The 120,849-nt window shown below is 41.3% G+C and overlaps 2 protein-coding genes across 7 annotated transcripts; both read left to right on the top strand.

The window, feature by feature from the left end:
• The first annotated feature begins 4,529 nt into the window (after positions 1 to 4,529).
• On the top strand, positions 4,530 to 101,836 carry KIF25 (kinesin family member 25). 6 transcript variants are annotated; one of them, XR_005214081.1, is made up of 16 exons: positions 4,530 to 4,656; positions 19,471 to 19,536; positions 22,402 to 22,524; positions 24,410 to 24,548; positions 28,877 to 28,980; positions 38,554 to 38,639; positions 41,836 to 41,872; positions 65,763 to 65,830; positions 80,171 to 80,245; positions 83,455 to 83,604; positions 88,219 to 88,395; positions 97,182 to 97,333; positions 98,817 to 99,005; positions 99,412 to 99,567; positions 100,238 to 100,460; positions 101,559 to 101,659. XR_005214081.1 is itself a non-coding variant. In XM_037817460.1 (15 exons), the coding sequence occupies exons 1-15, from the start codon at positions 4,585 to 4,587 to the stop codon at positions 101,711 to 101,713; spliced, it is 1,749 nt and encodes a 582-aa protein (XP_037673388.1). In that variant the 5' UTR covers positions 4,530 to 4,584; the 3' UTR covers positions 101,714 to 101,836. The 6 variants fall into 6 exon arrangements, 5 of the variants coding, with proteins under 5 accessions (XP_037673388.1, XP_037673393.1, XP_037673390.1 ...); XM_037817460.1 differs by lacking the exon at positions 100,238 to 100,460 and having other exon boundaries at positions 101,559 to 101,836; XM_037817463.1 differs by lacking the exon at positions 100,238 to 100,460 and having other exon boundaries at positions 4,653 to 4,699; positions 101,559 to 101,836.
• LOC119519710 (40S ribosomal protein S2-like) lies at positions 92,732 to 93,639 on the top strand. Its single transcript, XM_037817466.1, is given in 2 exon segments — positions 92,732 to 92,804; positions 92,807 to 93,639. Coding segments are annotated over 2 exon segments (855 nt in total). The 5' UTR covers positions 92,732 to 92,746; the 3' UTR covers positions 93,604 to 93,639.
• Positions 101,837 to 120,849: the final 19,013 nt, after the last annotated feature.

Genomic DNA, 120,849 nt, shown 5'->3' with positions numbered 1-120,849 from the left:
GACAGTTTTGCCAGATATAGAATTCTTGGTTGGCAGTTTCTCTCTTTCAGTATCTTAAATATATCATACCGTTGCCTTCTTGCCTCCATGGTTTCTACGGAGAAATCTGTACATGGTCTTATTGAGCGTCCCTTGTATGTGATGGGTCGCTTTTCTTTTGCTGCTTTCAGAATTCTCTTTGTCTTTGACATTTGATAATCTGATTATTAGGTGTCTTGGAGTAGGTCTATTTGAACCTATATCTAATCTACGCCATGCTTCTTGGATCTATAATTTTATGTCTTTCATGAGAGATAGGAAATTTTCAGTGATTCTTTCCTCCGTTATTGTTTCTGCTCCTTTTCCTTTTTCTCCTTCTGGGACACCCATGAACATATATGCATGCACTTCATGTTGTCATTCAATTCCCTGAGACACTGCTCATATTTTTCCATTCTTTTCCCTCTGTTCTTTTGTGTGTAGGATTCCAGATGTACTGTCCTCCATGTCCTTCATGAATACTTGCTTCTTCCTCTTCATATCTGCTGTTGTATGTCTCCAATGTGTATTCCATCTCTTCTATTGTGCCTTCATTCCCATAAGTTCTTTCATTTGTTTTTTCAGCTTTATGAATTCTTGTTTACGGTCACCCATGTCTTCTTTATATCCTTCATCTCTTTTGCCACATTTTCCTTCAGCTCATTGATTTGATTTAGGAGGTTTGTTTAGACACCTTTAATTAGTTGCTTCAACTCTTTTTATCTCATTTAAAGTGTAAGTTTGTTCCTTTGGGCCATATCTTCATTTTTCCTAGTGTGACATTTAATTTTTTGTTGTCTAAGTCTCTGGACCTTGATTACCCCGATCAGATTTTCCCAGACCAGGTGGGCCCAGGTCTCAGGAGGAGGGTGTAGTCAGTATCAAATTTCCCTGAGGGTGAGACCCAGCAGGTTGTCAGACTTTCCCATGATGACTCTAGACTCTGTGCTTTTCCTATCCTGCCCAGCAGGTGGTGCTTGTCAGTCCATAGCTTCCCACCAGCATAAAGAGGTGTGGCCCTTTAAGTCTCAGTGGACCCTGTCCTTGCCAGGGACTGAGGATATCAGAGGCCAAGCTTAAGCTCTTTTTTTGTTTGTTTTCTTCTCCCCCAGGCCCTGGGATCTGAATTCTCTGAGGGAGGGCAGCCACTTGAACTGGGCCCCCAACCCCCTTTTCTCAGAGAAGATATGCTCTTTAGGAATCTATCTCCTACATTCTTCTTCCTTTGTCTCTCTGATTGTCTTAACCTCACCCTTCCCTGGGTCAGTGCTGACAGTTGAAAATGCCTGGGGCTTTCTCTAATGAACTGCTTAGAATGAGAGAAAAAAGAAAGAAATCCCCTTTTCAGAGCCAGTCCTCAGCCCCCCAGTTTTGCCAGTTGACTGGAGTTGATACCCAGTTCTCTGTGCCCCTTTTCTTGAGACACAGCCATTTTCCAGTATTCTGAGCTCAGCCGTCTCCAAAAGCCTCTGTTTTTATTTTATTTATTTTTTCCATCAGCCCCACCTCCTCTCTGCCAGGAGAGACCTCAAGGTTCCTTTCCTGCTTGCTCTGGGTTTATCTGTGCTCATAGCTTGTATTCAGTAGTCCAAATTTGTTAATTAAAACCACAATTGGACCTTAGTTGAATTACTTTCCCTTGCTCCTAGTAGTCTGCTTCTTTTTTCCATAGGGAAGTTTTCCAACTCAGCCTGCCATGCCAGTTGGGGAGGGAGGTCAGCTCTGCAGTTTGGGGAGCTTTACTTACAGTTCTATGCTGTGATCTCAGCCATTCCACCCATTCCAGACTGGTGAACGATGTGTGTCCGGTGATGGATGTCCCCCAACTGTTGTTCCAGACGATTTACTAGTTGTTCTTAGCTTTTTACTAGTTTCTCTAGAGAACTAACTAAATTACACACCTCCTTGTGCCACCATGTTGCCCTGCCTCACCTACTTATGTATTTTTGATTTCCAAATTTAGGCAGTCTTTACTGATTAATATACTATGAAAGATGAGGCTTTAGTTTATTTACAATTTACAGATGAAGGTGGCTTGGTAGTTATGGAAATCATCAGAAGGGGTTAGATGCTGTTACTATTTGAACCTAGTGGACTTTGTTGATAGATTAGATTTGGGATGGGAGAGAAAGAGAAGAATCAAGGATTCCATGATTTGGGGCTGAGGAATGATGTTGCTGTTTACTGATGTACAAACAATTCTGGGGATAGCAGGCTTGAGGAGATCAGGGATTCATTTCTGAACAAGTTTGAGATCTTAAACTTCCACTCAGACATGATGGATTAGCATTTAGGTATATAGGTCTGGAATTCAAGGGAGACACAAATTTGGAAGCTGTCAGGTTATAGATGGTGTTTAAAGCCATGAGACTTGAGACTGGATTTGATCACCTAGGGAGGGAATATAAATACAGAGAAGAAGGGGTCTGAGGACTGAGTCATGTGCACTATGATGGGGAGGGGCACAGGAAGGTGGTGGTGGTGGTAGGAGAGAGAAGTCAGCAGAGACTGAAAATGAATTGCCAATGAGATAGGAGGAAAACCAAGAAAGACTTGTGCCCTAAAAGTCATCTAAAAAGTGCTGCATAAGGAGGGAGAAATCAACTGTAAATGCCAAGTCAAGTAAAATGAATTGATTATTGGATGTAGCAATAGGGAGGTAATCTGTGTCCTTAACAACCACAGTTTTAGTTGGAGGAGTTGAGGGGGGAATCTGACTGGAGATGAGTCATGAGAGATGGAATAGGGGAATTGTAGATAGCAAGTAGTGACAGCTCTTTGAGGGAATATGCTGTAAAGAGGAGCAGAAAAATGATGCAATAGCTGGAGAAGGATATGGGAACGAGGGAGGGTTTTTATAATGAATGGGTGCATTGTTGCCTGTTTATGTGTCAATGGGAATGAGTCAGTTGCCATATGAGGGAGACGAGATTGGTTTTTATTCCTTTGTTTATGTCATTAAGTTACAATTTAAGTCTTTATTTCATGTTTCATCAACTTTTATGGGATCAGTTGACTCTGTTACATAAGATGAGATGTTATTACTCCCATCTTTCTCCACACCTCTGCTTCTAGGGTCTGAGGGTGGGGAGCTGGCCGGAGGCCTCAGGAGGTTAGGTGACTGAGCAGTACTGCCATTGTCATCTGGTCTTTGCCAGCAGGGTGGGTTCTGCTGGGGCGATGGGCTCCTGCTCTGACTGCCACCCTCTCATGCCCTAGGGGCTGGGTCTCTTTTATAAGGAAACTCCCTAGTTCTTACTTCCCATCTTCCAGGTGGTCATCTTCTATGTGCCAGATATTGTGCTAGGCCATGTGGGCACAGAGTTGAATAAAGACAATCATTGCCCTACAAAGTTCACAACCATTCGCCATCCTAACCCATGGTACCTGTGAATGTGACTTTATTTGGAAATAGGGTCATTGCAGATGGGAATTCAATTAAATGTGGTCACACTGGAGTTAGGTGGGTCCTTCATCTAATATGATTGGTGTCCTTATAAGAGCAGAAGGGACAGAGTTGGACCTAGCGGAGTCAGCCAGTGAAAACAGAGACCGCGATTGCACTGCAGTCAAAGAATGCTAAGGATTAATGGCAAACCACCAGAAGCTGGGAGAGACAAGGAAGGAGACCCCCTGCAGGTTTCAGAGGGAGCCTGGCACTGTGGACACCTTGAGTTTGGACTTCTCACCTCCAGAACTGTGAGAGAACAAATTACTGTTGTTCTAACCCATCCGGTTTGTGGTTCTTTGCTATGGTAGCCGTAGGAAATGAAGACAGCTGTTTTGAGTAAATCTGATGATGCATTCAATCAACACATGTATACATGCAAATGTTCCTTACAGATGCTGTGCTGGGTCCAGCCAGAGCCTACAGCCCTGAGCCAGATGGCACCTGCCCTCCTGAGCCCACAGTCTTACCTAGCGTGGGTGCCTGGTCACCAAAAGGCAGGGGCTTGGTTAGCGCCACAGGCTGGAGCAGACTGCCTCGGTTTGAATCCCATTTCTACCACTTTCTTATCTCTCTGAGCCAGGGCAGATCACTTCATCTCTCTCCTTCCTCAAGTCGATTATGCTCTCGAGCATCAAGAACCTCACCTCACCTAAAATATGGGGTGATGACACCAACCTCTCAGAGTTGTGGGGTTTGGAGATATGACTAGTTTTTTAGATGTTCAGCAGACAGTACCTATTGTTATATTCCCACATCTTTTCTCACTTAATTTCACTAAATCCCTGTATGATAGGATATAACTACCTTTTACAGAACGTGGGGGAAGCATAAAGAGATGAAGTGGAAGACTTAAGGAAACAGCTAAAAAATATCAAAAACGGTAGTCAAGAAACTGATAAAAGAAGAGCTTCTGGTGTAGCTTAGGATCTCACAGCTTTATTGAGCGATTCATGAATGGAGCAGCATGCCATTCTGCCAGCCCCGCCCATCCATCGCCAGGCCCCGCCCCCAGGTCGCGCGCACGCGCAGTACGCCGGCCCTGCCCCCAGGCCGCGCGCACGCGCAGTACGCCGGCGCCGCTTGCAGGCTGCTGAGGGAGCGTCACCCGGGCGACCATGCCGGCGCGGGGGGCGAAGTGGGGCCGCGTCGCGGACCAGCGGGTCCAGCAGCTGCAGCACCAAGTGCGAGTGAGTCCCAGGGGCCCCCACCGCCACCCTCAGGCGGCGCCAGGTGACAGCGAGACCTTGCCTCCCTTCCTCCAGGCCCTCGCCGGGCAGGGGCCGGGGGCCGGAGTGCGTCTGCGGGCCTGGTTGGTGTTCACACTTGGTGCACGGCCGTGCGGGGGCCAGAGGCCTACGCGATCGCGCGGGCCTCCCGTTTCAGCTCGCTCTTGCCGTTCGGGGGCCGCCGGGCTTCCTCCCGCGCTCCTGCGCCATGGTGGGCACGAGGAGGGGGCGCGCCCACCCGGCCCCTCCTGCCCCACCCGGGTCCCCCTGAGCCCCGCTCGCCTTCCGGGCTGCGCAGGCGTCTTACCCAGAGCACTTTTGACCTGACGTGTCTCTGCTTTGGGTTGTTTTCTTTGCCCTGGTGCAGGTGGGGACTTGGCTTTGTTCACTGGTCCATGCCCAGTGCCCAGAACAGCGCCGGGCATTTTCTAGGCCCTCGGCAGATAGCTGTGGAGGGACAGAGGGGTGGGGGTGGGGGGACTAGGATTGCTGGTTGTTTCCTGCTGCCTTGTAGCTGCCCGGCAGCCATAGCGCCCCTCTCTTGGGCCTGCCTCTGCTTGCCTGTTTGCACTCCCCCCCAGCTCTGCCAAGTGCGCTGCCCCCGACGTCTGTTTTCAATTCTGCCTTCAAAATAGGATTTTTGTATTACATTGGTATACATAATCATCCTTGATCAATACAATGTACCCTATTTATTACTTCAGAAATCCTCTTATGTAAATGGAAAGTTTTTACAGAAACACCCTGTATTAGTTAGGGTTCTCTAGGGAAACAGCCAACAGGAGATATCTGTAAATGTGATATTTTATACACGAGTCTCACACAACTGTGGGGATGCACAAGTCCAAATTGCATAGGGCAGGCAGCAAACTGGCAGCTCCAATGAAGCTGTTTGATGAACTCCTCAGGAAATGCTTCGCTGGCTAGCTGAAGAAGTAGTGAAGGTCCTCTCTCTCTTCCTTGAAAGTCTTCAACTGATTGGATTAAATCCAGCTGATTGAATTCTCTCATTGCAGAAGACACGCCCTTCGTTGATGTCATCAGTCACAGCTGCAGCCAATTGACTGATGATTTGATAAACCAGCCTTCTGGTTTATTAAACAGACACAAATATCCTTGCAGTAATGGTTAGGCCAGTGCTTGCTTGAGCAGACACCTGGACACCATCACCTGGACAAGTTGACTCATGCACCTGACCATCACATACCCTATTACTAAGATTTAGGTTACAACAAGTTAGTTAATATCTTTTAAAAATATGACTCCATGTCATAAAATCTTGCTATAGTGTGGTTAACCCAGAACATGGATATTATTCCTGTATCTCAGCAAAGTGTTTTTGATGAAGTTGGCATACAGGAAGTTTTGTTTTTGTTGTTGTTGTTTTTGTTTTTTACAAAATATGTGTTTTAGTAGGTAAATTATCATCAGTTGTGCTGATTTTCACTTTGGTCCAAAAACACAGACCCACTAATCTTCAGGTGTTAATTACAAACCACAGATATACACCAAATATGGCAGAAATAACAGGGATTTATTATCTCCTGGTTCTGGAGGCTGGAAGTCAAAATCATGATGTTGGCAGGGCCACGGTCCTCCTTTGTTTGGGATTGAGTCACATCCCCCTTAAAGGCATGTTCCTGTCTTCATCAGTGTTCCCGTGGGTGTGAACCCATGTGCAAACAGGACCTTTGAAGCTGAGGTGAGGGCTCACTTGTGAATAGGGTCTTCCAGGGTCCTGTTTAGATGAGGCCAAGTTGAATCAGAATAGGTCAAATTGGACACCCAGCTCAGAAGAGGGCAGTGCGAGAAACGTTGCCGTGGGATGGAGGTTTGCCGTCACCAGAAGGCTACAGACTTTGGAGAGAGTGTAGCCTTGCCGACACGTTGATTTCAGACTTCTAGCCTCCAAGACAGTGAGACAATAAATTCCTGTTGCATAAGCCAAACCCATTGTGTGGTGCTTGTCCTGGCAGCCCTGGCAGATCAAGACACCGAAAGCAAGAATCCATTTGTGTCTCTCCCCTGGCTTCCAGTGGGCGGTTAGCAGTCCATGGTGGGCCTTGGATTGTGCCCTAACTCAGTCACTGCCTGTTATGGCCATGTCTGTCTCTCTCTCTCTCTCTCTCTCTCTCTCTCTCTCTCTCTCTCTCTCTCTCTCCCCCTCTCTCTCTTTCTCTCTTTCTCTCCCCCCTGTCCCCCACCCACTGTCTCTCTTCTGTGTCTAAATTTCCTCTGCCTATAAGGACACCAGTCATTGGATTAAAGGCCCAGTGTAATCTAGTTTGGCTTCATCTTAATAACATTTTCAAGATATACTATTTACAGATACGTTCACTTTCCCAGGACTGGGGGTTTCAAACGTGTTTTTGTGGGGGTACGGTTCAATCCATAAGTGAAGCAGATCTGGCGTGATCAAGGTAAAGCTGACAAAAGGAGGAAGCTCTGTTTTGCTTTCCTTCTTGGGTGGTGGTGGGGAGTGGGGGTTGGGTCCTCTACTTCATGTGTTTAGAGGCCTCCGAATCTCATTTTTCTCTTCTTTATAACAAAGCAGATCCCAATAAGTGATTTTTATCTTGAGTGTTCTATCATCTAATATGTTTTGATATGAAAGGAAACATTTTTGTCCCTTCTTGAAGGAATATCAGGCATCTTCAAGGAGGCAGGGAGTGAAGGGAAAGCTTTTGAAACATATTCCATCTGTTTACAAGGCTGGATCCAGATTAAAATTGATTTAGTTTTTTTTTTTTTTTTCCTTTCTTTCTTTCTTTCTTCTTTTCTTTCCTTTCTTTGTGCAGCCTGGAGGAGAGAGTCTGAAGTCACACCCGTGCCCCACTTCCCTCCCCTCTCCCCACACTTCCATTAAATGTAGGGGTAGAGAGGAGCAGGAAAGTACTTGGGATAAATGAGAAACACTTATCATCACCGGCCTCTCTGGGGACTTAGAATGTATGCCAAGCACAGGGTTACCTCACTTGATACCCCAAAGATACCTCAAAGAAAGGACTCATCCAAATTCCATAGAGCCTAAAGTTTTACTGTTTTTACAGCCCTCTTACAAAAGAGGAATACAAGTAGGAAAAGAAAATTTGGTATGAGAATGGATATTTAGAATGAGAAAAGAAATTCCAACACACAACTAACTTTTAAAGAGCTGCTAACTACTTGTCTCTCTTTCCCTCATCTCAGTTCTTCTGTCTCATGCCCCACATTACCCCTGGGGAGACAGAAATACAATCACATTGCTCCCCTGCTCAGAACTCTTCATTGTACAGATGAAACCAAGATTGCAAACCCAAACATCTACAGAGACAGGCAGGTAGCCCACACGGGTGACCTTGCCTGTGGGTGGGACATGGTGCACCCAGCTCTTCACATTGTCACCTGCCTAGGTATGCTGCTTTTTAAAACTCAATGCAGCCAGTCTGAAAAGGCGTCACTGTGAACCTAAGTATATGACATTCTGGAAAAGGCAAAACCATGCATAATAAGACAGTAAAAATGGAAGGGGTGGGGATGAACGGGTGGAGCATGGAGCACTTTCAGAGCAGTGGAGCGATTGTGTAGGATGCCATAATGGTGGATTCATGGCATTTTGTACTTGTCAAAACCCATGGAGCTGTGCAACACAAAAAGTGAAGCCTATTGTAAATTACAGACTGTAGTTAATAACAGCGTATCACTACTTGTTCATCAATTGTAAAAAAATGTGCCACACTAATGCAAGATCTTAATAAGAGGGGTATGCTGATTTGGATTTATTATGTCCCCCAAAATGCCATTATCTTTGATGCAGTCTTGTGTGGGCAGGAAACTTATTGGTGTTGATTGGGTTGGAGACTTTTGATTGGATGTTTCCGTGGAGATATGATTACTTAACTGTGGGCAGGATCTTTGACTGGATGGTTTCCGTGGAGGTGTGGCTCTGCCCATTCAGCATGGGCCTTGATTAGTTTACTGGAGCACTGTATAAGCTCAGACAGGAGGAGTAAGCTTGCTACAGCCAAGAGGGACACTTTGAAGAATGCACAGAAGCTGAGAGAAGAGCTGCAGATGAGAGACAGTTTGAAGACGGCCATTGAAAGTAGACTCTTGCTCTGGAGAAGCTAAGAGAGGACAAGCACCCCAAGAGCAACTAAGAGTGACGTTTTTGAGGAACTGCAGCCTAGAGAGGAACGTCCTGGGGGAAAGCCATTTTGAAACCAGAACTTTGGAGTAGATGCCAGCCACATGCCGTTCCAGCTAACAGAGGTTTTCCGGACACCACTGGCCATCCTCCAGTGAAGGTATACAATTGCTGATATGTTACCTTGGATACTTTATGGCCTTAAGACTGTAAGTGTGTAACCAAATAAACCTGCTTTTATAAAAGCCAATCCATCTCTGGTGTTTTGCTTTCCGGCAGCATTAGCAAACCAGAACAAAGGGAAACTGGGTTGATGGGGAAGAGGGAGGGAGTAAGGAAAAGGGAATATGAGAACTCTTTACTTTTACTTTCTGTGCAATTTTTTCTGTAAACTTAAAACTGCTCTAAAAAGTAAAGTTGATATTAAAACAAAAAGAAAAGCTAATAACTAGCTCCAACATGCTATTTTTATTAATTGATTGACCAACACATGTAATAGTACTTTTTCCTCCAGTTTTTGGCTGCATACCCTTTGGTCATTTCTTGCTGTTAGAAGACTATTTTGTAATATCTTCCATAGTGAAATTGTAGCTGTTGTTAATAAAAAACATTTTAATTATGGATTGTTTAAAAAAGTCTCAGCTTCATGTCTTATTACTGATAATGTTATCTAACTTTTAGGATTGTTATCAAATTTGAGAAAACCTCAATCAAGATTCATTCTACATGAGTTGTGACATTTAAAAGAATTTTTCTCAGACTACCCTCTGGTTTTGTATATTTCAAACTTTATTTCTCCTCCATGTCCCATATTTCTGGCTCTGGACCCATTAGAATACATTCATATTGTGATAGGGACTTTGTTCCTGTACCTTTTTGTCACTCCCCCAGGTGACTTGGCACAGTAGTGGAAGAAATACACCTGGAAGCCATTCCCATACCAGGACTATGAGTAATGACTTAAACATACACAGAAGTAACTGAATATCTCACTAAACCAAGCTAAATATATCCAGTTCAGCTTCCTCTTAGCTCTTAGCCAGATTTCACAAAAGACCTAAAGGATCTGACCCAAAAGGAAGTTCAGTGGAGGGGGAAACTAAATGGGAAAGAGATGGTGGCCTTAAGAAATTACAGGTAAAATATGGCTTGAAATTTTACAAAAACATGATGATGTAAACATATAGATAAGATCCCTTCCAGGGTCTTGGTATGTTCCTGTAGAAGGGAGGGCCCCTGATGCTTAAGCTTCTTTAGCGTCTTCATAGATATACCTCTTTTTGGGGTTCAGAGAGATTGAATGACTTACTTGAGGTGTGCGAGAGACGGGGTCAGGATTTCACCAAGTTATTTCTGATTCCAAAGTCTTTTTCCCCCTGCTTCATTGAATGTCTTACTGTGTACTGGCATAAGTGCTGGGCACGGGATGGTGAATATGATAGATATAACCTTTCTAATCCCTGCCTTCTTGGAGTATACAGTTGAATAAGGGAAATAGATTTAAAAAGTAATCACAAAATAAATGTAAAATATGAAAATGCAACTGTGTTAAATACTGCAAAATAGAGGCACATAGCCTTGTAACTGTTTATAGTACAGCCATCTGGCATAGTCTGAGAAGCAAGAAGTATTTTCCTGTGTAATGAGTTCAGATGAGATTAGAAGTTATAATCTGGCAGTAGAGGTTGCGTGGTTGAGGAAAACACTCCATGAAGAAAGAACAACCTGAATGATGACTGTGTGGTGGGCAGGGATTTATGATTAGAGATTATTAGTAGAGCAGAGTAAGTGCTCCCAGTTGAGGCTGAGAGGGAAAACAGGCCACAACATCAGAGCCAAGCAGGAAGTGTTAAGGATTTTGTCTTTATCTTGAGGGCAATGCGAAGCTATTGAAGAGATTAAGAGAGGGAAGACATGATTAGACCCATATTTTGACAGTGTCACTTTTTAAAGAGTAGTGGAATGAGGACAAGAATGGATATGGAGGACACATTTAGAAGGATTATTACAGGGCAAGACTCCCAGGATGGAAGTGTGACAAGCTCCCTGGGCCCACTCCCAAGAAAATAAACAAAATTGATGAAAAGTTAAAAGAAAAAAAAAAAGTAAATAGCCATTTAAAGTCTCTGGAAGCTGTGCTAAGGGTATAAATCAAGTGAAGAAACATGTATTCAAGAAAATCTGTTAAAACTCAGTAGGAACAGTGGAAGTCTGTGCTCTCTCTCTCCCACCACCCAAGCTCAGCTTGACCCAAGCTCCACTCAGGAAGGATGTGGCTAAGAAGAGGGGCTCCGTCTTCCCTCAGATCCTAACCAAAGGGTACCAGATCTCACCAGGAGGGACAGGTTGTCAGTGTTTGTCGTTCCCTCCAGCACTGAGTTGAAGAGGCTGAATTGCTGGTTTGTGTACTCTAGAGCTCAAGGTTTCTTTCCTCCACTCAGCCCCCACTCAGGATGAAAGTGGTGGCTGGCTGAAAATACTGGTTACTGATGGTCCTCACCCCAGTTTGAGCTTAGGACAGAGGTTCTACAACAGGAAGGACAAATGGAAAAGACCATTGGCTCCCACCCCATCCAGCCTCTGGAGTAGTGGCTCAGATTTTGCCCAGGAAGAGAAGCAGTCCATAAGAAAAGAAAGCTCTGAAGTTCTCTGGAAAGGAGCTGGGTTTATTTGAAGTACATTGTGGGGAAGTTCAAGCCTAAGGTCACTCTCTGAAACAATAGCTCCTTTTAATTAAAAGCAATATGCTAAACCATAGGCCAGCTGATTTACTAGAGAAATAGCTAAGAAGAGGGGTTGGAACAAACCTCAAAGACTGACCTCAAAAACTACACTTGACTCAATTTAGTGAGATTAGACTGTGGGGATATTTATGCCCCAGGACATTGTTAAGCCTAACAGAGCAATCAGATGGTAATTAGTGGAGCCTAACAGGTGGATGTGATACAAAATGAAGAAGGCAGCATAACAGAAAGGTCAGAAAGTGACAGTGCAAGAGAGCCTAGCTAAAAACCGTTGTGAACCCAGGGTGACTGTGCATTTGCCCAAGGCTGTGTCTTCCGAGGAGTCACACCAAAGTTTCACACTGTGGGAAGGTGTTCTGGTTTGCTAATCTGCTGTTATGCAAAATACTTGAAATGGATTGGCTTTTATAAAGGGGATTTGTTAAGTTACAAATTTACAATTCTACAGCCATGAAAGTGTCCAAACCAAGGTATAAATGTGAGTGTACCTTCACTGGAGAAATGCCACTGGCGTTGAAAACCTCTGTTAGCTCGGAAGGCACATGACTGGCGTCTGCTTGCTCCCAAGTTGTGTTTCAAAATGGCGCTCTCCAAAATGTCTCTAGGCTTAACTTCTTAGAGCAAACTCTGGGCTAGTATCTCCAAAGTGTCAGCAAAAGTCTGCTTTCAACAGCCATCTCCAAAATGTCTCTTTAAGCTGCAGCTGCTCTGAGTTCTTTCTGTTTGTGAGCTTTTATAGGGCTCCAGTAAACTAATCAAGACCCACGCTGAATGGGCGGGACCACACCTCCATGGAAATTATCTAATCAAAGGTATTACCCACAGTTAGGTGGGTCACATCTCCATGGAAACAGCCTAATCCAAAGATTCCAGTCTAATTGACACTAATACATCTGCCCCCACAGGATTGCATTCAAAAACATGGCATTTTGGGGGATATAGTACATCCAAACCAGCAGAGAAGGAAAATAGACGTTAATAAAACAGTCAAGTCACTAAATAATTAAACCAAAAACAACAAAAACAAGCCACAGAGAAGGAGAACAGAATCAGTATTTGGAGTTGCTATAATATGTTCCTTAAAATGTCCAGTTTTTAACAAAAATTTATGAGACCCATATGCAGGGCATAAAAACAAAACAAAACAAAACAGAATCTGCCTATGAAGGGGCCCAGATGTTGAATTTAATAGACAAAGACTTCAAATCAGCCATCACAAATATGTTCAAATAGAAAACCATACTTACAGAAGTAAAGGAAACTGAGAATGCCTCGTCAAATAGAAAATACCAATAAATAGATAAAAATTATAATAGAAGAACCAAATGGGAATTCTGGAGATAAAAAGTGCAGTAACTGAAATGAAAAAAATCCACTAGTGGGGCTCAAGAGGAGATATGTACTGATGGAAAAAGGAATCAATGAACAGGAAGATAGGTCAATAGAGATTATGGAATCCTAAGAAGAAGTGATAATAGAATGAAGAAAAATGAACAGAGAGAAATACGGGACACCTTTAAGTACAGTAACATGCCTAATGGAGGTAACAGAAGGAGAGGAGAGAAAGGAAAACAGAAAAAATTCCAAAGCACAAATTGTTGAAAACTTCCCATATTTGCTGAAAAACATGACTCCAAGAAGCTCAGTAAACTCTATATAGGATAAACAAGAAGATATCCACACCCATACACATCATAGTGAAAATACTAATAGCCAAAAACAGAAAATCCTGAAAGCAGGATGAGAAAAATAACTCACTGCATATAGGAGAACAGTAAGATTTTTTGCTGACTTCTCATCAGTAACAATGGACATCAGAAGGCAATGGATTGACACATTCAAAGTACTGAAAGAGAAACTTGTCAAACAGGAACCTTATATCTTGCAAAACTACCTTTTAAAATCAAAGCAAAATAAAACATTCCCAAATTTAAAAGACTGAGAGAATTCATTGCTTGCAGACCTGCCTTACAAGAAATACTCAAAGAAGTTCTTCAGGTTGAACACAACTGACCCCACATGGAAACTCAAATATACAAAGAGTACCAATAAAGGTAATTATGTAATAATAAAGGAGAGTATAAATACATATTTCTTCTTCTTTTAACTGATATAATAAGCACTTGTATAAAACAATAGGTATGCAATTGTATTTTTGTGCCTATAACATATAGAAACTAATATATTTGACCAAAAAAAGCACAAAGGACATGGAAGGGAGAAAAGTTGTATTGGAGTAAAGAAATGACAGAAAATTCTAACTTGAATCCAGAGAAAAAATGAAGGGGACCATAAATGGCAATAAGAAGGTAAATATAACAAACTACAAATATATGCTTGCTCTTCTTTGTTTCCTCAGCATCTTTAATAGGCATGAAATTCTGTAAAGTAATAATTATAGCAATGTATCACTGCATTTGTAACATATAGATGTAATATATAACAATAATGCAAAAGTGGGAAAAAGGAATAAAGCTATATATTCTGTGTCTCACTGGAATTAAGTTACTGTAAATCTGAAGTAGAATATGGTAAGTTAAAATGTATATTGTAAGCCCTAGAGCACCACTAAGAAAAATAATAATATATATATATATTAAGAAATCACCAAGGGAATTAAAATGTTACACTAGAAACTATTTGGTTAATGTAAAAGAAAGCAGTAAAGGAAGAAGAGAGGAGCAAAAAACACACAAGCCTTATAGAAAACAAAATGTAAAATGAAAAATCCTTCTATTTCAATAATGACATTAAATGTGAATAGATGAATCCAATCAAAAGGCAGATATTGTCAGACTGGATTAAAAGAAAACCGCCAAGATCCAATTCTATGCTGTCTACAAGGGACACACTTCAGATTAAAAAATGCAAATAAGTTGAAAGCATAAGAATGGAAAAACATTATGCACACAGCAACCAAAAGAAAGCTGTAGTGACTCTACTAATATGATAGAAAAATAGACTTTAAAATAAAAAATGTTATTACAGATTGTGGTAGGTTGAATTATGCACCCCAGAAAACATGTTATCAAGCTTAATCCATTCCTGTGGGTGTGAACCCAGGGTAAATAGGACCTTTTGAAGATGTGATTTTTAGTTAAGGTGTGGCCTAACTGAATAAAATTACGCCTTAATCCTGTTACTGGAGGCTTTATGAAGAGAAAGCCAGGTAGGGTAGAGGAGCTTAAAATGAAGTCATTGGAGCCTGGAAGAGAAAGAAGAGGATGTCACCATGTGCATTTCCATGTGACAGAAAAGCCAGGGACCAAGGACGGCCAGCAGCCAGTCCTGGAGCACCACAGACATCGGGGAGAAAGCATCGCTTTGCTGACACATCAATTTTAGACTTCTCCTAGCCCCAAAACTGTGAGCTAGTGAGTTGTCATTGTTTAAGCCAACCTATTGTGTGGTAATTGTTTTTTTTAGCAGCTGGGAAATTAAGAGATAAAGGGGAACATTATACGATGATAAAAGGGTTCAATCTCTGAGGAAAACATAACAATGATAACATATTACACCTAACAGTGGAGCCCCAAAATGTGAAAAACAAAATCTGACAATTCAACAATAATAGTTGGAGACTTCAGGTCTCCATTATAAATATTAGATAGAACCATTAGGCAGAAGATCAACAAGGAAAAACAGGGAACTTGAACACACTATGTACAAACTAGACCTAACATATAGCTCTAGAATACTTCAACCAACAGCAGCAAAAAATACACTTTCCCAAAATGCACATTGAATATTCTCTAGGCTAAACCACATGCTGGGCCATAAAACAAGCCTCAATAAATTTAAAGTTTTTAAATCATATGAAGTATGTTTTCTGATCACGATGGAGTGAAATTAGAAATTGATTAAAGGAAGATATTTGGGAAATTCACAAATATGTGGGAATTAAACAAGACACTCCCAGATAACCAATGAGTCAAAGAAGAAATCACAACTGAAAGTAGGAAATGAATGAAAATGAAGATACCACCTACCAAAACTTACAGGATGCACTTAAGTGGCGCATAGAGAGAAGTTTATAGATGTAATGTCTACATTTAAAAAGAAGATATCTCAAATCAACAACCTAACCTTCCACTGTAAGACACTGGAAAAAGCAGAGCAAACCAAACCCTCTCTTATGAGAAATAAAATGTAATTATATTTGAGTAAAGAGGTATTTAATTATGGCAGAAAACATGTGACAGAAGTTATCATTCATCAGTGATATGGGCTCAGAGACACTGTGATCATCACTTTAAACAGACTTTTAAAACTGAACAGGCAGTATTCTGCTCATACAGATTAAGTGTACACTTGGGAGAACCAAAAGCAAAGTGATAACTGCTGGGATCTTTTCCCCTTATTTGATTTTATGAAATATACTTTCAGAAGTTTTTCCCAGGTTGAAAGAAGCTAAGAGAAGAGTTCTTCCTTCCCTGTTATTTATTTATTTTTTTTATTAATTTTATTTGCACACACTCCATATCCACTCAGCATACTGTATGTATAGGCTGTGAAGCAGGGTGGGGAACAGTTAAACGGGGCAGCAGGCAGGGGCTGGCTGTGAGCCAGGGCTTGGAGTTGGTGAGGGTAGGCTGCCGGGTCTGCTTGACAGGACAGAGCAGTCTCTTCAACAAATGGTGCTGGGAGAACTGGACATCCATATGCAAAAGAATGAGAGAGGACCTCTATCTCATACCTTTTACAAATATCAACTCAAAATGCATCAAAGACCTAAATTTAAGAGCCAGGGCTATAAAACTCCTAGAAGAAAATGTAGGGAAGCATGTTCAGAATCTTGTTGTAGGCAGTGGTCTCTTAGACTTTACACCCAAAGCATATTCAATGAAAGAAAAAAAATAGATAAATGGGGCCTTCTCAAAATTGAAGACTTTTGTGCTTCAAAAGACTTTGTCAAAAAGGTGAAAAGGCAGCCTATCCAATGGAAGAAAATAGTTGGAAACCACATATCCGATAAGGGTTTAATATCCAGAATATTTTGAAAAAATCCTACAACTCAACAATAAAATGGCAATGCAATTAAAAAATTGGCAAAAGACTTTGATAGACATTTCTCCAAAGATGAAATACAAATGACTAAAATTTGCACATGAGAAGATGCTCAGCTTCACTAGCTGTTAGGGAAATGCAAATCAAAACCACAATGAAGTACCATTTCACACCTACTAGAATGACCAGTATTAAGAAAACAGAAAACTGCAAGTTTTGGAGAAGATGTGGAGAAATAGAAACACTCATTCTCTGCTGGTGGGAGTGTAAAATGGTGTGGCTGCTGTGGAAGACAGTTCGGTAGATCCTCAGGAAGTTAATTTTAGAACTGCCGTATGATCCAGCAACCCCACTAGTAGGTACATACTCAGAAGAGCTGAAAGCAGGGATACAAAGACATTTGCACACCGATGTTCGTAGTGGCATTATTCATAATTGCCAAAAAATGGTAGCAATGGAAATGTCCATCAGAATGAATGGGTAAACAAAATGTATGTACATATGATGGAATATTATGTAAATTGGCAGTTAGAAGGAATGAAGTTCTGATGCATGCGACAACATGGATGGACCTATTGAGTGAAATAAGCCAGAACCAAAAAGACAAATATTGTATGATCTCACTCATATGAACTAATTATAATGAGCAAACTCATAGAGTTAATATCTAGGATATAGGTTACCAGAAGATAGAATGAGGATAGAGAATGGGGAGCAGATGCTTAATTTGTGCAGAATTTTTAATAAGGTTTCTTATAAATGTCTGGAAATGGATAGAAGTGATGGTAGCACATTATTGTGAGTGTCATTAACAGCGCTGAACCGTGTGTGCTACTGTGGTTGAAAGAGGAAGTTTAGGGTCGTGTATGTCACTAGAAGGAAAGCTAGAGGATGAAACATGGGACTGCGTAACACAGTGAACCTTGTTGTGGACGATGACTGTGGTCATGATGTGGACGATGATTGTATAACAATGTTCTTCCATGAATTAGAAAAAATGTATGCAACTATTGCAAGATGCTGATAATAGGGTGGTGTATGGGAAAAAAATACACCTAGTGTAAGCTATGGACTATAGTTAACAGAAATATTGTAATATCCTTCCATCATTTGTAACAAAGGAACCACACCAATGCTAAGTGTCAAATAATGGGGTGTGTAAGGGGTATGGGACTTTGATTTTTTTGAGCAATGAGAATGTTCTAAAATTGATTGTGGTGATGAATATATTAAGGAATTATTGTTAATATGTGATAATTTGTATTGTGATTATGTTTTTATAAAAGAACTAAAATAGTCGCTGATGAAAGGATATATCTTGGATTCATGGCATAATAATACGGGGATGGGACGAGTGGGGTATTGATGTTAAAAGATTGGCCATAGATGTCAACTCATTGCCCTCCCCCTATGTGGAACCTGACTCCCAGGGGTGTAAATCTCCCTCGTAACATGGGACATGATTCCCAGGGATGAGCCTGGACCCAGCATCGTGGGATTGAGAAAACCTTGACCAAAAGGAGGAAGAGAAATAAAACAAAATAAAGCTTCAGTGGCTGAGAGACTTCACATGGGGTCGAGAGGTCTTTCTGGAGATTTTTCTTACGTTATATAGATATCCCTTTTTAGTTTTTAGTGCATTGGAATAGCTAGAAGGAAGTAGCTGGAACTGTCAGACTGCAACCCAGTAGCCTTGATTCTTGAAGATGATTATATAACTGTGGAGCTTACATGGTGTGACTGTGTGATTGTGAAAACCTTGTGGCTCACACGCCCATTATCCAGTGTATGGACAGATGAGTAGAAAAATGGGAACAAAAATTAAATGAAAAATAGGGTGGGATGGGGGGATAGAATGTTTTAGGTGTTCTTTTTTACTTTTATTTTTATTTTATTTTTTTTGAGTAAGGAAAATGTTCAAAAATTGTGGTGATGAATGCACAACTATATGATGGTACTGTGAACAATTGTTTGTACACTGTGGATGATTGTATGGTATGTGATTATATTTCAATGAAACTGAATTTTTAAAAATATATTGGATAAGCAATACAAAAAAAAAGATTGGCCATAAATTGATAATTGTTAACTTGGATACTAAATACATGGAGGTTCATTATACTATTTCTCTCTTCTTTTGTCTGTGTTTGAAATTATTCCATGGCTCCTACAATTGTCATCTCTCCCAGAGATTCACATCACTCTGTTTTAATTCTGGTATAGCGCTTGCTAGCACAAGTTATTTTTTCATGTATGAACTTGTTTACTCCATCCATTCATTCATCTGTGTCTTCCTACTTGGATGTAAACACATCTGCTTTGGTCACTGCTGTAGCTACAGTACATAGACTATTGCCCAGTGTATAATTGTTTTTTTCTTCACAAGTATTTGTTGCATAAATGAATTATTAAAGGAAAGAAATGGTGATTTGGGTGAGTAGGGATGCCTTAGAACAGTGCTTTCCAACTCATCAGGAGCATATGAATCACCTGGAGATCTGATAAAATGCAGATTTTGATTCAAGGTGGAGGCATCCAACATTTTTCATTCCTAACGAACCCCCAAATGATGCAGTGCCCCTGATCGGTGGACCACACTTTGAATGGCAAAGGGTTGTAGGATCCAGGGCAAGGAGTGGGAGTAAGGGAAGCCAGGCCTGTTGGGATCAGAGATTACCATGTCTTCCCATCCTTAATAGTCTATAGTATATTTATCCAAACCCAGGAATTGAAATTTTCCTGTAGTTCTTCACCTGAAGGCATGTGTTTGAAACTCTTCATGTATTCTTTGTTTTAAGGATGGAAATGAATACTGATTAATATAATTTTCCATTATTTCAGTGAAACCAAAGTAAGTGCTCCATTGATAATGTTTCCTTTTTTGGTCTTTGTTTATAGGTCAAAGAAGAACGAATTGTTGAACTGGAAACTGAAAATTCTATTCTTCATCTGAAGTTGGCAGAGGTAATGTGTGTGTGTGTGCACGTGTGTGTGTGTGTGTATATTTTATTAGAGCAGTTGTAGGATTACAGAAAAATCACACTAAAAAGGCAGAGTTCCCATATATCACACCTACACCCACCCCCACACACAGTTTTCCCTATTATTAACATTTTACACTAGTGTGGTAACTTTGTTATAACTGATGAAACAATATTATTATATTAACTGTAGTCCATAGTTTACATTAAGGTTCACTTTTTGTGTTGTATAGCTCTATCTTTAAAATTTTGTTCTGATAATGTATATGCAATCTAAAATTTCCTATTTTAAACCACTTTCAAGTGTATAATTCAGTGATGTTAATTATGTTCACTATGTTGTGCTACCATCACCACCGTCCATTACCAAAACGTTTCCATCACCCCAGACACTGTACCACTTGAGCGTAACTCCCCATGCCCCACACCTGTTCCTGCCCTTGGTAATCTGTACTGTAATTTCTGACCCTATGAATTTACATATTCTAATAATTTAATATAAGTGAGATCATACATGTGTCCTTTTGTGTCTAGCTTTTTTCATCCAACATGGTGTCTTCAGGGTTCATCATTGTCATAGCTGAATAATATTTCATAGTGTGTCTATATCCTATTTTGTTTATCCATTCTTCAGTTGACGGACACTTAGGTTGCTTTTACCTCTTGTCAATTGTGAATATTGCTGTTGTGAATATCAGTGTGCAAGTATCTGTTTGAATCCCTTCTTCCAGTTGTTTTGGGTATATGCCTAGTAGTGGGATTACCAAGTCATGTGGTTGTTCTATGTTTAAGTTTCTGCAGAACCAGCAACCTGTTTTCCACAATGGCTGCACCATTTTACATTCCCACCAACAGTGCACTAGCGTATTAGTTTCTCTGCATCCTCTCCAACACTTGTTACTTTCCTTTTTTTTTTTTTTTTTTTTAAGTAATAGCCATTCTAGTGGGTGTGGTGTGCTATCTCATTGTGGTTTTGATTTGTATTTCCCTGGTGGCTAATGATGTTGTGCAACTTTCATGTTCTTGAAATGTCTGTTCAAGTCCTTTGTCCATTTTTAATTGGGTTGTTTTGTCTTATTGTTAATTTGTAGGAGTTCTTTATATTGGTGGATATTACACCCTTATCTGATATATGGTTTGCAACTATTTTCTCCCATTATTTTTTTCACTTTCTTGATAAGTTCCTTTGTTGCACAAAAGATTTTAATTTTACTGAAATGCAGTTTATCTAATTTTTATTTTGTTATTCATGGTTTGGGTATAAAGTTTGAGAATCCATTGCCTAATACAAGGTCCTGAAGATATTACCATATGTTTTCCTCTAGGAGTTTTACAGTTATAGTTCTTACATTTAGGTCTTTGATTCATTTTGCATTAATCTTTGTATATAGTGTGAAGTAGAAATCCACTTTCATCTTCTGCATATGGCTATCCAGTTTTCCCATACCATTCGTTGAAGAGACTATTCTTTCCCCATTGAGTGGACTTGGTACTCTTGGCAAAAATCAACTGGCCATGCATGAGAGGTTTTATTTCTGACCTCTCAGTTCTGTTCCCTTGGTTTATATTTCTGTCTGTCCTTGCGCTAGTACCATATTGTTTTGATTTCTGTAGCTTTGTAATAAGTTTTAAAATCAGGAAGTGTGAGTCCTGTAACCTTGTACTTCTTTTGCAAGATGTTTTTGAATATTTGAGGCCCCTTTCCCTTCCATATAAATTTGATGATTGGCTTTTCCATTTCTACAAAGAAAGCTATTGGAATTTTGACTGGGTTTATGTTGAATCTGTAAATCACAAGTTTATTTTATTATGTAATTGATAAAATTATGAGGTATATTATTGTTAGTATAACCATGTATTTTTTACTGTTTGGAAATGCGTATTATAGTTCTGAAGGAGAAATAATTGGCCACTATTTACTAAGCTTGTAGAAATATAGTGTGAGGGCATAAACACCTAAATAAATACTCTGGGAAACAAAACAAATGAAACCAAATCTGAATTCATTATCTCTACCCTAATAACTGATCCTGCCTATTTCTGATTAGTGTACTGACATCACCACCAACCCAGCTACTCAAGTCAGAAACCTGGAAATTATAATGGACTCTTTGTCTCTATCACCACCTACCAAGTCCTGTCCCCCTACCAAATCACCAAGGCCTGTCACAGTGTCTCCTGAATAAGTCTCGAATCTGTCTACTTTCCTCTGTTTCCACGATAATAGTTGATCCAAATCACCATTGTCTTTTGCTTAGACTATTGCAATAGCTTCCTGACTGGTTTCTTCCCTTCACTCCCATCCATTTGCCACAAAACAGTCAGAGTGATCTTTTTGAAGACACGTCTGTTTTTAAAATGCTGCTGCTAAAAATCCTCCACCGGGTTGGTCTCATCCTTAAGAAAACATCTGTTTTTTTCACCGTTCTTTGCAAGCCTGCCCAGGCTGGCCACTCCTGGCCGCCCAGCCTCTCTCGGTGCCTTTCCCCTTGCACTGTTCCAGTCAGACGGTTCTTTCAGTTGCTGGGATTTGCCACACACTGTCTTGGCCTTGGCTTTTTATAAATGCTGTTCCATGTGCAGTCCCTTCTTCCTTTTGGTTCATTCCCAAGGGGAAGTGTGCTCTGGATATCTCCCATCCATTGTCCTACACTTCCCCTTTTGTAGCACCCATCACACTTGTGATTCCTCGTGTGACTCTTTTCCTGCTGCAGTGTGAGCTGTGAGCTCCGTGAGGGCTGGGCAGTGGACCACCATAAGCATTGTTCCCTCAGAGAAGACGCTGCTGCTTCATTGTTAAGATTTGACTTTAAACTGTCTTTATATATGTATTTTTTCTATGCAACAGTACCAAGAAATGATTGGAAAAAGTAACAGAGAGGCCACACGGTTTTACTTTCTGTACAACGAAAAGCAGTATTTGCAGAGAAATATACATTCCACGTTAATCAAGCTTTACCAAGTAATTCAGGTAAAACTAATTCAGCAGGAAGCCAGAATTTCTCTTTATATAATAGTAGGTGTTTGTGTTCAAGAATTCATAGTGATTACTTTCTGATGAAATTGTATAAATTGAGCCTGTCAAAATAGATCTACTCTTAGAGAATTAAAAGAAGCCTGAACTTAAGGTATCAAATCAAGTGTCATAAATACAGGTTTTCCGTTAGAGTTTACTGATGTAGTCAGTCTTCTTTAAAAGATTCTAAAATTATTACTATTTTCATAATCAATTGTAGATGGTATTCACATTGGATATTCTACTTTCTTATACTTACTAAATAGAAGATGAGACCTCAAAAAAAAAGCACATCGTTGGAATCATGAGCACAAATAGGAAGGAAAAATACACTTTGGCCATGAGATGAATTGTTTCAAATAGGAAGGCTAGTGCTACATTTATGCTGGTAGTTTAATTTTATAAGTGAAAGTTGTTCTCATTTTTATTTTAATGTTAAACAGTAGAAAACCAATTTTCTGCATATCAGATTAAATATAGTATGTCATGAAATGAGAGAGGCCCCTTTAAAACTACTGATAGTTTTCTAGAAAGAAAAGTTGGGAAAGTTGTTATTCCATATAGTTTACTTGGCCATTCTCCAAGGTGAAATTGTGGTAGGATATTTTTATACCTTTGAGTAAGAACATTGTTTTACATTTTGTTATAAACAATGTGACCAGAATAAAAATTAGGAAAAAGAAAAAGAAAGATCATATTGCAACAATAAAAACACCATCTGTAAACAAGATTACTTTCCTTTCTTTGTTAGTCAAACTTAAGAGTGTTGTTTGTTTTTGTGGGTTTCTTTTATTCTTTCCATGAAATGCTTTAGTGTATGTAAAACGCATTTATAGAATTAATTTTTTATTCTCTTCCAACTGAGTCATATGTATCCATCTTTGAATAAAGTATGTAACTTTATCTAGATTCCATATAATAAAAATACTTTAATTTGGTTTATTTTTATATTTTATCAAAATGTTTTTCTAACATTTATAAGTAATCTGTCTTATATGGAAAAAACACAACTAAAGAAACAGAGCTTCTATTTAAGTTTAGTTGGGATTTTATAATTGAAGAGTTTGATATAAAATATTAAGCAGTAGTACAACATTTTTTTTCATTCTGTGGACATATCATATCTTCATACAGAAAAACATTGGAATAATTTCAGGAAGAAAAAAGTACATTATATACAAGATATTATTTATGAGTTTGTTTCCAAAATACCTTAAAACTTGTAACATTTACTTTACCTGGAATTTTATTATGTATGTTTATATGGTAAATGTTTTTTGCTGACCTAAAATTTTTTTGACCATGTTCCAGTGATAGTTAAGCTTTCAGAAGGCAGGTCTGGATAAGAGATTAGAGCTTTGTTCCCCATTTATAGAGGAGGTGACGTAGAGATTATGAGACTGTGCCAAAATCATAAGGAAATAAACAACAGAGACAGAGAAATTTCCTAAGTCTACATTTTTTCCACTATGCAATGTGTTGTACCATCTATGGAAATTGGTGGAATATTTGATTTTCTATTACTTAAATACTGTAAATTTATAAAAGCACTTATGCATCTTTTACGATTACAAATCTCTGGAAACTCCATCGCATATCTATTGAATCAGAACTTCTGGAGGTGGGCCTGGGCAGTTTTTGTTATTAAAAAATTCCACAGATCATATTAACACATCTGTGATTAAGAACTGCTACTTTAAATAGATTTGGTAAATAGTAAATTAATGTAGGATTATGTTAACTGTGTGACTATGTCCTTATTTTATAGAAATGTGATTATTAATTATAATAATAATATAATTTATTATATTAATTGTGTGACTATGTTCTTACTTTATAGAAACTTAAACAAGATATAAAGGAGTTTCATTCTTCTTGTCTGGAACTTATAAGAAATTATCAAGATCAGTATCGGGTCTGTCTGTCTGAGATAGTGACTGCAGTCCACAGAACACAGCTCTACAATGAGGCCCTACAGTGTAAGATGGGTAACTCTTAAATCTAAGCCAGACCACAGTATTAGTCAGGGTTCTTCAGGAAAACAGAACGGACAGGAGATATATAATGAGATTTGTTACAGGCATTGGCTCCTGTGAACATGAGAATTGGCAAGTCCACGTTCCATAGGGCAGGCTGCACGTTGGGAACTCCAGTGAAGATTTTGATGAATTCCCCAGGAGACACTGGCTGGGGGAAGTAGAGATAGAAATCCTTCTTCCGCACTGCTGAAATCCCAAGTTCCTCCTTTAAGGCCTTCAACTGATTGGATGAGATTCTCTCATTGCCTAAGGCAATCTCCAGAGAGGCCATCAACTATCTAATGACTTAAGCCCACAAAATGTACTTACGGTAGCAGCTGACCAGTGCTTGCTTGACTGCATGAACAACTGGAGACCATGACCTGACTAAATTGATACATGAGACTAGCCAGCACAACTACTGTTAAGAAAAATCTCTACAGTTTTAAGAAAATTACTGTCTAGAGTTGTTTCCGTTTCTTTTCACTTTTATTTTGAGCCTAATTCAGAGAACTAAGTAGATGATGCAGATTGCATACAGGTATACCTCAGAAATACTGCAGGTTCAGTTCCAGTCCACTGCAATAAAGCAAATACTGCAAAAAGAGAAACACGAGATTTTTGGTTTCCTAGTGCATGTAAAAGTAGTTTACATTATCCTATATTCTATTAAGTATGGAATAGCATTATGTCTAAAAATAACATGTACCTACCTTAATTTAAAAATACTTTATTGCTAAAAAATGCTAACCATTATCTGAGCCTTCAGCAAATCGTAATCTTTTTGCTGATGGAGAGAGTCGTGCCCCGATGTTGGTGGTTGCTGACCAATTGGTTTATCGACTAAGTTTATATATTGTGCCAACAAGTTTAATATTCTAAATCCTTTCTTGTCATTTCAGTACTGTTCATAGCATCTTACCAGGAATAGATTCCAACTCAAGAAATCACTTTCTTTGCTCATCCATAAGAAGCAACTCCGCATCATTAAAATTTTATTATAAGATTGGAGCAATTCAGTCACGTCTTCAGGCTCCACTTCTAATTCCATTTCTCTTGCTATTTCCACCACATATGAAGTTACTTCCTCCACTGAAGTTTTCTTTTTTTTCCCACTGAAGTTTTGAACCCCTCAAAGTCATCTATGAGAGTTGAAGTCAACTTCTTCCAAACTTCTGTTAATGTTCATATTTTGACCTCCTCCCATGAATCACAAATGTTCTCAATGGCATCTAGAATGATGAATCCTTTCCAGAATGTTTCCAATTTACTTTGCCCATATCCATCCAAGGAATCACTATGGCAGCATTACCCTACAAAATGTATTTCTTAATGAGACTTGAAAGTCAAAATTACCCCTTGATCCATGGGCTGCAGAATGGATGTTGTGTTAGCGGGCACGAAAGCATCATTCATCTTGTTGTACATCTCCAGCAGAGCTCTTGGGTGACCAGGTACATCATCAGTGAAACCTGAAAGGAATGTTTTTTTTCTGAGCAGTAGGTCTTAGCAGTAGGCTTAAAATATTCAGTCAGCCATGTTGTAAACAGATGTGCTGTTACCCAGGCTTTGTTGTTCCATTTATAGAGCACAGGCAGAGTGGATTTAGCATAATTCTTAAGGACCCTGGGATTTTCAGAATGGTAAATGAGCATTGGCTTCAACTTAAAGTCACCAGCTGCATTAGCCCCTACCAAGAGAGTCAGCCTGGCTTTTGAAGCTTTAAGCCAAACACTGACTTCTCCTCTTTGGCTATGAAAGTCCGTGATGGTGTCTTCTTCCAATAGAAGGCCTTTTCATTTACTTTAAAAATCTGCTGTTTAGTATCACTGCCTTCATAAATGATCTTGGCTAGACCTTCTGGATAACTTGCTGCAGCTTCTACATCTGCACTTCTGCTGCTTCACCCTGCACATTGTGATGACAGCTTATTTCCTTAAACCTCATGAACAACCTCTGCTAGATTCAAGCTTTTCTTCTGCAGCTTCCTCACCTCTCTCAGCCTTCATAGAAGTGAAGAGAGTTAGGGTCTTGCTCTGGACTAGTATTTGGCTTAAGGTAATGTTGTGGCTAGTCTGATCTTCTTTCCAGACCACTCAAACTTTGTCCTTATCAGCAATAAGGCTGTTTCACTTTCTTAATGTTCATGTGTTCACTGGAGAAGCACTTTTAATTTCCTTCAAGAACTTTTCCTTGGCATTCACAGCTTAGCTAACTGTTTGGTACAAGAGTCCTAGCTTTCAGTCTGTCTTGGCTTTTGACATGCCTTCCTCACTGAGCTTAATCATATCTAGCTTTTGATTTAAAGTGAGACATGCGACTCTTCCTTCCTCTTGAGCACTTAGAGGCCATGGTGGGGTTATTAAGTGGTCTAATTTCAATATTGGTGGGTCTCGGGGAATAGGGAGGCCTGAAGAGAGAGACGGGCAACACCGGTTGGTGGAACAGTCAGTACACAACTTTTATCGATTGAAGTCACCATCTTACATGAGCATGGTTCCTGAGGCCCGGATACAATTAAAACAGTAATGTCAAAGATCCCTCATCACAGATCACCATGACAGATATAAAAATAATGAAAAAGTTTGAAATATTGTGAGAATTTCCAAAATGTGACACAGAGATGCTAAATGAGCACATGCTTTTGGAAAAATAGTGCCAGTAGACTAGCTTGACTCAGGGTTGCCACAGACCTTCAATTTGCAAAAAATGCGGTATCTGCAAATCATGGTAAAGCGAAGTGCAGTAAAACAGGGTATGCCTGTACATATCTAATTAGTAAATATCTTGCAATTCACTAGCATTTATTAAGTGCCTAGTGTTTGCCAGCCATTGACTGTCTTCTCCCACCTCCAGTACCGCAAGAGAGATTTCTTACCCAAAGAATTCTTTCTTGATCTTGATGTTTGTTGCTGGACTTAAAACTGTTTCCATTTTGAGCTTTCTGTGTCAGATTTTCCTAAATACAGGGTGATGTTTTTTTATTCCATCAGTTCAGTTCTTTCTTCATTTCTAAGAATGCCGCAGCAGTTTTTTCACTGTATCTTAAACTACTCTACTGGAAACCCATGGAAGAAGTTGCTTTAGCTCTATAGTTTTGTAGTATTTTTTTAAACTCTTCACATGAATAGCACTGTGTAAATTCATTTCATTCTTACTGCTTTTTTCTAATGCCCATTATAGCAACACTATAAAACACATTATGAAGACAGGAACATAGTAAATTGTTCATTTTGTTGTTATATCAAAATATACCTGTGAAAACTTTAATTTATACAGTTTTTCAGTTAAGCCAAGAGATTATTTATTTTACATAACTTGAGGAACCTAGGCTTTCATTATGGTCTCCTCAGTACAGCAGCTTAAATGGCTGCCTCAGAGAACCCTAGAGGGTCTGACTGCTGTGGTTTGTTTGTACGCACACTCGTGTGTGTGTGTGTGTGTATATGTGCATACGTCTGTGTGGTCACAGAATTTGCCTGTTCCAGGAAAAGGGACAGTAGTGTTCTTTTATGAAAAATAGTGTACCTGGGTTTTGAAAAAGCAAGGTGATTTATAGAATACCCAAGAGGAAAAGTGGGGAGAATGACTTTTTCCCCTAAGGAAATATTGATGTATGTGAAGATTTAGTTACTATCTGAATCACCAACTGCAGGTGTTGCCACGCAGATGTGCTCTACGGGATCCAACCAAGAAGCAGGAATTCCTCACATTATCTATGAATGACTGGGCATCTCACACGAGTGGTCACATGGCAACCGTAGTGGTGACTGATCTGCGTATTCTCTTGCACTTCATGTATATAATCTCGGTTAATCATTGCAAAATAGGTGTTATTATTCTTACTTTACAGGTAAGGAAACAGAGGCCTGAGGTTGCAACTAATAATTGATAGAATCAGAAGTCAAACTCAGGTTTTCTTTCTCAGGACTCCTTCCAGACTGCTCTCTCTCTCAGTCAGCAGCTCCAGTCTTGACATGGTAGACTTACTTGGCTGCCGTGCAAATTATTTGACAATATCTACTGAATGGATTATGTTTCATAAGACAGTTGTGGAACCAAGATTCCTAAATGAACTCTATTAGTTGTAAGTTACTGTGGAAATGGCATACCCAGCCAACTAAAATAGCCAATAACGTACAATACGGTACCACAAAACAAATCTGGTTAACTTCATTGTTTTTCTTTCATTTCTCCCATGCTAAGAATAAGTAATGTGATATGATTGCTTACACGGTTCTCTCCTGGTAAAAATCTCATTTTGACTTTGAATAAAATTGTTCTTTCAGCACATCAGTCAAGAGCAGTTCATCTTGAGAAGTGCTTACAAGAAATAAATGAGCAATATCAAATTGAAAAACAGAAGAGAAAATTGCTTCACAATAGTTTGGTGGTAAGCGTCATTAATTATTAGCTCATCCATACTCTAATTTGATGGCTCAGAAGAAAGGTGGTCAGGAAAGACCTCTCGAAAGAGGTGACATTGAATAGAGAACCAAAGTGAAGTTTTACAGCAAGTGCAAAAAGCAGGAATACACCTAGGGGGTTGAAGGAACAGCCAGAGGACTAGTGTGGCTAGAAGGCAGAGAGGCGGACTACATAGGAGCCAAGATTAAAGATGTGAACAGGGAGCCAGATCACACAGAGAGACCTTGGAGGCTGAGATCACACGTTTGATTTTATTCAGGTGATGGAGAGCCATTGGAGGGCTTTGAGAAGGAATGGCATGAGCTGAGAGATGGTTTTTAAAGGTTGCTCTATCTGCCATGTGGATCATTGACAGTCAGGAGACAAGAATGGGTAGGAAGGGCTATGGCAACAGTCCTGGCAGGAGGTGACTGTGGCCTGGACTGAGCTGGTAGCCTGGCAGTGGTGCATAGTGATGAGAGCCAGTGGACAACTCCGAGGAAGGCCTGGTGGGACTTGCTGAGGTGAGGAAAAGAAAGAGGCATTGAACATGAATGGTGAGGGGTGGTGTGATTCACAGAGATGGAGAAGGCTGGAAGCCAGTCACACAAAAGTTCTGTCTCGTGCTGGTTACGTCTGAGATGCCTGTTAGGCTTCGAGAAGTGGGGGCAGAAGGCTGTGCTCATTCCTTCCGGGCCAGCACTGTCAGCTGCTTTTCTTCAGGTCCACTAGAAAGAGTCTAAGGATATCTGTTGTTTATTTTCTTCAAAACTACGCTGAGATCCCTGAGGTTTAAAGTTAAGACTCATGTTTCTGTTTACCAACGTTAATATGCCAAATTTGATGACTTAGTTAATGAACCTTCCTTCTGTCAGATTTGAGTTTTACGTATTGTACTTCAGCCAATCTCTCTGAATTGGACTTACCTGAAGCCAAAGAAACATACTTTCCAGATATGATTGTTTCCTCCCCTATGCTGTAAAGTTCTGTTAGTTTTTAGACTAGTCTAAGAATATTCTAAGGTTGTTATATAGACATTCAATTTGTATGTTCAGTACTCTAAACATTGGTACAAGAGTAACATTTCTTGAGTGCTTACTATGTACCAGGTAGTGTTCTAAGCATTTTTGCATGCTTTTTCTTATTTAATCCTCACCTTTCTGGATTGCCATAAAGACAAAATGAGATGTTGGTGAAGTGCTTACACTTCAACAAGTGCTCAATAAATTGTAACTTTCATTATCTGCCATCTGAAAGGCAGAATGAAACTTCCATTTGGTTATTGTGAATAATGCTGCTGTGAACATTGTATATAAGTATCTGTTTGAGACTCTGTTTTCATTTTCTTTGGGTATATACCTAGAAGTGGATGGCCAGCTCATATGGTAATTCTATATTTAACTTTTTGAGGAATTGCCATGTTGCTTTTCACGGTGTCTGCACCGTTTTATATCCCCACCAACAATGCATTAGAGTATCAGTTTCTCCTCATTCTCTCCAGCACTCATTGTTTTTCGTTTGTTTTGTTTTTATTTTTGTTTTTGTTTTTAATATTAGCTGCCCTTGTGAGTGTAAAGTGATATTTCATTGTGGTTTTGATTTGTATGGCTAATGATGTTGAGCATCTTTTAATATGCTTATTGAGAATTTGTGTATTTTGTTTGGAAAAATTTCTGTTCAAGTCCTTTGCCCATTTTTAAAGTGGGTTATTTGTCTTTTTGTTGTTGAGTTGTAAAAGTTCTTTATTCTGAATCTTAAGACCTTATCAGATGCATGGTTTGCAACTATTTTCTCCCATTTTGAAGATTGTCTTTTCACATTCTTGATAATGCCCTTTGATGTACAAAAGTTTTTAATTTTGGTGAAGTATAATCTCTCTGTTGTTTCTTTTGTTACTCATGCTTTTGATTTCATATCTTAGAATTCTTTGCTGAATCCCAGGTCATGAAGATTTGCCCCTATGTTATGTTCTAAGAGTTTTGTAGTTTTAGCACTTATGTTTAGGTCCTTGATTCATTTGCAGTTAGTTTTTGTGTATGGTTTGAGGCAGGAGTCTAATTTCATTCTTTTGCATGTGAATATCCAGTTTTCCCAATATCATTTGTAGAAGACACTGTTCTTTCTCCCTGTATGTACCTGGCACCTGTATCAAAAACCAGTTGGTCATAGATGTGTGGGTTTATTTCTGAAGTTTCAATTCTATTCCGTTGGTCTGTCTGTCTATCCTTCATGCCAGTACCACAGTGTTTTGATCTTTGTAGCTTTCTACTACATTTTGAAGTGAGGAAGTGTGAGTCCTCCACCTTTTCTCTTTTTCAAAACTGTTTTGGCTATTTAGGGCCTCTTGCCCCTCCGTATGAATTTGAGAATTGGGTTGTCCATTTCTGCAAAGCAGGCTGCTGAATTTTAATCAGAATTCCATTGACTCTGTAGATCATGCTGGGTAACATTGACATCTTAACAATATTAAGGCTTTCAATTCATGAGCATGGGATGTCTTATGATTTATTTAGGTCTTTAATTCCTTTCAGAAGTGTTTTGTAGGTTTCAGTGTATGATACTTTAAAATCCTTAGTTGAATTTATTCCTAAATATTTTATTCTTTTAGACACTAATGTAAATGGTATCATTTTCTTAATTTCCTTTTTGTGCTATTCACTGATAATGTAAAGAAACACAATTGATTTTTTTTTTCATTTTGTTAGAGAAGGTGTGGGTTTACAGAAAAATCAGGGTTCTTATATAACACCCTATTATTAACACCTTTCATTGGTGTGGTACAATTGTTATAATTGATTAAAGCACATTTTTATAATTGTACTGTTAACTATAGGCCATGGTTTGACTTACGGCTCACTGATTGTGTAGTACATTTCCTTGGATGTTTATTTAAAATGTATGTTCTACAAATATACATATACAACCTAAAATTTCCCCTTTTAACCATATTCAAATACGTAATTCAGTGCCTTAATTGTGTTAATAATGTTGTGCTACCATCACCAACATCCATTAACAAAACTTTTCTAACATCCCAAATGGAAACTGAACATTTTATGCCATATCTCTTTATTCCCTACCCACACCCTATCATCTGGAAACCTATATTTTAGATTCTAACTCTGTGAGTTTGCTTATTCTCATTATTTCATATCAGTGAGTTCATACAATATTTGTCCTTTTGGGTCTGGCTTATTTCATTCAACATAATGTCTTCAAGTTTCATCTATGTTGTCATATGTATCAAAACTTCATTACTTTCTACAACTGAATAATATTCCTTTGTATGTATATACTACATTTTGTATATCCACTCATCTATTGATGGACACTTGGGTTGTTTCCATCTTTTGGCAATTGTGAATAATGCCACCATGAACATTGGTGTGCAAGTGTCTGTTTATGTCACTGCTTTCATACCTTCTGGGTGTATACCTAATAATGGGATTGCTGGATCATATGGTAATTCTATACTTAGCTTCCTGAAGAACCGCCAAACTGTCTTGCACAGCAGCTGCACCATTTGACATTCCTACCAGAAATGAATGAGTGTTCTTTTTCCTCCACATCCACTCCAACACTTGTAATGTTCTGTTTTTTCCAGTAGTAGTCATTCTAGTGGGCATGAAGTAGAATCTCATTGTGGTTTTAATTTGCGTTTCCCAGATAGCTAAAAATGTTGAACATCTTTTTGTGTGCTTTTAGGCCATTCGTGTATGTTTGGAGAAAAATCTATTTTTTTGCCCATTTTTTAATTGGGTTGTTTGTCTTTTTGTTGTTGAGTTGAAGGATTTCTTTTTATATTCTGGATATTAAACCCTTATCAAATATTTGGTTTCCAAATATTTTCTTTCATTATGTAGGTTGTCATTTTACTTTCATGGAAAAGTCCTTGAAGCACAAATGTTTTTAATTTTGTTGAGGTCCCATTTATCTCTTTTTTGTTTTTGGATGTAATGTGTAAGAAACTATTGCCTGACACAAGATGCTTCCCTACATTTTTTTTCTAGGAATTTTATAGTTTTGGCTCTTATATTTAGATCTTTGATCCATTTTGAGTTCATTCTTGTATATGGTGTGAGGTAGGGGGTCCACCTTCATTCTTTTGCATATGGAGATCCAGTTCTTCCAGCACCATGTGTAATTCTTTTAATCCACTGTTGAATTCAATTTGCTAGTATTTTGTTGAGGATTTTTGCATCCATATTTATAACAAAGACTGTTCTTTCCCAATTGTATGGTCTCTGCCCCCTATCAAAACTCAACTGGCCATAAATTTGAAGGTTGATTTCTGAACCCCCAAGTCAATTACATTGGTCTGTACATCTGTTCTTGTGTCAGTACCATACTGTTTTGATTACTGTGATTTTTGTAATAACTTTTAAGATCAGAATATGTGAGTCCTCCAACTTTGTTCCTCTTTTTCAAGATGGTTTTGACTATTTGAGGCCCTTTACACTTCCATATAAACTTGTTGATTAACTTTTTCGTTTCTTCAGGGAAAGATGTTGGAATTTTGATTGGGATTGCATTGAATCTGTTGCTGTGGGTGGAATGTTTTGTCTTCTAATCCATGAAAATGGTCTTCTTTGATTTCTTTTAGCAATGTTTTATAATTTTCTCCCTGTAACTCCTTTATATTCTTGGTTAGATTTACTCCTAGATATTTGATGTGTTTAGTTGCTATTGTAAATGAAATTTTTTCTTGATTTATTCTTCTGATTGTTCATTACTAGTACATAGGAACATTGCTAATTTTTGAGTGTTGATTTTGTAACCTGCCACTTTGCTGAATTCATTTATTATGTCTGGAAGCTTTGTTGTGGATTTTTCATGATTTTCTGTATCTAGGATCATGTCTCTGCAAACAGGGGAAGTTTTATCTCTTCCTTCCCAATTTGGATGCCTTTCATTTCTTTTTCTTGCCTAATTGCTCTGGCTAGGACTTCCAGTACAATGTTGAATGACAGTGGTGACAGTGGGCATCCTGTTCTTGTACCTCATCTTACAGGGAAAGCTTTCAGTCTTTAAGTAGGATGTTAAGTCTTAAGTATGGTGCTAGCTGTGGATTTTTCATATATGCCCTTTGTAATGTTGAGAAAGTTTCCTTCTGTTCCTAGTGTTCTAAGTGTTTTTATCAAGAAGGGGTGCTGGATTTTTCACATGCCTTTTCTGCATCATTTAAGATGATCATGTGTTGGGTTTTTTTCCTTCTTTCTGTTATTGTAGTGCTAATTGATTTTCCTATGTTGAACCACACCCTTGCATACCTGGAATAAATTCCACTTGATCATAATGTGTAATTCTTTTAATCCACTGTTGATTTTGAGTTACCAGTATTTTGTTGAGGGTTTTTGCATCCATATTCATAAGAGATATTGGTCTGTAATTTTCTTTTCTTGTGCTATTTTTATCTGGCTTTGGTATGAGGGTGATGTTGACCTCACAGAATGAATTAAGGAATGTTCCTTCTCAATTTTTTGGAATAGTTTTAGCAAGATTTGTATTAATTCTTCTTGTAATGTTTAGTAAAATTCCCCTGTGAAGCAATCTTGTTCTGGTAAGATTTTCTGTTCTTTGTTTGGAGATTTTGATTACTCATTCAATCTCTTTTCTAGTTCTTGGTTTGTTGTGATCTTCTGTTTCTTCTTGTGTCTCGGTAGGTAGTGTGTGTGTTTCTAGGAATTTGTCCTTTTCATCTAGGCTATCTAAATCCTTGGCATACAGTTGTTCATAGTATCCTCTGATAGTCCTTTTTATTTATGTGAGTTTGGTAGTGATAGCCCCCTTTTCATTTCTAATTTTAGCTATTTGTATCCTTTCATTTTTATTTGTCAGTCTAGCTGAAAGTTGGTCAATTTATTGATCTTTTCCAAGGACCAACTTTTGGTTTTGTTGATTCTCTCTTTTGTTTTGTTTTTTTAAATGCATTCTTTATTTCATTTATCTCCACTATAATCTTGTTACTTCCTTCCATCTGTTCGCTTTGGGTTTAGTTTTCTCTTCTTTTTCTAGTTCTTGTTTTGAGATTAGGTCTTTGATTGGAAATCTTTCTTTTTAATGTAAGCTTTTAGTGCTATAAATTTCCTTCTCACCATTGTCTTTGCTGCATCCCATAGTTTTGGTATGTTATATTTTCATTTTCATTCATTTCAAACTATTTCCTAATTTCCCTTGTGATTTTCTCTTTAACCCATTGGTTGTTTAAGAGTACAGTGTCTGATTTCCACTTATTTGTCTATTTTCCATTTCTCCTTTTGTTATGGTCCATTACATTGTGTTCTGAAAAGATACATTGTATGCTTTCAATATTTAGTACATTTTGCATATCGCCTTTGCCTGTTCACACCATAGACTGTCAGTGCCCTCTTGATGATTGGAAATAGAGTCATTAGTACCTCTTAATCTAATCTGATTAGAGAACCAATTCCAAAACCCCAGAACAAACTCATAAATCTCATGCTTAATATTCTATTTCTCAAGAACCAGTGCTAGATCCCATTACTAGGTATATACTTGGAAGAACTAAAAGCAGGGACAACAATAGACATTTGCACACCAATCTTTATAGTACTGTTATTCACGTCTGCCAATAGATGGAAACAGCCGAAATGTCCATCAACTGAGGAGTGAATAAACAAACTGTGGTATATACATACGATGGAATATTAGGCAGCTGTAAGACGGAATGAAGTCATGACACCTGCAACAACGTGGATGAACCTTGAGAACATTATGTTGAGCGAAATAAGTCAGAAACAAAAGGACAAATACTGTATGGTCCCACTAATATGAACTCACTATAATGAGCAAACTCTGAGAGTTAAATTTTGAGAGTATAGGTTATCAGGAGTTAGAAAGCAATAGAGATTGGGCAGTTGATGCTTAAGAAGTTTAGAATGTTTAATAAGGTTGGTTGTAAAGGTTCAGTAATGGATAGCACAATACTGTACGATGGTAGTATAATGGACAAAGCTGAGTGTGAGAATGGTTGAAAAGGGTAGGGACATGTATGTTACCAGAAGGAAAACTAGAGGATAAAAACTGGGACTGTATACCTCAGCAAAACCTAGAGTAGAAGATGACAGTGTCTAATTGTACAAATATAAGAAAGTTTTTACATGAACTAGAACAAGTGTATTTCAGTATTAAAAGGTGTTTAAAATGAAGTGGTATATGGGAAAAATACAATTAATGCAAACTAAGGTCTATAGTTAACAGTAACATATTCTTTCATTGATTGTAACAAAGGCACATACCAAAGCTAAATGTCAATAATAGGGCGATGTAAGGAAAGGATATGGGATTTCTTTTTTCTTCTTTCTTTTCAGAAGAAATGGGAATTTCCTCATATAGATTGTGGTGGTGAATGTGATTATACCAGGAGCCATTGGTTGTACACTTAGGATGGATTGTATGGTGTGTAAATAAAACTATTAAAAAAAAATAAACCATGCTGGTACCAAAATGTGTATTAGTCAGTGTTCTTCAAAGAAATAGAACTGGCAGGAGATTTTACACACATACACACACACACACACACACACACATAAACATAAATATATAAAGAGATCTATTATATGAATTGGCTTACATGACCATGGGTAAGGGCAGATCTGAATTCTGTAGTGCAGGACACATGTTGGAAACTTGCTGAATGTGACATTGAGTTTCCCAGGAGAAATCAGCCTGGCTGCTGGAGTAAAGATAGGAATTCTTTCTGACTGCTAATATCATTGGTTCTCTCTTTAAGACCTTCAGCTGATGGGATGAGGAGACTTTTCTCATTGCTGGAGGCAATCTCCTTTTTTGATTTTAGATGTAATCAGCCACTGATATAATCAATTGACTAATAATTAAATCCATGCACCCTCACAGTAACAATTAGTGACAACCCTCACCATAACCTGGCCAAGTTGAAACAAGAAATTAACCATCACACAGAGTAATGCAGAACTCATAGGATGAATTGGGAAGTGTTCCCTCCACTTAAATTCCTTGGAAGCTTTTGGAAAGGATTGGTGTTAACTCGTCTTTATATGTTTGGTATAATTCACCAGTGAAGCCATCTGGTTTTGAACTTTTCTTTGGTGGATGGTTTTTGCAATCTTCCCTAGTCAGTGCCAACCCTTTTTTCCAAAATTTTTGAATTCTGGTTTGGTATATATTGTGGGCATCTGTCAGTTTTGCATATATGCTCAAGCTTCTCATGCATTACCAAGTGTGTTTCCATAATCTGAGGGGCTGGGGAGAAACTGATGTTTCCTTTAAAATTGGGTCCAGAATTCCTTGAGTACAAGATTGCTGATGACATACAATTTTAGTTGAAAGTCTCAAGATCAGGATAAATCTGTAGTTCAAAGTGGCTGCCAAGTATGTCAGGCTGCATTAGCAGAAGTAGAACATCTGGACTGAGAGAAGCAGGCTCATTCTGTCCTATGCCATTACTCACACTTGGAGATTTGCTTCTAATTCTGCATAAAACACCTAAAGAGAGGCAAAAACAAACTAGATTGATTTTAGCCACATCAGGATAATGACAGCATTCAATCGTGAACAGTGAGGACCAGTGGAAGGGAGTGGAAAGGGTAATATTTGGAGGACAAACTAGCCACATCCAAGTTTCTGAAAAGCATCATATGGAAGAGGATTTAGATTATAAAAGGACCAATGAGTGAAAGATTTCAGCACAGTACTGGAAGGAATTTTATAGTACTGAGTGAAAGTTACACAGGAGACAGTAAATTCTTCATCATTAGCGGTATTTGAGCATAGCCTGACAGAAAGAAATTCAAGCATCAGCCACAGGACTGAACAAGACAGTATTTTGACATTCACTCATAAAGTAGCATAAAACTCAAATTTATGATTTCATATTCCTCTACCCAGGAAGATTGTGGATTTATTATTACACTATATAATAGTATAATTGTTTCACATTATGCCATTATTAAGCTGAACTCTTTATAGGTGTGAAGATAAATGTGTAAAGGTACTGAATTTTCAGACACTCCCCCTAAAATGCCTTAAAATAATTAGCCCAGTCTGCTAGTAAAAAGTATTTTAGTTGATTCTTACTGCCAAGTGATAGTCATTTGCCAAGTGAACAAATTTGCTAAGGATGAATTTAAAAAGCTTAAAATATTACTGAACCCTCAATACTCTGTAATGATTTTTCCACTGCTCTTTTTTTTTTATATAAGTTTTATTCATACACCATACAGTCCATCCTAAGTATACAGTAAGTGACTCATGGTATAATCACATAGTTATGCAATCACCACTACAGTTATATGGGAACATTCTTATTTCTTCCAAAGGAAAAAAAATCCCATACTCCTTCTATCCCCCATTACTGACATTTAGCTTTGGTATAGTGCCTTTGTTACAATTAATGAAAGAATATGTAATGTTTTTTTTTTGAAACATCAAAATATATGTGATAAATCTATTGATCACATCTTGGAGAAAATGTTACTTAGTATATATTCTTTAAGGAAATAGTACAGCTGTTTGATCTTGCTCCTGTGTTAAGGGTTAAAACTCTTTATTGTTGTAGGAGCTGAAAGGAAATATCAGAGTTCACTGTCGAATTCGTCCTTTGTTGCCTTTTGATAATGAATTTGATGATCCAGTACAGAACAGGTAATTTGTGCTGTTTTCTTTTTTATATAGGTTAATGAAAATATCAAGGCCTAAATGGTAATACCTATGTACTTACGAGTGTACAAATAAATGAGACCTGTTTTAAAACTAGGATTCTGATAATTTGTTTGCTGTTAAATGTTTATCCTTGCACAATATTTGAGGTTTTACTCTAATTATTTCATTATAATAGTTTATTCTAAGACCTGGGGAGTTATATACTCTAGAGTTGAAATGACTGAGGCACTGAGTGAAAACATTTCAGGATCCTCATAAACGATGTTGAGTAGCCTAGTTCTTACGCCCGCTCCCTTTTAACTTGGGGTGAGTATATGCAACACTAAGAAACAATAGACAGTTCTCTGGGCGTTTCATGCCCCTCTCCCTTGGTGTTCCAATGGCTTTGGCATCACCTCTGCTCCCCTGGGAGCGTATCCTTGACAGCCCTGTGCTGGGAGCAGCTGATTCCCGGGGCACCTCCAGCCTGGAGCAGGCTGCAGCAGCCACATGGAAACTTCTTCACCCTTCTTCAGCTGCCCCTGCTCCAGGCTCAGCCACCCGTGACAGATGGGCACCATCAGGACACACGGACGCAGCCACCAGGCCATGCTTCTTGCTTCGTTAGTTCCAGCATCCTGTGCACGAACAGGGAGATCCAGTGGTTTTATACATTTTACTTTTTTGTTTGTTTAGCTTTTGTTTCACAGAGCACTCCCTTTTTGACATATAACTACAGAATTGCTGTAGGGTACCTCTAAAAACAAAGAGGTGTTTGCTTAAGATAACGCAGAGGCTCCTTTTATTTCAGAAGCCTGTTTAAAAGCCGGAAACGATGGCACTCAAGCAACATTCAGCAATTTCTTGCCACTTTTAATTTTTTTATATTATGTCTATTTTGATTCCTTTGTATGGTTCTGTATCTTATCTGCACTTTCGGCTATACTTCCATTCTATAGACAAGAGGCTAAAATGACTACACTTAACCACTTAATGCTGTTTGTGATATGAAGTAGAATTGATGGGCCTCAGCTCCAGCTTTATTTGCATCTGTAAAATATCTATAGTCAGAAACTTCAAGACCAGGTATAGAAAGCCCATGGGAAGTTAAGGGATGTGATGAGAGCAGGCATCCCCTTTATGAATCATTCCCTCCCTCCTTACTGTCCCTTCCAAGTGATGTGGCCCATGGCCTTCTACCTGCCTTGGGATGGTCCTGCAGCCAGCGGAGTAGAGCCTAAGGCCGCTGTCCCCAGCCGACATCGAGCCGGCCTCCTCTCCCACTGTAGGCCAGGGCTGGGGAATGAGGAAGGGCAGGCCTCTTCCAGCAGCACTGTTTTTGCAACTCCTGGCTTTAGATGCCACAACTGCTTGAGAGTTGTTTTATACCAGCTGTGTTTTTTTTTTCTGTCTTCACCAACTCCTCATTAACTTCCTGAAGACTGACTTCCCTCTGTTGACACTGTCCTGTCCAAGGTCCTAGTTGCCAAATCCATTGATCTTTTCTCTCTCAATCCCTTCCTTTTTGTTTCTTTTGTCCTTGTTGGTCATCTCACCGCCTGAAACTATCCGTCTCAGCTCCTGTGACACTGTAGTATTCAGCTTCTCCTCCCATCTTCAGAGATGAAGGAAGTGAATTATTGGAGTCAACTAACTTTCTGGTATAGAGAAAGCTTTGATGTATTGATGAATAACACAAAAATTATCTGAAATTCATTTACTCAAATGTTCACCTGAAAACAAAAATGTACTCATGGTGACTTTTACTTATACCACATGGAAACCGCACCCACCCACCCACTCTCCCAGTGCCTTCTCCATCAATTCCAAATTCCAGGCCGTTCAACCTAGAGAACTAGTCTACACTTCTCTGCTATTTCCTCTGCTGTATGTTGATTTCATCGGTCGGTTTGCAGTGAGCATGACATGCCCATTTCTACCTCTGTCACTTGGCTTGGGTGGTGGTTTTGCCCTGCTGCCCTCTCTCTATCCTGTCCAAATTTTACACTTCTGTAAAGGCTTAGCTCACGTCTCCCTGTGTTTCCATTATACACTTTATCATTTGGTTTCACAAAGTCTTTAGAAAGCCCTTAGTTAGTTCTGTAATGTGAAAAAAAAAAACTTTTTTTTTCCTTTTCAAAAGTTTAAGACTTTTATTTTGCTACCTGTAGTACTCAGTTTACCTTCTTTACAGGTAGCCGTTTCCTGTTTGTCACAGGGCCTGAAATCATGGCATATTAAGTGCAACTGTGTAAAATGGTAGTTAGTCATCTTAAAATATAAGTTTTTGTGAATATGCTTTTTGAATGGTATTTACAGATTGCTTTTGTCACATAATTTATCTAAGCCTGCACTGTCCAATATGGTAGCTGTGAGCCACATATGTGTCTATGTAAATTTAAATTAATTAGAATTAAATAAAATTTTAAAATTTCATTTCTCTATTGTGCTAGCCACATTTCAAGTGCTCACGTAGCTAGCGGCTACCATATTGGACATGCAGATACAGAAAACTCCCGTCACCACCGAAAATCCTATTGATGGGAATAGGCTAGGTTATTCAGTTTCTTAAAAGTTTGTAAGAGGTTTATAAGCTTTTGTTTATGCTCTTATATTGTTTATGCTCATTTAAATTTAGTTTTAAAACATGTTGCCTTTGTTTGGATTCATGATTGCTTCCATACACTAAAGTTCTTAAAGGTATAAACCTTTGTGTAATTTTTCTTTTGTATCGCCACAGTTCTAAACCAATTCTTTATATATAGGAGATATTTAAATATATGTTGCGAGACACAGCTGAGTTACTGCCATATAAAACATTAGGGAATATGAAAATATGAGATAAAGAGCAGAGGTATAAGAGAAAGACATTCAAGAGAAAATAAAAGGGGAGTGGAGATGAAAATAAAAATATAAAAAGTAAAGGAAAGAACAGGATAAGACCAAAATGGATATTGAGTGGATTTTGGAAAAGGGTGTTAAAAATAGAGATGTTGCTACAAGAAGACGAGGCTAGAGAATAGATGAGAAGGAGTAAGAAAAATCAAAGACTAGGGGAAATACAAGAATGGTGGAGAGGACCAAAAAATAAAAAAAGAAATGATGTAGGAAAAAAATAAGGGCCCTTAAGAGTTTGAATATTATGAATACAGAAAGGAATTATGTCCTGATTTATACTTTAAATGTTATATTTCCTCAGCTCCCTCTGTGAAAAAGCAATACATGCAGTTGATGATGTGAGTAAACATTTCTTAATGAATTATATTTAGAAAGCAGTTTTCTACTTGACAGTTCAATTATGCCCCAGATATTTCCACCACTGATACTAACTCAGAGATTGAATGAATACAAAATTATTTCCTTATTTATTTCATATTTTCTTAGTTAACCAAGATTGTTTTTGTTCCTTGAATTCTATTGGAATATGAAATTATTAAAGCACTATTTTCACTTTCCTTATGTGAAACTAACTTCTGATCTATAGATCTGTGCAATAAAAGTTACTTCATCAATTTTTCAGCACAAAAGCTGTTCAGTGCATAAAAAGAAAATATGCATCCCCATAATGTCCTCCTACCCACTTTTAGTTTTTTCCCTTTTCAACTATGCCTATGTAAACATTTGTATAATATTTGAAGAAATAAGGTTCACATTGAGCTTACTGCAACCTGCTTTTTCACTTAACTCTCTATAATAAATAGTTTAAATGTCATTAAATCTTCTAAAATATAATTTTTGTTGGCTGTCATTATACTAAATCATTAAAATATGTTAACCCTTTGTTCAATATTTAGTTTTAATTTTTTTATTAATTTGAATAGTATAGCAATTAATCTCCCCACAGACAAATCTGAATTTACATCTCTAATTAGTTCTATGTAAACTAGTAGAACTTGAATTGCTAGGTAAAAGTATTTGTTCATTTTTAAGACGTATGATAATGTTATCCTCCAAAAAGTTGTACTAAGAGTTAGAAATACACATTTAAATTTAAATAGTGCCCGACCTGCAAAGCCTCGTGGTGCCAGAGAGAAGCTCTCTCCCAGCAAGTGAATACAGCTCAGCTGAGCTCCAACTGGGGTTTTAAGTAGCGAGTGGGAACTGCTCACTACAGGTACGCAGCCCCAAAAAACAGACAGAGGCTTTGGGTGACGACTGACCTGGGAGAGCCGGAGGGTCACCTTGGACTGGGTCTGAAGGGGACTGTCTGTTTCTTTTTTGGCTCAGTGGAGAAAGCCCCAGTCATTTTCAGTTTCCAGGGCTGTGACTCTGGGAAGGGTGAGACAGCACAAGCAGAGAGCGAGACCATTGAAATGCTAATGACCTCCCCCTGGGGGCTCTGTCTTCTCTAGGAGGAAAGGGGTGGGGCCCTTTCCATTCAGAACCAGACCCCAGAGCCTGGGGGAACACAGCCATACCTCCTCACACCAGTCAAGAATTATAGACTAACAGGCATCACCTGCTGGGCAGAAAAGCACAGTGACCCGAGGCATCAAAGGGTGGAGCAATTTTCTAAGACACACCCGCAGGGAAACCAGATACTGAATATTTCTTCCCTCTGGGACCTGAGCCTGTTTTGGTCTGGGAAAACCTGATTTGGATAACCAAGGAAACCACGCCCAGACAACAGAAAATTACAACCTACACTAAGAAAAACAAAGTTATAGCCCAGTCAAAGGAACAAACGTACACTTCAACTGAGATACAGGAATTTAAACAACTAATGCTAAATCAGTTCAAAAAGTTTAGAGAAGATATTGCAAAAGAGATAGAGGCTGTAAAGGAAGCACTGGGCATGTATACGGCAGAAATTGAAAGTTCAAAAAAACAACTAGCAGAATCTATGGAAATGAAAAGCACAACACAAGAGATGAAAGACACAATGGAAACATACAACAGCAGATCTCAAGAGGCAGAAGAAAACACCCAGGAACTGGAGAACAAAACACCTGAAAGCCTACACGCAAAGGAGCAGATGGAGAAAAGAATGAAAAAATATGAGCAACGTCTCTGGGAACTCAAGGATGAAACAAAGTACAATAATGTACGTATCATTGGTGTCCCAGAAGGAGAAGAGAAGGGAAAGGGGGCAGAATCAATAATAGAGGAAATAATTAATGAAAATTTCCCATCTCTTATCAAAGACATAAAATTACAGATCCAAGAAGTGCAGCGTACTCCAAACAGAAAAGATATGAATAGGCCTACGCCAAGACACTTAATAATCAGATCATCAAATGTCAAAGACAGAGAATCCTGAAAGCAGCAAGAGAAAAGCAATCCATTACATACAAAGGAAGCTTAATAAGATTATGTGTGGCTCTCTCAGCAGAAACCATGGAGGCAAGAAGGAAGTGGTGTGATATATTTAAGATACTGAAAGAGAAAAACCGCCAACCAAGAATCCTGTATCCAGCAAAGCTGTCCTTCAAATATGAGGGAGAGCTCAAAATATTTTCTGACAAACAGACAATGAGAGACTTTGTGAACAAGACACCTGTCCTACAGGAAATATTAAAGGGAGCACTACAGGGTGATAGAAGACAGGAGTGTGTGGTTTGGAACACAATTTTGGGAGATGGTAGCACAACAATGTAAGTACACTGAACAAAGGTAACTATGAATACAGTTGAGAGAGGAAGGTGGGGAGCATGTGAGACACCACAAGAAAGAAGGGAAGATAATGACTGGGACTGTGTAACTTGGTGAAATCTAGAGTATTCAACAATTGTGATAAAATGTACAAAATATGTTCTTTTACGAGGGAGAACAAGCAAATGTCAACCTTGCAAGGTGTTAAAAATGGGGAGGCATTGGGGGAGGGATGCAATCAGCATAAACTAGAGACTGTAACTAATAGAATCATTGTATTATGCTTCCTTTAATGTAACAAAGGTGATATACCAAGGTGAATGCAGATAAGAGGGGGGGATAGGGGAGGCATGTTAGACACTTGACATTGGTGGGATTGTCTGATTCTTTATTCTACTTTGATTTAAGGTTATTTTTCCTTTTGCTGCTTCCTAGCTGTCATTTTTTTTTTTCCTCTTTCTTTTTTCTCTCTACCTTCTTTGACTCTCCCTCCTGCCTTGTGGAAGAAATGTAGATGCTCTTATGTAGATAGTGGTGAAGGTGGTGAACACATAAATGTATGACCATGCAGAAAACCATCAATTATTTACTTGGGATGGAATGTATGGTGAGTGAACAAAACCATATTAAAAAAAAATGGGTTGATGACAAAACCTCGAGGGCAATATACTGAGTGAAATAAGCCAGACACATTAGGACAATTATTGCAGGGTCTCACTGATAGGAACTAATTATAATATGTAAACTCATAGACATGAAATATAAGGTACCAAGATATAGGATGAGGCTTAAGAATGGGGAGTGGTTGCTTAGTATGAGCAGAATGTTCAATTAGGATGAACTTAAATGTTTGGAAATGAACAGGGGTGTTGGTAGCAAGATGTGAGAATAACTAACAGCACCAAATGGGGTGTGAATGATGTGGAAAGGGGAAGCTCAGAGTCATATATGTCACCAGAAGGAAAGCTGGAGGTCAAAAGATGGGAATGTATAAAACTGAATCCTATGGTGGGGAATGTCCATGATCAACTGTACAAATACTAGAAATCGCTTCCATGAACCAGAACAAATGTATGACAATACAATTAGAAGTTAATAATAGAGGGGCATATAGGGAAGAACTGTATACCTATTACAAACTATATACTACAGTTAGTAGTATTTCAGCATTTTTTCATAAACAGTAACAAATGTACTATATCAATACTACGAGTCAACAATTGAGGGGGGTTGGTTAGGGATGGGGAGGATTAGAGTTTCCTTTTCTTTTTTTCTTTTTTCATCTTTCACTTTATTTCTTGTCTGGAGTAATGAAAAGTTTCTAAAAATTGAGCAAAAATTAAGTGTGATGGATGCACAGTTGTATGAAGGTACCCAGGGGCAAGTGATTGTACACTTTGGATCTTTGGATAATTGTATGGTATCTGAACAATCTCAATAAAAATGAAAAAAAAAAAAAAAAAAAAAAAAGAAAGGCAAAAAAAAAAAAATTTAAATAGTATATATGTTTGTGTATAAAGAGAGATATATAGATATATGGATTAATTTTCTAAAAAGAAGCAATGGAAAGATAAGCCACAAGTTAATATCAGTGGTTAACTACTAGTGGATGGATAAGACAAAGGTAACAGTTAAGGAAATAAGGAATCTCTGAATGTACCCTTGGTTTTGACTTTGGCACCATGTTTTTCATTAAAATTAAACTAAAGGAAGGACATCAACAGAAATAATGGTGTAGAGACCTCCATAAACTCCTCCATAAAAGTAATGAGAGCACTGGCAAAAATTGTCCAGATCAACCTTTTGAGACCTCAGAAAATTAACCAAAGCCTTGCAGTAATCCAAGGGGTGTTTATTCAAGAAAAATGACTGAATCTCAGTAAGAACAGTAAGATTTGTGGAGTTTTAACTGTGCTTTTCCCATATTCTTCTCGTCATCTAAAACCAACAGCCTCTAAATCATGGTAAGCAAGAAACCAGCAGTCTACTAGCCACTGGAGGAAGCAGAACAGGTTTGGAGCTCTCCCAAAACATCGTTCTTGGAGAGCTGTTATTATTTGGACTGCTTTGAAATTCTTTGAAATGCCCATTCGCAGGGTTTGTCTGTATTTAACCCGACTCAGACCTCACTTGGTAAACACTGCCTTTTCCCTGGGGGCATATCTCAAAAATATTCAGCACTAACTGTTGGCAGTAACAACTGGGGCAAACAAGAGAGTATTCAGGAAACTTAAAAGGAAAATCTGGGGAATGAGCTAGCCACTGGGGCTGTTAAAGCTCTAATATACTCCTAGTAATCTGGAATGACAGGCACATATGTATGGCAATGCACATGCCCAGGGCTGGGCACTTACCCAGAAAAACCCTAAGAAGACCTTAACATCTCATCGCAGGCTGGCCTTGAGACTCTGCACAGGCAGGAATTGAAGGTTAAGGCAGAGCTGTACACTGCCCCTTAACGTCTCATGAGGCTGACCTGGGGGCTCTGAACAGGTGGGAAGTGAAGGCTTAACACAGAGCTATACACTGCCCTTAATGTCTCACTGCAAGCTGACCTTGAGGCTCTGCACAGACAGGAAGTGAAGGCTAAGGCAGAGCTGTATACTGCCCCTTAATGTCTCACTGCAAGCTGACCTTGAGGCTCTGCACAGACAGGAAGTGAAGGTTAAGGCAGAGCTGTACACTGCCCCTTAACATCTCACCACAGGCTGACCTGGGGGTTCTGCATGGACTAAGTGAAGGCTAAGGCAGAGCTGTACACTGCCCCTTAATGTCTCAGTGCAAGCTGGCCTCAAGGCTCTGCACAGACAGGAAGTGAAGGCTAAGGCAGAGCTGTACACTGCCCCTTAACATCTCACCACAGGCTGACCTGGGGGTTCTGCATGGACTAAGTGAAGGCTAAGGCAGAGCTGTACACTGCCCCTTAGCGTCTCACTGCAAACTGGCCTCGAGGCTCTGCACAGACAGGAAGTGAAGGCTAAGGCAGAGCTGTACACTGCCCCATAACATCTCACCACAGGCTGACCTGGGGGTTCTGCACAGGCAGGATGTGAAAGCTAAGGCAGAGTAGTACACTGCATGCTGGAGCATTGAAGACATACCCCAGCATGCACACAGAGCCCCTAGGCAAATGCCAGAAGACTATTTCTAGCCATTTAATCATTAGCTGACCCTACACTAGTCTTCAGTGGCCACACTCAACAAACAGTACAGACTTTACAGAATTGTTTAGGAGAGTCACTTAACACTCTGACAACAACAGCTACAACCACAAAATCTCTGCAGAGGATCTTATTTCCAGAGTGGCCACATTATATTATTTTAAATGTCCTGTATTAAAAAACTTTTAGAAGAAAGCTTATTTGTAACTCTCCATGACCTTGAATTGGGTAATGTTTTTAAACAACACCGAAACCACAAGCAATCGAAGAAAAAATGCATAAATTAGGCTTCATCAAAATTTTAAAAGATTGCTTTTCAAAGGATACCATCAATAAAGTGAAAAAAGACAACCCACAGAATGAGAGAAATTTTGCAAATCATGTATCTGATGAGGAACTTGTGTCTAGAATATATGAAGGATGTTTACAATTCTACAGTAAAAAAGCTAATAACCCAATTTAAAAATGGGTGAAGGATTTGAATAGACGTTTCTGCAAAGAAGATAATATATAAGTGACCAATAAGCATATGAAAAGATGCTCAATATTAGTCTTCAGGGAAAAGGAAATCAAAACCACAATGAGATACCACTTCACACTGTTCAGGGTGGCTATAATAAAAAAGGCCAACAATGGCAAGTGGGACTCTCATACAGTGCTGGTCAGAATGTAATTGTAGTGTGTCCTTGTGGAACCAGATTTGAACAAGCCAACTGTAAAAACACATCTTTGGAACAATCAGGGAAATTCAAATATGTATTGGTTGATATTAATTTTGCAAGTGTGATTATGGAATGGTGATTTTGTTTAAAAACAGTTCTTATCAGTTAATGATATATGCTGAAGTATTTTTAGATCAAATGATATGCTATCTGTTATTTAAGTTAAAATGTTCCAGAAAAAAGAGATGAGTTGAACAGGAATATACATATACATATATACATATACATATATACATATATATATATATACACACCAAGATTGGCCTAACGTTAAAAAACGTTTGTGCTGGGTGATTGTACATGAGGGTTCATTTTACTGTTTTCTCAATTTTTGTATATGCATGAAAGTTTTCATAAATCAAAGTTTACAAATATATTGGGCTTGTACTTTATTCTAGTTTATTATGGTGATCACAAAAAGAATTTAGAAAACATGAGATGCTGAATATTGAATTAATATTGATAATTTTGTGTTTAACATGAAAGCCCCACATCATCTGAATTGCAATTGCTATTTTGAAGATGCTTTTATATTGTGTTAATTACTGTGTCACATTCACTTTTTCAAAAGGTGCATCATCTGAGTCAGTCTTATGACATTTATATATTGTAAACTTCGGCAACTCTATTTAAAGTTGTTTTAAATAATGATGGTTTTATTTTTTTTTTTTAAGAGGTAAAAAATTGTTACAGCTGTATTTAAAAATCCATTTGACAGAGTCTTTGGAAACAAACACTTAGAACATTCTGTGGTTTTAAGTATTTTTTTCTTGTATCATTGCATACATTGTATGTTACATTAAGAACCAGTATTATGGAGTCAAGCAAAAGAAGACAAATTAAGTACTCATAATAGGAATTCTAGTTCAAAGAAACCCTGGTGACCATCTTATTAATCCCCCCCTTTTATAGGTGAAAACAGTGGGTATTTGTGGTTGAAAAATTGGCTTTTCTACACTTTTCCTGTTCTGTGAACTAGTGCTTGACCTTCAGGAATTTTAAGGGGGAAAATGCATCCTGAGCCTGAAGCCTGCTGCCCAGCACCTGGTGAAGATTCATTATTATTATTATTATTCATTATTATTACTATTATCATTTTATTTGTCACTTGGTAACTTAGCTTTTTTGGTTCTCCCCAAATATGTTAACACTTATCCTGTATTTTTTCCCCAAGATCATCTCAGGGTGGAGCATTTTGTCTGAGAGGAGAAAGCTATGGAGACTCCCCACACCCCCTCTCCCAAAAGCAAATGTAAAACATCTTTGTGTTTCAGAGAAAGTGAATTTTGGATAGTCTTAGAAGATTTTCAGACCAACTTCCAGAATTATAGTTTAACCCTTCACTGGTATGGTCCGTCTCTGGCTTTGTTACTATTTATTATTATTAATTGTTATTCATTTTTTTGACAGTCTTCCCCAGTCCCTATCAGAATACCACTGAATCTTCAAATTCAGAAGTTTTCAGTTTTTCATACCCTACCCATCAAAATAAGAAAAAAATTCTTTTGATTGGGGCATTTTGGATTACATTTATAAAAGCAGTAGAACCCTCATTTTTTTTTTATTTTTTTATTTTATGGACCTGCTCATTAAAGGACTCCATTTCATTAAATCTGCTGAAAAGCAAGGATCGGTTTTGTGACATTGTAATTCTTGTCTCCCATATTATGTTTTTATTTCCAAAAGTCTAAAGAGAGTTTGTATTAGATGTGTAACACAGCATTTCATTTCAATTTGCAATCTAATTCAACATTTAATAGTTTTGGATTCAATCTATAAATAAAATCAGTCTCAGCTGGAGAATCTGGCTACTACCCTAGTTCTTGGTGACTATCTTAAGAGTTATTTATTTACCTTTTTCATTTGATTTAAATCCACTTCTTTGATAATCGGTTATGAAAACACATTTCTGGATTTGTGTCAAGTTCATGCTGAACAGCTTCTGGTGATCAGTGTTTTTCCCTATTATCCATTCTTATTATACTGTTCAGTTTGACAGTTACTGACTTGAGTTTCTGAATGTAGCTAACAGAGCCTATAGGCCAAATAATACTTATCTCAATATTTTAGTAGAGGTCAAAAGAATCTTTGTAAAGATGCCTGACAAGAATTAATAGGGTTGGCACATCTAAGACAGTTTTAATGGCATCAGTTTTTTATGGTCTTTAACAAATTACTTATTCTTCTTTAACTCAGGTTTTCCTGGCCTGAAACTACCATAATTATTTGATAGCCACTATAAGCAACTTTGGCTTTTATTGAAAGCATAAATATGCAGTCATGTCCCAGATATTTTGTATCTGATTTTTTAGGAAAGTTCCAAACTCTGTTGGGACCAGGTGTAGTAGTCTTGTAGAATAAAAGCAGATTTACAGTTACCACATTGTATCACTAGCCCAGACCTCTTTCTGTGTTTCAGATCCATACATGCAACTATTAGTCATTTGGGAATGGCTCATAGGTATTTCAAACGTAAAACATCCTCAACTGAATTCTTGATTTTCTCTTCAGATCTTCAACAGCCCCACCCCCCAATCTCAAGAAATAGTATTTCCATATTCCTAGTTTCTAATGTCAGACACTTAGGGTCACCAATGACTTCCCTCTCCCTGCCCTTTTTAATCACCTGTCAAGTCATGTTTTTTCTACAGTAGAAATATTTCTCGAGTCTGTCTCTTCTTTTCTCCATTTCCATGGCTGTTGTCCAGGCCATGTTCCTCTCCCTGCCCATGGCCTCTTCACTGATCTCATTATGCCCGTCTTACCAGTGTCCAATCCATACAGCACCCAGAGAGTGATCCTTGAAACTACACCGTCGTCATGTCACCCACTAGCTCGAAAGTCTTCAGTGGCCCAGATGAATTCAAGGAAGAAACTCTAAAACCCTTGGCTCTGATCCCCGTCTGCCTCTTTATCCTGGCCTCACTTGTCCCTTCACGCATTATCCGCCAGCTCTATAGGCCGTGAACAAGACAGGCTCTTTCTGACCTCAGTGACTGCATATTCTCTTCCTCTGTCCAGAGTTCTTTCCACTCCTTTCTGCCTGGTCCACTCTTCTTTCAGTTTTCAATGTAAACATCATGTCCTCAAAATAGACCTTTCTAATCAGAGTTAGAGAATACGTGTTCTGTTAGTTCTAAAGAAATTGTTTTTTACCCAAAGACCTTTAAGAACAGCATAGCCTACAAACATCTGTGGGATTAAGAGTCTCAGTGGAAAATATTTAGGAGATGATCTGAGACAGAGCTGGACAAACTACAGTCAAGTATCAAAATTAGTTAGCAGGCTTTTGCCGGCATCTTGTCACCTTTCAGCCACTTGTGAGAAATATACCAGTATCCATCCTTGAGAATATTTCCCCTTTTTCCTTGATATACACAGTATGTACATACATGCACACATACTTCCATTCTCCCTGCCCATATTCCTACTCTCAGATGAGATAAGAAGGTCTGGAAGTACAGCTATCAGCTATCAGTCACAACCACAACTGTGAAAATGAGAGGAGCCACTAGCTATGCAATATTATTAAAAACACACAAAAATGATAGTAAATATAGTTTTCTACCCACTTGCTGTTTTTTAAGAATGCCAATAGGAAATGAGCATTGTGTGCTCATTAGTTTAGTAGTAAAACACTATATATAACTTAATGCTGCTAGGTAAAAGTAAGATAATTGAAAAAGAAAGTTTACTGCATACCAAATATAAGTACAATGTATAATGCACTTGTAGTTAGCCTTAGTTTTCATTAATGCTACAGCAGAATAACATTAGTGTATTAATAGCATTGAAGAGTCTGTTCTTAAATCATCATAAAGAATTTATAAAGTATTAGGATCGGGTACTATACATGTGGTCTCTATCTGATGATCTAAGACTGACAACAGTGAGCAGAAGGTAGATTTGGCGTAGGTAAAGAATAGATATCACTTTCCATGTCCTGGATGTAAAACCAGATCGTGAATGTGGAGAGAAGACTTCTGATGCAGCCCAAGCCCCACCGAGGTATTAGCTACAGAGGTAAGAGGTAAGAAAAGGTTGGCAAACTCAGACATGTTAAGCTGGAATGAACAGAAATTGCATTCCCAATTTCAGGGACCAGTAAATGAAATAGATCTGCTTCTAGGGGTGAATTAACAAACAAGAAGAGCGGGTTTGAACTTTGAGAAGAAGACAGATGCTAACTGCCTTCTGCTGTAAAATCATAGCCTTTTAGAACTAAGAATTTACAGATGAAACAGTTGAAATATAGAGCACTTTACTTCAATTACCCATGGGCATGTAGAGCACAGATTAGAAACTAGGTTTCCCAAAAGGTTCACTATTCATAATACATTGAGAAAAATCCTACAAATTAATAAGACAAGCAACCTATTTGAAAAATGGGTCAAGGACATGAACAGGCAATCCAACTAACACTCCAGCTGTACTCTTTTTTAAGTGTGCCACGCATCCTCATGTCTCCGTGTTTTTTATCCTGCTCTGTTCCCTACCTGAAACACCTTTCCTTCCATCACCACAAGTTCTAGTTCGAACGTCATCTCTCTGCGAAGGCTTCCCTACTCACACTTACATTCCCACCCACAAGTGATCACGGTTCTCCAGCGTCAATAGTGCCTTATAATGCTATTACAGCATTTAACCATGTTATGATATCTGTTTGCAGTCAAGTGTTTACTGAATGCCTATCATGTGAGTAGAGAGATGAATAAGATATAGAACCTACCATTTCTTACCAGGAAGAGAGACATGTAAACAGATGGCCTTACACAAGTCACTTAAGTTTCTAAGCTTCCTTTTTCTCATCTGTGATATGGGGATACCGTGCCTACATTTTAGTGTCAGTTTAAGGAGTCAGAGATAACTTGTACTGCACATGAGAGTGCAAATGTTAATTAATTTTCTTTCTAATTTTTTCTCTTTCGACCTCAAGTATACAGAATTGGATTGATCGTAATCCTGGGCTCAAGATACTTTCATCATTGATCCCTGTGTGGCTGTCAGGCTTTCTTTCATTCATTCATTCCTCTTTCTTTAACTCTTTCTTTTTCTTTTCCTTTAAACTTTCTATTGTAAATTAAAGCACAATATAAAAATTGCACAAAACAGATACACCCAGTTTAAGACATAGAATTTTACCAGCCACCCCAGAAGCCCCTCTATACCCAGGCACAATAACCTCCCTTCCCTCAAAAGTAACCCCTCGAGGGCAGGGCAAGATGGCAGACTGGTGAGCTGTATGTTTTAGTTACTCCTCCAGGAAAGTAGGTAAAAAGCCAGGAACTGTGTGGACTGGACACCACAGAGCAATCTGTCTTTGGGCATACTTCATACAACACTCATGAAAACGTGGAACTGCTGAGATCAGCGAAATCTGTAAGTTTTTGCGGCCAGGGGACCCGCGCCCCTCCCTGCCAGGCTCAGTCCCGGGGGAGGAGGGGCTGTCAGCTCCGGGAAGGAGAAGGGAGAATTGCAGTGGCTGCTCTTATCGGAAACTCATTCTACTGATTCAAACTCCAACCATAGATAGACTGAGACCAGACACCAGAGACTCTGAGAGCAGCCAGCCCAGCAGAGAGGAGACAGACATAGAAAAAAAACAACACGAAAAACTCCAAAATAAAAGCAGAGGATTTTTCGAGTTCTGGTGAACACAGAAAGGGGAAGGGCGGAGATCAGGCCTTGAGGCGCATATGCAAATCCCGAAGCAAAGCTGATCTCTCTGCCCTGTGCACCTTTCCTTAATGGCCCTGGTTGCTTTGTCTATTAGCATTTCAATAACCCATTAGATCTCTGAGGAGGGCCGTTTTTTTTTTTTTTTTTTTTTTTTTTTAAATCCTTTTTGCTTTTTCTAAAACAATTACTCTAAGAAGCTCAATACAGAAAGCTTCAAAGAATTGAAATTTGGGCACGTGAAGTCAAGAGCAGAACTAAGAGAGCTCTGAGACAAAAGGCAATATTCCAGTGGCTGAGAAAATTCACTAAACAACACAACTTCCCAAGAAAAGGGGGGTGTCCGCTCACAGCCACCATCCTGGTGGACAGGAAACACTCCTGCCCATCGCCAGCCCCATAGCCCAGAGCTGCCCCAGACAACCCAGTGTGACGGAAGTGCTTCAAATAACAGGCAAACACCACAAAACTGGGCGTGGACATTAGCCTTCCCTGCAACCTCAGCTGAATGTCCCAGAGCTGGGAAGGGGGAGCAGTGTGAATTAACAGAGCCCCATTCAGCCATCATTTGAGCAGACTGGGAGCCTCCCAACACAGCCCAGCAGCCCAGAACTGCCCTGGGGGGACGGCACTCACCTGTGACATAGCACAGTCATCCCTCAACAGAGGACCCGGGGTGCACAGCCTGGAAGAGGGGCCCACTTCCAAGTCTCAGGAGCCATACGCCAATACCAAAGACTTGTGGGTCAGTGGCAGAGACAAACTGTGGCAGGACTGAACTGAAGGATTAGACTATTGCAGCAGCTTTAAAACTCTAGGATCATCAGGGAGATTTGATTGTTAGGGGCACCCCCCCTCCCCGACTGCCCAGAAACACGCCCCACATACAGGGCAGGCAACACCAACTACACACGCAAGCTTGGTACACCAATTGGGCCCCACAAGACTCACTCCCCCACTCACCAAAAAGGCTAAGCAGGGGAGATCTGGCTTGTGGAGAACAGGTGGCTCGTGGACGCCACCTGCTGGTTAGTTAGAGAAAGTGTACTCCACGAAGCTGTAGATCTGATAAATTAGAGATAAGGACTTCAACTGGTCTACAAACCCTAAAAGAACCCTATCAAGTTCAGCAAATGCCACGAGGCCAAAAACAACAGAAAATTATAAAGCATATGAAAAAACCAGACGATATGGATAACCCAAGCCCAAGCACCCAAATCAAAAGACCAGAAGACACACAGCACCTAGAGCAGCTACTCAAAGAACTAAAGATGAACAATGAGACCATAGTACGGGATATGAAGGAAATCAAGAAGACCCTAGAAGAGCATAAAGAAGACATTGCAAGACTAAATAAAAAAATGGATGATCTTATGGAAATTAAAGAAACTGTTGACCAAATTAAAAAGATTCTGGACACTCATAGTACAAGACTAGAGGAAGTTGAACAACGAATCAGTGACCTGGAAGATGACACAATGGAAAATGAAAGCATAAAAGAAAGAATGGGGAAAAAAATTGAAAAACTCGAAATGGACCTCAGGGATATGATAGATAATATGAAACGTCCGAATATAAGACTCATTGGTGTCCCAGAAGGGGAAGAAAAGGGTAAAGGTCTAGGAAGAGTATTCAAAGAAATTGTTGGGGAAAACTTCCCAAATCTTCTAAACAACATAAATACACAAATCATAAATGCTCAGCGAACTCCAAATAGAATAAATCCAAATAAACCCACTCCGAGACATATACTGATCACACTGTCAAACATAGAAGAGAAGGAGCAAGTTCTGAAAGCAGCAAGAGAAAAGCAATTCACCACATACAAAGGAAACAGCATAAGACTAAGTAGTGACTACTCAGCAGCCACCATGGAGGCAAGAAGGCAGTGGCACGATATATTTAAAATTCTGAGTGAGAGGAATTTCCAGCCAAGAATACTTTATCCAGCAAAGCTCTCCTTCAAATTTGAGGGAGAGCTTAAATTTTTCACAGACAAAGAAATGCTGAGAGAATTTGCTAACAAGAGACCTGCCCTACTGGAGATACTAAAGGGAGCCCTACAGACAGAGAAACAAAGACAGGACAGAGAGACCTGGAGAAAGGTTCAGTACTAAAGAGATTCGGTATGGGTACAATAAAGGATATTAATAGAGAGAGGGAAAAATATGGCAAACATAATCCAAAGGATAAGATGGCCAATTCAAGAAATGCCTTCACGGTTTTAACGTTGAATGTAAATGGATTAAACTCCCCAATTAAAAGATATAGATTCGCAGAATGGATCAAAAAAAATGAACCATCAATATGTTGCATACAAGAGACTCATCTTAGACACAGGGACACAAAGAAACTGAAAGTGAAAGGATGGAAAAAAATATTTCATGCAAGCTACAGCCAAAAGAAAGCAGGTGTAGCAATATTAATCTCAGATAAAATAGACTTCAAATGCAGGGATGTTTTGAGAGACAAAGAAGGCCACTACATACTAATAAAAGGGGCAATTCAGCAAGAAGAAATAACAATCGTAAATGTCTATGCACCCAATCAAGGTGCCACAAAATACATGAGAGAAACATTGGCAAAACTAAAGGAAGCAATTGATGTTTCCACAATAATTGTGGGAGACTTCAACACATCACTCTCTCCTATAGATAGATCAACCAGACAGAAGACCAATAAGGAAATTGAAAACCTAAACAATATGATAAATGAATTAGATTTAACAGACATCTACAGGACATTACATCCCAAATCACCAGGATACACATACTTTTCTAGTGCTCACGGAACTTTCTCCAGAATAGATCATATGCTGGGACATAAAACAAGCCTCAATAAATTTAAAAAGATTGAAATTATTCAAAGCACATTCTCTGACCACAATGGAATACAATTAGAAGTCAATAACCATCAGAGACTTAGAAAATTCACAAACACCTGGAGGTTAAACAACACACTCCTAAACAATCAGTGGGTTAAAGAAGAAATAGCAAGAGAAATTGCTAAATATATAGAGACGAATGAAAATGAGAACACAACATACCAAAACCTATGGGATGCAGCAAAAGCAGTGCTAAGGGGGAAATTTATAGCACTAAACGCATATATTAAAAAGGAAGAAAGAGCCAAAATCAAAGAACTAATGGATCAACTGAAGAAGCTAGAAAATGAACAGCAAAGCAATCCTAAACCAAGTAGAAGAAAAGAAATAACAAGGATTAAAGCAGAAATAAATGACATAGAGAACAAAAAAACAATAGAAAGGATAAATATCACCAAAAGTTGGTTCTTTGAGAAGATCAACAAGATTGACAAGCCCCTAGCTAGACTGACAAAATCAAAAAGAGAGAAGACCCATATAAACAAAATAATGAATGAAAAAGGTAACATAACTGCAGATCCTGAAGAAATTAAAAAAATTATAAGAGGATATTATGAACAACTGTATGGCAACAAACTGGATAATGTAGAAGAAATGGACAATTTCCTGGAAACATATGAACAACCTAGACTGACCAGAGACGAAATAGAAGACCTCAACCAGCCCATCACAAGCAAAGAGATCCAATCAGTCATCAAAAATCTTCCCACAAATAAATGCCCAGGGCCAGATGGCTTCACAGGGGAATTCTACCAAACTTTCCAGAAAGAACTGACACCAATCTTACTCAAACTCTTTCAAAACATTGAAAAAAATGGAACACTACCTAACTCATTTTATGAAGCTAACATCAATCTAATACCAAAACCAGGCAAAGATGCTACAAAAAAGGAAAACTACCGGCCAATCTCCCTAATGAATATAGATGCAAAAATCCTCAACAAAATACTTGCAAATCGAATCCAAAGACACATTAAAAAAATCATACACCATGACCAAGTGGGGTTCATTCCAGGCATGCAAGGATGGTTCAACATAAGAAAAACAATCAATGTATTACAACACATTAAAAACTCGAAAGGGAAAAATCAATTGATCATCTCAATAGATGCTGAAAAAGCATTTGACAAAATCCAACATCCCTTTTTGATAAAAACACTTCAAAAGGTAGGAATTGAAGGAAACTTCCTCAACATGATAAAGAGCATATATGAAAAACCCACAGCCAGCATAGTACTCAATGGTGAGAGACTGAAAGCCTTCCCTCTAAGATCAGGAACAAGACAAGGATGCCCGCTGTCACCACTGTTATTCAACATTGTGCTGGAAGTGCTAGCCAGGGCAATCCGGCAAGACAAAGAAATAAAAGGCATCCAAATTGGAAAAGAAGAAGTAAAACTGTCATTGTTTGCAGATGATATGATCTTATATCTAGAAAACCCTGAGAAATCAACGATACACCTACTAGAGCTAATAAACAAATTTAGCAAAGTAGCAGGATACAAGATTAATGCACATAAGTCAGTAATGTTTCTATATGCTAGAAATGAACAAACTGAAGAGACACTCAAGAAAAAGATACCATTTTCAATAGCAACTAAAAAATCAAGTACCTAGGAATAAACTTAACCAAAGATGTAAAAGACCTATACAAAGAAAACTACATAACTCTACTAAAAGAAATAGAAGGGGACCTTAAAAGATGGAAAAATATTCCATGTTCATGGATAGGAAGGCTAAATGTCATTAAGATGTCAATTCTACCCAAACTCATCTACAGATTCAATGCAATCCCAATCAAAATTCCAACAACCTACTTTGCAGACTTGGAAAAGCTAGTTATCAAATTTATTTGGAAAGGGAAGATGCCTCGAATTGCTAAAGACACTCTAAAAAAGAAAAACGAAGTGGGAGGACTTACACTCCCTGACTTTGAAGCTTATTATAAAGCCACAGTTGCCAAAACAGCATGGTACTGGCACAAAGATAGACATATAGATCAATGGAATCGAATTGAGAATTCAGAGATAGACCCTCAGATCTATGGCCGACTGATCTTTGATAAGGCCCCCAAAGTCACCGAACTGAGCCATAATGGTCTTTTCAACAAATGGGGCTGGGAGAGTTGGATATCCATATCCAAAAGAATGAAAGAGGACCCCTACCTCACCCCCTACACAAAAATTAACTCAAAATGGACCAAAGATCTCAATATAAAAGAAAGTACCATAAAACTCCTAGAAGATAATGTAGGAAAACATCTTCAAGACCTTGTATTAGGAGGCCACTTCCTAGACTTTACACCCAAAGCACAAGCAACAAAAGAGAAAATAGATAAATGGGAACTCCTCAAGCTTAGAAGTTTCTGCACCTCAAAGGAATTTCTCAAAAAGGTAAAGAGGCAGCCAACTCAATGGGAAAAAATTTTTGGAAACCATGTATCTGACAAAAGACTGATATCTTGCATATACAAAGAAATCCTACAACTCAATGACAATAGTACAGACAGCCCAATTATAAAATGGGCAAAAGATATGAAAAGACAGTTCTCTGAAGAGGAAATACAAATGGCCAAGAAACACATGAAAAAATGTTCAGCTTCACTAGCTATTAGAGAGATGCAAATTAAGACCACAATGAGATACCATCTAACACCGGTTAGAATGGCTGCCATTAAACAAACAGGAAACTACAAATGCTGGAGGGGATGTGGAGAAATTGGAACTCTTATTCATTGTTGGTGGGACTGTATAATGGTTCAGCCACTCTGGAAGTCAGTCTGGCAGTTCCTTAGAAAACTAGATATAGAGCTACCATTCGATCCAGCGATTGCACTTCTCGGTATATACCCGGAAGATCGGAAAGCAGTGACACGAACAGATATCTGCACGCCAATGTTCATAGCAGCATTATTCACAATTGCCAAGAGATGGAAACAACCCAAATGTCCTTCAACAGATGAGTGGATAAATAAAATGTGGTATATACACACGATGGAATACTACGCGGCAGTAAGAAGGAACGATCTGGTGAAACATATGACAACATGGATGAACCTTGAAGACATAATGCTGAGCGAAATAAGCCAGGCACAAAAAGAGAAATACTATATGCTACCACTAATGTGAACTTTGAAAAATGTAAAACAAATGGTTTATAATGTAGAATGTAGGGGAACTAGCAGTAGAGAGCAATTAAGGAAGGGGGAACAATAATCCAAGAAGAACAGATAAGCTATTTAACGTTCTGGGGATGCCCAGAAATGACTATGGTCTGTTAATTTCTGATGGATGTAGTAGGAACAAGTTCACTGAAATGTTGCTATATTATGTAACTTTCTTGGGGTAAAGTAGGAACATGTTGGAAGTTAAGCAGTTATCTTAGGTTAGTTGTCTTTTTCTTACTCCCTTGTTATGGTCTCTTTGAAATGTTCTTTTATTGTATGTTTGTTTTCTTTTTAACTTTTTTTTTCATACAGTTGATTTAAAAAAGAAGGGAAAGTTAAAAAAAAAAAAAAAAGAAAAAAGACAAACAAGGAAAAAAAAAAAAAAAGATGTAGTGCCCCCTTGAGGAGCCTGTGGAGAATGCGGGGGTGTTTGCCTGCCCCACCTTCATGGTTGCTAACATGACCACAGACATAGGGGACTGGTGGTTTGATGGGTTGAGCCCTCTACCATAGGTTTTACCCTTGGGAAGACGGTTGCTGCAAAGGAGAGGCTAGGCCTCCCTGTATTTGTGCCTAAGAGTCTCCTCCTGAATGCCTCTTTGTTGCTCAGATGTGGCCCTCTCTCTCTGGCTAAGCCAACTTGAAAGGTGAAATCACTGCCCTCCCCCCTACGTGGGATCAGACACCCAGGGGAGTGAATCTCCCTGGCAACGTGGAATATGACTCCCGGGGAGGAATGTAGACCCGGCATCGTGGGATGGAGAACATCTTCTTGACCAAAAGGGGGATGTGAAAGGAAATGAAATAAGCTTCAGTGGCAGAGAGATTCCAAAACGAGCCGAGAGATCACTCTGGTGGGCACTCTTACGCACACTTTAGACAACCTTTTTTAGGTTCTAAAGAATTGGGATAGCTGGTGGTGGATACCTGAAACTATTAAACTACAACCCAGAACCCATGAATCTCGAAGACAGTTGTATAAAAATGTAGCTTATGAGGGGTGACAGTGGGATTGGGAATGCCATAAGGACCAAACTCCACTTTGTCTAGTTTGTGGATGGATGTGTAGAAAAGTAGGGGAAGCAAACAAACAGACAAAGGTACCCAGTGTTCTTTTTTACTTCAATTGCTCTTTTTCACTCTAATTATTATTCTTGTTATTTTTGTGTGTGTGCTAAAGAAGGTGTCAGGGATTGATTTAGGTGATGAATGTACAACTATGTAATGGTACTGTAAACAATCGAAAGTACAATTTGTTTTGTATGACTGCGTGGTATGTGAATATATCTCAATAAAATGATGATTAAAAAAAAAAAAAAAAAGTAACCCCTCTCCTGATTTTTGTTGTAATCACTTGGTTTTATTTTTTTATAGTTTTATCACTTGAATGTGCATCCCTAAACAGTGTATCTTAGTCTTGCCCACTTTTTAATTTGATGTTCTTTTTAAAGTCCTTTTTAATCTATAGGTTCCCTCCTCCATCTCTTTATTTCCCCCTTTCCAATTTATGTGTAGGGCAATCAAGATCCTTTGACTTGAAGAGTTTTCCACAGTCCGGATTTTGCTGATTGCATTTTCATGGTACAGTTCATCATGTTCGTCTGCATTTTCTGAAAATTGGCAGTTGGACTTAGTGATTTGACCAGGATCAGGTTTGATCCCTGGGACAAATCTGTGGAGCTGTTGTGTTCTTTTATCAGGTTGTCTCTGCAGTGTTAACAACAGTGATGCTCATTAATTTCACTGAGGTTGTAAAGTAGTAATAATCTACTTGGATCATTTATTTTTCATTTATTCCTAGAAACTTTTAAAGAAATGTTAACCCTCATCTTCTTTGTGTTATCCAGTGGTACAGTTCATAAAAAGAAAGGCAGGATAAACATTTGATGCTTTCCCTTTATTTATCAGTTTTCATATAATGAGGTGGCTCCTTAGCATCCTTTAAAATGACCAGTCCAGTGTAGGGATGGATGAGTAGAAAAATGAGGGCAAAAAAAAAAAAAAAAAAAAAAAGGCACCCAGTGTTCTTTTTTTACTTTAACTGTTCTTTTTTTCTCTTTAATTTTTATTCTTAGTATTTCTGTGTGTGTGGTAATGAAAATGTTCAAAAATTAATTTTGGTGATGAATGTACACACACCTATATAATGATACTGTGAACAATTGAATGTACGCTTTGTATGACTGCATGATATGTGAATAAATCGGAATAAAATTGAATTTAAAAAAAAAACAAATGACCAGTGAAGGCTTTTTAAAAAAATACCATTGTGAACTCATGGTTTTATGCATATTAATGAGCATTCATCCATTGCAATATTATCTTTATTGAAGCTCAAATTGTTCCATCTTTGACCAGCCTCGGTTCCCAAATTTGTTCGCTGCACTTGCCAGTGAGTTCTTGCTGGTCATTTCAGGTTACTCCTGATCTCGGGTCCATCGGACACTTCCATCTGCTTCTTCCCACACTGGTCCTGACACAATGCCTGTCTTCTGGCTGATGGTGGTTCGTTCCCACTTGCTTGTACTTTGCAGTTCATAGGGTTATCTTGTCACCTAAGTTAATAGTAAGTTTTGTCCATGGCTTTTTGGTTTTGATCTCTAGTTGCTCTGTCAATTTTTTTTTTAATGCGGAGATTTAGGATGATTCAAAATCTATGCTTGCATATTTATTTTAGCAACAGAATGAGGTCGTTGTGATCTGTCACCCAATATGGAAACTAGAACAGTAATTTTAACTTACTTCCATCCATGTGGCCTGCAGTCCCATCCTGCCTCCCCCTTCCAAGCTAATCACTATCTTGATTTTGTGTTGATGGCTTCTTTGCATCATATATATATATAGAGAGAGAGATACGTTAATATTTCTAAATTGTGTATATTTATATGTGTATAATTTTTCATTTCTTTATGAATTCCTAAAACATTACTAGTTAGTTTTAGTTGTTGAGAGGCTGCCTCCTGCAAATGGAGAACTGAACGCACTCTGATAATTTGCTGTGAAATCACAGGGTACTTTTTCTCCCCTGGCTTCCACACTCCCCACCAGAAAGTGGTGACTGACTTTTCCCTGGTAGGAGAACACTGGGATACCTGTTGGTCATGATGGATGTGGTTTCTGTGGCTTAGGAAGAACATTCAGACCAGCTTGGAGAAGGCCTAGTGTGATGGAAAGAACATTGGAATGAGAATCAGAAAACCTGAGTTTTCATTCTGAATATAGTTCATTTACCTCCTCTGTGTCTCATAGTTTTATCAATTAAATATGGGAGTTAAGTAAAAATTTACTTTTAGCTTTAAAATTTGATGACTGAATTGATGGCAAGGAATTTTATGCACAGAATGTTTTTAAAGCTATTGTAGGAACTTGGAATTAAATAAGGTAATACATGATAAAGCAGCTAAATGTAAAGAAAGTAACGTTAATTGATTGTCTACTCTGAGACAGGCATTTTTCAAATCTTATTTCATTTGAACCTTAGAACTCCATGAGGTAGGTGTTATAATCTCCATTTTGCAGATGAATCTTAATTGTCTATATTTACTACTACGCATGGCTCAGGTACCTGTTCATGGAAAACACTGATCTTGGCAATTCCCATGCTGAAATTATGGGTACCAGAGAGGTTAAGAGCCTGAAGATCTCGATAAAAGCAAATAATTTAAAAGGCAGGGGGAAATGAGTGTCATTTGTTAGAAGAAAGGATGTTTAGTATTATGAATGAGCAGGTATTTGTTTTTATAGGCAGAAAAGAGAATTTAAGCTGTGCTTTTAAAAATTAAACTCTGCTCTTAGAATCATTTCAGATGTTGTTTGAAACTATTTGCAAAGATCACGCTGTAGGGTGAATTTCCAAATAGCCATTGGGATCTTTTGGACTCAAGCTTGTTTTTATAGCTTTTTATGTTCTTCATATTGTGTCCCTTGAGCTTTTGGGTGAAACATTGTAAACCTTAGTATTTTTTTCCCTTTGTTTTTCTTTATGGTTAAAACTAAGAAATTTGATGACAACAATAAAACACTTTGGGGTTTGTATTCCTTTGTAATTCATACCGTGCTGCTAGCATTACATTTTGGCATAATATTAAAGGAATACTACCATAATCAGGCAACAGAAAACTGAAAATATGCCACAGGGGAACCTGGGACAGTGGGTAGATTCCAGATCTAGGAGCCAGGAATTTGGGGTTCTGTTCCTTCAACTGTATCAGTACATTATTGTGGGTTAGTGTCTGAGTTTTTATTTCATCTTATTTCAGAGTATTGGGAAAAGAATTTCAGAGCTTTTTCTGTCATAGGGAATATTAGCTTATTGTGTAGGAATATACAGCTCCTGGTACACAATAAATGCTCAACAGTGAAATGAAACCTCAATTAATGACTCCTCTAAGAATAAAGCTGCTTTCTTGAAAGCCATGTTAAATCAGAGACACAAAGACACACAAATCTATACCTATTAGCCAAATAAGGGAATCTTGCCAGTTGCAGCTCTGTGATATGATTAAATACCCTATTGTGGTGGTTTGGAGCTATGTATCCTAGAAAAACATGTTCTTAAATTTGATCCTCTCCTGTGGATGTGAACCCAGTGTAAGTGGGAACTTTGCTGAGGATACTTCAGGTAAGGCGTGGCCCCACTCAATCAGGATGGGTCTTAATCCTTTCAGCAGAGTCCTTTATAAGCAGAATGAAATTCAGACAGAGAGAGATAAAGCCACCAGAAGTAAGAAGCTGAAGGTTAGCAGAACCTGGAAGGGAAGGCAGAGGTCACCATGGGCATTGCTGTGTGACAGGAACCAGAGACCAAGGATCACCAGCAGCCAGCCCCACGTGCCAGTCTTGGGGAAGAAAACGTTGTGTTGATGATGCCTTGGTTCGGATTTCTCCTAGCCTCAAAAGCATGAGCTAATAAATTCCTCGTTTGAACTGACCCGTTGCATGGTGTTTGCTCCAGCAGCCAGAAAACTAAGACATCTCTTTTCACTGATTCTACTCATTCAGTGCTAATGTCACTGTAGACTGGTTTCCATCACCATTGGTTCTATGGAAACTTTTCATTATGGTAACAGATGACCTCCTGTTTTGCCAAATCCAATAATTAATTTGAAATAAGGACTTAAACGACCTCTCAGCAACACTTGACCTTTTAGATCACTTGCTCACGCTTTTAAATTTCTTTCTTTGGTTTCAGTGACTTCATCCACTCACTTCTTATCTCTCGCTCTCTCTTTCTCATTCTTGCTCCCTCTTGTTCTTGCCCTCACTTACCGCGTATATGAATACACACTCATTGCGAAAGTGTGAAAGCATATGTAAGTTTACAGGCTAAGACATTTATATTTTTGTTTAACATCTGTGGGATCATGCTATATATGCTGTTTTTTTTTTAAATTTGTTTTATATCTTGGCTATTTTAGTATCTTGCCTTTAAGATGGGCCCCAACCATCCCTGTCTCCTGTTATTCACACCCTTCTTTTGTCCCCTCCTAGGTTGGTCACTAACCAATAGAATGGGGCAGAAGTGATGATTTGTCACTTCTGAGATGAGGTTATAAAAGGCTTCATTCGGACTGGCTCTTTCTCTGTCTCTCGTGGGTCAGTTCACTTGAGGGGGAGTCCGGTTGCCATGTTTTGAGGACACTTTGGTAGCCTATGGAGAAGAAACTGAGTTTTTCACCCAGCCTGCAGCAGGGAACAAGGCCTGTCAACAACTACACGAGTGAGCTTGGAAGCATCTTCTTCAGCCCCATTAGTGCTTCAGATGGCTGGAGATGAATGGGCATGGCTACAGTCCAACAAAACTTTTTACAAAAATAGGTGACCGGCTGAATTTGGCCCATTAGTCATACTTTGCCAACTTCTTCTCAATATCATTAATGTAGTCCTAGCAGAGTCTTACCATTTTGTTTTATTCTTTTCTACTAGGAAACAGTCCTGGTGAAATGTAATCGTCCTGGTCACCCTTTGATTAATAAGACGTATAATTTTGAAAGGTAGGTGCTTTTCAAGATGACGCGTAAAGCAATGTTATACATGAAAAGTATAAATTTTGCATTAGGATTTGAGTAATAACGTGCAATTTATCCTATCATTTTGACTAATGAACTTACATTTGGCCATTGATATTTGGGTTATTTGCAGGTCCATTCTCTTTAAATAATAGATGTTACTGAAAAGTTATTTAGCTCAGTTTTCATAAATCACATGTTTGGAATTCATCATATTTCTGGCTAAATAAAGGAATCCCATAGTGAATACTTTAATAAAATGATTACCTAAAATGATAATCTTTTAGGTAAATCCACATTTTGTATGTCCAGTCTATTAATAGCAACTTATTATTATGATGATAGCAGTTAATAATGAGACTATATGTATGAGAGGCCTTCCTGGGCCCTTAGTCCTGCTATATTCCAGAGTGTTAAGTGGGAGTGCCCTGGGAAGCTATAGGAAGTGGGGGGGAACTTGGAACACCCCAGATCATCTCCCCCCCACTCCAGGGACAGTGGAGGGGGATCTGGCCAGAAAGGCTTTGCCTCCTTCTGCTTTTCAGGTTTCAGTACCTAAGAATTCTCTTCCTAACCTGCTGCAGCTTTCCTTTTGGGTTCACATCTATGACCACCAGCCACAGAAAACCTGCTTCCCCATTTCATACGTGCAGTGTCAAGAGGTATACAGCAGATTGAAACCAAAATGAAAAGTCACGCTGTCCTCCCAGTACTAGCAACTCTAAAATTTTAAAATTTTTCATTGCCTTTGAAGACTAAATTAGGCCCAATTCCTTATGATACTTAGGGCCTTCCAGAATCTAAAGGCAGTTTCTATCCCACTTCTTACGTAACTCTCCTCTATAGCCACATTGGATTTTCCCACACACGTTTCTCTTACCTGCCTTTGTGCCTTTGCTGGGGCCTTCCCTCCGTCCAGAACACTTCCCTGATCCCTCGGTCCCTGTCTTTTTATTAGGATTTCAGTAATAAAGTGTGCAATTTATCCTGTCGTTTTGACTAATGAACTTACATTTGGCCGTTGATATTTGGGTTGTTTACAGGCCATACCCCAGTTAACAGGCCACTTCCTTTCATGAATTCTTTTCTGGCAGCCATCGCCTTAAAAGTGATTCGTCCCTCTGAACTTTGCCTTTCCTTGCATAGCCACTCAAAACATAGTTGTTGAATAAATACAATTATTAATTAATTAATGATTAGACAGGTAAGACATAACTCTGGTTTCATCATGGCCCCGTTCTGTTTCTCTCATTTTTATATGAACATCTTTTCTCTCTCTCTCTCTCTCTCTCTCTCTCTTTCTCTCTCTCTCTCTCTCTATCTCTATCTCTGTAACTATTGGGTTGTGTTTGGTTACTCAGCCAAGTAAAAACAGTCTCCATACCCTTCATTTTCAGTAGGTATATACTGTCCCTAAATAATTATCTTCAAATGTGCTTGCATTGCTTGTGAGAATGTCAACCTATATTTTGTCCTTATAGATATGTCCAAACGATAGTGTTGTATTGTCCATTTAGCCTGGTTTAAAGCCTCTTTTCAGAAGTAGGTGTCTGAGTCTGTACCACACTGTCATTAATTCTTCAATGGCAAATAGAACCCCATCAGTGATGGACAGAACGCAACCTCTCCGTGGGAGAACTTTCACCATTCATAGTGTGGACTCTTCTCTCTGCATGGAGGACCATGTTGCTTTGATGTTTCTAGCCATACTTTCTTCATTCCCTAGCACCTAGTACTAGGTTGGCACATAGTATTTTGGCAGTAAATATTTGTTGAGGAGTTAAAATGAGTGGCTAACTATGGATGGTTAGCTGTAAGATATGTTCCTCTTTATGATAGTGTCAAATGCTTCTTCAATCTTCTCCCAGTGTTTCATTACTTCAACTTTAGGACTATTGGTACAGATCATGGCAATGACTAACCATGTTACCGCCTTCTGGCAGTGCTGCAGTGAGCCCTTTCTCAGAGTAATCAGTTCTCACCCAGTTAGCTGGGAGCCCTGCAGGGTGGACACCAAGTCTTCCATCTCTGGATTGCCAGTACTTAGTACTTGGTAAGCATCAAATCAGTATTTGTGTGGTTGACTTGATTTGAATTTAACAGAGTCTGTAAACATATTTCTGTGAAATAGGTGGAGACATAGTGATAGGAAAATGTAATCTAGGTGCACTGGAATCTCCTATGTAAAGGAGATGTGAGTGGATGGCAGGTAGATGTGAGCTGGCAGCATGCTTGGAGAAGCTCTTCCAGAGTCTGAAGAAGATAAATCAGGCTCTTATTCTTTTTGAACCTTACTTTATACTTAGTCTGGAAGAGGAGTTTACCTTCATTTGTGGCTGTTGACTGACACCACCGATGTCCTGTCAATTCCTCAAAATTCTCACAAGTCCAAACCAAATGGGGATTTCCATAGCTTTCCACCAGTCTAATTTTGCAAACTTGCAGGTGGTTCTAGAAATTACACAGCCATGCTCAAGGAAAAGCCCGGGCACTTGGAGGCAGTGGAGTACAGTGGTGGGAGACAGGCTTTGGCATTAGGGTGCCTGGGTCCAAATGTAGGCTGTGCCCTGGGCCCATTGCTAAGTATCTGTAAACCTCCATTTCTTCACCTTAAAAAAAAAGGAAAATAATAATAATAGCTAGTCACAGAAGTTTGTTGTGAGAATTGAAGTAGAAAAAGCATGTAAGGCTTTCAGCATGGCAGTGAGCGCGTAATTATTACTCACAATTTTACATCATTATTATCATCATCATCACTGACTTGTGGACCAAACTGCAATAGACATGCGTTCTAGAGAATTAGGTGCAAGAACAGGTTTCAAAATGTTGTTCTTTCATCCCCATGAAGAATTCTTAATTATTAGCACAAGTATTTATTCACCTGAGATGAATATGGCAGCTATTTTCAAGAATTTATGAATATTAAGGTTACATATTCTTGGTCATTACTTCATTCTTGCTTATTATTTTAACTGAGAAGTAGGAATTAAATATAAATTCATATTTCCTAGCTGCCAGCTGAGATAAAAAAGACTTGAAAATTTTTTTCATAGGATTCTTTTTTTTCCAAATAAAAGTTCCCCATGCTGAGAAATGGAGCACTTTGAGAAGGGCATCAAGTGCCTCCTTGAAAATACATCTTGATGAAATGTAAATGATGATGTAAATGAATCAGACTCAGTGGATTAATCAAATCATTAACATACCAATCACTAAAAGTGGATCTGATGAAAAAGAAAATCAAATGGCGCTGCTCTGCACATAGAAATTCAGATGTCACACACTGACTTAGATCTCTTCTGAAACAAAACAAGATACAAATATATAAACATAAATTAATAATAAAATAATAATGATCTAGTCCATCATATTAATTTCAGATTTTAAAACAAAGAAAAAATTATTTAGGAGAAGCTACTTCTGTTTCGTGTACTCGGTCTGAGCACAGCTGGAACGTTCCGTGTTGCTAATACAGGGTCGCAATTGCAGTTCCTGGAATCCTCACTTCTTTTCCAGTTGCTTTCTTAGCCTCGTGAAAATGACGTCTGAGAGGAACCAAGTCTCTTCTAAAAGCACACATAGAATTCATCTTCAATCTGCAGGAGATAACAATCAAAGAATGCACTGCCTTTACCTTTTCATCAGTTGAAAATGAATGTGTACAAAGTACAAATCTGAACAGACAAAGGGGTTAGTTAATTAAAAAGACATCAAGTGCATAGCAGTGTAGCTTACCGGGGTGACAGTGTGAATGTGAAAACCTTGTGGATCGCACTCCCTTTATCCAGTGTATGGATGGATGATTGGAAAAATGGGGACAAAAACTAAATGAAAAATTGGGTGGGATGGGGGGATGATTTAAGTGTTCTTTTTTACTTGTATTTTTTATTCTTATTCTGATTCTTTCTGGTGTAAGGAAAATGTTGAAAAATAAATTGGGGTGATGAATGCATAACTATGTGATGGTACTGTGAACAGTTGATTGTACACCATGGATGAATGTATGGTATGTGAATATATCTCAGTAAAACTGAATTTAATTAAAAAAAAAAAAAAAAAAGACATCAAAAGCAAGAGGAGACTCTCCATGCAGTGCAGGGTGACCCAGGAACGGGCTCTGTGAAAAGACAGCGTATCCTGAGGTGTAAGGAGGGAGAGAATGAGCAAAAGAGAGAGCCTTTCCACTGAGAGGGGAGCACTTCACCAGGGCACGTGCTCCCGCATTGGGGATTAGAAAAGAATCCTGCACTCCGTCGTGTGCAGGGGGGGAAAGCAGCTGCGAAATCCTGCCTGCCTCGTGCAGGGCATGGGGTGGGGGTGTGTGTGGGGGGGGTAAGGGAGATGTGCCTTCCCTCTGATGACACTCAGTTTGCTGAAGGATCAGCCTGTCTGCAAAGCTGTATTGGTGGGAGCTCACTGCGAAGGTTGGCTCATCAGCAAGTGTCCAGTTAACTTTTATCCTATCTCTGTGACCCCCTCCCCTGGCAGCCTCCCCTCTTTAGTCTCATTCTATTGCTTCATTACCCTGAGAAGGAATCCCATTCTCTCCATTTCTGAGCCTCTTGCTGTCCCCTGTCGCAACCCTCATCAGAAAATATCCGTACCAGCTCCTGGGCATATGAAACCATAAAGATGACAGGTATGAACTCAGATGCCTGCACCAGCAGGTAAGCAGAGGGTGTTGGTGGGAGAGTGGGGGGCCCTGTACGGGACCCGTGCATGGGTGCTCTGCTGCCACAGTGAAGGGGGAGCTGTGCTGGAGCTCAGTGCTTCCCCAGGGAGAGTCCGTGGAGCGGCTTCTGTCAGTGGAATGGCTCCCAGCTTGGAACTCTTGCCAGGTCTGATAAAGAACCTGATAAAGGCAGTGGAATTAAGGATTTTTGTTTTGTTTTGTTTTGTTTTGTTTTTTATTAGAGAAGTTGTAGGTTTACAGAACAGTGACTTATAAAATACAGGGTTCCCATATGTCACTCTATTATTAACACCTTGTATGGGTGTGGTATACATTTGTTACAACTGAAAGCACGTTTATGTAATTGTACTATTAACTGTAGTCCATGGTTTAACTTAGAGTTCACTTTGCTGTGCAGTTCCATGGATTGCTTTTTACAATTTTATTCTAGTAACTTCCTCTTTTAACCACATTCAAATATATAATTCAGTATTGCTAATTGTGTTCACAATGTAGTGCCACTGTCACCAGCATCCATTACCAAATAGAAACTCTACATTTAATCCTTAAGTCTCTATCCCCTACCTCCACCCTGGCCCCTGGTAACCTGTATTCTAGATTCTGACTCTATGAATTGGCTTTTTCTAATTATTTCATATCAGTGAGATCATACATTTGTCCTTTTGTGTCTGGCTTATTTCCCTCAACATAATGCCTTCAGGGTTCATCCCTGTTGTCACATGTATCAGAACTCCATTCCTTTATATGGCTGAATAATATTCCATTGTGTGTATGTGCCACATTTTGCTTATCCATTCATCAGTTAATGGGCACTTGAGTTACTTCCATCTTTTGACACCTGTGAATAACACCGCTATGAACACTGGTGTCCAGTATCTGATCGAGTCCCTGCTTTCAGTTCTTTTGGGTATATACCCAGAAATGGGATGGCCAGGTCATAGGGAGATTCCATACTTAACTTTCTGAGGAACTGCCAAACTGTCTTCCATGGCGGCTGCACCATTTTATATTCCCATCGGCAGTGAATGACTGTTCCTATTTCTCTCTCCAACACTCATAGTTGTCAATTTTCTTAATAGCAGTTATTCTTGTTGGTGTGAAATGGTATCTCATTGTGGTTTTGGTTTACATTTCCCTAATGGTTAATGCTGTTGAGCATCTTCTCATGTTCATATTGGCCATTTGTAGCTCTGCTTTGGGAAAATGTCTGTTCAAGTCTTTTGGCCATTTTTAAAATTGGGTTGTTTGCCTTTTTGTTGTTGAGCTGAAGGATTTCCTGATGAACTCTGGATATTAAACCCTAATTGGGTATATGGTTTCTAAATATTTTCTCCCCTTTTGCAGGTTGTCATTTTGCTTTCATGATAAAGTCCTTTGAGGAATAACTATTTTTTATTTTAATGAGGTCCCATTTATCTGTTTTTCCTTTTGTTGCTTGTGCTTTGAGTGTAGAAAGCATTGCCTAACACGAGGTCCTGAAGTTGCTTCCTACATTTTCTTTTAGGAGTTTGATAGATAGTTCTGCCTCTTCTATTTAAGTCTTTGATCCACTTTGAATTGGTTTTTGTATAAAGTTTGAGGTAGGAGTCCTTTTTCTGTCTTTTGCAAATGGATATCCAGCTTTCTCAGCACCATTTGTTAAAGAAACTATTCTTTCCTAATTGAGTGGTCTTTGCCCCCTTGTCAAAAATCAGTTGGCCATAAATGTGAGGGTTGATTTCTGAGCTTTAAGTTGGATTCCATTGGTCTCAATATCTGTCCTTGAGCCAGTACAATGCTGTTTTGATTACTGTGACTTTGTTGTTAAGTTTTAAGTTTGGAAAGTGTGAGTCCTCTGACATCATTCTTCTTTATCAAGATGGCTTTGGTGGCTCAGGGCCCCTTCCCCTTCCATGTAAATTTGTTGATTGGCTTTTCCATTTCTGCAAAAAGAGTTGTTAGAATTTTGATTGGGATTGCATTGAATCTGTAAATCACTTTGGGTTAAATTGAGTTTTCACAGTATTTGTTTTCCAATCCATGAACACAGAATGTCCTTCCATTTATTTAGATCTTCTTTGATTTCTTTTAGCAATGTTTTGTAGTTTTCTGTGCACAATTCCTTTACACTGTTGGTTGGATTTATTCCTAGATATTCAATTCTTTTAGTTTCTATTAGAAATGGAATTTTTTTCTTGATTTCTTCTTCCAGTTGTTCATGCTTGTGCATAGAAACACTGTTGATTTTGGGGTGTTGATCTTGTGCTCTGTCACTTTGCTGAATTCATTTATTAGCTCTAGGATCTTTGTTGTGGGTTTTTCAGCATGTTCGTATATAGAATCCTGTCGTCTGCAAATAGGGAAAGTTTTACTTCTTTTCCACTTTGGATGCCTTTTATTATTAAAGGAATTTTCAGGATGGAACAGAATTCATTAAGGAAGGACTCAAGACAGATTTTAAGCAGAGGCTCTAGATCTAGAAGTTGAGGAAGGAAAAATCATCAGAGAACAAGAATAATATATGTCTAAGTTGAGAGGAATTACATTGATTAAATGCCTGGAGTTGAATATCAGACATTTCTTCATCACAATGACATCTTTTGGTTTCTCTTTCTTCTTCAGACAAAGACAACTGTTCCAACCTCTGTTTCCCTGTACCACTTCATTCGTATCTTGTAGTAGTGTTTAACATATTGTATGATAATTTATCTGTTTATGTGCTTGTCTTCTAAACTAGAATATGAACCTGCAGAACCAGGGATAATATGTCACCTTTCAATCCTGATAAGTGACTGCAAACACATTAAATCCTTGATGGATGGTTGATCAAATGCCGTCAGCTTGAGTTGGTGAAGGAGATGGTGTAAAAAGCTACTTACTTCCTACTCTACTCCTCCAACCCTAGAACTTTGACTCTCATGTTATATACCCATGATTTGACTTGGGAAAGAACAAATAGCAGTAATTTAAGGAAAGCTTGTGGTCCATAGGTAAAGAAATGAACAGAATGTTTTGAGCAAATGTACCATTTGGTTAAACTGCCCAAGGATTTGATGATTGTCTTCCGGTGCTCAGCACAGTGCTACAAGAACAGAATCAGGAGGGGTTTGGATTAGGAATAGTAAACTTTCAAATACAGACACTCCCCCTGCCCCAAGTTGCTTCTGAACAGGCTGTAAATATCAGTTCTAGATATAAAACAAATAGAGAGAGACCCGTAGAGCATATGGCTGAGTGCTGAGTTCTGAAGTATAAACCACGTGATAGAAATTCAGAAAGAAAATTAATATGCATAAGAGTATCATGGAGTTACTGGGGTATAAGCCAGGCAGGATTTATATGTGCATAGCACCTTAGACTTTAAAAGTACTTTTATGCAAATTATGTTACTTGATCTTCACAATCATTGATTTTACAATGAAGAAATTATGGCTTAGGCAAGTTAAACCACATATGTTTAGCTAGCAAGTGGTGAGTTCAAGAATAAAGTCCAGACCTTCACATTATCCCTGGCTGCTGCTTCCATAAAATGAGAAGAGGAAGAAAGGGCGTCGTCGGTGGGAAAAGTTACCTTGTAATCATTCGGGCCTTGTTTTGAGAAATTGGGAGGTGGAATATTAGCCCTGATAGCTGAGGCCTCTGTGTTTCTCCCTGAGATCGCATAGGCTCGATGTGAATAGGGAAAGGATATTGAGAGACCGAAAAGGAAGATGTTAACAGTGGTGTTTGGGCTGCCCCCACAAAGCAATGAAAGAATTTGTGTATCTCATTGCATATCTAGGAAAGGAGGAAGAGTTTACATTTAAATCTCTGTAAGAATTTATTTGGGGTAATATTGTTTCAGTGTTCAGGATCATCTCGTTTTTATAAACATTAGAGCATATGGTTCTTATGAAATCAGGACATTGTTTATTTTTATAACAGCTTTTTATGGAACTAATGTCAAAATATTTTATTTGAGTTCTGAGAGAAAATTCCAACTTTCAGCACTCGACTCTTTTTTCAAATAAATCTGTATCAGTAGATCAGGGGGAAAGCACAACACTTACTATTCAGGAAAAAATATTAGTGGAACCAGGGTCAGAAGAAAGTCGTCTCCTAAGTAGAATAAAGACTATTACTTTTTTAAAAACTTAAAAGTAACAGCCATTAACTGGAAATGCAGATGGAAAAAAGTACTTACTCTCTGAGTATCCTCTGTCAGGAAGCTGAAGGACTCATGACTCTTCTTCTATAATGTGTATTTACGTTGGGATGTGCCTACCAACACCTGGGTCCTAATTCTATATTTATCACTCAATTGCAAGAATCTACTGAGCGCTTCGCATGTGCAAGAACCCCTATTAGATACTAGCATTGCCAGTAAGGAGAAGACAGTGTTTCTGTCACTGAGAAATGGAAGTTGAGGGGAGAAGCACACACGAGGGTACATAATGTGGCAAGTCCGAGGTAAGGAGACCCCAAGTGCTGCAGGGAGAGGGCTGGGGGGGTGGGGTCCTTGAGCCGAGCGTGACTGTCCAGGAGGAGTCACCTGGGTGGGAAGAGAAGGGACACCGCACAGGGGGGAAAGGGAAGGAGGCCCGCAGCGTGGCTGTGTGTGCGGTAGAGGGTGGCGTTGTCCCTGCTCTCCCACGGCCGGCTGAGAGCGCTGCTTTCTCCGCAGCTTTGCCAGTGGGAACCTGTTACCAGACTTTTAGGTTTTTGCCACCCCGTTGGTGAGAAATGGTATCTCTATGCAATTTCTTTTAGGGGTGAGGTTGAACATCTTCTCATGAGGTTAACAGTCTGCATTTCTTTTTTCTGTAAATTGTCTCTAGCCTTTTTTCTCTATGAACACTGGTCTTTTTCTTCTCTATTCATAGAAGTGCTATATGTGTTAGGGATATCACATTTAAGTCTGTGTTTTAAATTGCAAGTATTTTCCCAGGTTATCACTTGTCATTTTTTCTTTGCTTATGATGTCTTTTAGCCATGCCAAATAAGTTTTTTCTTTCATGTAAACATAGATATATAGGCTTCCAGATTATGCATGACTTTATTTTTAACTTGAACTTGGTATCCATTTGGAATGTACCCTACTATCTTGTATAAGGAATTGATCCAATTTTATCTTTTGCCATGTATCTATCCACTTACCGTAACACCACTGTATCTATCCACTTACCATAACACCACTTATTAAAAATACATCTTTTCAGATAGGCAAATGTGGGAAAATAGTAAAATTGGTGGATCTGGCTATCTGGGGGGGTGGGGGTGGGGCAGGGGATAAGGGTATTTGGAGTTCTCTGTATGGGGTTTGTATTATTTAATAACTATTTTGTAAGTTTGAAAGTACTTCAAAATAAAAAGTTTGAAAAAATACATCTTTCCCTCACTAATCTAAGATGCCATCTCTATTATGTAGTAAATTGTTATGTATCATTATATCTTTTTACCCCCTCAGGGTTTTCCTTTCTATTCTTGCTCTTTTTTTTTTGCCAAATAACTTTTTTTTTCTGTTAACTATAGTCTCTAGTTTGTATTGATGGTATTTTTCCCCGAGTCCCACCCTGTTCTTAAGACCTTGCAATCTTGACATTCATTTGTTCTCCCTCATGTAAAAACATATTTGTACGTTTTTTCACAATCATTGAGCACCCTCGGTTTCACTGAGTTATACAATCCCAGTCTCTATCTTTCCTTTTTCCTTCTGGTGTCCCGCATGCCCCTAACCTTCCTGTTTTAACCATACTCACAGTCATCTTTGTTCAGTGTACTTACATTGCTGTGCTACTGTCTCTCAAAATTGTGTTTCAAACCTCTCACTCCTGTCTTTTCCTTTCTGTCTGTAGTGCTCCCTTAGTGTTTCCTGTAGAGCAGGTATCTTGTTCATAAACTCTGTCATTGTCTGTCAGTGAATATTTTAAGCTCTCCCTTATGTTTGAAGGACAGTTTTGCCACATACAGGATTCTTGGTTGGTGGTTTTTCTCTTTCAGTATCTTAAATATATCACCCCACTTCCTTCTTGCCTCCATGGCTTGTGCTGAGAAATCTGCACATAGTCTTATCAAGCTTCCTTTGTACGTGATGGATGGCTTTTCTCTTGCTGCCTTCAGGAACCTCTATTTATCTTTGATGTTTGATAATCTGATTATTAAGTGTCTTGGCATGGGCCTATTCAGATATATTCTGTTTGGGGTACGCCGCACTTCTTGGATCTGTAATTTTATGTCTTTCTTAAGAGATGGGAAGTTTTCATTGATTATTTCCTCATTATTGCTTCTGCCCCTTTTCCCTTCTCTTCTCCTTCTGGAACACCCATGACACATACATTCCTGCATTTTGTTTTGTCCTTAAGTTCCCGGAGACATTGCTCATATTTTTCCATTCTTTTCCCTATCTGTTCTTTTGTGTGTAGGCTTTCAGGTGTCTTGCTCTCCAGTTCCTGAGTGTTTTCTTCTGCTTCTTGAGATCTGCTGTTGTATGTCTCCATTTTTTTTTCATCTCTTGTGTTGTGCCTTTCATTTCCATAGATTCTGTCAGTTGTTTTTCAAACTTTTGATTTCTACCTTATGTTCGCCCAGTGTTTTCATTATACGCGTCATCTCTTTTGCCATGTCTTCCCTAAGCTTTTTGAATTGATTTAGCATTAGTTGTTTTGATTCCTGTATCTCAGCTGAAGTGTAAGTTTGTTCCTTTGACTGGGCCATAACTTCATTTTTCTTAGTGTAGGTTGTAGTTTGTATGTTATCTAGCTATCTGGTTTCCTTGGTTACCCCAATCAGGTTTTCCCAGACCAGAACGGGCTCAGGTCTAGAAGGAGGCAATAATACCACGTCTCCCTCATGGTGTCTTAGATTGATATACCCTGTGAGGCCTCAAGTCACTGTGCTTTTCTGCCCAGCAGGTGGCACTGGTAGCTCCAGACTGGTGTAAGGAGGTGTGGCTGTGGCTTGTTTCCTCCAGGCTCTGGGGTCTGGTTCTGAATGGAAGGCGGGTAGTAGAGCTTGGCACTGCCTCTTTCCTCTTAGGGAAAATACACCCCCTAGAGAGAGGTCATTAGCATTTGAATAGTTTGAATAGTTTCTAACTCTGCTGTCTCCACCGCTGTGTGGGTCTGAGCGCTGGGAATTGAAAATGGCTGAGGCTTTCTCCACTGAGCCAAAAAAGGGACAGAAAGCCCCCCTTCAGGGTCAGTCTGTAGACCCCCTCATTTTCACGCGTTGGCCAGAGACAGCACCCAGTCATCTGGGCTTCCCTCCCTTCCAGAGACGTCCTCAGGCTCTCCAAGGTCAGTCATCACCAAAAGCCTCTGTCTGCTTGTTGGGGATTCGGATCTTGTATTCAGCAGTCCACGTTTGCTAATTAAAACCCCAGTTGGAGCTCAGCTGAGCTATATTTACTTGCTCAAAGAGAGCTGCTCTTTAGCACCGTGAGCCTTTGCATTTCTGGCCATGGTGGGAGGGGTCTCCCAGCTTGGATCTGCAGTTTTTACTTACAGATTTTATGCTGCAGTGTCGGGCATTCCTCCCAATTCAGGTTGATGTATAATGAGTCAACGGACATGTTTGTCCCCCTGCAGTTATTCCAGATTATTTACTAGTTGTTCCTGGTTGTTTATCAGTTGATTCAGGGGGGCTTACTAGCTTCCACTCCTCTCTATGCCACCATCTTCTTCTGCCCCTGTAATGTTGCCAAATAACTTCTATAATCAAATGTTCTAACTCCAGAAAGAACCTGATGGTATTTATGGGATTTAGGAGGGAGTGGATTGAGTTAAGTTTATAAACTACCTATAACATCTCCATGACATAGGAAAATGAGGGTTTCCTATGAAAAATCATGGTATATATTTTATTTATTCAGGTATAATTATGTGCCCTTTTCAGGAGTGTTTTATAGTGTTCTTCCTAAAGGATTTGGATATTTCCTATTAAGTATATGTCTAGCTCTTTTATCATCTATTTTACTATCATAAATAGGGTCTTTTCTCCCTGTATCTCCTAACTTATTTTGTTTGCATGTAAGAAGGCTATCAGGTTTTGTACATTAATTTTATAATCGGCTACCTTACTGATTTCTCTTATTGATTTAGTGATTTTTTTTCAACATTTCATTTTGGGTTTCCCAAACATATAGCTGCATCACCTCCAAAAAGAGACATTTGTACATGTCCCTTTCCAATTCTTATGTCACTAACTGCTTCTCTTGCCTGATAGCATTGGCTGATAAAGCCACAGCACAGCTTTAAGTCACAGTGTGGAGAGCAGTCAGGGAAGGCTCCAGTGTTACTTTATTAACATGCTCATGAAGCCTAAAATATTTGCTATCTGTTCCTTTCAGGAAGTTTGCCAACCTGACTGTTGGCTAACAGACCTAGAAAACATAAGCAGTTGCATGATAGAAAAATAAAAAATGGTTGGGAAAGTAAGATAGAGAAACACGAACACTGCCTCTTTTTTATGGTCAATATTAAGGAACTGCTGATAATTTTTATAAGCATGTTAATGGTCACATTATGTTTTTGTAAAGCATCTTTTAGAGATGCATACTGAAATATTTATAGATGGAATGGATATGACATCTGCTTCAAAGTCATCTGGAGGAATAGATAGGTATGGGTGGGGGTGACATAAGGCTGGTCACGTGATGAACTGTTGAAGCCAGGTGTGGGAACCATACACTGTCATTTCTACTTGTGTACTTCAGTGCATTTTTAAGATGAAAAGTTTAAAACATATTTAAGAGCTCTGAGTCTCCCCACTTGCTCTAAACTGCCTTCCTCACCAGGCATAATAAGGCAACATTTTATAAAGAACATCCCTGAAGTTTAAAATTAATCTTGCTTCTAGAGGGGATATGGATCAACAGGGCATCATGATCCAACCTGATAATGAAAAAAAAGAAAGGTTCGGTTCCAGCTAAGTAAAAACCTGGCATTTCGGGAAACGGAGCTTAAAATCAAAGCAACATTTCCTTCAAATACAACTAACCCCTGGTGTTTACTTCATGTAGCTAGTGGTCTGGCACTAATTTTGCTATTCAGATGCATTCCAATCTTGTTTCAAATTGTGCTGTAAACTGCATTTTTTTGGAAGTTATTTCCTGTTAGCTTTATCTGTCCATGAATCCCACATCAGATTCCACTTTTCATAGTAGACGTTCCAGTCCTATTATATGTATTAAAGTTCTGCTGAACTGACTTTGGGCTTAGGAAAACAATATTTTTTTAAAGCTTGGACATAAAAATCAAATGTTATATATAAAATAGTGTTCTGAGAATGATTTTTTCATTATTGTTGTTGGACCCGCTAAGGTTAGAGCTAATTCAGTTATAGCTATATATAACATATAACATATATGTAACATATAATATAGTTATATATTATCTTTTTTTTCTTTGCAAGGATTGATAACTTTGCTTATGCTTATAATGTTTTTATAATGGAGGAAAACAATAATGTCTTCGCTTTTCCTTAACCTCAGTTTTAGCTTGAAAAATAATACGACTTAATTTTTTATTGATGAAAAAATACAAATCTTGATTTTGTTGAGGATTTTATATGGAAAGTACATAAGGAAATTGTTTTTTCCCCAGGTTTCTGTAGTTGGATACTAAAGTGGCTCTCTTTTTCTTCCATGAATGCACTGTTTTCACTTCACCTCTCAGAGTTTATGGTCCAGCAGAATCTCAGAGAACAGTATTTGGAGAAATACGCCCACTACTCATGTCTCTCTTGGATGGGTAAGTGAAAATAGTTTTAGGGCCAATTATCACAGTTAAATTTAAATATAAGTAAATTTTATTCATGCCATAGAACTGGAATGTGACTGTAAATATGACAGTAGAGCAAATCCATAACCAAATGGTGATCCACTATTCATTAATAAAGATATTTTTCTGCCAGCTCAGAAAAACTATTTAAAAAGTTTAATGAATCATTATTAAATGGGTACATATACCTTAGATTCCAGATTATGTTTTGCTGCATTGTGTGAGGGCATTAGACCAATATAGGAGCTGCTTTCCTCTCTGGGATTCATTTTACATTTTGAAATTTTCTAAAAATCATTTAAGAATGTTAGCATCAGAGTGAAAGGCTTTCCTTTTGGGAATTATCCTTTTATTCTTGGGAAGCACTACTCCTTATCTCAAAGGCCATAGGTCATAATTTTGGAAGAAAAAATATTTCTTGAGCGGTAGTTAAATCATGTTTGGACGTTTAACTGGGATACAATAAGTCAAGACTTTCTACTTTGGGGTATTTTGAGTATCTCCATTTTGTGGAAAAGTCTACATTAAGCTTCCTGAAGAAAACACTTTTGTGTTTGCCCAACAAAGACTTGTGCACAGCCAACTATAACAAAATAGAAGCTGTAATCACATAATGTTGTTTTATAACCACAGTGTGCTGGGCATCTAAAGGACATTGCCTATGAGCCCTACAGGCATATAATCTGATAGGCAAGGTCAGTGCCAGAAACCCAGATGGACACAAGGCAGCCATTCCCATTATTATACTTTACAGCTTCTGCTTGAACCCTTCTTCCGGAATATTGGGGTTTTTATATCCATCCAAAAAAGGTTCTTCCATTGAAAACTGTAGGCGGGTCTCTTTTGCAGTAGACATCTTTTAAGTAAGCAGAAGCAGATTCCAGAAATGAAAAAGGCGTAGTGGGTAAAATGATCTTTGCCAGAGTTGCCTTTCCAGTATAAATATGAAACAGATGGCATTACTTTAAGCCCTGAAACTTCCTTCACTAGAAGGTTCTTTTCACTCTGCATTCCTAAATGGTTTGAAAGTTCCTGTTAAGAAGTCATTTATCTGTTGCTGCAAAGGAGAGGCTAGGCCTCCCTATAATTGTGCCTAAGAGCCTCCTCCTGAATGCCTCTTTGTTGCTCAGATGTGGCCCTCTCTCTCTGGCTAAGCCAACTTGAAAGGTGAAATCACTGCCCTCCCCACTACGTGGGATCAGACACCCAGGGGAGTGAATCTCCCTGGCAACATGGAATATGACTCCCAGGGAGGAATGTAGACCTGGCATCGTGGGACGGAGAACATCTTCTTGACCAAAAGGGGGATGTGAAAGGAAATGAAATAAGCTTCAGTGGCAGAGAGATTCCAAAAGGAGCCGAGAGATCACTCTGGTGGGCACTCTTACGCACAATTTAGACAACCCTTTTTAGGTTCTAAAGAATTGGGGTAGCTGGTGGTAGATACCTGAAATTATCAAACTACAACCCAGAACCCATGAATCTCGAAGACAATTGTATAAAAATGTAGCTTATGAGGGGTGACAATGGGATTGGGAAAGCTATAAGGACCACACTCCCCTTTGTCTAGTTTATGGATGGATGAGTAGAAAAATAGGGGAAGGAAACAAACAAACAAACAGACAAAGGTACCCCGTGTTCTTTTTTACTTTAATTGCTCTTTTTCACTTTAATTATTATTCTTGTTACTTTGTGTGTGTGCCAATGAAGGTGTCAGGGATTGATTTAGGTGATGAATGTACAACTATGTAATGGTACTGTGAACAATCGAATGTACGATTTGTTTTGCATGACAGCATGGTATGTGACTATATCTCAATTAAAAAAAAAAGTCATTTATGAATTCTACAGTAAAAGGTACTCCCCACACAAAGAAATATATACATATAAATTAGCTCAGGAAAGGTGTAAGAGATCGGGAATGTAGTGGGGGTTTTGTTGTAAATACCTTGAGACTTTTTGAATCTGGAAGAGGAAATAAAGGATGATGACTTAGTTAGTGGTCTTTGACCAGGCCTTGTCCTAACATGTGGCGTCCATTTCCCTTCTGACGGAACCTAGCAGTGAACCCTGGAGATGGAGAACTGTTCTAGGTGTGACTCAGATGCCAGCAGGCAGACCTTCTCAAAACCACAGGCTTTATTTGTTTGAATTGCTGTGGGTATACCAGACAAAACAGACACATCTCATGAGGGGTTGATGGATTACATCAGAATCCCGAGGGTGGGGCCTCTGCATGGATTGTCTTTAACTCCCCGTGGTTTGGACTCGCTCACTGGGTGGAACTGTGCTGAGCCTGGAGCCTGCTTCGCATTTAGCCAGTTGTGCACTTCAGGCCAGATTTACCTGTACCTTTAAGGCCAAGAAAATCCCTGAGAGAATATTACTTTATATTATAAACTTATTTCAAGTGTTCTTGCAAATATTTGCCAACTTCCCACTGATGTTTTGGGCTGAACAAAACATCTGGAAGAAAAGTCCTCATGTTCTTTTAGAAACAAATAACTCCAAATTGTAGAATATTGAAGTACTAGTTAATGCCTGTCACTAGAAGACTCCAGGGAATTTTGTTGACTATGGATATGAAGACCTCAAAGTCTCTTTGGAATAACAAAAGTATAAAAGTATGCGTTAACAATCAAATATTTAAGTATAGTCAGCAATGCTAGCAATTAGTTATATATGAAATTGTGAAAAATACGTTTTTAGAACATCAAAAGAAAAAATGCAGACTTTTATATCATTTAATATACATTATAGTAACCTTGATTTTATGCAGATAAAATTATATCAGGCAATTCTAATACAACATTAAAAATCAAAATGAACATATTTGAATTTAGGAGGGGTTTGCTAAGGTTAGGGTCCCTGTGCAAACCATGAACTGCCCCCAGAGAGCAGGATATCAAAACACCAGAAGGAAGGGGAATTGGAGAAATGCATATTGTGTGCTTGTGAATGTGAATGTAACTTAATCCACTATGGTTTAACAAAACAGCAAATAAACAAATAAATAAATAAAGTTGTAGTTAAAGGAAAGCCTAAATTACAGAGAATTTAGGTAACATGAAAGAAAGCTAGATTTGTTGAAGTTCTTCTTCTGAGTAAAAATTTTTTCTTAAAATCAAAATATGGCACTAAATCCATCCTGTGTTTGGCTAAATCTGTTTTGCTTTCAGGTACAATGTTTGCATTATGGCTTATGGACAGACAGGAAGTGGGAAGAGCTACACAATGCTGGGACCACATCTTCCAGATGACCCTGCTCTGTCTTTAGACTCTCACGGTGATTTAGGAATTATTCCCAGGGCTGCTGAAGAACTCTTCAGGTACGTCTGATGGTGGCATCTGTGAGGCATCGGCAACAAAGAAATGTAATAGCTGTGCAAGGAAAGTGAAATATGAGTGGCCGAATAAATTACGTGAGAAAAAAGTTACCCTTCGAAGATGACCTCATCTAATATTCTTTTCAGAATGTACTGAAAACCACAAAGTGTTTAAATATTTCTCGACATTATTGTCACAAATCCTGTAATTTCTTATGACGAATTTATGCTGAAATTATATCTTTAAGAAAGACTTCTTGAAAGAGATTCCCGGTTGTACAGTTTTCCAGTCCAGAGAGGGTGGAGGATGGAGCATCTCTTCTAACATGGGAAGGGAAAAAGGGTCCAGGGGACAGAGCAAGAAAGCCCTGTGGTCTTTTCCTTGCCTACCACTCTCATTGTAAAGAGTGCACACATCTGTTCTCTTTTTAGGAGTTACAGCAAACAAGTCAGGTTCCATTAACCATTTACACATCCCTTAAAGAGAGCCACCGTAGTTACCATGATTTTACTAGTAAAATTACTCCTGGAAATAAAATAGTTATTTGTCCTCAGCAATTCCAAATTAGTAGGTACAGCCTGGAATCATTCTGGTAGTCCAATAGTTGTTAAATATTTGCACACATAAACAGATGTATTTATTAACTTAATTTTGCTGCCCACCTCTGGAAAAAAGCTCAGCAAAACATTTCCCAATTTTTATAGTTCTTGTTCCTCAGCTTCCTTTTGTGAGTTTCAGAATCAGACCATTTCTTAGGAAATTGTATCAGTTAGGAAGAGTTAGATTAAGCTGCAGTAATGACCTTCTGAAAATCTCAAGGACGCCTGGCTTCTGGTGATCTCCCAGAGCACTTGTGCATGGAGCGCGGCAAGAGGAGGCTGCCGAGCTACCCAGAGCCCCCCGGACTCTGCCGGCGTGACGCTGTCCACTCCACTCACGGTCACTGCCCAGGGCAAGTCATGTGGACACGTCTGAGTCAACGGCGTGCAGCTGGAGGGAGTGGGCAGAACATCTGTCAGCAGTGAGGCAGGCCATCACGGAGATGTGGCAGAGGTTGTTAATTTAGGAAACAGGAATCTCACCCTTGGGAAGCTGCACCATATCCGGTGTTATCCAGCTTCATAATTTCAAGAGACTATAACTACAGGTGTGCATCACAGAAATTCTCAGTACTGAGATCAGTGCTGGTGGAGAGTGTTTTTATTTCTTCTCCAGGACCCTTCTCAAGGAAATTCCTGTGCGGTAACAGCCACCTCTGGCTTGGAAGCTAAATAAATACCAGTGGAGGATATGGTACAACTTGGCATCTTTTGGAAAGAGGGATACTGGGAAAATCTGGAAATCGGTGAGATCTGTGAATACTGCAAAGAAAATTTACAGGAGGAAAAGTGAGCCATTCCGCTCTCTGTTGGCCTTCATTTATTCAGTCATTCACCCACTCATGTATCTATTCAACCTTTTTTAAGAACCTCCTTTGTATGGGCTTTTATCCTAGCATCTATTCTAGCAACTTTCCCAACTCTCCAAATTAAGGGAGAAAAACTGTTAGCATGGATAATACAAACCATGAAACAGTTGGCCAGTAATATTTCTCTCTAGTACAGCAAACTTTTAAGGCCTCGAAACGGAGAAGTCATTATGATGAAGAGGCAGAGAATGGAAGTTGGAAACCAGGAGAGAATAGTGGGGGATTGAGGGTGGTTAGCTAATCCTCCCTCTATATTTTGTATGTCTGCTTTCTTCTTGTCACAGAGGGATTCCAGGAAGTTAGGCATAAGCTTGATTGATGGGGAAGATGTGACCTTATGGTGGTTTTGACAGTTTTACTTCATCCTATTCCCAGTGTGTGCTAAGTGCTTGCTTAAAAGGATAACTCAGCCTTAAGCTGAAAATGTAGCACAATGATGAGCAGTTAGTTCAAAGGGGGTGCTTTACCTTTAATAGGCCACACTCGTGCTTGGTTCTGGAACTCACAAACTGGGACTTGTCCATATGGAAGCCAACAAAATGGTAAAGGGTGTGGAAACCATGTAGCTTAAGAAGCACATGAAAGAACTGTTAGCTAACTAAAAATTCTGTGGAAGGACATTAGTTAGAAAAAAATGTGGATTTTTAGAACTATCTAAAAAGGAATAATCAGTTTCACCAAAGAGTGAAATCACATTATTGAAGGTGTTGAAATCATGTCATTTCTCAAATTTTTTTTTTAAATGTTTCAAGCCTTGGGGCATGAAATAAGTTAAAATGTTAAGTCTTCCATTAGAACGGGCTGATTGGGAGCATTAGAATCCTTCACACAAAATTTTGAATCTCTGTTCTTCCAGTTGAATGACCCTGGGTATGGCGCTTAAACCCTCTCCAAGCCTCACAGTCATCATTTGCAAAATAAGAATAATAGTCCAAACATGGAAAAGTTCACGTATTGACAAGATCTGGAAAGGAAGGTGTGCAGCCAGATTCGTGCGTGAGTCTGCGTCTGCATAACGTGAAGTGCAAGCTGTCTGCCCCACGTATGGAACCATAGTAGCACTGGGCATTGATAGCAGAGAATGTTTACATGACCTTTTTCCCCTAAAAAATATTCCTCGTGTATTGCCAGAGTTACCAACGGAAGGCATTCCCTGCCATTCTAAACAAAACAGAATGCCGCCTTTGGGACTCTTTCCGCTCTACATCCTGTTCTTCCTTCTCAGTCTGATGGGCACCTCAGCCTTCAGTATTTATCTCGGCCGTCATGCTTACCAACAAACACGGGTTCTGTCTCTCTGTGTGCCAGTCACGCCAGTGGCACAAGGAGTATAAAAACGAATGTGAGAAATCGTCTGCCCTCAGAAATCTAGACCAGAAACAGACAATCGTTGCGATTCAGTAGAAAGTGTGCGGGAATAGAGGAACTGGACGAGAAGTGGCGGAGGAAAGACTGGCGGGTGGAGTCGGGGAGTGCACCCGGGAGGAATGGGACCCTCCTGCCCCCACTCGGGGGTCAATGCCCCTCCTTGGAAATGTCAGAGGTTTGTACACAAATTTCATCAGCAAATTTATCACAGCATGCCATAATTATTTGTTTACATGTATGTCTTGCCTACTAAACCCTTTGCTTCTTGAAGACTGTAACTTTCAACACTATTCTAGAACCTTGTCAACATCTCAGTAAATACTTGTGGAGTGAATGAATCATTATGTTAATCAAATCAAGTACTTAATTTAATGGAAGAAAATCTTTCAAATTAACTGCTTGGTGCTGTGTAGATAAGAAATTTTTAATTCAGATTTTGTGGCAAAAAATCAAAAATATAATTTATCAATCATATATAGGGATGGGGCAAAATGCTGAGATTGAGTTTGGTGTATTTAGTGCATTTTTTTCTAACATGGAGGGAATGAGAATGTTTTTAAAATTCACATAATCAATTTAGACCTACTAGTTCTAGAAGAGTGAAGTGAATCACTAGCTTAGTGTAACTAAGTTTTTGACTTTTCAGGGAGCTACAATTCTTAAGTACCCCATCGCTGAGAACAATCCAAATCCTACTCTTTGCCAATAATTATCTTTGCCTGAGAATTCCACTTACTTTTTCTTTCATTGTACTTCCAATCTTTATTTCTGTAATTGTTAATCATTAGAAAACATTAATTTCTTCTTTTATTTGTGGCTGTTGTTCAGATCAGCATGAAAAACTGCATCTAGGAATGTTTGAATATGAAACATTCAGGCTATATTTTTTCCTCAAGTGCTAGTAACTACCTATCACCCTAGACTCAAGCCCAGTTCTCAGAATATCTTTATGAATAACAAAAACCAATAGTCAAGATCTGATTAATTTTACTGCACAAGTGTTAGAGAAGTGATACTCTCTAGACAATGAGAAGGAACTTTATATGGTCATTGTTCCATGGTGCAATCATTAGGTTGGGTGATGAGTTTCATAAAAGAAATAAAATAGAAAACAGGAGGGTAGAAAGGAAGGAAACCAAATGTTAACAATAACTTTTTCCTTGTAGTGGGATTATGGATGTTTTGTTTTGTTTTGTTTTGTTTTTTTCTCTAAGTGTGTAGAATCTTTACTTTTAAAAATTTCTGCAATCAGCATATAGTACTATAAAAGATGAAACAAAAGATGCATCATTTTGTTGTTTTTTTAAGAGCCTGAGTCTATTTTAAGGAGGTCATGGGAAGTTCTTAGTTGAAAGGCACCATATAAGTGGAATTCGGATATCTTTGAGAAAAGTGAAGATCTCTGAAATCAATCTTCCCTGAAGTAGAATAAATTTTAAAATAAACAAACCCCATTATTGGAAAAATGCTTAAATGTCTGTAACATCTTTGCAGCTTGCTTTGGACTTCTGTTACGTGATAAAACTCAGGCATTGTAATTTCTGAATGAAGGCTACATGTTCTTTATGCTTTTTCTATCTAATGTGTGTGCTGCCTAATATGTTTAGAATCCTAAGGGTACCTATTGTTAAAATAGTTGATTTAAATATAACTCAGATAAAATTAATATTGTCCCTAAGATAATTTAAAGAGGATGCTCCCTTTTTCCTAAGTGATCTTGGTATTAGTAAAAGTACCTGCCTATACTCTTATTTTATTCTTTTGTGTGTTTTTCCCCCAGGCTTATTTCAGAAAACCCATCAAGGAGCCCAGAAGTTGAAGTTTCCATAGTGGAAATTTATAATAATGAAATTTTTGACCTTTTGGCTAAAGACAGTTGTACACTGGTGTCTGGGGTCAAGCGTGATGTGATTACCACCAAAGAAGGAAAGAAGGAGCTCTCCCGGCTGACCTACAAGTGAGTATTCTACACGACCCATGTTTAGGACGCTAGGCTTTTTAAAACAGGCACAGAACCTCAAAGGGACCCCAAGTAGAACCAGCCATGTTAGCCAAAGCAATACTGTTTGTCGGTGCAATAGCCCATTGTGGTTTTTAGTGCTTACTATGTGTTAATATATAGTAAAAGCTACCTTTTTTAATACCTTTGTAAGAGTCTCTGGGACAGTATTATCCCCATGTTATGGAAGAGGAAGCAGGCTTGGAGAGGGTGAATAACTTACTTATAAGTACAGCTGAGAGACTTGAACAGGTCTCCGACGCCAAAGCCCACTGAAACATTATAGGATCTGCCTCCGGTACTGAACCTGGACATCTAATGTGTCCTTATGTAATTCCTTTTAGTAGATGCTCTCCATTTCACATAACAGATTCTCTCCGGCTATCTCAGGAACACAGGATTGTTGTAAGGATTCTTGGGGACAAGAAACTGGGCAGCTGGTGCTTGCTGCCAGGGGCTGTAGGCTCAGTCGGCCTCATGTCTCCCAAGCCAGAAGGTCTCCCTCTTGTCATCTCCACTTTGCTCTGTCTGCCTTTCTCTGCTTACTCATAAATCCCACTCCGTTATTACTTTAATGTGCCATGACCCCAACTCTAACTTTGGCATCCTTTTTTTAAGCTGGTCCTTGTTCTTTTTTAAAAAATGCATTTCTTAAGTAAAGTTTTTGAGACATAAAATCCAGTTGTCCCATTGAGTGTGCACATGACACTAGCGACCTTTCCCCCCATCCCCTTGTTCCAGGGCTCTAGTGAAGCCCCTCTTTTGTCTTGGCTAGTTTGAGGTGGGTTTCTGGGGGAAAAGAAGCTATGAGTAAGCAGAGGGAAGGAGCAGGATTGTCTGCCCAAGTAGGGACGCGGGCTCTCAGGATGGAAAAGGTGGCCCCGAGGTGTGGATGAGGCAGAGAAGGGAGCCAGGTGGCGGCAGGGAGTGGTTTCCTCTGAGTGCATTCTAAGGTAAACTGGGAAAGTTCCATGAGTAGAAATGGCTTTTGGTGGGCAGAGAAGAACGTAACTGATGCACGGGGAGAGTGAGCCTGCAGAAACACCAGGAGGCCGGCTTCGCCATGTCATCCTCGAGCAAGATATGCGGAGGGCAGCTTGTTCCTGGTGAGTCTCCAGTTCCCTCTTGTATGTCCTGATGGGAAATCCCCCCTTCCCTGAGAACGTCAATGAGTTTTTGTTTCTTGTAGTCAAATTAAAATAGTTATCCCCTCCTTTGACTTCCGGGGAAGATGGCAGAGGAGGAAGCTCCAGGACTCAGTTCTCCCAGCAAAACAGCTGTTACACAGGCAGGAACTCTCTGAAACAGGTATTTTAAACTCCAGAAGTTTTAAACTGCCAGAGGAGCACTGTCCAGCATCTGGGGAGGGGCGGGTGGAAGAGGCAGGTAAATTACAGTAAAGCACTGTGGATTGCTCTCTCCACTTGGAGGTTACTAGTACCATCCTCCACTCTCTCACCAGTCCCTGGCCAGATGCTGGTGACAGAAAGGGATGTAAAAATCCTCTTCCCCGAGAACAGGGGTGGGCATGGCCAATTGTTGATCATGACTTTTAATTAGTGAATGCAGATCACTGGTTCCTGGCTCTGAGGGCAACTGTTGTTTCAACCTACCCCAGACAAAGGTGGCAGCAGAAATTGTTTCATCCCCTCCTCAGACAGCTGTGGAGGCGGTGGAGATTTAGAGGCAGCGCTTCCTCAGGGCTGTGGGGGACAGTTGGCTGAAGGGCTGCGTTGGCTGGGCAGCCAGGAAAGCTCAACTTCAGGGAGCCTCGAAAAAGCTCATGGTGCCCTTCCTGATCCCCTACCCAGGGCACTTTGGAGCCCATCTGTGCCCCTTCGTGGGTCCCCAGCCCTGTCTGGGCTGGGAAAAACAGACTTGGGAAAATCCTCTCTGGGGTGGCCCAACTACCAGAATTTGCGCTCCAGGCAAAAGCAGCCTGAGACAATGAAAGGAGTGTAAAAAACTACAGAGGCAGCCAGTCTGGGACAAAGGCCTGCTGGCGTCAAACACCCAAGAGAGGGAAACAGAGGGGATAACCAAACCCCTGTAGACAGGGGAACTCCAAATCAACTAACAAGCACAAGCCTGTCAAGACATAGAGGCCCAGAAGGACAAGGAAAACCCTACACACTGCCTTGGACAGACCTTCCTGATAGGAGGCTGAAGCGCAAAGAAATCTCTGACTTATCACCAACTGGTTACAAAACCAAGAAACAGACATCCCAAGTTGTAAATCCCAGGGTTAACATTTTAAAATATTAAAATGTGTAGCGTGCAACCAAAAGATTACAAGACAAAGAAACATCAGAAACCATGAAGGAAAGAAGGCAGTGGGTTGAAATACTTAAAGTGCTGAAAGAAAACAAGTGTCAGCCAAGAATTTTATATATGGTGATACTCTCTTTCAAAAATGAGTGAGATTTCCAGATAAGCAAAAGCTGAGGGAGTTTTGCTGCCCTGCGAGCAAGGCTAAGGGAGCTCTTCAGACAGAAGGGAAAGGACAGTGGTTCAGATCAGCATAAACGAAAACCTCTGTTAAAGATAACAATTTGGGTAATTGTAAATGCCAATAATATTGTATTGTTTGCTGTGTAACTTCTCTTCTTCCTTCCTACAGGTACTAAAATACAAATGAATAAAAAATATTGATATATCTGGGTTTTGGGACATACAATGTACGAAGATACAAGTGGTAGCAAGTACAAAAAAATGGTAGAGGGACAGAGGGGTATAGAAAATGTATATGTGACTGCTATTGAAGTTGAGTTGGGATCAAACAAAATATGATTGTTATATATTTAGGATGTGAAATTTTAACCCCATGGTAACCACAAGAAAAAATATATGAAAAATATATCCAGAGAGAAGTGAGAAGGCACGCACTATGGTACAACACACACAAAAAAGCAAAGAAATGTAAAAGTAGGCTATAATGAAAGTTCATGAGAAAAGTATAAAACTTACAAAGGCTAAACAGCAAAATGGCAGAAGAAAGTCTGCATTATCATTACTGACTTCAAATGTAAATGGGTTAAATTCTCCAGGCAAATGTCAGAGACTGGCAGAATAGAAAAGCATGATCCAACTATATGCTATCTGCAAGAATTCACCTTAAAGTCAAAGATACAAGTAGACTGAGGGTGAAAGGATGGGAAAAGATACACACCTTGCAAGTAGTAACCAGAAGAGAGATGGGGTGTCTGTACTAATATCAGATAAAATAGATTTTAAGTCAGAAACAGTTGTGAGGGACAAAGACGGTCATTATTTACTGTTAAAGGGGACAATTCAACAGGAAGATGTAAGAATTATAAATATATATGCAATACCTAGTAGCAGAGCTGCAAAATATGTGAAGCAAATTCTGACAGATGTGAAGGGAGAAATTGACGGTTTTACATTAATTGTAGGAGACTTTAATACATCACTCCCAATAATGGATAGAACATCTAGTCAGGAGATCAATAAGGAAGTAAAGGACTTGAGTGATGCACTAAACCAACCAGACCTAGCAGACATATATAGAACACTGCACCCAAGAAAACAGAACAGACATTCTTCTCAAGTGCACATGGATCATTATCCAGAATAGACCGTATATTGGGTCACAAAACAAGTTTCAATAAATACAAAACATTGAAACCGTACAATTTATAGTCTACACCACAATGGAATGAAGCCAGAAGTCAATAACAGAGGGAGAGGGAAAATTCACAAAGGAGTGGATATTATACCACATACTCTTAAACAACCAGTGGATTAAAGAGGAAATCAGAAATTAGGAAATACCTATATTTAGGCAAATGAAAATTAAAATATAACATACTAAAACTTATGGAATGCAGTGAAGGTAGTGCTGAGAGGGAAATTTATAACTCTAAATTCTTACATTAAAAAAAGTAGAAAGATTTCAAATCAGAGACCTAACTGGAAAACTGAAAGAACTAGAAAAAGAAAGCAAACTAAACACAAAGTGAGCAGAAGGAAGGAAAGAAAGATTAGAGTGGAGATAAATGAAATAGAAAACCAAAAGACAACAGAATCAACAAAACAAAAAATTGACAAACCTTTAGCTAGACTGACAAATAATAGAAGAGAGAGGGCACAAATACTGAAAATCAGAAATGTAAAGGTGGACGTTACTACTGATCCTGCTGAAATAAAAAGGACTACAAGTGATACTGTGAATAGCTGTATGCCAATAAACTAGAAAACCTAGGTAAAATGACGAAATCTTAGAAACACACGAACTACCTACTTTGACTCAAGAAGAAATAGAGCTGCTTCTTTCTGGAGAAGACACCAAATGGCGGATGACGCCGGTGCTGCGGGAGGCCCCGGGGGCCCCGGGGGCCCTGGAATGGGAGGCGCGGCGGCTTCCGTGGAGGCTTCGGCAGCGGGGGCCAGGGTCGGGGCCGGGGCCGGGGAGCTCGCGGCGGCAAGGCGGAGGACAAGGGGTGGCTCCCTGTCACCAAGCTGGGCCGTTTGGTCAAGGACATGAAGATCAAGTCCCTGGAGGAGGTTTATTTGTTCTCTCTGCCCATCAAGGAGTCTGAGATCATCGATGTTTTCCTGGAGACGTCCCTCAAGGATGAGGTTTTGAAAATCATGCCTGTGCAGAAGCAGACCCGTGCTGGCCAGCGGACCAGGTTCAAGGCCTTTGTCGCCATCGGGGACTACAACGGCCACGTAGGGCTGGGCGTGAAGTGCTCCAAGGAGGTGGCCACTGACATCCGCGGGGCCATCATTCTGGCCAAGCTCTCCATCGTCCCTGTGCGGCGGGTCTACTGGGGGAACAAGATCAGCAAGCCCCACACTGTCCCTTGCAAGGTGACGGGGCGCTGTGGCTCTGTGCTGGTGCGCCTCATACCCGCTCCCAGAGGCACTGGCATCGTCTCGGCCCCTGTGCCCAAGAAGCTGCTGCTGATGGCCGGAATCGATGACTGCTACACCTCGGCCAGGGGCTGCACGGCCACCCTGGGCAACTTTGCCAAGGCCACCTTCGATGCCATCTCCAAGACCTACAGCTGTCTCACCCCTGACCTCTGGAAAGAGACCGTGTTCACGAAGTCTCCCTATCAGGAGTTCACCGACCATCTGGTGAAGACCCACACCAGGGTGTCCCTGCAGAGGACCCAGGCCCCCGCTGTGGCCACCACATAGGCTCTTGTGAGGAAAATAAACGTTTGTGTTCACTGAAAAAAAAAAAAAGAAGAAGAAGAAATAGAAGATCTCAACAAACCAATTACTTGTAAAGAGATTGAATCGGTAATTTAAAAAAAAAAAAAAAAAAGACCTCCTAGAAAAGAACAGCTCAGGAATAGATAGCTTCATAGGGAAATTCTGCCAAACATTCCAAGAAGACAACTCCAATCCTGCTCAAACTCGTCTAAAAAATTGAAGAGGAGGGGACACTCCTTAACTCATTCTACAAGGCCAACATCACCCTCATACCAAAGCCAGATAAAGACACCACAAGAAAAGAAAACTATAGACCAATATCTCTTATGAATATAGATGCAAAAGTCCTCAACAAAATGCTAGCAAACTGAATCCAACAGCATAATGAAAGAATTATACACCATGATCAAATGGGATTTATCCCTGGTGTGCCAGGTTGGTTCAACATAAGAAAACAAATTAATGTAATGTACCAGATTAACAGAATGAAGGGGAAAAAATACATGATCATCTCAATTGGGCAGAAAAGGTATTTGAGAAAACACAGCCCCTTTTCTTGATAAAAACACTTAGAACACTAGGAATGGAAGGAAACTTCCTCAACGTGATTAAGGGCATTTATGAAAAGCCCGCAGCTAACATCCTACTTAATTGTGAAAGTTTGAAAGCTCTCCCTCTGAGATCAGGAACAGGACAAAGATGCCAACTCTCACCACTGTTACTCAACATCGTACTGGAAGTTCTAGCCAGAACAATTAGGCAAGAAGAAGAAATGAAAGGCATCCAAATTGGAGAAGTAAAACTGCCCCTCTTTGCAGATTATATGATCCCATGTACAGAAAACACTGAAAAATCCACGAAGCTCCTAGAGCTAATAATTGAATTCAGCAAAATTGTGGGATGAACACCCAAAAATCAGTAGTGTTTCTATACACTGGCAATGAACAATTGGAAGGAATCAAGAAAAAAAAATTCCATTTAACAATAGCAACTAAAAGAATCAAATGTCTAGGAATACATCCAACCAAAGATGTAAAGGACTTGCACAGAGAAAACTATAAAACATTGCTAAAAGAAATTAAAGAAGACCTAAATAAATGGAAGGATTTTATTCCCTGTTCATGGACTGAAAGACTAAATATCATTAAGATATCAATACTGCCAAAAGCAATTCATAATTCAATGCAATCCCAATCAAAATTCCAACAGCCTTCTTTACAGAAATGGAAAAGCCAATCATCAAATTTATGTGGGAGGGTAAGGAGCCCTGAATAGCTAAAGTCATTTTGAAAAAGTAGAACTAAGTTGGAAGACTCACACTTCTGAATTTGAAACTTACTACAAAGCCACAGTAATCAAAACAGCATTGTACTGGCACAGTGACAGGCATATAAACCAATGGAATAGAATGGAGAGCTCAGAAATCCCCCCTCACAATCATGGCCAACTGATTTTTGACAAGAGGGCAAAGACTACTCAATTGGGAAAGAATAATCTCTTCAAGAAATGGTATTTTCCATTTGCAGAGAGAGAGAGAGAGAGAGAGAGAGAGAGAGATGAAGGAGCCGTACTTCACACCATATACAAAAATCATCTCAAAATAGATCAGACCTTAATATAAGAGCTAGAATTATCAGACTCCCTGAAGAAAATATAGAGAAGCATCTTCAGGACCCTGTGTTAGACAATGGTTTCTTAGACTTTACACCCAAAGCACAAGCAACAAAAGAAAAAAATAGATAAATGGGACTTCATCAAAATTTAAAACTTTTTTTCCTCACTGGATTTTTATCATGAAAGTAAAATGACAACCTACACAATGTGAGAAAATATTTGGAAATGATGTATCTGATAAAGGACTAATATCCCAGAATATATAAAGAAATCCTTCAACTTAACAACAAAAAGACAACCTAATTTTTAGAATGGGCCAAAGAGTTGAACAGATATCTCTCCAAAGGAGATACACAAATGAAAAGATGTTCAACATCATTAGCCATCAGGGAAATGCAGATCAAAACCAGTGAGATATTGTTGCATACCCATGAGCTTGGCTGCTATTTAAAAAATGGAAACTAGCAAGTGTTGGAGAAACAGGAGCACCCATCCATTGCTGGTGGGAATGTAAAATGGTTCAGCCTCTGTGGAAGACAGTTTGGCAATTCCTCAGAAAGCTAAGTATAGAATTGCAATATGACCCAGCAGATCCCGCTACTGGGATTGAAAGCAGGGACTCAAATCGGTATTTTTATACACTGTTGTTCGTAGGGACATTATTCACAATTGCCAAAAAGTGGAAGCAACCCAAGTGTCCATCAACCGATGAATAGATAAAAAAAATGTAATATATACATACAAGATCATTCAGCCGCAAAAAGGAATAAAGTCCTGATGCACGCAACAACATGGATGAACCTCAAAGACATCAATGTGGAGTGAAATCAGCCAGATACAAAAGGACAAACATTGTATGATTTCACTGTTTTGACACAGCTAGAATAAGCAAAACCATAGAGTCAGAATCTAGAATACAAATTACCAGGTGACGGGGTGGGAATGGGGACAGGAAGTTAAGGCTTAAAATGTACAGGGTTTCTGTTTGGAATGATGGAAATGTTTTGGTAATGGATGGTGGTGATGGTAGCACAGCATTGTGAATGCAATTAACAACAGTGAAATGTGTATCTGAATATGATTAAAAGGGGACATGTTAGAGTGTATATATGGTAACAGAAAAAAAAATTTAAATCCATGGAACTACACTACACAATGAATCTTAATTTAAACTGTGGGCTTTAATTAATAGTAATTAATAGTTCTATCATCAGTTATAACAGATGTTCCACACCAATGCAAGGTGTTGGTGGTGGGATGGTGTATGGGAATCCTGTATTCTATTCATGATCGTTCTGTAAACCCACTTCTCTAATAAAAATAAATCATGAATATCATAAAGCCCAAAGTATGCATTTCATATGACCTCATTTAGGAGCCTTTTTGGTAGCAGAATTATATGTATTGCAAGTTTGTAGATTTAAATTTATAATCAGGTCTTAAAAGAAACAAGATGCATCATACATCCTTTTTTCTGAAACTGCATTGTAGGCGTCACACTGCTGGCTTTGCTATGTAACTAGACTCACACTTTACTTACATGTGTAAATATTAGTATTTTCTAGAATGCAGTAGTGAATCGTCTTGTAAAATTAACAGTCCTCATATTAAGTAAACACTCTCCTTGAAGTTATATGTGTTTTATGTCCTCCTGTTTTCGTATCGGGTTTGCTCCCAGAGAGGAGCCCCTAAAATGACAACAGGGGAAGTAAACCCGATGGGCCTCTGCCCTCATTGGAAGGGACCAGGAGGGGCCCCCTATCCTGGGGCCTCAGAGCTGGTAAGGGAAGGGTCTGCCAGCTGTTCTGAATCTGCCCTCATTGGAAGGGACCAGGAGGGGCCCCCTATCCTGGGGCCTCAGAGCTGGTAAGGGAAGGGTCTGCCAGCTGTTCTGAATATTTCAAAAAGCCTAGAGAAAATAGTGCACATTTGCTTTCATAATCCAGGAGCGTGAGCAGTGCAGTGGCTCTCATGGGGCTTGTGGCCGGGGGCCTGCGGCTCCGGGTGAAGCACCCCACCTTGGTGCACACGGACTCCTCCAGGTCCCACCTGGTGATCACAGTGACGCTGACGGCAGCCAGCCCGCCTGACAGCTCCCGTAAGTTGCCACTTGTGACTGGTCAGTTGCAAGTAATGGGAATCCACTCAAGGAGAAGAAAACGATTGTGCTGGCTAGATCCCGAGCTATGTCCCAGAACCCAAGAGTAGGAATTGCAGCTAAACCCCCAAAGCCCTCAGTGACGTAGGCTGAGAAGCAAAGGAAAGTGAGGCTGGAAGGGAAGGAATCCCTTCATTAAATCCAATATAACACCCAAAGAAAACTAGAGTGTATTTATACTTTGGAATATGGTACATTCATTAGGAATGAAACTATCAATACAATTTTTGTGAAAAAAGAAAGTTGCCAAACAGTATATAAAATGGTTCCATTTATGTTTAAGAAAAATAATATGTGTTGAAAATACCTGTCAGTCTTTATAAGTGAGTAAGGCCCAGGGCAGTGGCTCTCAGACTTGAGTGTGTGTGGAATCCCCTGGAGGGCTTGTTACAGCCCGGCTCGTTGGCCCTGGCACCCCAGCCGTCCGAGGTGATGCTGAGCAGCTGTTCAGGGACCCCCTTTGGGACCCATTGGTCTAGGGCCTCAGCTTGGCACTAGAGTAACAAGTAACCCCGGATTTCGGTGGGCTGGTCCCGTGCAGCTGGGCCGGGGGTGCTTCGCCATCTTGTTGCTCTGCCCAGTGAGATCTGTGGCCTCCAGGGCTGCCAAGGAGAGGGACAAGTGGGGGAAGGAGAGGTCCTGACTTCCACCTGCCCAGCCAGCCGCCCGGACGGAAACGTCATCTCTGCTTACATGTCTTTGGCCATGACCAGACACAGACCCCAGCTCAGCCTCGAGGAGGGCTGGGAATGCACAGGAGCACAGTGACGTTTCTTGAGCCCTCACCATTTCCCCTAAAAAGCTGATACGTGCAAATGAAAATGGTGATTATTTATGGGTAGTGGGAGTAAGAGGGTTTTTAAAAAATTTTTTCTCCTCTTTTCCACAATGAGTATATACGTCTTACTTTTTTTTTTTTAATCTTTTTAGGAAGTCAGATTAGGACTTCAGTGTTCTTTGACATCTTCTCCAAGAATAATACATGATGAAGCCAACGTATACTTCAAAATAAGGACCACTTTTGTCTGGATTTGTGTGGAAGTTTATCGAATAGAAATTGTAGAATTTATTTCTATAAGGGCTAATAGATTTTCTGCCTGGGATTTTAATTAGAATCATTACCAGATCTTTTGAGGAAACATTGCTCAATTTTCTTGGGACAAATTAGGTATTCATTCAGAAACGAAAAATATTTTCTTCTTCCTTCTCTTTTCCTATTTTTTTACCCATAGAAGCCACTGATTATTTCCCTGCCGCTTGTCTTGTCTATATTTAAGAGTAAGACAAGAAGTAAAACCAGTTGCTTGCTCTAGGTCAAGCTTGGTCCTTTAGGGTGAAGTTTCAAAAGCTCTTCCGCAACCGATGTGATGCTGGAGGACACTTTATGACATTTTGTTTCTCTTTGTCATTACCCTTGCATCAGACCAGCAGCCAAACCCGATGCTCAAGGAGCTCATCTGCCCCTCAGCTCCACGGACGGCAGGAGGCGAGGGACCCAGGGCTTCCCGCAGAGCCTCGTCCCCAGGGGCAGGTCCCGTGGGCGCTGCGGGGCCACCGAGGCAGGCCCAGGCCAGGCTGCAGCTCGTGGATCTGGCTGGCAGTGAGTGTGTTGGTGAGCAGAGAACTTTCCTTCCTCGGGGAGCAGTTTGTTGGCCGAGCCTTCGATATGGGGATTCTGAAAGGCCAAGAGCCCCCTTGCACTCCTGTCTTTGCAGATGACATTTAAATCCCAGTTACACCCTCATGGGCTCACTGTCTTAGCACTGGGATTTTATGTGTCCACCCAGAATTAATGTCCTTAAGATTGGGCATCTGCAGTGAAAGAAACTTGAAAAGAGTCTCCACCGGGGGTTTCTTGCTGCTGTGTCTGTTTAGGGCGAGGGAGATTCGGGGCCTCCTTTCCGTGTGTCTCCCGAGTTCGCTGTCCTCTTTGCTTTTCCTTGCTTCACTTTACTGATGTCTCCAAAGAGCTCGATGCCTGTTATAACCGTGTGCGGCCGGGTCTTTGGGTTTGCCAGGTGCGTCCGGGGTGACGGGACTGGCCCTGAGGGAGACGTCGTGTATCAACCGGAGTTTGGCCGCCCTGGCCGACGTTCTGGGAGCCCTGGCGGAGCGCCGCGGCCACGTGCCCTACCGGAACAGCAGGCTCACCCACTTCCTGCAGGACTCCATCGGTGCGTGGGCTGCCCTGCAGAATCCGGGGCTGCATGCCCGCCTGGTGCCCGGCCTGCGCCTGCCCTGCCTCCACCCTGCCCAGCCTCGCCCGGAGTCTCACCTCCTCTGGGGGTCTCCTCTCCCCGGGCTCAGTCACGTTCCCTTCTCACAGTATGTCTAGCACCGTTGTTAGTAACCGTGTGATTTACGAGCCTTTTATTTCATCTCCCCCGGGGTTTTTATATTATGTAATATGGGTGTGACTTCCCTCTCCCGATACTTGTGAGTTTCTGAAGAGATGCCTGCCTGGCCTTCATCATGTAGGGTACACAGGGGGCTCTGGGAATGCCACAGCTAGGCTGCTTCCTGCTGAGCGGAGTGTGGCTCTGCTCGGCTCGGACCCTGCACATAGCTGGCCTGGGGCCCCAAGGCCTGTGTTCATGCCTCGTACCATGTCATGGATTCACTTCACTTTTGGCTGCGGGCATCAGAGCCCCAGACTGAGGCAGATGATGCCGAAGGCACAGGCAGCCGTAGGGGGTTGAACAGTCAAACTGGGCAGGGGCAGTGGATTCGGGTTTGAGGTGGCTCAGTAAAGAACACTCAAGTTCAGAGCCCACCGGAAGCTAAGGGAGAGGACTCAGGGGTGGGAAGGCACGGTCATTACCAGCGAGGGGCCTTCTGCCACAGGGCACGCGGGCTTCCGGATTCTGAACTCCATGACTTGACCTCCCCACTGAGCCGCTCTGGGCCCCTCGGACATGCCTGCACTGGGGAGCGGTGGCCCAGGGCAGGACAGGGAGCCCACCCCGGTGGCCCAGCAAGCTCCAGGAGCTGAGGGGCAGCAGGAGGGAGGGAAGGAGCAGGACTGCGCACACCCGGTTTTTCCTACCCAATTTGGCCAGCAGATGAAGTAAGTCTTCCTTCCTTGGGAGAAAGTAAGAGAACGAAGAGAGGGAGCATTCTGAGAGGCAGATGGAGCACCTGCCTCACAGGAAGAAAAGAAAAATAACGGAGTAGTGAGCTGTAGCTCATCCTTGGAAATAACCCAAGGGTAGGATGTTTCTGGGCCCCTTCTGTGTCTCTCATCGCCGCTGCTTGCCTTCTTTTGCTGCAAACTGGCCTCCGCCACATGGTGAGAAAGTGGCTGCCAAAAGTTTTACCTTTTCTGGCTCCTGCCTCTGAAGAGAGAGCCGTTCCACCCCCTGTGACCCGAGGTCCACGGATCCCAGGGAGGGTGGGTGGAGGGCAGGCCAGCTCGGGTCAGGGCGGACGCCCCACCAAGGAGCTGCAAGGGATGGGGAGGGGGCATGTGACATCCCGAGAGTCTCTTGGTGGGCAGCTGAATGACGGGAGCTCGCAGCCAGGGCACAGCCCTGCCAAGCAGATCGGAGGGTGCCTTTCCTCTCACCTTTTAGTAGTTGTGCTTTTTTTCTTTTCTCCCTTCCTTTCCCCCTGTCCCTTCCTCTTTGTTCTTGATTTTCCTTCCATATTGCTTAATCCTTACGGGTGGGTCCTTAAAACAAAAAAGGAGGCAGAATGCACAGAAGGAGACGCCTTTGCACCCTCCTTCCCCGATAGGCTGGTGTGCACTGTCCGTCTTCTGTCCTCGCTGGGGACCCTCAGCAGGGTCACCGAGCTCGTGCCTGGGAGCAGCTCTGACATGGCAGCACCTTGCAGCACACAGGACCCCAGAGGCCATCAGACTCACCCTCCTCGTCGTACCGCCTTCGTCCCTGCGTCTCACTGATGCTCAGTCCCTAAACTCAGGTCTCTCAGTGGAAGCTACTTCAGCTTCTCAGTGTTAAAGCAGAGGCAGACTCTCCCCCTTTCTCAGCTGGTGGCCGTGCCCCCAGCCTCTCCTCAGAGTGCCAGGCCTACTTTCCGCGGCCCGCTCACTCTCTTAAACACGGGCAGCGGCTTGTTCTGCACAGAATTTTGGCTCTTTGAGATGACATATCGTTTCTTGGAATTTTTTTCAACTCACGTGTTGTTACTATTTTTTCTCAAGGAGGCGACGCAAAGTTGCTGGTGATGCTGTGTGTGTCCCCCTGCCAAAAGCACTTGGCAGAAACGCTGCAGTGCCTGGGATTTGGAAGCCGGGCCCGGCAGGTTCAGCGAGGCCAAGCTAAGAGAGGTGTGCCAGCTTCAGGAAAATCCAAATGAGAGAGAAGATTCGGATGGATTGGAAGCACTAATGCACTTACCTTCCTTAAACTGTGTTTCCTGTCATTGCTTTGTAATATATGTTCCAGAAAAATAAACACATTTCATTTGAACTTCATAAAACCTGGTTTTATTCCAAAGAAAGAGCAATGCATCATGCATAACAAATCATCAAAGAAGCAGGAAGCTTATAAGGAAAAAATAGGCTTATCAGCATAACCTCCTTCTGGAACACCAGGAGGACCTGCAGCTGGAAAGTTCTGTGGAAATCCACAGGGTAAGGAGCCATGGCTGTTGTGCAGGACGGAAAGGGGGGGGGGGTACTCGGCACAGGGTCTGACCTTGCTCTCATTTGACACCAAGGCCACAGGATTTAAGGGCCTGTGTTCTGGAATCAGGCAGGCGTGGGTCCTAACCGTGGCTCTGCCACTTCCCAGCTGGGTGTCCGTAGAACTCATCCTCCTCAGTCGGCCCCCATCTGGTCATCTGTGAAATGAGGGTGGTGACAGGAAGGTCGTGGGAGAGGCTGGTGAGGCTCACAGATCACTGGGACGAGCAAGTGCCCCATGGGTGTCAGATGTCTGTCTGGCATCACCCGCCCTCATAACATCCACGGTCCCAGGGCTGGGGCCAGCCACGGACCAGCGCCCCCACACTCAGAAGGAGGTGCTCAGGCCACGGGCTCGTGGCCTTGAGAGTTTGTGGGAGAACCCAGGGGTGTGACGGTTTGACTAAGGAAAGAAAAATGCATCTTTACTTTCACTAGCATCGAAATCTAGCAGTTATGACTGCAGGCAACAAAACCCAGTAGTTTACTGACAACTGACTCAGTAGAGATCCCAGACATTTCCAAGTCTCAGTAAATCACTTGGAAATGATGGCAATCATTAGACCCATCACTAGGTATTGTTATTTAATGTGCTAATAGAGAAGCAAATGTTTTATTAAGTCACAATCTTAAGGTAACAGCTGTATTTCAATATGACTGGCTTCCTTTGTAATCTTTGTCTTTTATTTTCTGCATTTTAAAACATCCCAGGAAGCACCCCCAGGCCCCACCAGCCACCAAAGGGGCCCAGGGCTATGAAAAATGAAAGCCCCCAGGGGGAGTCACCTCAAAAGAGGACTTGCAAGAAACAGCCACGACCCCCTCGCCACCTGTGTGTAAGGAACTGAGCAGAGAGCACTGATCCAGAGTGAACTGCCAGTGTTGCTTTCTGCCCCCTCGTGCACAGCTGTTGGGGGCTCTGTGGACCCCAAAGGCTCCGAGGGACCAGGGCAGAGTGGGGATGAGGTTGCCTGAAAGAAAGCTCGACTTGGGATCCCTGGAATGTGGTGAGCACAGAGAGGTGTCCGACTCTCCCTGGGAAAAAAGCTAAAGGAGCGAGCTGCCTGAGGATGCAGAGCCTGGGGGAGGGTGAGCCCCATGGCCTGCACCTGCGGGGCTGGGGGGCTCGGATGCAGTGTGGCCCCCGGGCAGCGAGGTCACCAAGGAAGGTGGCAACGATTGACCCATCCTTGCCAGGACAAAGCCACCCCACGGAAGGAGTGTGTGTACTGCCACGGCAGGAGCTGTGGGGCATTGGTCTCCAAGGAGCCTACAAAGCCACCCCTGAGAGAGAGAAGCACGAGCGGGCACTCATCCGCCGAGGACTCCGCTGCCACTCGTTCCAAATTCCAGGAGTGGGAGGAGGTGGGCAGAGAAGGAAGAGAAGGCCCCTCACCCCTGGGTGCTCCCACACATGGATTAGGCCCTAATGGGGCAAGGAAGAACCTCAGAACTGGATGTAAGATTAAAGTTTTGATTCAGAGCAGAGTGGACTTCTCCAACACCAAAAAATGAAAGTGTCGCTATCCAAAAGTAAAGCAAAGAGCTAAGGACTGTGCCAGAGATCCTTGCTGATAGCCAGGAAAGTAGATTCAGGGTGGGCCTTGGGAGGAGGACAGGAAGGCCATCACCTCATTTTATCTTACAAAGTCCAGCATACCTGGAACCCAAGTTACACTGGTTTTGCAACCGTAGACAGTTCTTTCAGCACCTCAGGGAAGGAGAGAAATTCCATAAGTGTTACAAATCCAAAGGATAACATGCTGTTCTGGTTTTCTAAAGCTACCAGAATGCAATATACCAGAAATGGATTGGCTTTTTGAAAAGGGATTTATTGGGTTTCAAATTTATAGTTCTAAGGCTACAAAAGTGGCCAAACTAAGGCATCAACAAGAGGATACCTTCTCTGAAGAAAGGCCGATGGTATCTTGAACACCTGTCAGCTGCGAAGTCGGGTGGCTGGTATTTGCTGGTCCTTTGCTCCTGGGTTAAATTGCTTTCACCTTCTGATTCCTGTGGCTTTCTCTTTAAGCATCTGTGAGTTCTCACTTAGCTTTTCTGGGGCAAAGTCTGGGCTTCATCTCTTAGCTTAACATCTTAGCTTAACGTCTTTCTGTTTGCCTCTCCAACTGTCTGGTCTTTTTCAGCCCCTGAGCTCTCTTAAGGACTCCAGTAAACTAATTTAATTAAGACCCACCACCTCGAATGGGCAGGGCCACATCTCCATGGAAACAACCTAATCAAAAGGTCCCACCCACAACAGGTCTGCCCCCCCAAGAGTGGATTAAAAGAACACAGGCTTTAATGGGGTACATAACAGATTCAAACCAGCACACATGCCTGATCGTACAGGCTCTCCACCCATATCATGGAACCAGGACCACCTCCACGGGCCTGCTTATGAAATTTAATAAGAATAGTGTGAATGAGAGTGGGAGGAAGACAGCCAGTTGTCAAGGGTGCACTTTCCCTGGAAGGAGAGTCAGTGGGCAGCCCGGCGGCTCCCTGCTTCTCTGCTGGGGTGACCCAAGTGGGTTCCATCACTGGGTCACGGGAGAAATAAGGTCAGGAAATCAGGGGTCCGTGATCAATCACAGGCCAAGAATAACTTAATTTTTCATCAGCAAAGGAGGCTTTGAAGCAGGGTTTCAGAGAAATGCCACAGATGATGTCTCTTGTAGCACAAATGGTTTAAATGTTTGGCAAATATTTGCTAATTTCCCCCCGTCTTAAGTGCAAGCAAAGTAAAAGCTATTTTCTAGTCTTTAATACAAAAAGAAGAAAAATTGCTTGTGAAAGTTGGAAGAATAGTGATGTTAGGCTTTAAAGATAAACATTAAAACTCATCTTTGCAATAACCACATTACAAAAATTGACAGAAGATTGCAAAGCCTTATGTTGACACATCACGGTCTCCAGAACGTGGGTAAGATAAAACACAGGAAAATGGCCCCAGAAATGGCTGATTCGCTTGGCAGGCAAAATCTGCACTTGTGGATTGTAGTTGGTCAGAAACGAAGGGCTCCACTTGGCCGTTAGAAGCGTTTCTCTCCTCTTCACCCACCGTAGCAATTAGGGTGCTGGGCTGCCACAACCAAAGACCCTGTAGAGGCTCAACTAAGAGGGACATCATTGCCCACCCACTCTGAGGGGCCTGAGCACCCCCCCCAGAAGCTGGTGATTCCACAACACAGGTGTCTCTAGCCAGCTACTTCCAAGTTCCAGAAAGATCTCTTCCCAATTGCTGTAAACCAGCACCTCTGATAGAAATACTCAATGCAAGCAACACGTGTGCTTCTAAATTTTCCAGTGGCCTCCCTTCTAAAAAGTAAAGAGAGACAGGTGAAATTAATTTTAATAATAGCTTTTATTTAACCCAATATATCCAAAATATTAAAATTTCAATGTGTAATGGCACAAAGTTATTAATGAGATATGTTGCATTCTTTGTTCATACTAAGTCTTCAAAATCCAAAGTGTACTTTCTGCTTCCTGCACATCTCAATTCAGACCAGCCAAGTGTCCAACAGCCTCATGTGGCCGGTGGCTGCTGCCCTGGACAGCCCAGTGCTGGACAACTACACTAAACCCGATCAGACAAACACCTCCGCTTTATAATAAATATTTCGTAAGATCCCCTTAATTATCCTGAAATGAAATTACAGGCTGCCAGACAAACTTTTTAAAAAGAATAAATATACTTATTTATATTGATTTAATTCTGTTCTTAAATATAATTTAATGAGTCAAATTATTTAACTATAATAGAGATATAACAGGAAATTAATTTATAATTATACATACATATATACATATGTTTGAGTGTATAAAAGTTTTGAGAGAACTATACTTGACCACATAGTGAAATAGATAGCACATATCCTTAGACTAAATTAATTGGGATATGAGAAGAAAGACACTATTCAAGTTATTTATATTTGACAATTTAAAAATAAGGGCTAAATAGATGTGTATGTGTGTCTATAAAAAATCTACAAATCTCCATGAATATGACAGCTATAAAAGCAGACACGCAGAAGTGTTGGTGACACAAATATCACAAGTGGCATTGCCATCGTGACACAATTTTCCAAAATGGTGAAAAACTCTTAGTGGTGTTACAAAGTTTAAGCTCCCCTGGTTTACATGATATTTGCCTTCCAGAAAAATAGTGTATATTGAAACTACAGGAATAGTGCTTTGTGATTTCATAGAAAACAGAAGGTCTAGCCTCAGATCATTACTAACAGGTTTCCCAAAACACAAGGCTTCTGGCTGGGATATTGGATAGCCATGGGGCACACGGGGTAATTGTCCGTGGTGTAGGCCTGTCCTGGGCATTGCCGAATCCCCGGATCCCTGGCTCCCACCGCTAAATGCCTTTTGTCCCCCAGACCCCCACAGGTTTCCAAAATGCCCCATCAGGGCTCAAGACAAAGTCAAATTTATCTTTGGGGTTGGCCCCAAATTAGGCAGGTGTAACTCCAGGGAGCCTCTTCTCAAAACATTTTCTTACCTGCTTGCCAAGGTTTGAAATTCCTTCCACAGGAATAAGTCTTTTGGTGCGCAACTGAAAACCTTAAGATGCAAAGACCTAACAAGACAACAGTAAATGAAATTTATTTTCACGAAATGTGGCTGAAAAATGGTAGTTCAGAATGATGGCTGTCAGATCCTGGCATCTATGTTGATAACCCAGGCATACCTCATTTTATTGCACTTTGCTTTATTGCACTTCGTAGATGCTGCGTTGTTTATGAATTGAAGGTTTGTGGCTACCCTGCTTCGAGGAAGTCTATTGGCCATTTTTCCACCAGCAGGCGCTCACTTCCCACCTCCATGTCACATGTTAGTTAAGGTATGTATATTGTTTTCTAAGACTAGTGCTATTGCACACTCAATAGTCTATAGTGTGGTGTAAACATAACTTTTATATGCACTGGGAAATGAAAATCTTCGTGTGACTCATTTTATTGAGATATGTACTTTATTATGGTGCTCTGGAGCCAAGCCCATGATATCTTTGAGGCTTGCCTGTGCAACTTTGCAAAAGGGAGCTAGACAGAAGGACACTGGGCGCCTGCAAGAAGCCTGAGTAGAAGGGATGCAGTTGAGGGACTGGAAAGCAAGAAAGCACAGGGGTGCCTGGGGCACCCGCTCAGCCCAGCCATTGAGCTGCTCAGGAGGCCGCTGGTCTGTGGTGGCCCCTGAATGGGACACTGGGTCGAGTCATGTGGTGCTTGCCTGTATTTCTGTGTGTGTCTAAAGAGGTTTCTTTTTAAACAAGGTCAACTTCATAGTTACCAAGCTTCTTCTATAGAAAAAGCATCAGGAAGTTTCACGCTGTAAATGGTGACAGCCTGGTCTGGCCGCCATGTCACTGTCATGGGGAAACGTGGGGCACACAGCTCACCAGCCTCTGTCCTGGACTGCAAGGGGCTATGTATTATTTAGGAATTCGTCACTGCAAATAAGAGAAACTAGTCCACAGTTCCTAAAGCCAAAAGGCAGAATGTACTATGAAGACACGAGAGTGACATGTAAAATCTTATAGTAGACAGCATTTTGGTCCAGAATCGGTACACATTGGGAACCAGAAAGGCAGTGTAACAGAGGGATGATTATGATTACTAAATCATTATACAGATATTCCATTTTATTTTCTGGTATATTCGAGTAGCAAAGAGAAATATCTGAAATCTCTAAACTGTATCCAGCTGCCTTGAGGTCTCATAGTGATTGAACAGCCTTTATCTTTTGCCCTGTGGTTATAAAAACCTTGTGACCATTTTATCCAGTTTTTCGACTTTAAAGTCTTATGATCACTAAAGACAGCCCCTACTGTTTATTAATGAAGGGTCTTAGGTCAGCCCAGAATGAGCCCACCCTAAGTCTAGAGTTAATTTGATGACCAAAGTTGGATCGAACCACAATGGGCCCGCCTGACATGCGCTTAGACTTAAGCCTGCAAGTCGCCTATACCTCATTATAATACTAAAAACCATGCCCATCATCATATTAAGGCCATTTTCTTACAAATGTTCTGTGTCTAAGCATGTAATCAATCTGTGCATGCTCAATAATTAGATCACCTCTAATTACATCATCCGGGGCCATTGTGTTCTTATCCTAAACTTGCCCATCTTTTGATGTTATAAAACGATTAGAATTACTCCAGTGGGAGACAGATTTTTAGGCCGATAGGCTATCTGCTTTCTTGCTTCATGCCTAACAATAAACTGTTTTCTCTGAAACCCCAGTGTCTCAGGAATTGGTCATTTGAGCACATCAGGCAGAAAACCCACCACCTTTGTCTGGTATCAACAGCAGAACAGTTCTGGAGTTCTAGTCATTTCCAGAACCAACTGCAATCTCCCAACTCCACATTTCCCAGAAGGAAAGCCTGAGTGCAAACACGACTGCTGAAACCATTCCTGTGTCCAAGGTAGTGGGGTCATTGCATGCTGGGCTTCAACCCCAAACCTTGGCTGCCACAGTTTTAATGGCCTTATAGGCAGAGATGTAAAACCTCTAAGAAGATACGGGAAGAGAAAGACCCAGGAAATATATAGAAAACACACACACACAAAATGATAGCCAGTGACAAAAACTCAAAATTATTCAGTCAATAAACACTAAGCTCCTACTTTGCAGTAAGTATTTTCATATTCATTAGTCCATTTGATTTGTCACCTGGCCTTTCAAGGTATCTCATATTAGGCCATTTGAAAGATAAGAAAACTGAGGCTGAGTGAAGAGAATTGACTTGCCAAACTCACAAAGCTTGCAGCTCATCTTCACTTTCAGTCGGCCCACACACTCTGATACAAAAACTCTATCTTGGAAATACAGTTATCATGCCCCATAGAGATGAGTCTCCAAAAAGACTTTTGGTTTCTCTAAATTGCACAATTATGAGACCTCCTTAGTGCAAACATGAAGAGCAATTATGTGCCCATGAGAGGAAACTTGTGGAATAACACTTGCATATTCTGTGTAAAGAAGTGTGCCAAGGATTTCATGTTGAAGTGACGAAATGTTTGGTTGTGTTTCCCAGCTGGGCAGGGAACGGAGGGAGGATGGCAGCCTCTTCTCCTGCTGGTGACACCACCTCCCTTCTTGGCGTCCATCAGGCCTTTCACCTACAGAATCTGTAAAACGGAGGCAGGCCAAGGAGATGAGGGAGAGGAAGGAAAAGAAAGGAGCCAAGGTAGCGTGGAGAGAGAAAACTGCGGAAGTGAGGGCTGGGGGAAGAGGGCAAATTCAGGCTTGCGAACATGTTTGCATTCGAAGGGACACTTGGAAGGTTGGAAACAGAAAAACCCCTTTCCAATGTGTACAACATTCTAGTTGTAAAGATGTCTAACAGTGACCTGTTGGGAGAAACCGATCTGGCTAAGTTTAAGAAGCATATGGAGGCTGCATAAGGGAAAAAGGACAGAAAAATAAAGTTACAGTTCAATGCTGTAAGATCTGCAGTGGGAGTTATGTTCAGGCATCTAAGAGAGGCACCTGATCTGCTCTGGTGGGTTCTGGGAAGGCTTCCCTGCGGAAACAACCTCCAAGCAGAGACCTGGGGGTAAGTTATAACAATAATAACTGTTATTATTATCACAGCAGCTTACTCTCCGCTGGGCAGCGCACTGTGCTTTCTGCATGCCTGCCTCCACGCTGTCTTCTAACTGCTCCACGTGGGAAGTACCGTGATTATCCCATTTCACAGTGGTGGGAACTGAGACTATAGATCAGCTCATCTAAACTCCCCAAGCTGGTAAGTGGCACGGCAGGTCCGCACGTTTCCACCGCCCCCCGCCTTGACCGTCCCTGAGGGCTAAAGCAGGAGCTGACCGGATAAGGCAGAGACTGCCAACTGTCCGCCGCAATCTGCTGTCCCCTTCTTCCCAACTTGTCTAACTGCAGCTGGGCCCACGACAGCCGGGCTTTCTCCACGTGCTCCTGGCCCTCCCCAGCCCAGCGTCCACCATGTGGACGAGCGCCATGCCCCAGGAGGGGTCAGGAGCCCGAGTGTCTGAATGACCTGCTGACCTTGAAGGTGCCCTTGTCCTCAACCATAAATCTGAATTACCGTTGGGCCTCGTTGTTACAGCAGTGTGGCCTTACCTCAGAACAGTCAGGAGGAGGAGTGTGCTGGTTTGAAGATGTTATGCGCCCCGGGAAAGGCCATGTTCTTTTGATCCAGTCTTGTGGGAACAGATCTATTGTGGGTGGGACCTTTTGACTGGGTTGTTTCCATGGAGATGTGACCCACCCATTCAAGGTGGGTATTAATCCCCTTGCTGGAGTCCTCTATGAGAGGATAAAAGGCAGAGACATTTTGAAGAGAGAGACAGAGACACTTAGAAAGAAAACACCTGGGGAGAAGCAAGGGGACCCACAAGAGAAGCTAAGACAGAAGCCCAGAGGCATTTTGGAAAAAGCCACGGAAACCAGAAGCTAAACCCAGAAGAAGAAGGACCAGCAGACATCACCATGTACCTTCCCATGTGACAGAGGAGCCCCGGATGCCAGCAGCCTTTCCTCAGAGAAGGTATCTTCCTCTTGATGCCTTAATGTGGACATTTTCACGGTCTTAGAACTGAAAATTTGCAACCTAATAAATCCCCATTGAAAAAGTCACCCCATTTCTGATATATTGCATTCCTGCCGCTTTGGCAAACCAGAACAAAGAGTATACCGACTCAGGGAAAAGGTGAAGGTTCAGGTGTGGCCAGAGGCAGCCCGTAGCTTCAGGGATGGGTGTCTTCCGGGCCCACAGGGAAAGGAAACAAACAGCCTGCACGGGTGGGCAGGAGGACATGGCTTGGTCAGCACATCGCCACAGCGGCTTGATCCAGCCAGCCGTCCAAATGGCCAAGGGTGCCGGCCTCAAAAATCATACTCTTGGCAGAGGGTGACAGTGTGAAAATCCAGCCTCCAATGCTGCTTTCTAAGCAGAAACAGAAAACACCTCATTCACGGAGAAAGAGGAAATTAAATCTTGGCCTCACAGTAGGGGTCACCATTCTGTGGGAATGCTGGCAAGCCTTCTGCGCTCAGTCTAATCCAACATCAACTGGACGTAGCGCCTTGTGACCTCATTTGTGTCCCTCCCCGCCCCCACACCCTTCACCACGCTGCTCCTCCTTCCCATGGATGTCTTACATCTGTCTCACCAAAGTTCAAGAAAAGGGCTATACTTATAGTTTCGGCTCTACCTTTTTGAGGGGCAAGTGTGTCTCTTAATGAGGTGAGAGCCACAGGTTTGGTAGAACAACAAGCACCAGTGATAGGGTCACCGTGGCCAGAGACCGGCTGGTCACCTGAAAGGGGCCTGGGCTCCCATCATGATCTCGACTCTGGCCTTCAGCTTTGGGGAAGAAATATTGTCCAACTGCTACCACCCAGAGCTACCTGGCATCAAGAACTGGTGTGTGCAGGGCATGCTTACCACCCAGCCACCTCCCATCCTTTCATTCATTCATTCAGCACCCATTCATTGGATGCTGCTGTTTCGGGCTTTGTGTTTTAGGTGCTCAGGACCCAACAACAAAGGGGACAAAGCTCCTGGAAGATCCCAACATCCAGGAAGGGAGGTGGACATGCCCATGACTCTTCCCCTACCAGCTAACACAACAGCCGAGGATGGCTCCCCACGACAGAGGCCCTAGAGCCTGGTGTATAAACTAGAACATGCATCTAGCAATTTACAACTAGAACTATATAACCTCTCAGACAACCAGGAGCCTCATGGCCCTGGGCACCCCACTGTCCCGATAGGCCGCTCATAGCAGGAGAAGTCAAATAGCAAAATGAGGGTGTAGCAGAGGCCAGGGGAGCCAGCTGGTTTTCACAGTGCCCCCAGCCTCGACTTATCTGTCACCATGTTGGAGAAGCAGATGCCTCCCAGACTTGAGATTCGTGGCTACAGGTCGAGGCCTTCCCACTCTTTCACTGTGCCGAAGACCCACGGACCTCCTTGCGTCGTCCAACTTCCATTTCACGGGCTCCTGTACTGGTCAGCCCTTTTCCTTAGAGAGCAAATCTGCTCCCTGATGTCTCTTAGGCACAATGACCTTCCAGTCACACTTCCCCGAGGCGACGCCCATTCTGGGATTAATATTTAGGCTAAGTTGTTTTCCCAGGTGGCCAAAGTCATTCATTAGGGGTTCCTCGCTTTGTTCTCAGAGGGAAGTCTTGGTTTCCCACGTACCACAGGACTCAGAAGGTGGCTTGTTTCTCCCAAATTCTTGCCCACCACCTGACCTTGCCCTAATGACAGGCTTCTCTCTCTTTCTCTAAGGGCTGCTGGGTTAGATGCTAAGTCTCCCTGCAACAGTGTGAAAGTCCAGGACCCCAAGACACCCAGTGTTACACACCTGTTCCGGTTTGCTAATGCTGCCGTTATGCAAACCTCCAGAAATGGATTGGCTTTTTTAAAGGGGGTTTATTTGGTTACAAAGTTACAGTCTTAAGGCCACAAAGTGTCCAAGGTAAGGCATAAATGATTGGGTACCTTCACTGGAGAAAGGCCAGTGGCATCTGGACAACCTCTGTCAGAGGGAAGGCACTTGGCTGGTGTCTGCTCCAGGGTTCTGGTTTCAAAATGGCTTTCTCCAGGGAGGTTTCTCTCTAGACATCTGGGGGTGTTCTCTTAGTTTCTCCCAGGCAAACTCTGGACTAGCAAAAGTCTACTTTCAATGGCATTCCCCAAAATGTCTCTCTGGCTGCTCTGAGGTCTTTCTGTTTGTGAGCTCTTTTATAGGACTCCAGTGATTAAATCAAGACCCATGCTGAATGGGTGGGGCCCATATCTCCATGGAAACAATCTACTCAAAAGTATTCTCTACATTTGGGTGAGTCACATCTCCATGGAAACAACCTAATCCAAAGGTTCCAACCTAATCAAGACTAAATACATCTGCCCCCACAAGATTGCATTAAAGAACATGGCATTTTGCGGGACATAATACGTCCAAACCGGCACAGCACCCCAGTCCTTGGTCGGCTCGGAGGGAAAGAACGCTGACAAAGTATCATGAGCAGATCCCTGCTGTTTTGTGACACTAATTTTCGTTGTCTGCACCATGGCCCTGACCTGTTGCTTTGGGATGGTCCCGTCTGCTTACTGACAACAGCAGGTGAAGGGGCTGGATGAAATGGAGCCAGACTTAAGCTCAAAGCCCAGCTGGTTCAGGTGACCGCAGATAACCACAGTGTAGATCATGATGAGAGGGTCATTGTCAAGGCCAACAGTAGCTGGGAGGGCTAGAAGAACTGGCCAGTGGCCAGGAGGACCACAGGAGAGGAGATGGCACCAAAGGGACAGCAAGCCGGGGAAGAGGCATCTGCTCCGGCATCCAGGGCTGGGGCCCAGCCCAGGGACCTGTGTTCACCATGGGGCCTCCCTCAGCCGTGGGGAGGGGGGCGGGGCAGAGAGCAGAAGGAACGCTCAGACCCGTCCCTGAAAATGGGCTCTCTCTGTAACCCAAAAGCTACTAATTGGAATGCCCTCTCTAGGCCTGGGGCAGCACAAATCCAGATTTTTGAGGTGTGCCAGTTTGGATATATTCTGTACCCCCAAAAGCCATGTTCTTTAATGCAATCTTATGGGGCAGATGTATTAGTGTTGATTAGGTTGGAATCCTTTGATTGAGTGTTTCCATGGAGATGTGACTCAATCAACTGTGTGTAAAATGTTTGATTAAATTATTTCTATGGAGATATGGACCCCACCCCTTCAGGGTGGGTCTTGATTTAATCAATGGAGTCCTATAAAAGAGCTCAGAGACAGAAGGAGCTCAGAGCAGCTGAGAAGGACATTTTGGAGAGAAGCTAAGAGCTGACACTGGCCTTGATGCTTGGACATGTTTGGAGACATGGACAGAAGGATGTTTGGAGATGCTAAGCTAAGAGATGAAGTCCACAGTTTGCCCTGGAGAAGCTAAGAGAGGACCCCCAGATTCTTAGAGAGGAGCGCCCTGGGAGAAAGAAGCAAGGATGCACAGGAACTGAGAGAGAGGAGTGAGGAAAGATGCCCAGAGACCTTTTGGAGAAAGCCATTTTGAAACACAACCTGGTAGCAAAGGACCAGCAGACACCAGCCACGTGCCTTCCCAGCTGACAGAGGTGTTCCAGATGCCATCAGCCTTTCTTCAGTGAAGGGATCCTCTTGTTGATGCCTTAGTTTGGACACTTTTATGGCCTTAGGACTGCAAATTTGTAACCAAATAAACCCCCTTTATAAAAGCCAATCCATTTCCAGTATTTTGCATAGCAGCAGCTTTAGCAAATGGAACACGAGGGCTAAATTTATATAGTTTGGTGGTGATAAGTGACCCCTCTTTCAGAAAAAGAATATAAAATTATGAACTCCAAAGTATGTATGAAGATAAATAATTATTGGAAAAAAATTTAAAATCCCACATCAAAGTACAACTTTTAAAAAGCTGGCAAACACAAATAGTCACAAAATTCAGAGGAAGAGTATTTTTACTAATTCATCACCTGACACAGTTCTATGGCACTTTCATCCCTGAATTTTTTGGCTGTGTCTTCATTGGTCACCATGAGGTGATTTTGTCATATCATCTTTTATGAAGAGAATAGAAAGATAATCCAGCTTTCTCCTAGCATGGTTGATTAAAATTTGTTTTCTAATGCTGATAGTTTAAAAGATATTTTTCAGCTTCACAACTTGATAGTGGTAGTATAATGAGAACATTTGAGATTGTTGGATGTGAGCTGTAAGAACTAGAAGCATTTTCCACGGCTTCTAGCATAATGTCTGGTTTATTTCTTCTCTTCACTGGGAAGAGAATGAATGACAAAGGACATACACAACGTGCTGCTGGCCCTGCACCGCCACGTCACACAACTGCGTGAGCTGGTGCAGGGGGGCAGCAGGAAGAGATCTGGAAGCCATTGCAACCCCAGGATAGCTAGCCAACTGTGAGCCACGTAAATATCTCCCCCCAGACTCGAACCCAATGTATCTCTCACTCAACTCCCCCCTGAATGGACCCCCAAAATGCCCCCAGCCCCTCTAATGCTACCCAAGGCAAGAAACCTGATGGGCAGGAAGATGGCGAGGAAAGAAAAAGCAGTCCTTACTACTTGCGGTTAAAAACATCTTTTGCAAATTTTACAAAATCATAGAAGACGTGAACACATCGATGGGGGTCCCCATTACAGGTTGAATTGTGGCCTCAAGTTCTACCCTTTAGTACCTCCAGATGTGAACTTCTTTGGAAACAGGGTAGTTGCAGAGGGAATTAGTTAATTTAAGATAAGGTCACAGTGGTGGTCCTAAATCCAATATGACTGGGGTCCTTACAGGAAGGAGAGAAGGGACAGAAACAAGAGGGGAGATGGCCAGGGGGTGAGACGATGAAGAGTCATGGAAAATGGAGGCTGCCCTAAGCCAAGGACCTCCAAGGATTGCCAGCCACTGCCAGCAACCGGAAAGAGACACGGGGCAGAGTGTCCCCTTTAGACTTCATGGGGAGCCCTGCGACACTTTGACTTTGGACTTCTAGACTCCCCCTGCAGGATGATAAATTTCTGCTCTTTTTAGGTTGCTCTGTTTGTGGTACCCAGTTAGGGCAGCCGTAAGGAACTACAACACTGGCTCCATGGTAAATTTCTCTCTGCCTGGTGGAATAAAGAAAGGACGTGTCTTCTCGGGGCCACACAGCACCCTGCCTCCACGCAGTCTCCACAGTGAAGACCCCCCAACACGGTGGCCCGGAATTCTCCAGACAGCGCTGATGGATAAAGACCTCAGGCCTCAGTCGCTAAAGGATGCTGTTCTCACCGAGTTTTACGCCTTCTGCCGTCTTTCTGAGGCCGCCACCAGGGACTGGGCAGGCTTTTCTGGGGAGAGGAAGCTCTCTACCCTGGAATTCCTCCTGGTCTTCCAAGAGGAAGGGGGGCCTAGAGATGATGGAAACTGGGCTCCATTTCCCAGGAAGAATTCATTTACAAAAGGGAAGTGACTGGCTCTGAAACATACCTTGAACTCCCTCGGCCCATAACGTCCAGAAGCAAGGTGAGACCAGGCTCCCTGCTCTGCCCGCGGCCACCTGGCGTCAGCTGCTGTGACCAGTACTGTGACCGGGGACGCTCTGCTGGCCTCCGCCAGTGGTTGACAAGCCCTGGCGGCCTCTCTTTTAGCTCCTACGTTCCAGCAGGGAATACAGCAGCTCGGTGCAGCCAGGGCTTCTCCAGGTGTGATCTGGGAGTGCTTGCATCAGAATCCCCCCAAAGGGTCCCAGGCAAGACCTATAGAAACAGACCCTCTGGGGGTTTGCCCTTCATCTCAAAAGCTCTCCTGGCAAATCTAAGGAATCTAGACCCAGTAGCTTGATCCCCGGACTTCCGCCACCAAAACCCAGCCTCAGCAGGTGCTGGATCCCACGAGTGGGCATCACACTGGCCAGCGCCATCTGTCCACTCACTTGCAGGGTCCTGAGGAAGGGTGGGGGTTCCTTTTCCAGCCCCACTGGCAAGTGCAAGAGGGAGGTATCTGGGGTCCTGTCTCGTGCCCCCACCCCTGGCACATCAAACTCCAGGGAGGCCATATAATCCTTCACACAGAGCGCGGCCACCCGGGGCCTTTGGGGTGAGTGAATGTTTCATCTGAGAGTCCCTGCTCACCCCAAAAGCCGGTCCAGGCCTTGGCTCCGTGGACCTCTTCTGCCTCTTTTTACAGACCATCCCTGCTCCCTATCAGTTAATATCCATTTTCCTGAGATCTGTTTTGCTTAAGAGACCTTTAGTCCTCATCTGTGCAAAAGGAAAAGTTGGTTTTCTGACTTTTCAAAAACACAAAGAACAACCCTCCGCTCTGACCTGCTTCCTCTTCTGGGAAGGAAGGTCTCCACCCGCAGCCGGGGCCCTGACCTCTTCCTGGTGTTCTGTGCTTTGCATGCGCTTCCTCCAGGGGCGGGTGGGAGGGGAAAGGACTCAGAGACCCCCCCAGGCCCCAGCCCCGTTCCGCTGACCTCATCCTCTCCGGGGAAGGGCAGCGGTTCAGCCCCTGGTTTTCCACCCAACTCACCCTGGAGACCCGAGATTACAGCCCCCGGGCTCAGCCCTAAATAGGGATGAACAGACATTCCACAGAACTTTCCAGAACTGTCCACTGGGGCTCAAGGAGGGACAGAGATATGAAAGCCACAGCGTGTCCAGGCGGGTCGGCTGGTGGCCACTCGCCGCCTGGCCTCTGCCACGTCCCCGGCGCCCGTCCATCCCCTAACGCCTGGACATAAAAATAAAAAGTGACTTTGACAAGGGATGTTTCAGAGCAGGGGTGGGCAAGCGTGTCACCTGATCGCGGCCGCCCTTTCGGGAGAAAGCAGGGGGGGGACAAAAGGTACATGCCCCCGTGGCTGTTCCAGTGAGGGGCTGGCCACGGCCCCCGCCTGCTGACCCTGTTTTAGGCCTCGGACCCCGCAGGTGCTGTCCCAGCCCCGCTCTGTCCCGGGTGGAGGTTGCTGTCAATCCCCAGCGCCCAGTGCTCGCCGAGGCACCTGCTGAGACAGTGACAGTGACGGTGACCTCCCTGGGATGGAGAAACTGCGAGACCCCCACACCATCATCCTCAGTTCAGAGCAGAAGGCGACCCCGGGCTTCCTGCACCCCGGCCCGCGCGCGACGGGCAGGCTGAGCGTCTGGGAACGCAGCCCGTCCCCGGCCACGGCCACGGTCACGGTCAAGGTCAAGGTCACGGCCACGGTCACCCCCGGGGCGGCCGCGCGGCACCAGCGCCCCCTGGTGGGCGGCGGCGGGACGAGACGGAGCGGCCAGGGGATCCCGGCGCCTGATTTCTGTCCCGGTCCGCGGGTGCGCGCGCCGACGTCACCCCACTCCCTGGCCCCCAGCAGCTCTCTCCTCACGCGCCAACAGCGCCTCGGCAAGGGCCGGTTCTTGTTCCTCAAAGTTCCCCTAAAGGCAGAAGATGGTCATGGCAGCATGTGACTGAACACCAAGTGCACACGACAGCGCCTTTTGGGTTGATGTGGTCAAAGAGGGCTTCCTGGAGGAGGCGCAAAGGCCGGGAAGGCCTTGGAGAGGCTGCAGAGGACGCTCTGGGGTTTGGTGGGCAGACACTTGGGAATCTCCTGGGTCCCCCAGCGTGTGTGCTGGGACACGGTGTGCTTCGGGACTGGGGTTGCGTGGGCTCCCTCTCAGGACCCAGAGATTGGTACGAGGGGATGGGGCAGGGAAACCTTAAACTTTGCCCTCCCGGGCCATCAGCCGTGTCCCTGGCTCCGCAAGTGAAGCCTGCAGGGGTTGGCAGAAGGCTTAGGAGGTTGGACTCCATATTCCCTTCCTGCCTTTTGCCCTGTCCCCCACAACCTCCTCCTTGACGCTGGCCTGGATTATTTGGTGCCTTGGTTTTTCAGTCTGTACTTATTTAAGCCAGAGGCATTAGCTTCATTTTCCCTGGAGATAGCTTTGTCTTGGAGGTGACTAGAGAGATGGCGGAGAGAGGGTCCCCAGAGGCGCTGGTTTGGAGGAACGGGAGGGGCAGGTAGCGCTGTTGCCTTCCCTCACGTCCCTTTGACCCCAGCTCCCCGTGGAGTCTGGTTTCTGACTCGGGGAATCTTCATGTGTCAACCAAACGGGGCATCAGGCACTTCATTAGCCAGGGCGGGAGGAGGGGAGATTAGTTGGTTCAGGCAGGAAATTGTCTCCCCTTCCCCATAACCGTACCCCAGGATAGGAAGGGACTGCACAGTGCCGTGGTGGGGGGTAAGTAAACCCGAGTGGGAAGACCCCAACCCTGGGGACTTGTCACTGCTTCTTGCCACGTGGGAGAGACCTGTCCACACCCTTGACCTTGAACCAGTGCCAGCCATGCCCCTCCCCGGGGCTCCCACTGCCCCTTCCTCACCAGTTGGTGGGGGAATCGGGATGGGAGGCCCGTGGGCTTTGGTTTTCTAATGTAACCACCGTGGGAGGGTGGAGGGTGGTACCATGGCTTGCAGTGAAATATTTAATATATTTAAATATCAATAAAATCAAACTCTTTGCAGAAAAACAAACAAACCAACCCACGGGCTCTGATCTCAATCTTGCCACCTCTGCTGACCAGTGAGTGAGTAACTCAGAGTAAATTACCTAAATCTCCCAGGGCTGGTGTGAGAATTAAATGGATGGATCAGCAACACTCAGCACAGTTGTCATAGGAATCTCTACAGGATCAGCAGCCTAGTGTCTTCAAGAAATACATGCATTGAGAAGGAAAAAACTACAGATTAAAAATCTTAAAAGATGTATCAATCAAATACAATGGGTAGAATAAACTGCAAAAAATGTTTAGAACAACAAACTGTAAAAAGTATCATGGGACAACTAGGGAAATGTGAACACTGAATGCATATTTGATATTAAGGAATTAGTCAATTTTTAGTGATGATATTGTAGTTATGTATTTTTAAGTATATCATTTGGAGAAACAAAGTATTTATGGATAGAAAGGATATGACCCCTGGAATTTGCTGGAAAATAATCTATCTTGAGTGGGTATAGATGAAATAAGTGTCCACATGCTCATAATGTTGAAGCTGGAGGATGGGGTGCACTGTACAATTCCACTCCTAGAAATGTTTGCAATTTTCCCTGATAAAAAGCTTAAAATAAAAATAAAATTGAGTAAATGTTATAGTTGAAAAAAAAAAGATAGTCATGGATCTTTCCGCCAGGGCAGACCTCAGCCTGGTTGTTCCTAGAGGGGAACCGAGGCTTCGTGTAAGTGCCGATGCCCCTGGAAAGCAGGGGCCCTTGGGGACCGAGCTCTGTCCTCTGAGCCCTAAACCCCTGCAGCACCCCAGGACTGGGGCCATCCCTGTGAGGGCCTGCTCCATGCCCTGCCTGCCCAGCAACCCTCGGGGCACCCCCTGCTTCTTACCACCAGCCTCTGCTCTCCCACGCAGCAGGCCCCTGGCTTGTCGGGCACCGGGGGTTGTCCCCACAGAGCACACTGACAGCACATGGCACCCCACAGGCAGTACGCACCCCTAAACCCAGCTCCCTTCCTGCCCCCCTGGCACCTGCCAGCCCTGCAACCTTCCCAGCCACCCCACCCGTGGCCACCCCCTCCCACCGCCACCCCATGGAGCAGCTCCCCAAGCACAGAGTCCGCTGAAGCTCTTTATTACAGGGGCTCGGTACACACACACACACACACACACACAAGTTCCTTTCACAGAAAGGAGAGACCCATTCCAGGATGGGGGGGCACCCCCTTATCCCGACATCCAGGCCGGCGGTCATAGCACAGGGTCCACTGAGAACCCCACCCCTCCCTCTCCAAGATCAGCGACAGGAGCCCAGTGCAACCGTGACAAAGAGGCCCCGATGCCACCTGGTACAGAAGTCTTGCATGACACAGCTTCACAGTGATGCCATTTGAGTACTTGAGACTCCGAAACTGAGAATACTGATCACTCCAGTGTAGACACAGAGGTGCGTGCTTGCGTGTTACGGTGCACAGAGGAAAGAGAGCCCAGGGGTGCCACAAATAAATTAAAACCTGCGTAACAGCCTGGTGTCCGGTTACCGAGCTTAAGGCGCAGAGGATAGCGTTACTGGTCGAGTTCCACCTGTTTCCAGAACGGGGCCTCCCGGAAGGAAGGCAGGTTCCAGCTGGAGGGCTGCAGCCCCCGAGATCCGGAGCAAGTAAGATGGAGCCGGCTCTGCCTTCCATCTGGAGGCCGGGCCCACCTGCCTGCTGAAATCCCCCGTCCCTCGGCCACCTGGTCTCCAGGGAGCCCGGCTGTCACCGGGGCTGCTGGGGTGCCCC

This window comes from Choloepus didactylus, chromosome 24 (genome assembly GCF_015220235.1).
Source record: "Choloepus didactylus isolate mChoDid1 chromosome 24, mChoDid1.pri, whole genome shotgun sequence".
In the NCBI taxonomy this organism is placed as follows: domain Eukaryota; kingdom Metazoa; phylum Chordata; class Mammalia; order Pilosa; family Megalonychidae; genus Choloepus; species Choloepus didactylus.
This window is presented reverse-complemented; position numbering and strand designations above follow the sequence as displayed.

What these genes read in the sequence shown, in the direction of transcription:
- KIF25 (XM_037817460.1), top strand. Translation starts at nt 4,585, where the DNA reads ATGCCGGCGCGGGGGGCGAAGTGGGGCCGCGTCGCGGACCAGCGGGTC. An exon ending in GATGATCCAGTACAGAACAG is followed by an intron (nt 38,640 to 41,835) that starts GTAATTTGTGCT and finishes ATATTTCCTCAG; the next exon opens with CTCCCTCTGTGAAAAAGCAA. An exon ending in GGCTGGCAGTGAGTGTGTTG is followed by an intron (nt 99,006 to 99,411) that starts GTGAGCAGAGAA and finishes TGGGTTTGCCAG; the next exon opens with GTGCGTCCGGGGTGACGGGA.